The sequence below is a fragment of the Simochromis diagramma genome, unplaced genomic scaffold (genome assembly GCF_900408965.1).
Source record: "Simochromis diagramma unplaced genomic scaffold, fSimDia1.1 OVJJ01000305.1, whole genome shotgun sequence".
Lineage (NCBI taxonomy): Eukaryota > Metazoa > Chordata > Actinopteri > Cichliformes > Cichlidae > Simochromis > Simochromis diagramma.
The window spans coordinates 83,171-205,066 of record NW_024387169.1 but is presented as its reverse complement, the minus strand read 5'-3'; the positions used below and the strand labels follow the sequence as shown (position 1 = coordinate 205,066).

Here is a 121,896-nt window from a genome sequence, read left to right as displayed (position 1 = left end):
TCTCTAACTTGCACAATAATTAGCTAATATCTTCTTCTACCTTATCCTCTGAAAAACAAAAGCCATTCACAATATTTTTCAATGACGTATTTGTTTATTGAAGGAACTAAGAAAAGGAACTTGGGACACCGGCATCCTTGGACAGTATTTCAGAATCAGAATACTTTATTACAACATGTTACAGAATTTTACCCATGTGTCTGTCTTACACTGGTCAGATTATCCAATGAGCATTCTGGGCACAGAAAGCAGCACGTGAAATCTATGTTTTGGTGTTTTTATTACCAAAAGTATTTGCATATTTATATTTTCGTGTCATCCCATATACTGATGGAGTAAAAGGACTGAGACGAGGAATAAACAGCAACAGTAGCTACACATAATCCTGATGAAAAACAATAAAAAAGCACAAGCTGTTTCATTTTCCACTTAATAACAGATACTTTATAGTTTTGGTTCTGCCTTTACAACGGTCTTAATTCTTCATAGCATGGATTCAACAAGGTTCTGGAAACATTCTTCTCAGACTTTGGTCCATGTTCCCACGATAGCACGAACGAAAGCTGCAGCTGTGCTTCTGCTGTGTTCTGTGCTGGCAGGTGACACCTAGTGTGCTCTTCTGCAGCTCTAGTGCAGTCGCTTCAATGTTTTAGGATGTGTTATGTGTTCAGAGATGCTCTTCTGCATAACTTTGTTGTAACTTGTGGTTATCTGAGTTGCTGTTGCCTTCCTAGCAGCTCAAAGCAATCTGGCCATTTTCCTGTAACCTTTGGTATCTTCCAGAGAAGTGCTGCTCACTGGATATTTTCTTTCTCTGACCGTTTTCTGAAAACCTTAGAGATGACCGTGTTGGGAAATTACAGTAGATCAGCAGTTTCTGAAACACTCAGACCAGCCCATCTGGCACAAACAACCACGCCACGTTCAAACTCACTGAAATTACCTTTCTTCCACATTCTGATGGTGGCTTTGAACTTCTGCAGGTCGTCTCGACCACGTGGACATGACATTGGAATTGGCTGACTTTTAATTTGTACCCAGGGATCCCCCACATAACAACCTATCACGTGTTAATAAAAACGCTCTTCTGCGGGTGCTTTTTGCAAAAATAATATAAAATTAATCGACATACAATAACGCGGGCGCGATAAGTCACTCAGAACGGGAGAGTGGGGGAAGTTCCGAGCAGGCCGTGAACTCCTCAGCAGTACTGGTCGGGATGGAGCTGCGGCGCTGCTGCTGTTGTTTTCTCTCCGCCGCACGTTCATATTAACTGTCAACCGACGGGAGCAGCTCGGGACCCTCTGCGCGGAGAAGCACCGTGAATGGACTACCACAGAGAGAGCTGGGGCTCGCCTTTATCCCTCCGCCGAAGAGAAGACAAGAAAACATCAAATAAAACAGCTGCAGCATCTGTCAACCTTTGCAGTCTAGGAAAACGCGCGGGTGCAGTAAGAAAAACGGCGCGCGCTCACTGATTAGTATGTAGACAAGTCGCTAATTAACTGGTAATTACACAAGTAGTATTTAAACCCGCCTGTGCGCCTCGCGTGTCTGCCAGGAGTCTAAAATTAGACCGAGGCAGAGCCGCCGGAGGACGCGGTAGTATTTATTTAGTAGTTGGTTGTTGCTTTTTTCGTTTTTCATTAACGCACCTTGGATTCCTGCCGTTACTACAAAGCAAGTGTGGAGCCGAGGACGAGGTCCAACCAATTCAAGTCAGGTAAGATCATATCTGCTCGCTCTAACGTGTGAACGTGCTCAGGATCCCGGCGCTGGAAAGTAAAAGTAGGCTATTAAAATAAAGTAGTAAACGGTCTCAGTTCGTTTTTGAATCACTGCGCGGTCCTTGTTTTCAGTCTGCTTGTTAAACAGTAGCTTATGATTTTGTTTTAATGTGCTACATGTTAAGTTGTGAATGGAAAATGTTTATTGAAACTGTTTTTGTGCGTCCTCCTGATTTTACCGACCTGAGTAAACTGTTGGATAAACCTGATTTAGATCTTGCTACCTGCGGGACTAATGAGAATCGGGGCGCTCAATAGCTCACTGGTGTGACATGACAGACACCCAGGTCCTACACATTACGCAGGCTGACATAACCAGCCACCCTCCTGGCACCCATCCAGCCTCACTTCATTATTTTTGTGGCGACTGCTCTTGGCTGCAAATCCTGAAGTGGCGGTTGCCTGTATTACTGCTGCCTTCTGAAAGGACAGGCTTTTAGGCGATTTAGCTCAATCCTGATCTTCTGTTGTCTCCTTGATGTCATTTCTGTGCTTTCTCGGGCTTAGAGTCACAAGCATCCACTGCTCCCAGGGTGGACTATTAACACCCTGTTAGCCCCAGATGGGATTAAAAAATTTCAGCCTGGCATGCGTAATGGAGTGAAGGCAATAAATAAACACCATCTCCCTCCGCCTCTCTGTATCTGCTGTTTTGGTGAAATAAAGGCTTCGAGTGCAGCCGGCTGGTAATAGTGTTGGATGCGCTTCACCTCCTCTCGCTGCCAACAACATCCGGAGTCACTTGCCAGGAATTCCACCTTTGCTATTTGTTTCCCTTGGAGGGGGGTGAAAAGTGCTATGTGGAATATAGTGAAGCACGCAACAGGGAGAAACATCCAGGTCAGGCAGTACAGACGAGAGGCGTTGTAACAAGAGGAAGCGTCGGGGCTTCTGCAGCACGGTGGATGGCTTCTTGGCATCCAGCTCGGGCAAGTCCGATGCCAGATCCCTTCTCTTTGCTGCCTGCCAGAGCCCCTCCACCCCACCGTCTTTATCAAAAGCCTCACTGTGATTTCCCCCTTTCAGTTCTGTTGCTGAGCTATCAATCATATCTCGCTCTCAGCAGACTCTTCTGCTCATTAAGGATGTGAACCTGTAGGTAGCCTGCAGCCCCCCCAGCTATTCATCTCCCTCAGTGGGGCGCAGAGACTCACATCTGGAGCAGCATTGCAAAACATGGCTCTTAGCAGACATGTAGTGTACGCTTAAGGAGATTCAGCGCACTGGTGCCAAGCATAAAATTAACAAGTGTGCGGCTCATACACAAACCTGCACTGGTATGTAATTAGGCAGAAAAGCAGAAAAAGGATAGATGTAGTGGATTATAGAGACTCCACTGCAAAGGAAAGTCTGGAAAAATAATGCTGAAGGGACGTCAGTGGTGATGATAGCTGGCTGGCTTCACATCATCCCCTTTGTCCCTCTCTTTCCCTGCTCTGTTTTGTGTAAAAGGTCTCAGCCAAGACAAGTTGAGCTGCTTTAGTGAGTGTTTTTGTGTGTGTGTCAGGACCGCAGGGTGTAGCCCCAGACTTTTTTTTTTTTCCTCCCCCCCTCAGGCACAGCTTTCCCATCATGAATGCTCCTTTGTGCTCCAGAATGACACACAAGGACGGAGAGCAACTTCAGAGGAAAGGATAACGCAAGTTTGTTTCTGCACAATTAAGTGTAAAAATAGAGGAAGGTGTGACACGGCTCTCGCTTATAGCAAGGAGCTCACGGGCAGTATTTACAGCCCGAGATCCTGCGGCTCAAGAGGAATTTTCTCAAAGGTTTCTTTCAGTGCTTTAGTGTGGGTGTCTGGGGTGAATTTAGACCTGACAGAATTAATGCAACATGTACAAACACTGCTTCAAAATGCCTCGCATTCCAGAAAGGAAAAGTAGTTAATCACTTATCATAACTGCTAACACATGTGCAGTCTTGGAGGATTTCACTCCCATTTTTTTATTAGCTTAAAAAAAAAATCACCTTTGGTTTCATGCACAGGTTCAGAAGGAAGAAGCAAAGTGGATTTGTTATACTGTCATCTGACAATGTGGTGGCTTTTTCTTCTTTTCTTTTTTGTACACAAACACACGATGCCCTTGCTTGTCTTTAATGTGCGGCATGTCCACCTCTGGGAGCATCGGCAGTGACGTACTCACACACAACCCCGGCCCGTGAACCCTCACAGCCACAACAAGCCGTCCCCAGATAGTCCATAATGCAGCTTCCCTGTCACAACACATGTGTCACCGCTCAGCAAGAAGAGCGCCCGGTGAAAACCTCGAGGGCCCTGAACCCAGCTTAGTCACGCCACCGCGGCCAAGACGGCCCCTCTGATAGCTCCTGACAGGCTGCACGCTGGCACAAGCACAATCAAAGATGCAACGCAAAAGGAGAAAAAAGCAAAGAAAGAAAATACTAGCGTAAGAGCAGAGGAGGCAGTTACTTGGGGAGCTGCAGTTTTTGACCTTGAAACAAACACCAGACAGAAATCATTTTTGCTTTCTGTAGCTGCTCGATAGAAAACGTAAATCTGGACCAAATAAAAGCATAACTCCACTGCCTTAGAGTCTGCACAGCTCCAGCTCAGATGGTGGGAATTTTGCCTCATGCTGTATTTCAATTTTAATTGGGACATTCAGAGTAGCTGGACTTATTTGTGATTTTTTTTTTTTTGTATTGCCAGATGTGTACCACTGGTGAAATTCTGGTCATATATCAGTGTTTATTTGGGGGGGGTTCAGCTTGGTTTTGGCATTTATTAGCACACAGGAGTCCTTTTTGTAACCATAACTGACCATTTTAAAGTCGTCATTGCATTACTAATGAACATAACACCAAAAAACAGGAAAAAGCATCCAGTATCTGCCCACGTCAGTCGACAAGGCCAGCGATACGAGCCCTGTTGACATGTGTCTCGGGGCTTTTTTTAAATCTCTGAAAAAAACCTGTTGATTGACTTTTTGTTCACACCTCTGCAGCGTTTTGCTCTGATTTAGTCAGCATGGCTACTGCTTCTGTTTGACTGCGGTCCACTTCACTAGCAGGGGGCTAATTGCTTTCCATTTGAGTGTCTCAGTTTTGATTCATGGCTCACAGCGCCTTGTTGTTGCTATTCTGAAGGAGATCTTGATGTCATGAAAGCTATTATCTACTCTCTATCTGTTCCCTCTCGCTGCTTCACCCTCTGATGCCAGCACTCGCGCACACTATCCGCCCCCACTTCAACAGGCGCGTTGATGGGTCGTAGCTTCTCCATATTGAGAAGAAGTGGGCTGCGTGTTAGCTTACAGTTCTCAGTTAAAGTATGCTGATCACCCTCAGTTCATCCTCTCTCATAGACTTTATTAGTCATCCTGCCACTCTCTGCCAGCTGGTATTAACCTGCAGTACTTATTTTTTATGCAAAGTGTGTCAGCATCTAAATCTCTGTTTATATTTTACGTATTTTTATTAAATAACATTTGTTTTTTTAATGCATCGGGTATACTAATGATAGTGTTAAAAATAAACAAAATGCTAATAATAATAAAAAAACACATTGTGGGTATTTTATTATACTAAAGCAGGGATTTTATTCTGTTTCAATTGATTGATTAATAAGTTTTACTTTAAACTTTTCAGAATTTCCAAATAACCACAATTAGTCCAATATTTCCGACTGATTTTATGAACGGCCTCACAGATGGGATTATACTGGTTTTATTCATCCATTTTCTTCCTCTTACCCAGTTCAGGGTTGCTGAATTGGATAAGTGGGGGATGATAAACAGGATACACCCTGGATAGGTCACCAGTCTGGGATGAAGCTGGAAGCATGTTGGCTTTAAACTGGATAAAACAGCCACGCCAAAGGAGCTAATTAAAACAATCAGACGGTCACCACATTATAGCTGCTAGCTCAGACTTCCACACTGTTATTTGTTCCTCAATGGTTAACAGTGACCATACAATGTGAGGTGTTCACAGCACTATGTTCCCTTGTCCTGCATAATGAGAAATTCATTGTATACAGTTTTCCAGCCGCTTCTTCGTGCCAACGGGAGCCAGCTGAGGTGATGTGGGCATTGGGTCAGGGTGCCTTATGGGTGACTCCCTTTGAAGGTTTTCCATGAACAGCCGACTGGAGACTTTATTATTTATCTGGCCTCGGAACGCTTCAGAATCACCTGGGAGGAAGTGGAAAGTTTTGCTGGGGAGAAGGATGCCTCCAATATCCTGCTAGCCTGCGTCCAAAATGACCTGGCGTTGGATAAGTGGAAAATGATCGCTGACTCAAATACAACTCCAAGTTCTTTTAGTGGTCAATTATTTAGTGAGTTGAATTTTGAGGCAGACACGCTACTAAATTAACATTTTTAACATTACAACGGCAAAACAAGTCAACCCCAAAGCGATAGAAAGCCAGGATTTGTTGCATTCTTTTGTGTGTTTCGTGTATTAATCTGAGGAGCTCATTGCTTCACATATATTTGAGTTTATTCTCTAATTTTTTGTCTCGCTGTATCACTTTATGTACAGTTTGTTTCCGTTGCTCTTTGTCACATTTTCTGATTCACCAACTCTCAGCCTCGCACTTTGAAGGTGCTATTTTAACTCTGTGTTACACAAACAGGTGGGTGGAAATGCAGTTAATGAAGCGCAGAATCAGTGCAAGCAGCTGCATCCTTTTGGAATGACATTTATTGACTGTGTAAGCTCTCGTTAGTACACATTTCTGTATCCATATTATAGATGATGCTGTTTAAAGTTTTGAGTTGCCGAAAGGGTTTCTGGCTGCTTTTGTGCCACATTTAATTGTACTTTATTTGCATTTGCAGTCAGATGCACATTTCTAGAAGCTTTCAGTATTTGAAAGCCTCTCTAGTGAAAGCGAGACTGAGGATAGAAAAGACCACGTGTTGTATTGATGCATCTGGCCAGGTATCTCTAGACACAACAGGTACTCCACATGTGACAGGTTTCAGTGCCGCTGTCCCCGTCACATCACATCAGCATTCAGTGTCTGTGTGTGAGCAGAGGCAGCAGGCATCACACTATAAAGAAAAGCAAGGGAGCAGCGAAGGCAGTGCCGACACTCAACTTTTTCCTCTTCCTGCGAGATCCAAAGTGCCTGCCGTGAGATCACAGAGCTCTGAGGAAGCCTGCTGTTGAAACTCCCGTCAACGCAACCACAGGCAGCTCTTTCAGGGCTACACCCACTTATCTTCCCACTGTGGAGATGTGTCGCTTAGATTTGGTCCACCACACAAACTGCCAGCACACGCACGCACCTGCCTGTATCTGTGCAGGAGCAAGTACTGACACACACAAAGGCTGACAGTGACAGGAGCTGACGCTGTTGACAGTGAATTTTTAAAAGCCTTCTTTTTGCTTCATGCATATGCATAAGGTCAATATCAGTGTGCTTCTCAGGGCTTTATACCCGGGGCTTCCAGACGGTGTCCCACAGCAAGCCCACAGGTGTGCTATTATTACTGCAGAGGTACAAAAAAGCAATTAATACAATTTAAATGTACGATATTAGTCCCAACCAACATGGTGCCATACCAGCTGTAAAGGCACCTGAAAATGAAATATGAGAGAGAGTTTATCAGACAGTCAGCTCTTCTGAAGTAGACAAAGTGTTTTTAAAAGCAAAAAGAAATGTCGGTGTCATGCAAAAGGGCCCTCATCTGACATTAAAGTCGAGAACTGACGTCAGGTGACATAAAAGTTTTTTTAGGCAGATGTGTGTTGAAATTTTTTTTGCCCTTTGCTGTGCTTTGGGGCCAGAGAGTTTGATACCCACTGCTTTATAATGCATTGTATTAAATGCATTTCACTTCACCTTACTGGCATTCAGTGCCATCAAAGGAGCCCTTCAGTGACCGAGCACCTCAGAAAATACAGAACTCGTTCATTTTTGGACTTTATTATAGAAACTTTGATATATCCCAATTTGTATTTTAAACTTGAATAATAACAATTTAGTGTTACAGATTTTTCATCTTTTGGACAACAATTAAAATTAAAAAGGAATTAATTTACTCATTAAAAGAGAAGAAACTGCAGTTACATTGATGTTTCCACATTTTACATTATTGCTCGTATATCTCTGTGTCAAAGGTCATTTTTTTTTACCCAGAAGCACATAATCATGACCCCAGTGTTCACACTTATAATATTACCTACTTATCTAGAGCTATATGACATCTGCAGCAGGTTATTTTTTATTTTTTTATTAAGATTTGAGGACTGCAAACATAGTTGTTCCTTGTCAGAATTTGTTGAATTTGTGCTCTTGTTGCTCTGGCTGTGCATTTGTTGCAATGGAATATGGCAGAACAAAATCTTGCCGACACACTTGTGTCCTCTGCACAATTCCCTGTTGCACAATTTATCTGCTTGATTCTGCGTGGTTGTTACGTCGTGACACATCGCATGTTTGTGTGCGATGCTCTCAGGCCGTCCGGGATCTATTTTGATGCGAAAACCACAGACATCTTTTCCCTGCTATCTGCTCCCCTAAGGCTTGAAGTAAAAACCTGGCCAAAGAAACAGGGAGTAAACACTTAGCACACACACACACACACACACACACACACTGTTAAACACATGCTGGATTGATTAGCATTTTTGAGGCCGCAGAGAAAAATACTTTGAGAGAGAGCACAGAGTTTATTAGAGACATGCTTCAAAGCTTCTCAGAATCAGTGGACAAATAAAATCCCCCATGTTTGGCTGGTGCTCATTTTTTTTCTCTTAAATATTCCTAAAAACAGCAGCTGACAAGATGCAGACAACACGCTCTCATATATTAAAACACTGTGAGCTGAGGGTCCTGGTTTATCCACCTTAATGTCATAAATGCCTGTGACTACAGAGTGCCATGTTCAGCATAAAAACCTGCTGTGTGTGTGCGTGTGTGTGTGTGTGTAGATGCTGTGCAGCAGTTGCAAACAAAATGTGAAAACAAAAGCTGCTGGCAGTGGTACAGTGTTCACTTCTAAGGCATGTAGCTGCAGAAAAATGAAGAAGAAGATGAACACCGAAGTCCAGTAAAATCCAGCTGTTAACACCATCATAGTTGGAGGTGTACGTGTGACACCACTCACAAGGTTGTAGCTGTGGTTTCCAGTCAGGAGGGTCACAGTACAACAGGAGGTGTCACTCCAACATTCACGTCAAGAAAAACCAACTTCAGCTGCAGTTTTCTGCCTTTTTTTGTCACATACAGTCACCGGACACTTTTTTAGGTATACTTGCTCAGTTGCTTATTAACACAAATATCTAATCACATGGCAGCGACTCAGTGTACTTAGGCATGAAGACGACCTGCTGAAAATCACACCGAGCATTAGAATGAGATAGAAAGGTGATTAGACTTTAAACGTGGCATAGCTCTTGGTGGCAGATGGGCTGCTATTCCCATCTCTAGGGTTTACAGGGAACGTTTGACGTTCAGGGATAAAACATCTCATAGATGTCAGAGGTTAAAGAAAATGGCCAGATCACTTTCAGCTAATAGGAAGGCAACAGCAACTCAGATAACGCAACACAGACGAGCATCTCTGAGTGCAGAGCACATCAGCAGAAGAGCACACCAGAAGCCAATCCTGTCAGCCAAGAACAGCTCAGCTTCCAATTCTCACAGGTTCATTAAACTGGAGTCATGGATTTTTCAAATATTTGAAAAACACGATGCTGTGAGTCATATCTTCCTCGCGCACTTTGTGCTTCTTGGTACCAAAGGAGCCACTGAACGTTTTTTTTAAACATGACACCAGATCTCATCATAGGTGTTCAGCCGAAAAATCTGCACCCTGCTCAATCTTTTCCATTAAGAATTAAGAATATCCAGTACCAAGAGTCCAACCTCGTGCTAGCAAGGTGTACCTAAAAACGTGTATCGATAAATGGACACCTAAAATAACCAACATGAGCCATTTACATAGATAATGAGATGCAGATTATTAATGTATTACAGCAGCAGTTTGTAGGAACAGCAGGAACAATATGTATAGCGTACATATGAACACAAGAAGCGAGACATATCAGTAATTAGATAAATACAGTTTTTATGTAATATTAAATGCATTATATAGAAGCTTTATTTCTAGAACTGTTCAAGTTCTCCAATAAACCTGTCACGGTTCTGTTGTTTCAGGCTGTCGTGTCTCTTTGTCTGATCTCAGACCGACTCTGTGATGTTCCCATTGATGGGCTGCACTATGAAATGAATTTGACCTACTTAGCTTTACCTTGGGGGCTATCAAGGAATGTCAGGATTAATGAACTCTACGGCACTAAAACGATAATTAAGATACACGCTAACTAATGTGGCGCTTGTGCCCTTTCATGTAAAAGCAGTGGGGTTTGCTTCGCCTCCACTGCCGGTCACAGACGCATTTCTGCGTATTTCTCATGAGAAGGATCAAATGTAATCCATATCCAAAACAAATGTGAGAAATTTTTAAAATCTAATACAGGATGAAGGCAGAAGGAAAGCTGAGGAAAAAACACCAGATAAGTTCTGTTAATGTGTGTCATGGATTCATCTGTAATCCTCTCTATTGTTGGATTTTGTCACTTTTATTTAGGCCCAAAGAACAATAAAAAATCCCAGCTACAACTTATATTTCATAGGATGGTTTACTTGGGAAGTTTAACCTGACATTATAAAGTTTTGTAGTTTCGCTCTTAAGCTCTTCTCCTTGTGGCTGAAGATCACGATGTTAGCTGTACGTTTGCAGCCATGGTGCAGAATAAATTTGACACCCTAATAGTGTTGCATGATAAATGACTATCTAAGCATGCGAAGTGTCCAACACCTTTGCAGAATACTGTGATAACTGAATACCTCCATAGAAATGTGTGTGTCTGAGCACCGTGGTCAGCACTTGTGGTCCTTTCTTGGCTTCCCTTTCAAAATGTTTCAGGACACATCAAGCTGTGTGTGTCTGAGTGTGTGTTCGCCTGCCTGTCTCAACGCTGGAGGGAGGGAGTCAATCACAGCAGCAGAAATCATCCCTGCAGGCGATCTGTCTCCACTCATGACAAGGCTCCTAAGGCACTTATCTTTCGTTCCCTGACTCATACCATCTATCCCGCCCTCCCTCTGTCTCTTCCCCCCCTCAGTCTTCCTTCCTATTCTCTATCACTCTCTGTATCCCTCCCACGGTTTGTCTCGTGCCCTGGCACCGCAATTAACTTCTCATCATCAAAGAGTGTAATGAAAAAGAAGGCGAGATGGAGAGTCAGACAGAGTTAGGGAAGCTGCGAGAGAAGAAAGATAAGAGGGATGGAGCCAGAGGAGCTGTGACTGAACAGAGGTGAAGCACTCACACAATGCTAGCACACACTTGTGCGCACTCAGTTTTTTTTCTTCTGTTTTTTTGCCCCTGAAATGCACACATTCAGAAAAAGAACGGGAGGAAGAGCAGGATGATCTCCCACCCTAGGAGATTATTCTCTCCTCGTTCCCTGCTTTTATTCCTCAACCCTCCGTTTCTTCCTCCTTCTTCTTTTACAGACACACACACTTGTTCTCACTGCCTCCTCCTCCTCCCCCTCCTTTTCTTTGAAGAACAAGAAGTATTGCTGCACATGTAGGGAAGCTGCTCTGTCGGCATTCTCATTGTTTTTCTTCACCCCCTTGGTTCAGAGAGCTGTCAACTGTGACCGCTGTTGAAAGGATGTCAGCAAGAGACTGAGAGAGGGATTCAGGCGGAGAGGGTGGGGGGATGAAAGAGACGAGCGAAGGAGGGAGAGGGGATGTCGAGATGGAGGTCCCTACGGAGGGCAGAGGGAGTAATGGCATGCTTGTTTCTTTGTGCCCGAGCAAACGTTGCAACAGCAGCGGTAAGGGGAGGTGATGGAGGGAAAAATAGCTGAGGGCAAAAAAGCAGCTTGGGGTGGAGAGATGAGAGGGGCCAAAGCTGCTAATGAAGCATGGCACTAGCGCTCAATAACAGTGACATAATTGGCCTTAGTTGGTGGTCCTCAGGTGTGGAAACCCTCAGCAGTGAAATGCAGTTCACAGAAGTATGATTTGACTAATTTGACAGCATGTTAGAAAATGTGCATAATTCATAATGTAACATGGTGGATTATGACCAAAACCAGAATAGCTGAGTTGCAGGCTCCAGCGGGGAGTCAGAAGAAAACCCTCAAGCTCTTTCTGGCCTGTTCTCTGTCTGATTCCTCCACATGTGCCGACATTAAAATCTGCTTGCTGAATTTCCCCAACCACAGTACCACAGTCTGTGTGCCCGTTACCTCAAATTTAGGGCAAGTGTTTAAAATCATCACTTTCTCCTCCATATATAGTCAAAATTCACCAGCTGCTCCTCTAAGCCTATTTGTGTATGATGAAGATGGACAAAGCCACTGTGGTGTCACCCAAAATCCTGTTTTTAAAACCTCAAGCATCTTAGGGAGACTGCATCCATACTTGAACTAACAGAACCATAATTTACAAAATGAATATTAAGTAAGTTGCATTAAGTTGGCTTCAAACAAGAAGTTGAAATGATTAAGTAGGACAGCACTCTCCAAGTTTGTCTCCTTTAAGAGCTAACATGCTATGTTAACCTCTTGCAGTAAATGTCTTTGTTCATTTAGAGGCTGCAGGGAGTCCTTCATCTTATTTCTTCAGCTTCCCAGCCCTTTTTTTTCTTTTCAAATCAAATTTGTTCCCAAATGTTCAGCGATTGCTGGACTGATGTTGGTTGTTGGACGTCTCGCCCAACCTTATCGTCCTGACCTTATCTGTCTAGGATATATCCTGCCTCTTTCCCAGTGTCCCAGTGTCATCTCCCTCCAACCTTAAGTGGATAAGCAATTAAAAAAATGGGTGGATGTGTTTTCCTTACATACCTTTACAAATGTCACTTTTTCATTGTCATTTGTTCCACACAAAATATTTTGTCTACTATAATCATCTTTAGTTTTACATGTTTCTCCCATTTGTACACTTTAATGTACTTTATATACACTTTACCAATATCCAGTGTTCTCTTCTGCTTTTGCGTAGCATGACTATTGAAATCTTGAAACCTGTGACCGTTCATAACAGGCGGATCCAGCAGACAGGAGCACAGCCCGGGATAGAAGCTAAAGCCATGTGAACTGGTCAGCAGCAAAGTGGATTTTAGCTGCCTAAAAGAAAGCAATATTGGTCGAAGTGTGTGCTCTATTTAGTACATTTTAAAGCTAAACTGACAAAAACAGCACTTTAACCTCAAAAGAGACTGGTTGTGTCACTGTGTGACTTTTTTTTATTAGTTTGAAAGCAAAGCTGCAAAAAGTGACGCAGCTTTGTTGAAGAAGTGATTTATGAAAAGCCAAAGTACGAAAACATAAATGATATTGTCTAATTCTGCAGGTCTGAAAATATGTGATATGATGAGGAGAGACTATTGATCTTTGGTATTACTCCTGTCTTCTCAATGTTGGTCGATTCCAAAGAGTGTGTACTCTAACCGACTTTTAGATGTTTTCGCGTTTACCCATCGCGAGGCAGTGGACGTTTAAATGACCCTCTCTAGATCACAGCTTTGCAAAGAGGCTGAGTTTCATGCAGTGACAGTAATTCAGTGGATTGCCAAACACAGTTTTTTGGTTTGTTTTGTTCTCTCTTGATGTTTGCATTTACATTTTTCCATTGCAAGCTTAACCACTTGTTGTTCTTTTGTCTGTATCAGCTTAATTTCCTAAATATTCACTTCACTTTCATTGACCCCGCTGGCTATTTCTTCCGATGCTGCAGCTCGTGCAATCGCGGCGACGTGTAAATCCTGCCGTCATGAGGTCGTAGCTCACAGGGGGTCTTGTTCATGAGTGAGGATAAAATGGAGCATAAAATTAACTACATTGCCAGATTGTACTGCAGTGGTGTAGAAAAAAAATAGCACAAGACTGGCGATGTTGAGTTTTAAAGCATGTCTGCTGTATGCACGGCCGTTGTGTGTAATACATTACTCCCCGGGGACGAGTAGATTGGATTGGTGAGAGCAGCTCTGTCTGAGCTGATGTTTCGTTGGCTTTAGGTGTGCCTGATTAGTCAGTTAAAGGCAAACGCTAGAAAAGCTGCACAGAGAAATAAAACTGTTCAGCCAAGCAAAACTGGGAGCTTATTGAAGCGGACATTTTAATCAGCTACCCAACAGGGGTGAGGCTGAGATGGTGTCGCCTCAGTTTGGTCTGTCAGGATGGATTGTGGGCGATGATATCTGTTCGAGCGGGCAGGTGGAGGAGGGGCAGGAGAAGCTTTGAGGAGGAAAGGTGGTGACAAGGAGGTCCGGCAGCTGATAACTCAAACAGCTGGCTCTGCATTCTGCATGAAGGGGGGAAAATATCAACAGTGAACCAAATGACAGCCATTCACTGTGATCAAAAGAGCGATTCGGCATCTCTCTGCAGATTCACAGGATCACAGACAGATTTTGGCTGTCGGGCCACTCGGCATCTTCACAGTAGGGCTCTGTTTTCAGATTGAAAAAGCTCAGTTGGCAGGTTACTGCTGCTCGCTGCCAAGTAATATCTTGGTGTCTTAGCAGCGTCACTTCAGTTTCAAACGTAAGATGGTACAGAGTGAAATATTTTGTTCTGTTCACACTTAATTCAGCATTAATAAGAATCAAATAAGCGCAGTGCCTGTTGGAAACATGTTGTCAAATCGTATGCCCTGTGCTCCGGTCCTGCTGGCACCGCGCACGTCATCTCCTTCGCTTCCTAGATTATCATGTTGTTGACACAATCTTCCCAGTGTGATTTGATGTGTGGGATCCATTTCACCGAACAAATTGGTGTCAAACATCTCGCCAAGTCTCCTACCAACTAATCAATAGGGAATTCATGGTGTGAGTGGGTGTCATTTCTCCATCTGTCCCTCGCTTTACAGAACTGCGCATATAACGGAGCTGCCAACCATCTGCCAATTTTTAGCGCTCGCCATTATTGCCGTTCAGATGTGTCATGCAGCTCGAACAGAAGCTGGTTACTCCTCCACGCAAAATCAATGTATTTGGCAGCATCAGATAAACAGCTTGTTAACATTTACTGCGTCATTAGGGGAACATATGCAGAGCGCTTGTGAGATTTATGGAAACCGGTTCATTATTAACCGCTAATAGTGGATAAACCAAACTCAGTTTATCATTCTGTTTCCAAATACTGCGTAAGTTGATGTGATATCTTTATAAGTGGAGGCTGAGCTCGGTCGTTCTTTTATTCTGTTTATTCCAGACCTGATTAGGAGAGAGAGATGACCCTTGTTTTGTCCATGAATCCTTTCCTGGACCCAGAGGGAGACCCTCCGCTCTCCACTTACCAGCCCATATGGGAGTCGGAGCGCTGCACTAAGACCTGCCTGTCAAACCCCGCACCGCCATGCAGCTCCGAAGAACAATTCACTCCAGGTACACACAGACTGATGTTTGCACAGTTAAGTTGTTTATTCAAACTTGCACAATTAAAGTTGTTGAGTAAAACAAGCAGAGTTAAAACAGTTGTGTGGCCATGCTCGACCTTGTAATCTGAGCCATCTGCCCAAGCCTCATCAAGGCGACTTGCTCTCCAGGAACCAGAATGTAAGCATGCAGCGCTTCTTATGGGAGGTTGTAGCAGATGCTGTTGTGTTGAGCGGTCAGCTAATTAACATGGTAGCAGGCTGGCATGTGCTTCTTAGTTCCATTTTAATTTAGAGCCCACTCATAAGACAAAGACCCTGCAAAAGCTTCAAAAGATATGTTGGTATTTTAGTCTTGCATTATACAGATGTTTCAGCTAAAGTATTAACTCTGACTCCGACCTTTCTCTAACCCTGGTCTCTGAGGTTTTGTCCCCTGACTTCACCCCAAGAATAAAAAAATTTAGTCGGGGTCGCCTCACAAAGTTTCTGTGTCTCTCTTTGGCACTTCTGAAATCTTAACATGTATTTCAGTGTCTTAAACATCCCCATAGTGTGCACATTAATTTCAGTATAAAAATATTTCATTTATATTTGCTATTTTTGGCTTCTGCATAAACGCCTGCAGGGACAGTTTACCCCCAAATCAAATTGATCTGTTTTTGCCTCTGGCCTGTGGTGCTGTTTATAAATCTAGATTATTCAGGTGTGAGTCACGTAGTGTTGGAGATACAGAGATGTCTCTTTTCGCTCGCATACGAGGCAGATGACACTCAAGCTTGCAGTGCTTAAAGCGACCCAAAATACAGCAGCAGTGTCTCTTTGCAGAAATCACGAGACCTGATTACTCAAATAAATATATAACAAATCAGCTCCACAAACCTTGTTGTGAGTAGTTTTATGTATTTTAAAGGCAACTGCAAGGTTTGTGGATTTGTTTAGTAACCATGTCGTAGGTTCTAAAAAGAGACACCGCTGCTGACTCTTTCAAATGTACTTTTGGCATGATAGCACGTGCCAGCTGCGTCCAATATATTCAACAGAAGGTGGATATCTCTACTGTGGATTTCTACGAAACTGGGCACCTCACATGAAATAATCCAGCTGGATAAACAGCACGACAGGCTGGACTGGGAACTCTTCCTTTAAGGAGCAGGAGTCTAAATATTCTATATTCAGTCGGTGATTAATGTTAGCTAATGTCACGCAGTAATGGTGAAAACTTATAGTTCATCAGTGCAAATGATTAATGGTGATATTCTCTCTCCCTCTCTGCGCAGAGTCATCCTGCAGACGAGTTCCTGATCATATTTCAATGTCGAGGATCGCGTACTTCAAGAGGAAGTTTGTTGATGATGATGATGAGGCACCCTTTAGCTTCAGGACATACTGCCAGACTGTAAGTATTGGTACAAACACACTGAGACAGAATAAGTGGAAAGACTGTTGAAAAGTGAAGCGTTTAGTTTATTCCGAAACACTGTAAACTGTACAGTATCTATGCTGTTTAATGCAAATATTTTTAAGTCCAGCTATTTCCGTCTCTGTATTTTGTTACTAATTGAGGCAGGTCACTGACAGGTAGATCTAATTGAAAACTGTCCTTCAGGTTGCACCGGTTCTGGAGGAGCGTGCCCACGTGCTGCGCCTCTCCCTGGAGAAGATGCGATTCATTGACGACCCCGAGGCATTCCTCCGCCGCTCCGTTCTTGTTAACAACCTCCTTCGGCGTCTGCGAGCAGAGATCCTGCTCCAGAGCACTGACTGGTGCTTTCCGCCCAACCCAGCGTTTGCCTCTGGCCCTTGCATCCTGCCTCCCAGCACTAACCCCGCTCACCAGGCACTCCACAGAGCAGTGCCCGCCCGCATCTGCTTAGCGCCCCAAGCCGGGCCGCCCTTACGCAAACGTTTCCGAATGGTCCGTGGGGGACAGGGGGATCTCCGCCCTGACTGTACCCAGACATGCTGCTGCATCTACGCCGCCGCGGCCGCCGCAGGACACTACCTCCACCTCCCATTCTCCATGTACGACGCAGCGCTCTCCTGCTCGTCTGCACCGCACTCCTCCTCGTTTTTTCAGCTGGCCAGCCATAGTAAGTTAGGGCTGGCAGTGGCCGTGGATGATCGTGATGATGAGGATGACGATGTTGAGGAAGAGGAGGAAAATGAGGAGGAGGAAGAAGAGCGGGAGGAAGAGGAGGAGGACGAGGAAGACGATGATGAAAGAAGACAAGCGGGGCCTTCGGTCGATGTCGTTAGCAACAAATCAAGCCAGAAAAGTAGGACTAGGACCCTGCTGGGTGATGCACACGGGAGGACAGAGGACAGCTGCATGACAGATAGGGTGGAAGAAGAGGAGGGAGAGCAGGAGGAAGAAGAGGAGGAGGAGGAGGAGGAGGAGGAAGAAGGCGTGAGACAGTGCCAGTGGGACTGTACTGCAACAGAAAGAGGGCCACACAAGCTTAGCTTTTGGCATCGGAGGGCTCACAGACAATAATTCAATAGCATTCTAAGTCTCCTAAAAATGTAATGACGACGACAACTGTCTCATAACAGATTAAGGTGGAAGCTACCTACACTATAGAAATGCCAAGTCAGCTTTATTTTAATGGGTTATTATACTTCAGGGTACACAGACACAGCTGTCATTAGCATTAGTGAGATGAAGAAAAACAGCCTCTTCTTGGCCTCTGTTGGCACTGCACACATTTCTCAAACAATTATAAAGACCAAGGTCACATATGGCGGGGTCTTAGGTCCCCAAAGTGAAGTGAAGCTTGCTATTGCACTGTCTGCAAGACCATTTTCAAGCCCCACAGCACAAAGGAAAAGGTCTCAAATGGGGCTTTTTTATTGGTGCGACGGTCTCATTTCAGGACCCTAAACAAGCCTATGAAATAATGGGTTGTGGATCTGGGAGTGTGTGTTTGCTTCTGTGTGTGTGTTTGCAACATAATATGTAGCATTTAAAAAAAAACTTGATTCTGAGCTGTTGTTTTTATTAATAAATCGGGGTGGTGGGGGGGGTCACGCATAATCATGTGTGACTGCTGATTCTGACGCTGACTCAGGCTATGGCGCGCGACTGTGCTGCGGCGGCGGCACGATATCGTTTATTCTTCAGATTACTTTAAAACAACACAATCATGAACATTGTTAAATCACATTTTCAAAGTGCCTTAGTGTTTTTATAGATTCATGTATATGGCGTGTTTATGTATTTGTTCTTGTTTTTAACGTAGCTATCTTGCATTCCAAGCGACTGCGTTTGACTAAAACAGGACACGGGCATGTAGTTAAATGCAGGGATGTTAAAAAAATGTTCAACTAAATTTAGACACCTGAAAAGTGTTTTTGTTTTTTTTGTACTTTGGAATGCATGTTTTCTAGCACCTCCTCTTCTGACAAAGCACAAACGTTCTGCAAACTTTGAAGGAGCGATGTTTAAGCCTTTAAATGCTAAATGTTTAAGACCTCATTTATACTCGTCATATCCGACCAGAGAAGGTTTGTTGTTGGTTTACCAAAAATCACATGAATCTAAAAAACATAAAACTGGATCACACACTCTGAATTTAAAGATTTTGTTGACAGCATGATAATTAGATCCTGTAAATATATATAGAGCAATGTTGGTTTTGTTTGTTTTTTTTATGTTAAAGATTTCTGGTTGGTGGATTTGTTTCCTTTGCACAGATCCAGTTCTCCCATTTATGGTGTTTATGGTCAGCTGTATGACACACTAACTGCTAACACCTTCTGATTTAATCTCTTGAAAATAAAACAATAAGTATTTTCCAAAATGATGAACTGTGATTATGACTGAACTCTGAAAGTATGCCCATCCTCTCGAGAGTCACGTCTGTGTATGTGCCCTCAAGTTTTCTTGCGTCTTTGTGCATCGGAAATCAAGCACAATGTACTCAAAGCACATTGATTGGGGAGAAATATGTCAGGCCAATGTGAAATACATACACTTGATTCAAAACTAAGGACAGGCACTGCACCAAACCAGCTCTCACACTTAGGAGACTAATCGTGGGGGTCTTGTTTGTTGCTGTGTCTCGTTTGGGAATTCTGAGGATCAGAAACTGAAGCCAAAGCTGTTAAAAAAATGGACATAAAATATCCAGTTGTTATAATTTCCTTTTTCCCATGATAATAACCTTAAGGCCCAAAGGATTTGGATAGATACATTTACATTGTTAGGTAGAGTCACCCACATTCAACCGGAAAAAAAGGAATTTAAAACACCGAAACCCATTCTCTATCAGCGGTAATCTTAAAAATGGAAGACGGAGCAATGTTTTTGTGTGAATCGAGAACATGTAACTGCATTGTCTTATTAAAAATAACAAAAGAGCAAGCCTGCTCTGGTAATTTTGTGTGATGTTCTGTGACAAGTGTAAAGCTCAGTAAAAGAAATGTTGAAAAAACATCGCCGCCTCTTTTATTCTTTTTACATCACGCTGATCCTCGCAGCTTTTTTAAATACGACAATGCAGCGGGGGATGTGTGTGTGAGTTCCCGCTTATTGAATTGCTTCCCGTTCTGTCTGCTGTTCAGTGGAGTGCGGTGCCGCAGCACACCGCTCTTGCCAAATGTCTCTCAGGTGTCACTTTGCTGTTCAATTCATGTTAATTTTTTTGACATTACGCTCGGAGCAGTCACCTCCACACTTCTCCCTGCGCTCCCTGGCACACCTATTGTCCCTGCAATGCAACATTCACATAAAGCGTCTGCTTCCTTTAAACCCCACAGATAAGACAGGGACATTTTCAAAATATACACAACCACATTTGTGATTTTAAAAAAGCCTCCAGTACTTGCATATTTCTCTTTTCCATTTCTCTTGTTAAGCTTTAAGTTAAACATTCGTTAAATAGAGTAATGGCGCTTCATGTGTGTAGCCTCTAATTACTGGATTATTGCTAATGCTGTGCAGATTTTTCTATGACATTGCTACTGGTTGCTTGAAAGCAGCAAAGCCATTGTGGCTTAGAGTTTCCATGTGAGTGTGTGTCAGTAGGATGTAACAGTGTGAAGCTGGGAGGTTAAATCGCAGGTCTGAACATCTTGACAGCTCTGTTGCGAGGTGAGGATGGGAGATCATCTTTTCATGACACTTCTGCTGCAGGGGTGTTTGGATCCTGCTGCTCAGCCTGGCCCCATCCCTCTCTCTGCTTCCACTTCAGATCACTCACTGTTACCGTCTCATTTTACACTTTCTGTCATTGGACAGATAAATATTATTGCAAAAGAAACATACAAAACTGAAATCATTCCTAAAATAATGTTTTTATGTTGTATAAAGGAAAGCACACCTTCTTTAACTTGTAAGGTTTTACATATCAGAAGACAATGAAACCTGGTCATTATCAGGTCTTAAAATTAGGTAAATGCAACTTCAGTTGAACAAACTATATTACACCATGTGCTTATTTCATTTATTTACCTAAATCTATGCCAAACAGAAACAGTGTGTGAAAATATTAGAGCACTCTCACTGCTTCCAGAGCAATTAAGAGGACAAGTAACAGCAAATCAAATGCATTTGATTCATTGACCATTAATGCGAGCAACTCTGAAAACAGAGGTTTTGGCAGTTTGCCAGCCTGAAGCATTCAGGTGTGTTAACCTGGGAAAGGTTATAAGAGAATGTAAAGTCCATCATTTTGCAGGAGAAAGATTATTCACAAGTGGGAAACATTCTTGACAACTGCTAATCTTCCCAGGAGTGGACAAAAACACTGCCCAAGGTCAGCCTGCAAAACTGCAAAAAACCCAAGAGCTCCATCTCAGACTCTACAGACATGTTAAATGCTAAAGTTCATGAGAGTACACAGAGGAGCCCAAAGTGAAGCGAAACGTTTGGCAAAAACCAAACAGCCTATCAGCTCAAACACCTCAACCCAACTGTCAGCACGATGGGGAACAACTGATGATTTGGGCATGTTTTGTACCCATGGGACCCGAAGACCTTCCAGTCACCGAACTCCTCTGTATACCAAAGAATTCACTTGCGTCATAGCATTTCCTGGTTAGATTTCAGTGAAATGTCTTAAAGAATGGCCTTAGTCATGTTCAGACTCTCAGTCTGACTGAAATGGTGTAGGTCTCAGGAAGTAGAGCAGGTCACCTGCTGATCAGAAGGTTAGTGCTTCGATTCCTTGCTCCTCCTCCAGTCTGCATGGGCAAGATGGGCAAGATACTAATCCCAAGTTGCTCTCCGATGCATCCATCGGAGTATGAATGTGTCTGAATGTAGTTAGGAAGCACTAAGCATAGAAGAAAGTGCTTGGATGAATAGGTGTGATTGGGTGAATGTCGTATGTTGTTTAGAGCGCTTTGAGTACTCCGGGAGAGTAGGAAAGCCTTATATAAGAATCAGTCCATTTATGAGAGCCGTGCATGAGCTACAAAAAACAAATAATTCAAGTTGTTGCTACTAAAGTCGTTACTGATCTACTGAATGAAGATGTGTTTTTTTTCCCCCAAAGGACTGTATGTAACGTAAAATTACTTAATTATTAAATTTAGATAAGCTGTATTTAATTTTCAATCATTTATGGTTTTTAGATAACCATTGAAGCAATTTTTAGCTAACCTATTAAAATCATTTATCTTTAACTGACAGTTTACTAATTCTAATTACATGATTCATTCATTACTTTTAGCTATTTCAACAATTTTATCAAATCCCATTTTCCCATTTTCTCTTATTCCTTTATTTTCTCATACATGTGACTGGAAGTCATTATTTCACATGATACATGATACGCTGATAAATTATTTTCTTTCCAAACTCTTTGTTCTCACAACATTTTCTTATAAAACTCAACATTAGGAATTTGGACAAATCTCATATTAAAAAAAAAAAAACAATATCCAACTACTGTGTGTTTGTATGTGTGAATGCCACACTTACACTTTTGTCTACATACTAAGACAATTCTGTCTGTGTCCCTTTTCCAACCCCCCCTCCATGCCTAAGGCAAAGACGGGGACTTACCAAATACCACACTCATCCACGCACGCATAAACACAGACACATGAATATCGCCGGGCGAGTACTGAGGAGAGGGGAGCCGTCATTTGTCAACAAGGAACTTTGGCAGCTCACAGTTGCCATGGGAACTGTCTGTTGCCGAGGACTGGTTTTGCATCACAAGGTCCTCAAATTGGCTCCAAAGCCTCGGAGGTCCCACCCCTCCTCCACCCGGCTCACCTCCATCTCTCAGAGCTTCAAACATATTGTCAGGTTTTTCTTTTCTCCTCCGGTTTCTTTTTTCTTCTTGCTTTGCCGTCTGCTGCATTTCAATCCCCAGTCAAGTTTTCTAATTAGCAGGGACAGCGATAGATAGATAGATAGATAGATAGATAGATAGATAGATAGATAGATAGATAGATAGATAGATAGATAGATAGATAGATAGATAGATAGACTCTTACATATCAGGGATCCCTTTAAACCAACAACCACAATACACAGTTTAAAATAACAAGGACTACAGCAGTGATTTGCCCTCTGCAAGTGCTTACAGATTGTTATGCCTGAATTTTCATCCATGTCACCGCAGCTCAAGCCCAACAAGTCGATCCCCGTAGGATCAATTTGATTCAGCTTACATAACATCCACAGTTCTCTGGCTGTTGTTGATGTTTCTGGGTCTCTCCCTCCAGCATAATGCGCCTGCATTTCAGGGCTCAAAGAAGCTGTTGGTGTTTGATAAACACTTGTAATGTGTAGGATTGTCCTCAATCCTGGACTGTGAAGCACGTCCCCTTCACCACCCCAGTGGATATTTCACGGTGCCAAGACAAAGTTTGTAAGACAGAAGATGAAAGAATGGTTTTATTGGGTAGGAAACCTGACTTTGGAGATGGCTGGTCTCAGCTAACCATGTTTTCTTAGTGTTGTTCTGAATGGGGCAAACAAAGCTGATGCATGATAACACAGACTGGTGACAAAAGCTGTGCAGTGACACTGATTGGCTCATGAGGATACTTGAGATCTAATTAGCCTGTTTGAGTAGATTAAAGACTGTTTTGTTGCTTTGTAAATGATCATGCTTATTTGTTTAGATCTGGTTTAAAGAAAAGAAGAAACAAAACACTAGACAATACATTTTTATTTTCACATTACAAGCTTGCTGAGCTCCTCAAAAGGTCCTCAGTGACTAATGTTGAACTTTCAAAAACTGCAGTTCCTCTAATGACCACTTGGGGCTGGCTTCAGAAGCAAGTCAATCCACGTATTGTGCCATGTTAAAAGCCCCAACTGTAGAGCACAAATTAACATTTTACTGACTGGTAAAAAATATTGTTTTGATTTCTATTGCTAATTTCTGTATTTTTATCTAACGTGTCCCTTAAGGCTTAACATTATATATAATTGGATGCAAGGCCTAATTACTCTTTATCATGCTGCGGTAACACAAATATTTCCCTTGTGAGATCAATAAAGTATCCAACTATCTATGGCCTTTTTGTGTGATGTGTAGCTGTCTTGTGGACATAAGAGCTGCCCATTCGGTTTTCCAGTAGGGACTCTGCGCTCTAAGATCTTTAACTAATTTTATATTTGACCCAAGATAACATCATTTTCAATATTACACAGAAACACCTTGCTTTCCAACTACAAGGAGCATTGCAGTGGCCGAAACGGAAACTAAAAGATTCCCAAACAGCCCACAAACCAACTTTGTCATTTATTAGATTTATTAGATTCCCCTTGTGTTTTTGCCCCCTTGTTTAAGTCCCCCTCGCTCTTCATGTGTTTCAGTAACGTCTTTGTCTCCTTTCTCCTCCTCTTGTTTACATGTTTCCATCCTTGTGTTTCGTTCGGTCTCCCCTGTTTGTCCACTCAGGTTCTCCTTGTGTCTCTGTCCCGAGTCCCTCTCTGTGTTTGCATATGTCCCTTTTCTGTTCCCATGTTCCCCTCATGTTTATTCTTTATCTCCTGCCTATTATGTTTATCCATGTTCCCATGTTCCCTCGCTCCCTCTCTCTCTCACGGCACGCTTGCGAGTCCCAGGTTATGTCTCTCCATGTTTACTGTTTTATTTTGAAGGCCTTGTGCTCCATGTTCAGTGTGTTTAGTGCTTCCCCTGTGGCCTCACGCTCATTTGTATCAGCTGTTTCCCCATGTGTTTCCACTCCCCCTGATCACCTCCACTTGCTCCAAGCCAGTGTGCAAAAATGGAGCTCTTTCTGCTTGAAATGTATTTTTATGAAGTGGATGAAATCACAAAACTGGTGAGCGGTCCTGGTGTTGAGGAAAGACTGTGCTGGTGTGGCCAAAAAACACCTTTAACGGTAAACCTGTCAGCTGAACGCTGTAAAGACATGACTGGAGACGCGACAATTATCCTCAACAGGAAATAGATGTCAGTTTGACATTTGTGAAGTTGGAGATTTGTGGTGAAAGTACACAGTGCAACTGATCAGATCAGGATGTTGAGGGAAGGAATGAAACACAGCAGCTGTATCCATCTGGACGTGCCTAAGAAGATGATCCTGAACAGGAGATCAGCCAGATCTGAATTAAGGTAAGGTTTTCTCTTTTTCATGGGCCAGTTGGCAGTTTAATTCATGAGTGGGTATGGATTCACAAGTCTGATTCAGACTGGTTCCAGATCTGTCCAAACTGGTTCCTTCAACTTGACTGTATAAGCAACAGCAGTATACTAAACACTGCAGAGTATTTCCACACACATTTCAATCTTCTCTTGTCACACAACATAAGAGAGCGTAAAGGAGCACAAATATCCGACTCTAAATAAAAGTTAATGTGGCTAATGTCACCAAATAAAGGAATTAACAGGAGTTTCCACTTGGCTGCGTAAAGGGAATGAATGGATCAAGTGGATGATGCCAGTGTGTCTTTTGTTTGCTGAATATGCTGCTTTCAGTGACAGAACACAACTGTCATTTAAGGTCTCGCATATTAAACGTGACATTAATTACATTAACGACAGTTCATTAGTAACCTTTGCGATGCTTCAGCATTCAGACTCTGGCATTTAATTTCTTCTCTCGTTGGTCTTTAATCGCTGTTAAGTGTTGCTCTGACAGTGCAGCAGGGGATTGAGAGTCAGCTGCTCTCGTAATGTGAAGCAATATAAGCTTCCAGCATCCAGCTGCGAGTTTGAGGAGTAGCAAAATGAAGGGAGGAGGGCAGTGTGAAAGGCCACACCCTGTCTGAAGACTGATACCTTTGGCAGTAATTCAAGTTTCCTTGTTGAGGCCCTGAATCGCTCTTCTTGTTTCAGCATGTAGCAGCAATGAGGTCTGACGGACCTGAGAGGAAGAATGAGGTTAAATGTTGGAGGAGGGGAAAGATGGCCCGAGAGCATCCACAACATGTCCTCCTTTAACCTTGTTCTATATATGTTCTGCCGCATTCCCCGTTTTTTCCACCACGCTAACTGTACAACCCCTGAGATCAGCTGTTAAGCTACACATCTCTCCACCCCGGCCCACCGTCCTATTTCCTCAGGTTATGTCCTTTACTGTTCTGCACCACGGCTGCTTTGAACTGTCTGGAAAATATATATGGAATCATGAAGGGCGAGGATGGGGCGACAGAAATATTATGTAGTGGGGCCGCTAGCTTTGATGTAACCTTTTAATCTTGCTTGTACCAGCCATTTTCACTCTTTACATCTGAATTTCAAATGCCAACTTTTTTTTTTCTTTTTTCTCTCGCTCCTCTTCTCGGCTGCATTTGTCACACGGAGAAAGGCAGGTCATCTGTGCTTGATTAATGCCGTTCTATGGTCTCTGGACTTGTTGTCTTTGACCCCAAGCACGATTTTACTGGTACTGTGTTTTGAAAGTGCATGTGAGGGGCGCAACTGAGCTGAAAGGAGTTAGCGGGTCATTTGAGCGCACAAAATGGTCAGTGGTCAAATTCAAATTGGTATTAAACATTTCCCTTTTCCACCAGTCATTGTCACATGATTGTCAAGGGCCACAGCACAGTGGAAGATGCCTACAGCTGCAGGGAAGTTTACTGGCCGTTGCACTACCATGAGTGCCCACTAGGACAAATATTTCCATGGTAACCTTCTGTTTCAGTAACTATCAAATGGAAAACCGAAGCCATCAAATGATTATTTGTTGAACTTGACTTAAAGTGTCTGTCTTGTTAAAAAAACAAACAAAAAAACAACAACATTCTCACTGGGGTTTAAAGAGTGTTGTATGTGAGACAGGGATCCAAGCGATGGTGCCAGAAATTCATGCGCAAAACATGAAACACCTCTGAAAGCCTCGGCTCGAACATCTTGAACCGCTCAGTTTTATTTACAGTTGATATATCCATAAAAAGTCTTTTTCACATGCGATCAGAAAATTTCACAGAGGTTCATCACTGTCACCACTCACTGTATCCATACACGTGTAAATAAAGACTTAGAGCTTTCCCTGTGCCAGCATTCATCAAGGCAAAAACATGACTCAGACTGCCCTCTGAGTCATTTCTACAGCTCTTCTTAACCTCAAATACCCCGAAACTCCAGACTCTAATTGGCACTCGAACTAAATTCTTATTAGTTGGTTTCTTTGTCTCCTGTGTTTCTGTGGTTTAGTTCAGAATTATGGTTCCCAGTGTAACCAATTAAAGTGCAGAAAAACAAGAGAGTGCATAGAGATGGGTCAAAAGTACATTGCTGAACTATATAACATATCATTACAGTGAGCGTGCAGTGATTCTTGGGTGGGCACTCACAATACTGATGCGCGAAATGGTTTTCACAGCAAGTTACAACAGCTATTCTTACCTCACATTTAATTTCCAGTTATACCCAAGCCATCTTTTAAACTTTTAAACACAGGCACAATTATCACTTTCATTCTTAGCGAGCGATACGTAAACCAGTGCCTGTGCGTCCATTTAGAAAAAGGAAAAGCAAACAGCATTTTAAAAAAGGTTTTTTACAAAAAGCACCAATTTGATTTATCAGTGGTTTTATGAAATGCAGCAGCTAAACTGATATACAGAGTAGGGAGCGTTGTTAACAACATCCTCTGCAAATTCAGTGCAAATGGAGTTTGGTTAAATTTCCTGTCGCGCTTTGAATTTCCAATACAAGGGACTCGTCTCGCAGTGCCATGGGGACTCAGAGTATGTTCCCTCAGTCGTTGCCAACTCAACAAGTCGGCAAAAACTGACCAGATTTATGAAAAAAGTAGATGGTTTGAACTGCAACGTAAAACTGGTGCTAGCAGAAAGACTGTCATGAGTCCCACTCGAAACATTTCCTAGCTTCAAAGTAACCACGTTTACCAAGTTAAGCTTCAGCACTGCACAGACAACAATGCTTTGCGAATGGGTGAAAGACAAATAACGCTGGAGCTATTTAATTATTCTGCTCACTAACAAGCTAGGTAAGTGTCACATCAAAGTCAATAATAAGATAGCTATGGCATTTTAATAATACAGCAAAGAATAATACAGCATTTATAAAGCAATTAATAATAAAGCAATTGACTTGCTTTAAACAATATAATATTTTAGCTAAGGATAGCATCACCATCCTTTTACGGGTGGCAAGAATGATATATTGTGGTATCTCTATTATTTTCACAAATAGGTATGTACAGTTTTATGCAGTGACTCAAACTGTTAATGGTTAACGTAAGCTTAAATTCTTGGTGTTGTGGTGGTTATTTCAGCTAGACTATGATTCTTGTGGATGTGTGATGGTTTCTAGTGTTTGTGTGGCCAAGAAAGGTGTAAAGGCTTAGCTATTAACAGGCCACCGTGACTGAGACTCATGTAGCAATTAATGACTTGCAGTCAGTGTTCCTGTCTGGGGCTGTTTTCCAAATGTTAATAAAACCCGTGTTCCTGTAGCTGTGACAATGTGTCAAAAATGCAAAATTTAAATCCCTCACAGTGACAATTCCTGAGTTAATTTATTACAAAGTTATTGCAAAACTAAATAAAACTAAACCGATAATAAGACTTTGACAGAGTCTACATGCAGCTTAGAAGCCCCCAACTGGAAAACATGAAGCTGTTAAGTAACATGTTAGCATTCCCTTTGTAAGCTCAAACCATCACTATGTGGACAGTCTCACTGAGCTTGCATGGCTGAGTCTTAGATCCTTCATTATCCTCTGGACAGGAACTGTTAAATAGACTGCCATTGATATACAGCTTTTGTTCTCAATTTGAGCAGTAAAAGCATTTTCTTACCACAAGTCTCATTCACCCATTCACATAGATTCATGCAAACCCTTTATTTTTTATGTCCAAAGTTTTTACCTAACATTCACCCACACACACTCTGATGAATGCGGGCGGGCAACTCATGCGCACAAATATTTCAACATGCAGACTAGGCGAGCCAGAGATCAAAACATGCACTTGTGGACATGGAAAGTATAATGGAGGCCTTAGTCCTATCAATTAACTAGGCTACAGTAGTTATATTGAAATCCATTGTTGGGCTTTGGTATTGTCAGTTTCATTTTTCTCAGGCAAACATCAGTATTTCCCAGTTTTTCCCTAAATTCTCTAAAAATTTCATTCAAATCCTTGACCACTAAAAGGTTTAACAGTCCTGTAGGCACACATGGATTGTTATATTTTAATAGAAAACTCTGAGATAAGCGCATGAGCATTAATTGACTTCATGCAGGGTTCACTTCTCCCACTCCATATTGTTTAAAGGCTTATATGCAGATGTTACTTTAATTCTTCTTTAACATTTAAACCGCATGGAAACTTCAAGCATCTCCAGGAGAGGGTGTGTGTGTGTGTGTGCGTGTGTGTGTGTGTGTGTGTGTGTGTGTGTGTGTGTGTGTGTGTGTGTGTGTGTGTGTGTGTGTGTGCTGTACACCACTGGGAAAACTCACCAGGTGGCTTGAGTTAGGAGAATGGCTGTAGTTTCACTGGTGTGTAGAAATGTATACGCCCCCCCCCCCCCCGACCCTGTCTAAGTCAAACCCTTCGCCGCTCTCTTTGGGGCCCTCAAAGCCTCCAAACAATAGACGTAGTGTACTCGAGACTGTCACTGAAATGACCACTGCGAGAGCTTGCCTGTGTTAGCCTGCTTTGTCCCCATGTTAAAGTGACATCTGTATGTTCATTTCCATGTGCATTCTGGTTCGTTTGACAGTGTGTGCACACACTTTTTGCCATTTCTCAGTGAATTAAAGAGGCATTCTTTGAGCAGTGGGCGGCCCAGAGGAAGCACAGGGGCTTTCAGATGGTGTGGCAAGGTCGCTGTTTAACTTGGACAGCCTGGCTGTTATTTCTGTCTAACCTGTGGCAAGCTGGCAACACTCTCTGAAAGGAACCTGGAGGACTACCGGGAGGAAAACTAAGTGTGTAGTGTATGAATGGGAAGCGGCAAGATACAGACAGAAAGAGACGGAGACCTCACACACCAGAAAGTTAAACTAGAGTTTAACCAAAGGGGGGGAAAAAAAACAAACCGAATCAACGAGTGTTAAAAAGAGGCCCAGCGAGTCATAGCTGTTATGACTGCACCTCTGTGTGTAACATGTTAATGTGTTTCTACGGGAGTACCAGTGTGCCTATGAACATAAAAGGGCTGCGTGCATGTGTGTAAGTATTAATGATGGTGATACAGCTTCACAGTAAGGCCACAGCAGTGTTTACTGAGCTATAAGTGGACACACAAGCTACAGTCGGGAGATCTTACTGCTGCACACACAAACACATGAGCGAATAGCCAAACAGAGTATGTCTTCCATAGAAAAAAATATAATCTAACCAGCCAACATGTTAACATCAATTATACCTTGACTAACTATATACAAAGTGTCGAAGTCCAGAGGCTGTTATGAATAAAGTCAAGCCTGATTTCATGGAAAAACATGAAATGGTACTGAAAATACAATGTTTATGTTCATGAACAAGTTTACAAATTATCCTCTCACCTTTTTTGTTAAAGACGGCAAGACTTTAAAACAAATGTATGTTGATATGAAGTATATATTGTGCCTGTCAACCAAAAATAATAATTAAAAAATGGAGCTTTGTAAAAATGGCAGCTTTTGTATTTTAATCCAAATCACCATCTTGGGCTCACTCTAACCATGTATCGTTGTTGTCTCAACATAGCTGGGAATTAATTAGAACACCGATGCAAAAGAAAATGTATCAGTTCAATGTGGACTGTGTGTGGTCTCTTGTGTGGACACGATGAGTTACACCAAATATAGTCTTGCACGATTAGTCCTGGAAAACTTTAAATGGCTGTCAAACAAATCTGTTTAAATAAAAATTTAAAGAAGGCAAACAAAGACATGCAAATGCCTTTTTTATGGTTATCCAATCAGTATCTCATGGTTCATATAAGAGAATCTAACGGAACCACAGCAACACAACACTGCTGTTAAAATTTCCCAGCCTTGATAAATATACAATATTATTACACATGACCAGATTTAAGCACTGTGACAGACTGGTGACCTGTTCAGGGTGCACCCTGCCTCTTGTCCTATAGCAGTAACGATAGGCTATAGCCCCCCTGGCAACTCTGAATTGGATAAATGGAAGAGAATGGATAGATGGATGGATCAGGTTTAGGAAAGTTTTTGAAGATGCTGGTTACAGCTTCTACCAAATTCTTATTGCATTTGACCTGAGCTGGTAGCCAGAGTCCTGTGGTTCATGTTTAATTGGGTGGTTGCAAAAAAAAAAAGCTAAAGATATATTTTAAAAAATCTATATTTGATTTGGTTGCATGTTCATATCTTCCTATAGTTTTTTCTTTGTGTCTTTTGTTTTGAAGCATTTGGCTGAATCTGAGCAGAATGCACTGGTATAGATCTGTGGTCATCCTGCTTCTGCTGTCAGCAGTGAAATTACCAATAAATACCAGTTTTCAAGTTCCAGTGGCACCCATGCATCTCAGCCATAACAGAAGCGCCACCATGTTTGTCTTTGCATCATAAGCTGTGCCTCTTTTCTCCATCTTTATTCTTTCCATCGTCACTCCACTGTTTTCTTTTTGGATTTTTTTTTTTTCCTCTGCTCTGCAGCCTGCAGCCTCTGTTTTCTTGGCTTACCGGGGATTTGTATTTTGTGGTGAACCCTCTGAGGTTCTGATCATAAAATCTTCTCCTCATTGTTGACAACATTTACCTCCAATCTGGAGAGCATTCTGGACTTGGTGTGCAGTCATGAAAATTGTTTTTCTTCACAAGGCAAATGATTTTTCTCTACATCAACAACACTTTTTCTCATTTTTCTGTGTGCGCATGCACTGACAAACTGACAGCCTTTGATATCACTCCTCACTTGCATGCTCTTTACTCCACGAACTGACAGCACGTGGCAGAAAATGCGTTCACTGACAGAAAACACCAGCTCAGTCTAAGCAGAAAAGGTGTGAGCTCGACCAAATGGCTCAAGGCCAGAAACAGTTCAAACTTATTTGATAGCTTTGTAAATTTAACTACTGCAGGAGGGAGGAGGGCATATATCTTTGCCTTTTGACTCCATTTTACTACAAGAAGCAGACTGACTGCAGTAAAATAATTAGAGTAGTGTTTCTTTGTAATGAAAGTAGACTTATGAAATGATGTAAAGCAATAATAGCTGATATTTCTCATCGTCTGAGCTTCGTTCAAGTTTGGCCATCATTTTTATAGGTTATTATTTAGCAACAAAGTATTCAGTTACATTTGAACTTTTTTTTTTAGTCTGGGTACTCTGTGATATTAATCAACACATATCAGTAAAGTATAGAGTGGTGAATAAAAAATAAATAAATAAATAAATAAATAAATAAAAATAAATCATAAGCTCTGAAAACTGCAGTTCCTCTAATAGCCACGTGGGGCATGCTCCATCAAACATGTTTATGCCTGCTACAAAACAGTTTTGCTCAGTATTCAAGAGTCTATATGGGGGGATTTTATTTATAACTCATCCATCTAAATTTTAGTAAGGTTTAAATTTATAATTGATATGTGGATATTGACATGCTTCATTTGATGGAATTAGATTTCTAGATGATGTTTTGTTTCCTCCAATATTCTCTAACGATATTAAAATTATACAACCAGTGGCTGCAAAAGAAAAGTCCCCCCCCCCCCCGGCAAGTTAACCATGATTCATGGCAGTTTTTGAAAATCAATTTCAAAGAAGGCGCTGCACCAAAAACCTCATAGTCATTGCTTTGTTTATCTGCAAATGCATCTGAACTAACATGCCGAGCGGTTGTTCAACTTAAATAATTCCAAAGCAAATTGGAATGGAGAAGGCTAACCTTCAGAGTAAAAGTTGAGCTTCACCACAGTCATACCAACATGATTCTTTCATAAAGCACAACATTTTGCTTTGAAAGCAAAACTTCTCCATGTGTGGTTTGTGTTGCATTTTTCACAACTTCACTACAGCTCAGAGTAGCTCGACTACAATCAACCTCCTGCTACCAGTCAGGGAATACTAATATTTCCATTCACAACTGATACTTCCCCAGATGACTGTAAATTGGTCTGTAGGCTTGTGTGACTGGGGTCTTAATCCTACATTATCACCATGAGTATTACACATCGCAAATGGCAGTCATGTTAACATCACATGATTAGTGGTCATATGATTAGGACTGGTATTCTTTTTGCAGCCGCTGTATCTGCCCCCTGGTGGCCATCAAAAAGAATGTAGGTTCGAGGTGATTATAAAAACATAATATATTTTATTACAGCACTTGGAGCATACTGTAAGTATTAAAGTGCTGTGCTGCATTGGTTTGAATCATATCAATCTAATAAACTCCAATTTGTTCATGTAAATGGAGAGGCTTCTTCACCTCTAAGGTTAATTATGGAGTTCCACATGGTTCCATGCTTGGACCCATTCAGTTTACATTATACATGCTTCCCTTAGACAGTATCATTAGAAGGCATAGTATATATTTTCACTGCTATGCAGATGATCCCAACTTTATCTATCCATGAAGCCGAATAGCACACCAATTCATTAAACTGCAGTTTTTCCTTCCTACTGTCGCCAAAGCTCTTGCTCATAGGGGTCATTTGATTGTTGGGTTTTTTCTATGTTTTCTCTGCATTATTGTAGGATCTTTACCTTACAATATAAGCAGCCTTCAGGCAACTGTTGTTGTGATTTGGCACTATATATTATTGAAATTGAATTATTCGTTGGTTTTCATTTTAAAAACCTGGAAGCTACGTCTGTCTTTTGCCTTGAGTTATGTCTCAGTGCAGTGACCTGCATCTCCAAACTATTTCTTTTGTTAAAAAGTAGTTTTATGCAAGAGTACAGCCAGACTCGATTTCACAAAGTTGATATCTATACTACATCACACACAGACATCTTGGACCTAATGTCATAGCTTTTGTTTCTTTTGTTTATGTTCTTTTAATACTCTTAGTTTGCAGGTTTTAAAATTATTTCCAAACAAGACCCGTAACAAGGAGGCCCTTTAAAGACAAGGCTACATTCAGCTTTTATGTACAGCCAAAGGACATAAAATATGTAGTTGACCTAATACTTATGGTCTGGACAGCAACTAAAAACATAACCTCACCATTAGATGTAGACACACTTATTTCACTTAAGTTCCTGTTACACAAGGAGAAAAATATGAGAACACATTTTACTCAGAGCAAGAAAAAAAACAGTGCACCTACAAATCCGTCTCAGTGTTTACTCAAACATTCCCTCAAGGATTGATTACATCTTGAATTGGTTTGGTCCACATGCAATCCTTTTCTAATAAATAAACCATATTGATTTTCCTATGTGTTCATCTGTGGGTGGGAGTGTTTGTTTTATTTGTTTAGGTCCCCCCAAAAAACACAAGCGTTGTCCAGCAGTGGGCCCCCAGCCAGTGTGTTTCCTTCACTCGCCAGGGTTTATTGTTCCTCGGGCTCTCTCTGCTCGGCAGGAGGATGTTGTCTGTTTCTTGATTCTCTTACCAGCCTCTCTCTCTGTCTCACTTACACACACACACACAGACAGACAGACGTACACACACTATTCATGTGGGAAAGAATGGGTCCAGTCTGGATTAAACTATTCCCCTGCGTAACACTAGACAAGGCATTCAATATCTCCAACCTTCTCTGTCCAAACAGTGACTTGGCACAGGCTGAGTGGAGGGCTGGAAAATCCCAGAGCTGCTGTAGAGTTTTTGGTGTGACCCACTCTTTTATTATAACGATTCCATAAATGCTTACAGACCCTTAACTTGGCCCGTCCCCATGAGCGATTTCAAGAAACCCATGAGGCACAGATTCAAACACATTATGTACACATGACACATCAAAGTAAGCACACATACATGCATAAAAAATAACCCTCAGTGTCAAAGGTGAATTTACAGAAAACGCAGTTTATATATTCTTTAACTTCGTATTGGACGTTCCAGCAGCAGCAGCTGGGGAAAGGACAGCTGGGACTTTTTAGTATTGCTGCTCTGCTTCCACACACACACACGCGCGCGCGCACACACACACACACACACACACACACACACACACACACACACACACACACACACACACACACACACACATGCACAGGAGGACTGAGAAACTGAAAATTGAGAGCTAGTAAGAAGGAATCACATGACACGCATACTAAAACATGATTTCTCATGCACCCTGGAAAGCAAACAATTGGTAAAGATGTGAGGGGAAAGAAAGCAGTTCAACAAATTTATAGAAAGCCATTAAGCTCGATAGATTTATCTTATTTTATTTTACTCTAACCGGTGCTGTTTCTCCTGTTGAGGCTAATAGAGGCCATCAAAGCACTCAGATGTCCTCACCTCACTCTACCATTTCCAGGCACTTAACTTGTGCTCTGGCCAGCTTTGGAAGCTCAGTTAGGAATTTATTCCCCCTCTCCTTTTCCCTCCCTTCCCCCTGTTTCTTACATCTGGAAAATCATAATCTGGCATCTTACATTGGAAGCAACTAAAGCCAGTTAGATATTGTCTGACTTTTCCCTCCCTTTACTTTCTCTGCTTTTTTTTTTTTTTTTTTTTTTTTTTTTCTTTCAGCACCTCTGGGTTCTGTTTTTTCCTCTCTCACTTCAGCAGTTTTTCCTCTTTACATGCTTTTGTTGTCCTCAGTTTTCTCTTGAAGTTTTTCCTGGAAGGTGTTTTTGGCAAAGGCGTGAAAGTGAATTTTAACCTTGGTTCTCACCTGCCTTCTATTTTCCTTTCTTTCTATCTTTTTTTTTTTTTACAGTGTCCTTTTCTATTTTAAGAAAGTCCCAAATGTTTGATGTCTATCACTTCATCTGCTTTGTTAACAGTATCGGCTGCTTTTGCTTTGCTCTTATGTTCACCTCATCTCATCCAGCGTTCTGAGATGAGCTGAGAAAGTGCAAACCAGATGAGCAGGCATGTCAGAAGCCAAAAAATTGCCAACATCATTAATGCTATTATGGTATTGCATAACGCAAGTGTTGCATTTGATCATAGTTTGGTATCTTGCAACATTTTTATATTACAAAAGTGACATCATCCAATGGTTTTGGGCAAAGCTTAGCAGATGTAATTGATTCCGGTTGCTTGTGTTGGACACCTGCCAAAACGGCAACCACACCCCTTATTCTAGTATGTAGGCGGATCATTTATTAAAAAAATATTTTAAATTAAAAAAACTAACAAAAAAACCGTCACCAACCCCCAAATCAATACAGAGAAGAAAACCATCCACAGAGGTCAAAACCATTTGCTGTAACCGTGTTTAAATATGCACTTCGGGGCTGTAAAATCGGGTATTTTTAACTCTGCAGCCTGTGGGGAATCCCTTTGGTCTCAAGTGGCACCGTTACGAAGTGGTGGCCTTGAACAACATATAAAACACACACCACACATGGACATTGCAGTAATGTTGGAGAATTACAAAAATTCAATGTATTTTGACATAGCAGTGACGTTTTATCAAAGGTGGGGAAATGTTATTCTATTGTGTTGTTAAAGTTTAGATTTACATTAAAATAGGTGTTGGATAAATATGCAGTCCTAAGAGAATTTTGTTTGTAGGGTCAGTCGTTATTTGAAAACCATTTAAAATATCTCTAATGTGCAAAGCTCTCATTAAAAACAGAAGCCATTTTTAATTAACACTACTTTGTTCACTGTATAAATTTATGCACTTCATGTTAGATTTGGAGCTTTAGTTTTATTCTACACAGCATGATTTTTAAATGGTTTTTACAGGTACCGCACACTCATAAAAAATACTTCGGTCTATTATATTAAATGCTTTATTTGTCTTGGGTAACGCTTAAAACCTGCTTTAAATGTAAAGCTAGCTCAGGCTTGTTAGGCTTACCTTAGCACAAAGACTGGGGACGGGAAGAACCCTCACCCAAATAGCAAAATGAAAGAAATCAAAGAAAGATTTAAATAATGATAATAAGAAATAGAGAACAAAGAACTAATTGGATTTTTACCGGCCACTAAGCAAAGCTGAAGGGATGTTACTAGCAATTAGCATTAGCACACTGGCAATGTCCAAAGAGTGTGTTAGCATTTACCCCCCACAAGTTCTGATATTTGTGGTACATATAGTACTTTTTTTTCCCTTTAAAATATATTTATGGTATGTTTAAGTAGCTAAAAGACATTAAAAAGCTTTCTGTGGAACTGATTCCATACAAACGGCAATAACTGCAGCTTTAAATATACTTGTGTGTTGTAAAAACATGTGAGTAAAAGAAGAGTTGCAGTATGAAATATTAAGGCAAATGTGTTGGGTTATGTTCAATATGTTTTCATAATCTGCCACATTTGATCTGGAAGCTGTCACAGAAAGTTAAAAACCTGAGAAAGTATTACAGTGCTCACTAGAATAAAGTACACATTGAACACATTGGTTACATATTGGTTCAAAATAAATCCTCCAGAATGTAATGGGTGTAACAATCTGGAGTGTAACAGCAGCTCTGTGCGTCCCTCCATCCCAAAAAACACAATTAGGTCCATAAATATTTGGACTATGATTAACATTTTCTTTAGGTTTAACAGTTTCCCACTTTCAGAAGCTCAAAACTAATTGGAGACTGGCTTGGGAAGCTTGCTTCATTATTCCAAACTAAATTAAGATACCAGAGCTGGAGCTGACTACAAGTATTGACCTTGCATTGTATCACTGAACATATAATTTTCTGGAAATGAACAAAGAAACAGCTGGATAAAATTAAAGTAGACAAAAAACAGGTTTCTAAAAGGGCATGTTAAAGACTAAAGCTCCTTCGTCAAAAGCTAGAATTCGGCATGAAAGTGCCTCGAGTCTGTCTTCTATTAATGTTTCCAAGAAAATCCAGAGAAAGATTATTTTCTCTTCAACTCAATAAATTCTTAACAAGACCATACAGCATAAATCGTTAATTTGACTCCTTTTTCTTTTTCTCCTTTAAAGGCTCTTGAGCATAATCATTATTCATCGTAATTACTCATCTCCTTCGTTCCAGCCAATGGGTCTCTCTCAGCTCCCTCTGCTTTTGTTTGATTTGGCCAATGACTGTGCTGTGAAAGCAATCCTCCCCAGTAAACCCATTCATGGTTGACCACTTTGACTCCCTTAACTACAGCAAAGCAAAGCAGAGCAGCCACATCTGGCAAGCGGTTTTCACATCTGGTTTGTGTATCAGCTCTTTGCACGGCTGTCTGATAGCCTGCCTTGCAGGCATAAGATGTGATACAGACACTGCAGGGAAGAATGGCTAGAGGATAGTGTGCAAGTTTGTGTTCAGAGGTCAGATACACAGAGAGAGGAAATGTCATTCTTTGACAAAAACACCAGACAAAGAAACAGCTGTATGCTTTAACTTTCTACTATTTTAATAAGATGCTGCAGGATCTTGTGGCTTCTAGAAAAATAAAGCTAATTTAAAGCAAATTTCAAAAAGCCCTTTAAATCAGTTTCATACTCGCTATAAAATAAACTGAGACTAGAGCAGTGTCATTAAATTTATGTATTAACTAAGTGGTATGAAGCTAAAATTCAGCATGCAGAAAGAAGAGAAACAAAAAGATTACTAACAAAGGAAAGAAAATGGCCCTATAAACCAGTGTGAGAATGACTGGCAATAAATAACAGATAATAAGAGCTAGCAGATAAAAAGTCTGATAAGGAAGAGGATGAAGTGATAATGAGATCCAGATGAGGAACATAGCCACTGTGAAAGCTGGATGAGGGAAAGACGTGGGTCTGTGGGAATCATATAATGAGATGCTGCCCTCTTGTGCCAAGCCTGTATTTTGCTCTTCTCTGGTATTTAATTTTGATGGAATAAAGAATCTTGTTTGACAGTATTCCTCTGACTTCAGCATAGTCAAAGGAAATGTTTGAATTGATTATCTATTGAAGCGTTGACCCTGTGTGGATTAGAGAACTTCTGACTACAATGTGTATAAATCACAACACATTCATATGCTTTGTATCAGTTTGTCACAGCGACTCTCTCAACAAGGCATGCAGTACCTCACTAGACAAATCCCTGGTGTAACGGACATGTCAAAAGAAAACTGGAGGTGAGAGATTAAATCCGTCATTCTACAATTAGATTTTTAATAAGGGAGGAAACATCACAGCAAACTCACTCCAAGGTAAAACTGTGAAATGCTCAGAGTATAAAAAACACAAGAGCTACATCTCACATGCTACAGGCCTCAGTACATTAAATGTTAAAGGTTATGAGAGTAGAATTTGAAAAAGACAAGCAAAGCATCTTTGGGAGGTTCGCCAGGAGATCGCCTCTTTTCTAAAAGGAACATGGCAGTATGGTGTGGGTTTGCAAAGGATAAACTGAAATCATGCTTTTATCTGGATACATCACAAGACTTGGACAAAACGGTGCCCTTTGGAGAGACAAGACAGAAGTGGAAATCCTTGATCATAATGGATAGCACCATGTTTGGCAATAAAAGAAAAGAAAATAAATAAAAGGGTTGGTGATTTGGGCACTAGGCTGTCACTGAGTCCTCTGTATACCGAAGAGTCCCGGTGTCAAATGTGGGGACATCTCCAAACAGCTAATGTTTGGCTAAATTGGCCAAATGTACAACAGAAGAAAAAAAGAATCAAAGTATTGCAATGGCCCAGTCATCAAAGTCCAGACTTTAACCTGTTCCAAGTGCTGTGTTCAAACTTAAGAGAGCTGTGTGTAAATAAATGCCTGCAAACCTCATTGAGCTGAAGCAGCTGTAAACGAGAGTGGGCTTAAATTCCTCAACAACTAAATGACAGACTGAGAAATTCATGCAGAAGGCAATTATTTTAACTTATTACTGAAAGTGTCTACAACACACAGAATCATTGTGTGTACTTGTATTTTTTTTTTTTCACATGAAAGGAGACATTTATGGTCTCAAAAAGACCTGTCAGATGACTCTGATGATGCAAGTTTCACTTGAGCTGGTTATTTATTTATTTCATTTTTAGTGAAATGTCTTACTAGCTATTGAGGGAATTGATATGTTTAGTTTAGGTATTCATGTTCCAGCAATTATATGATTACACCTACATTGAATTTATCTCCAGTCTTGAATACCCAAGGATTTTTCATTTTTATTGTTAATTTTTAAAGGGAAGACAAAAAGCTGCGCTCACACAAAACTTAAGTTGACAAATTTGTTTTTTCTAAAAACAATCATGCTAATGTTTCAGCCTACTGGTCTTCAGTAACCGTTCATATTAGCCATCACTTACTGACCATTAATTAGCAGCTATGAACTACATTTTCATCAAACTCACACACTCAAAGGTAGATTCTGTTCAAAGAACCAGTTCATGCTAATTATTTGCAAAGCTAATGACATCCCCGTCAGCCTTCACTTCGTACTTGTGTTACATGTTACACTAGCAAACATCAAACTTTTAGCATTGTCCTAAAAATATTGTGTACACAAACAGCAGTGCTTATTTCAAATATTTTTATTTTACGGCAAAAGATTTCAATAATCATGCAGGAAATGAATTTTATGTTTAACACCTTAACATCTAATGTTGCTTTTAAACTAATCATGAACTTTGCATACCCTACATTTTGTCCTACAGGAAACACTAGCACCATATCACAAAGCACTCAGGCAGAGATGTGAGAATATTTCACTTCACTGTGGTCGAACTCCTTTTGCATTCAAGTGAAAATGGCCCTACTGAGTTTGCAAAAATACAGAAAAAAAAATATTTACACCTGGATAATACAGCAGTGTAAATTAATGGTGGAAAACATGAAGGAAGATTATCTACTGTGCAGAGTTTTCTTGGTCTACATGAGAGAACACAGTTTAATATTCTTAAATATCTTTGGTTGATAAGCAGGTTAGGCATTCAGTAATAATCTTATTACGTTAATGTCATCTTTCTGTTTAACGTGGTTCAATTAGTCGGGGCTCCAGTTTTTATTGTCGTTTCATGTTCGCTGATGCTCAGTACTGCCCTGCTTAATGTTCATTAGTGGCAGTTTCCACACAATTTAAAGGCTTTCTGTCTAAAAGCCTATCACAAAACTTAAATTTCTACAGCAAAGTCTGTTCAGGTAGGAGAGGCTTTACTGTAACGACCCTTTAAAGAAGAGGAAATCTGATCTAACAGGCAGGTGAGGTTTTTTCAGGTGAGGTTGATTCACAGTTTCAGGTTTACCTGAATTCAGATCTTCAATCTGTGCCTGTCAAAGGCAAAAGGCCCAAAATGGCTTCATTTTCTTTCCAGGTTGAAAATACATTTAAAAACATCAGGCCACCGTAATCAAAGCCACAGATGTGTTTATCTGTGTTTTTTAAGACCAAAGTGGTAAACTTACAAAATACACTCATCTAAGAATACATCTTTGTACATTTTTGGCAACAAAAAGCAGAAAGATTACCACAAATGTACAGCACCATTTTGAAATGTGTTCAAAGAGGCGGGATGTAGAGAGCAGCCCAAAGAGATGAACGCATGAATGCACACTGGAGGAAAACTACCAGACATGGGCAAAACAATGGTCCGACACATTTAAATGTAGCTTTTCAAACAACAACAAACTGTGTTTTAAGTCAAACGAATGAACAGTGTCGACTAGCAGAACCAATCAGTCTTGGCAGCTCAAATGCCTAAAAGATACTTGTGGGTTTTTTTTTTTTTTTTTTTTTATATGTACTCTTAATCTAAAGCTACAGGGGGAAAAAAACAAAAACTGCTTTAAAGCAACATTATTATTATTTTTTTTTTCATAGTCAACTCTGATTTCAGTATCCATGTGACAAAGTGTGTTGCGATATTTTTGAAAGAAAGCTAAAATACTGGGACTTTTTAAGCAGGGATGTTTTTCCCTCCTTCCTGCAAGCACTGTGTGCACATCAGTATCAAGGTGGCTCCCGGTATTCCTCTTAGGCCTTTTTCTTACAGACGTGGATGAAGTAACATGGAGCCTGAGACTGGCCCGGCACGTAAGTCTTGAAATCTCCGTAAACAGCGTGCTCCAGTTTGCCGTTGAAGGCCTCGTTCAGCAGACCTCTGAAGCTGTCCAGGCGGTGAGGGTAGTAGGACAAACGGAATTTACTGGAGGACACAAACAGAGCAAAACACCAGAGTTACTGAAGTTTGGTGGTATTTATGAGATTTCAGCTCAGTTTCAACTGTGATACTTAAAAGTATCAAAGTTTAGTTTTAACAATAACACTACTGCAGACCATTTGTCCTTGATTTCAGGAATGCAGCGCAGTTTAACAGCTGTTATTGTGTCTGAGGATGGAGCCCAGCGACCTCGGCTGTAAAATAATTTACACATCATGAATGATGTTTATAAAGTCCGGATTATTCATTGGTCTACGTGAAAAATTGTGCTCTTTTGTTGCTATGGTGATATATATACTGTATATACAAAGGGGGTGACAACAGTGGCATGGTGTGCTGTCTAATGTGGCGGCATGACCAGTAACCAAGGTTACCCTAAACCAAGAGTAAATGTGAAGAGCAGAAAAAAAAACAAAAAAAAACAAACATTTTATTTGACCAAAACATAAATAACATCTTTGATTATAATTAAAGCCTAAATGACTTATTTTAAAAATAGAGGAAATATCCTTTGTTTTAGTATCTGTTCGTTTGATTAGTTTGCCTGATGAGTTGGTGATGGATGTCTCAAGACTGTAAATAAACTGCTTTCAAAAAGTCATGCGCTTTTATTCATGTACTGATTTTCTTATTTCTTGCCTCTGACATAAGCCCTCATACAACAATAATAACACTAAAACTAAACATTTTCAAATAACTGAAAATAAACTCAATTCAAAATAAAGTCAAAATAAAATCAAGAGAAAAATTAATTAGAAAATGCAAAACCACAATAATCCTGCTGATGACGTTTAAACACCATCTAAAGTGAATGTAAGACAACTTTTTTTTGTTTTTGTTTTGTGTTTTAGCATCTTAATGAATTAATGTTACCGTTTATAGCTGGAAAGCAAAAATATTCAAGGCAATGTAAACCTAAAGATTTGAGATACAGTAAAAGCATATAAGACATGAATTTGTAGATGCTATAATGACAAATGTATAATGTATTGTCCAGATCTACCAGTTACAATAGGTCTCCCATAAAAGGATCAAGATATAATGTATGAGGTGTGAGCTCAGTGTCCTATCAGCTCTGCAGCAGCATCAGAGCCCGACTCACCTAACTTCAGGCAGGTTCTGGAGGGTGGCCTGTGGCACTTGGATGGTGTAGTCGAGAGTGATCATATGTGGCTTACTGTTGACCCACAACACTGAGGTGGTGATGTCCTGAGTTAGGTCACTCTGCAACACACACACACACACACACACACACACACACACACACACACACACCACACACACACAACCACACACACACACCACACACACACACACACACATTATTTATCCTCATTTTCTTCTATGATGTCCAAACACAGCCTGAACAGAAGAGACTGATGACAGGAAAAAAAAAAAAATTGGTTGGTTCAGTGTTGGAGCACAAGAGCAAACTCAGGGATTACGAAGGCATCAGAAGCTGATTTTTGCCAACTAGCAATTGTTGACGTAGTATTTATATTGAGGCCTTCCAGCTGGATACTTCCTGCTTTGGCTGGATTAAAGAATATGGACGTTGTTTTTAATGCAAACATCTTGAATCAAATATGGCTCCCTACAGTCACGACCTGCTGTTGTGTATTCTCCACATCTCATATCTGAGCTCATTCCAAATGCAAGCCTGGCTGGTTGTCTGAATTATGTGAACACAAGGTTAGAAAAAGGGGATGAGACAGGGAAAAAAAAACAAAACAAAAAAAACATCATACATGCAATCTATACAGAAATGTCCACTTAATGTGCACACTAGAGCTACGTGTACTTTCAGTCATGTTGTTTCCCGTCTTCCCAAAGGGCTTTTTACTCATTATTCCTGACTTCATCCGTTTTTTGCCCCATTTGCCAAAATGATATGAAAACCCAAACATATTTCCTTCTGTTTCTCCTGCACCAGTTTTAGTGAAAATCTCACAATATCCGTCAGGCTCCGTGTGGGGATTTAAGTCTTAAAGCCAGCTGCTGCTAGGGATGGCGTAAATAAACCATTCTTAAACAATACTGTCTGTCCCACTACTACTCGCAAAGCAATAAAAGACCAGATTGTGCTGAGAATTAAGATTAAAAACGGGCTTCTTTGTGCCATCCATACTGAGGGCTGAAGAATGGCTTCAAACTTCAGATTCTCTTTTTGGGCAGAGAGAGAAGTCCAAAACTTATGATCTGTATGACAATTAAATTAAGGATGATATTTGAGATAAAGCCAATAGATAACTGCACGTTGTATGATTAATTCACATTTAGCAAAGTATAAAAGACAGATGTAGCTTCAGGCCCTGAAAAGTGAAGCCAACACAGAAGTGCCTTAAACCTGCACTCATTTGAAGGACCAATGGGGAGCGCTAACTGTGGCTGCAAAATGACTTCCGGTCCTGTAAAAAGTCTGAAAACAAATTTCAGGTCTGACCTCTGTAAATTACTTTCTGATCGATTCTATCAATTCAATTTTAATCACCGAGTTGTATTAAAAATTAAGTGAATTTTGCATATTTTAAAAATGTACAAACAAAAGAGGATTATGGGAGGTGATTCCTTGTGATTAACAAGTTTTTAGTCAATGATTGTGCGCTTTCACAGTCAGATCTGCTCCTCACTCTTCACATTTCAAAGCAAAAGGACACCAATGGCAAAAATGACATCCAGGAGCTACGTCCATCTTTTACACTGTTGAAGGATGTAATCAGCCATTTCCAGGTCCAAATGCTCCATAATTTCCAAGAATAAACATGCAGTTAGACACCACAAGAGCTCAGCCAGTGTAGGACGAGCTAAATCAATATTTGGAGATTTAACAATCTGATATTCAGATGCATGAACAGATTCTCTAAGATTTATTACATGTAGTCATTTATTTACTTGTTTATCTTCTGCCCAAGTCTTCTTAGATCAGCTGATAGCTGTGCTGCCCAAGCTGCTGTTGCCAAAAGGGAAGTTGCAGAGTGTCCTCTGGTGGACAAACTATGCAATATCAACACTCGTAAGATGGCTGGAGGGTGTCTCTCCAATTTTTTTCTTTACGGGCTGTGTAGGCTCCAGCAAATGGATGACAGGATGGATTTAACGGCTGATAGATCACCAAAAGGCTAATATTGGCCAACTGATAAAGTGGTCAGGCTCTAGACACCACTGAGTAAGAAATAGATCCAGTTCTTTGAACTTGAATAAACTAAACAGTGTATCTGTTCTCAGAGGTTTTACAATCAAACATACCATCATCCTTGAAAAGAGAATAAATGACTAAAACAAACAGCAGCAGACAGAACGTCTGTGATCAGCGCAGCCACAACACAAGGTTAATCATTCATATGTTGCTGTGTGCTTTGGGTTCGTACCAAAATATAACAATCCTAAGCTTCTCTATAGCAGTCCCAGAAATCCCAGAAGTGATTTACCAAAGGATTAAAAACAGAGGGGCACCGGGTCCAATTTTCTTGGCTGAGTCCATTTTTTTTTTTTTCTTTCTTCTAAGTTTTACCCGTCGAAACAGATTTTTGCTGATTCTGATTTTCTCTCCACGAATTATAGGAGCATATACAAGCAAATTTAAATAATATTCAATTTAAAATAATATTTTGAAATTAAATTGAAATATTTTAAACTGTTCAATTGCCATAAGCCTGCAGTACTTTGGAAAGAGTTAAAAACAGACTAAAATGTACACAGACTGTTACCTGATGCATTTCACCTTTCCAAACAAAGCAGGTGTCGTGAGCCTGAAGGCTGTAGTTTCCACCATGAGTTCTTAAAAGCTCAGCTTAAAAACTAAGCTACACATGAATGCTGTTTATACAAAACGAAAACAAATGCTGCTTTGTTGTTGTTTAGAACTAGCACTGATTCAAAAATTAAATTTAAAATGTGAATATCAGTGTTTCTTTAACAGGATGTCCCAAACTGGAGAAGTCCTAAACCCAGTCGTACATCAGGCACTGAAACAAATACTGTTACAAGCATTTAAGACAGGAATCCATAATTAGAACTGCTCAGCATGCATCTCTGACAATTCAGCATTATCTAAATAAGGCTAATGCTTCTGTATTTACACTGTTATGCAATTATGTTGTAAAAAGAATAATCACTGCATTTGGTATATGTTTGGTACCTTGTAGTAGATGTTCTTGCCTTGTGGAGCACGCCCGGTCTCCAGGATGTAGTCGTAATTGCGGTGGTCAATGATGAGGACCCCACCTGGTCTGACCATACTGGCGATGTTTCGAAGGGCCAGCTTTTGGTCACTCTGGTCCCCTAACAGCAACAACAGCACGACTGAGTGCATGAATAAGGGATCAAATTGGCAGCTAAACACATGGTAACAAACTGTGGAAGGCAAAGGCGTGTGCATCGATTCAAGGAGATGTTTGATTTGAGTTATGGATGCAGGAGTAATCATATTGCAATTTAAAGAGTCACATCATCATTCTGACAAGGCAAAAATTATTTGGACACTTTTTTTCCCTCCACAAATACATTTCTAATATCTCTGACAATCTCTGGGACAAAGGTTGTGGGATAAATTCTTTGAGACAGATCCTGTATGGGCTTGCCATGCCTCCTCACCCTGCTACAGTGAGGTGAAAGAGCACTCCAGGGCACTGCAACATCATCGCTGGGTGTGTTCAGAGGTGCACCCAGACAGGTTGGTATGACCTAGTATAAATTTAAACTCTAATGCTACGTTTGCCAAGTCCAGGCATAATGAGATGTTTTGACAGGCCCAGAGGAAAAGCCCTTAAGCTCACCTATAAAATTAACAACACTTTTATTATTTGTGTACCTTTAAAGTCTGGTAAGTGGGCAAATGAGTTGCCGAGGCAGATGACTGCATCAAAACCATCTCCTGGTTTCTGAATGTCTTCTGATAAAGTCAGCCAGTTGGCCTCTTCAATCACTGAAGACAAGAAGGAAAAGAGCAGAACATGAGGTCACCTGAGGAAATGTAGATATCCACCACAAACGTGTGCACTTTGCATCAGTTTAAGACAAATGAAACAACTCTGAGTGCTGCCCACACACAGGGCTTTATTGGGAGTAACCCGGGCATGACGGCCAATGCAAAACAAACACCACACAGTCTTTGTTTTATTACTATAAGAAGGTCCGTGACTAAATGTCATACTGACTGCTTAGCTTTTCAACTTTAAGCTTAATCTGCCATCACTTGTACTGATGTTGCTCTGTTGATTAAGTTAACTTTGTTAGGATGCACATTCTCTGACGAATGCTTAATTTGTGTCACTTTTTCTTTAGGTTATTTTCCATTGATTCATATGAGAGATCAATTTACTAGTTAACAATTCCCTGGCAACTCGCCCTGGCCCTTGTCTTATGCTTTAACTACCAGTTGGCTCATTGGCTTCAATATCCTTTAGCTGCTTCCCTGGAGAGGATCTCATCCCATGACTGGAGCTGCTCCAGCTCAACTTGTACTGCAGCTTGACTCTGTAGTCCTTGTTCTGCTCTTATGTTCCACTTGGGGATCAGAACCTGCAGCTTGTGCTGCTCTGCTGAGGTCACAGAGAAGAACAAGGACTGCCGTCTCCAGCTGTAGTCCAAGATGGTGGACTTTTGAGCTAATCGTGAGGACGAGAGGCTCACAAAGAGACTGTCACAAATAGAATCTAAATCTGTGGAACTCACTGATTCAATAAATATATTTTAATTTTCATACCCCACTGGTCAAAAGCTGGTTCTTTTCTCCTGTTCCATCTCGCCTTCAGTGCATACTTGAGCATTTTGTCGCTGGCATCCACACTCACTAAATTAAACCCCTCCTCCACCAACATAATGGAGTCAATCCTAGAAAACAAAATCCATGAATACATTAAAAACAACAACTGACCTGTGAGGATCATGCAGTAGGTGTGTTTTAATTTTAAAGTAATCCCTGCTGTCATCGTCCCCTAAAAAAACAGTTTGATCAAGTCTGAGTGAGAGTGTGTGTGTTTGCTGTGACTGCACTACATGTGGTTTAGTAGTAGGTTGATAAGCTTATCGTCTCACTACAGACAGGAATACTAACCTTGTCACAGGTAAGGAGAGATGATTTGTATAGTAGCCAGAAGCTACTCCTATTTTGAAAACCTGACAGGAAAACGTGATTGTGGGCCAAACCACAGCCTGAATAGATGCTACTGACTGACTTTCAAAAATGTTTTCTCGGCAATTTATGAGTTAATAATAAACAATACTGACGTGTTTCAGTGCAACAGGGGGGAGGGATTCAATGGACAATAATGCAGAAATCATTAACATCTACTGGGTAACGGCAAGATAATATATAACGGCAAAACAAATAAAGCTTACGTAAAAAGAACAGCCAGTTTTCAGATTTGGATTAAACAGTCTTAGGCTAAAAGCAAATTCATATCTTTTAGATTTCATCTTGGCAACAAGTCTCAAAGGACTCTGATGGTCCTTCATTTGGTTCAACTGTGTTCAGTCTGGTGACTGTGAAGGCCTCAGCTTAACAGATCCAGTATAATCCTTGAGGTATGAGTCAGGGATTCATGGTTTCCCTTTAATTTGTCTGTATGCCTATCCATTCTGCAGTTATACATAAGATTTCCTGCTAGAACCTATGGAATCCTAAATTAAAAAACTCTCACAGGTTCAGCTGAAAGTGATTCACAGCCTGAAGCTTCTTCTCAGAATTAGAAAGCATCACAAACACACTCTGCCAAAAATAGCTATTTGTAACCGTGATCCACGAGGAATATGTTTATTTCGAGGCTGCTGCACTACGGAGGGGCACCACTACTAGGGTATCGGGTCAGAATCAATGTGCTGGGGTGCTCCAAACCACAGGAAAACAACCATGATGCCTGAGATATGGAGCTGAGTTATTATGGAAATAACTGCAGTTCTTACATGAACATTATAAGCTCTGTAATGTTGATTAGCAGCTGAAATGAGTGCTAAGTGATGAGCAAAGAAAAAAAGAAGATACATTTATAATAAACATCAAATAATAAAATGGTTATAGTGCATCTCCAGTGAAAATTCTCCATGAGAAAAACAACAGCTGAGGTGACATATGGTCTGCTTGTCTGTGCTTAGGCAATGGCCTTGCTGCTGTCTGAGAGCAAAGTCAACGTATCAAGGGAGATAAAAAAAGACTGCAGGAAACCAGAAAAAACTCCCTTCAACTACCCAGCACTAGTTCATCACCTACTGACCTACTAAATTAAGTTTAGGGTTCGCTTGTGTTTAGTTTGCTTTACAAACAGGAAATTTAAATGGACAACACTTGCTTCTACAAGCTTGTGTCTCAGACAAATTACGCCTCTCTAATTGAATCACATTTAACCAGCATGTGTAAACATGCTGTGTCCACATCAGACCAGTGCAGGAGGCAGGACGTGGCTCAGGATCAGGTGCAACTCTGCACTTTCATTCATTATTCTGTGGCTTAATCCGGATTTTGTCCTGAGTTAAAAAGGGTCAGTGAGTTGAAATTCCACAAAAGTCAAACTCACTTGAACAGCTATAAAGATGGGTACACGTACAAAAAGGCCTATGTGAGCTGAAATCACATTATTATTATTTTTTTTACCTGCAGATCTATCAAGAACAGCAAAGAAGCAAACACCATCATCACTATCAGCTACGCCTACACAACTCTGTTCTGAAGCTGCACAATCACTGTGAATCACACAAGAGTCACACCTTTTCCCAAATCTGAAAAGCAATAATGCAGTCTGAATCAGCACGTTTTATGACGTCATCAGCAGCTGTTCACCTGCTGTATCATTGTGAGTTCAGGTTTTTGTTTGGCATATGCAATTTAAATCAAAGTTTAACCATTGACAAAAGCGTGCTCGAGATACTTGGATAAAGCCGTATTTAAGATTTTGTTATGTTATTTCAGAACTTAAAGTTTTTGCATATATATATATATATATATATATATATATATATATATTTATTTATTTATTTTTTGATCATATTTATAAATCCATACTAAGTTGAACGATTTTTAAGTGGATTTTGATGAAGCAGAGCTGAAGCCCCTGTCAGACGTGTCACTATGAAACTGCTAAGTTGACCTGACATTACCCTGTTCCGCAGGCTACATCCAGCACACTCCGCACCCCGTGCTGCTTCAGCAGGGACACCACCCAGCTCCTGTACTCCTGCGTCCTGCTCTTCGTGTCTCCGATGTACAGCTGCCACACTTTCGCTGCTTTGCCATCGGCGTATTGATCAGGAAGACCTACGGCTGCCACACCGAGGGACCGGGTCCTAAACACGCTGTCGACCGACATGCTGCCGCTGCTTCTCCCTGCCCGGACCTCTACCTCTACCTGAGTGTCGAACGGACAAACAAGTCTGGACAATTTTAACTGAGTGAGGAAACGCGCTACCTCTCTGACAGGTATGCTTGCCACATGCTAGCCGGGATGTTATTATTTATATGAACAACCTAAGAAGAAACTTTAAGCCAATGACACGCCGTCGAGGACTGCCGCCTACTTTCTGATTGGATAACCTCAAGGGACCCGCCCCTTTTCTGTTTTGCATTGGAATGCTAAACAGTGAAGCTTTGAAGCTTTGCTAGGTTGCTAATTTTTCCCTTTGAACTTACCTTCCAGGATAAGTGTCACACTGTATTCCATCAAAGTTAAATTAAATACACGTGCATATTCAAGTTAAAATTAAGTTATGTTTGACGTTGGAGGAGATGTATTTAAGTATAATGTTAAAATAAAGTAGAGCTCACGAAGCCCATTACCTGTAAGGTTTTAATCGGGGAATAAATCCCACCAAGGGCGGCACAGAGGACTCGCCCCCTTTAACATTTCATCATCTATCGTTTGATCATGCTGTTTGGACGCATTGCTTGCGAAACATGAATGGCAGGAGTTTTTTGCAAAGTAAAAATCATAATAATTTCATTTTTTTAAACAATGAAATACACAATGCTGCAGTAGTTAAGTGCACAGGGTGTAATATAGATGAACAATGTGATTTAAAACAAACAAAAACAAAACAAAAAAAAAAAAACATGGAATGAAATCATCTCAGGACTCTCCCAGACAGATTATTAGGCACTTTTCGTGCCCTCCCAAACCAAGTGAACTCCTCCTGTTGTGATTGGCGGATTTGGTTCTCTAGGACCCATATTTGCTGGTAGAGGTGAGGTCATGTCAGCTACAACCGGTGCGAGCTAGGTTAGGTTTGCAACTTCCAGTTTTTTCAGAACTGCACTACTACTTTATGGGTTGTTCACGCACACATACACACTTACTACTTTCAAAAATCCAGATCTGACTTCGAACACAGGCATAGTTATGTAATTCAGCCTAAGCAGGGGTTGGCAAGAACACACAGCACTGCCTAGAGGAAGTCACACATTAGTGCACCTTTGCACTAGTCTGCCAAAAAGACATTCCTTCCTGTGGTTGTTTTGATGATGGTCGTGGAGTACAAAATGTGACTCACTGCAAAGGACAAAGGACATGATCCACATCATTTTTATCCTCACTGACACGTCATGACACTTGCATGTGGGCATTGTCATGGTTGATCATAAATTAAATCCCTACGAGCAACCTTGTAGCATTTTGTATCATCTTTGCTTCTAAAAGAATAAATGGATCTAAATCATCTCCAGAAATTGCACCCCCAGACCTTAACAGATGACCAGAGAGAGAGAGAGAGAGAGAGGGAGAGAGAGACTCTAATACAGTTTGTTGAATGTACGCATTAAATTAATCATCGTATCCCTTCTGAAGTATTGCGTCAATGCTGTTGTTACAAAATGAAACAGGAAGTGAGTGATTAGTCAGATGGCGGAACAGATAAAAGGCTGAAGAAAATCGTTACATTTCAACTTGTTATTTTCAGTAGGACCATGATGGACACCACTTCCAGCGCAGAGCCAAACTTTGCTGGAAATCGCCTCCTATCAATCAAATCAAATTTAAGATTGACACAGTCACTGCCAATTTGTTGGCTGCACATCATGTGAATCTTTTATTCCACCACATCCCAAAGGTGCTCTGTTTGACTGAGATCTGGTGAATGTGGATGTCGTTTGAGTACAGCGAACACAAGTCATGTTCAAGAAATTTGAAGTTTTTGGTATGTGGTGTTATCCTACTGGAAGGAGCCATCAGAAGTGAGGTACACTGTGCTCATAAAGAGATGGACGTGGTCAACAGTATTCAGGCAAATGTGCAAACAAATGTTGCATCAGAAACTGAGAGTCCGGAGACCGGCTGACGGATTGTTGAAGCAACCTGGAAATTCCCCTTAGAGCTCTTACATCAACAAAGGATTTTTATCCAGTAAACTGCCGCTCGCTGGATATTTTCATTTTTTTCACATATGTATCATCTGTAAACTCTGGATATGGTTGTGTTCTAAAATCCCAGCAGATCTGCAGTTTCTGAAATACTCACACCAGCTCGTCTGGCACCAACAACTGTGTCACATTCAGAGCCACGTAAACAAGCTTCATTTTTTTTTTTTTTTTTTTTTTTTTTACTGATGCTCAGTTTGAATTTCAGTAGGTTGTCTCGACCATGTCTACATGCCTAGGTGCAATGAGTTGCTGAATTCTGATTGATTCAGACACTGTTAGTAACGAGTAGCTCAACAAGTGTACTTAAAGTGGCCAGTGAGCGCGAACAGATGAATAAAAAGGACAAATTATTTTTTGCTAAATAAAATTGAAAGAAAAACACAAGTCCGATAATTTATTTATCATTATACAACAATGCAACAATGTCCATGTCTCTTTATTTATACAGCATATTTCATTACATGTTGCTTAAGAAAAATAAATGTAAAAAAAAGTAGGTGTACAGCGTCTTAAAGCCATAAAAACTAAATAATAATTAATATTAGAGATATTTTATATTTTAAAACAGTTGTTACTAATGCTATATTATTAGAAGATACAGCTTAAGTAATTCGGTTTCTGTTGGAACAAACTGTAATTTCCCAAATTACAGTTTGACTCAGTTCTGACTGCCTACTTTCTCAGCACTTTGTTCTTGAGGACAGTAGATGGTGCTATAAGAGCAAATCTGAAAGAATTCACGCTTGAACATGAAACATAATTGACCATAAAATTACCTCAAAAAAGACCTGAAATAAAAGTATACACATGTCATATCTTTAAAACTCATTTGCAACCAGTTAAATGTACAAATGTGAATGATTATAGAAAAGGGTCAGCGTTAACATATTTATACATATGCTGTACGTGAAGTACAAATAAGTATGTTAAGAGTGTAAAAATAGTTTGATTACTTTTTGAATACTCTTTAACATTTTATATACTTCTATATTATATGTTCAAGCATTAATGAGTTCATAAAGATGTTTCAAAAACTGCTTTTGGAAGAATACAAAACTGATAAAGTTGATGACTGATAGTATATATAACTATGCTAAATTGTATCTGAATTATAGCTATCACTGTAGCTATCTTTATACTTGTCCTTCATTCTTTATTGTGTGGGGGAAGTGATGAGGGGAAGTTGGGGTAACACTGAATATGGTGATTCAATAGAGTGAGCGTAAGGTAGGGATTAATAAGTATGTACATATTTCTTCCTACTCCATTTCAGACTTAACGGTTGTCATTTCATGTAATTTAGATTCTATTTATTTTGTTTTTGTCTGAGAACGTGTGTGTGTGTGTGTGTGTGTGTGTGTGTGTGTGTGTGTGTGTGTGTGTGTGTATGTATATTTCTGAAATGAAGATGATGTTGTAGTATTAGTAACAAGAACAGCACATTGGGTTTCATTCATATAAGCTCTTATGTAATAAAATAAAGGTGTAAACCTCCTAAAATGATAGCTGTTAAAATGTTTCATGTATCAAAATGTAGTTCTCACTTTTCTTGTTTTCCAAAAGGAAAAATGAGATGTAAAACATTTGGAATTCTTTACAGTCATCTATACATCTGGCCAGTTGTTCATCTAATCTACGCTCCTTTTTGACAAAAACACACAAATAAACCATGATTAATGACCATAGGCTCAGCCTGCTGGTCAGGCTTCTGAGGAAGAAAATATGACTGGAGCTAATAGTTGGAGGCCAGTCAGTAATTGGAGGTGTAGGTTAGAGCTACTTTGACTTGTTAAACCACTTAAACATTTAGCGTTTTCTGTTCCCAGTGATGTGGACGACACCTTTAGGTTCATGAGTGTACCATTAAATAACTAGGAGACAACACAGAATACCCAAGTCTGCGATAAAGAACAAAGAGCCAGAGGACTCTGTCATTTTGGTGCAATAATTAAGTCACAACATTGTTGCGATTAGAATTTTCTCTTTGCCTGTTACGCTTAACTACATAAAACCTAATGACAAAAATAGATGCAATGACAACAACAATGACCACAATCCAAACCCACAGAAAGCGCACCCCAGGAACAGAAGACGCCTTCAGTGTATTGTTGCTGATGGGTGGTTTGACAAACGCTACAACGGGAGGAGTTGTGACTGGACCTTCATTAGGGTCCTCACAAAAGTTACCGTCAACCTTTAGAAAGCCTTCAGGACATATGTCATAGCCAGCCTCTTGTATACTAGGGCATCTCTTTTGTGCACAGTGTGGTTTGCACTGCCTGGGGTCTTTGTTGTCTGGTATATATTGTTTGAAACAAGAGCATGTGTAACCCCCCTTAAAATCCTCACAGTTCTGCTCACATGGTCCAGATGAACAGCCTTTATAGCTTTGAAAAAGGGTTGGATGCGATACTTCTTGTCCACGGCATGCATCTTGGAGCTCAGCTTTGCACAGAAACCCATCAGCTTTATCTGAGCACGGTCTCTCTGTCCATTTTTCATCACTTGAAAGTGATACGCAATGTGGAGAGCAGAGTTGAATGTGGTTATTCCAGGATGGAAGAAAGGTGATGCCCGGTCTGCCAGATATCCACTTATAGCCTCTCAGTGGAGCTGAGAGGTTGCTGCAGGCACCAGCTGGTAAATGCAGCCCGATCCAGTAGTTCCCAAACAATTCCTGGCTCAGAATGTCAAACAACCTCTTATCACTCGTAGAGCACAACTGCAGAAGTTCTCCTTTCCTGTCATGGCAGGCTTCTTCAGCTGTTTTAAAATCCACTTCACCCTGGTTTAGAGTTATGCAGTCAGGTTTGCCATAATTACTGCAAACTGCTCTGCAGTGGCCAGGCTGCTTTATATCCAATCCTTTTCCAAGAGTCAGTGAAACTATCAGAATAGTCATACTCATCCTAAGCACAGGCACTCTCGTCTGCAAGCAGGCCATGCTGTCTCATAGTGGAGTACAAAAGGTTGCCTGTCTTAAATGATGGGGAATTTCTAGTCTTTGTGCCATTGCGGAAACAGGGTATCTCAGGAAGGAAATGAGATAAAGAAAAAAAAATTAGTTGAAGTAGGACCAGCAGCAACAAAATGAAGAACAACGTTTAGATATACTAAATATGCAAAGGGCTCTTATATAAACTGCCAAACTAATTCAAGTACTTGCCTAAAATCAAGATTCCCGATTTTATACCAAAATTTGAGCTGGCACACTGGACCTCTCTGGGAAGTCAGGAATTAATCAAGCAGAACAATTGACTGCTAATTTTTATTTATTTTTTTCTGGAATGTAAGGTTTAATTTGGCAACCTCATCAAAAACAGTAATGTGTTTAAAATAAATTCATGGATAATAACAATAATATTAAATAAAAAAAATTAAATTGGATTCAAATTCTAACAAATTAACCTTTACAGAAACATAAACAATAATTCTGGTAATAGAATGGGCTTCATGAATGGTAGTGCTATCTATATATGTAAATAAGAACAACAAATAGCACAGTCCATATATTTTTCTATTTATTAAAAAACAAAGAAAACAAGCAAACAATTCATTTTAGATTTTATACTTGCAGTATATAAATTGACACCAGTTTCATCTTTACATGATGGCGTGTAGATGTGGAACTTCAATCAAAAAGACTTATTTGTTGGTGTGTACAAGTACAACATGTCATTGTCAGAGACTAAACAGGTTTACTTAAAGGTACTTCTTGTTCAACAAAAACAAGAAAATTACCAGCATTTTTAAACATTTTGAAAGGCACCTTTTGTTTTTTATCATAGTCTGAATCTGCTCTGTTTTAGCAGGATGGAGTTTAATAATATCTTTGTGCTGAACTCTGGGCAGGTCAAAATAACTCGATGTAGCTCTTTTAAACAATTTTTTTTCAAAAAGTACCTTTAAGTTCTTAAGAATGTTTGTGAGGTATACTCTCTGGAGAATATACGTGTTAGTCCACTTTTTACTTTTAGATTATATTATACTTCAGCCAGCTCAAACAGCAAAGTACCACCAACATTTTAATGCACCAGTAATAATGATCATATTATACAAATAATATCTCTTTAGTACTTTTACTTCGATACTTGTGTATTTTTTTTCTTTTTTTGTTGTTTTATTTGGGGCACAGGTTGTAGAGTGATCAGTAAATGGTCTAATGATCATTTTCTGTGATATTAAAGCTAAAGATCCTCTTTTGTTTTCATAGTACACAAGCAGATTCTCAGGACAGGAGGTAATAGCAGGATTATACACAATAGCATAAAATATTGTCACAAACAAATGAAGAAAAGTGTCTGATCTTAACATTAAATGACATTTTTTACAGCAAATACTGGTAACTTTCTCATAGGTAAAGATATTTACATTGCCTCAGACTATTAACCGTGCAATAAAAACAGTCGTTACACATCCTTCATAACCTTTACAGCATATTATGCACTTCCACTTAACACCCATTTACTTTTTATTTTTCCACCATTATGACTCTACTCTTATTCAAATACTATTTGATGGACAATGACGTTTTCTGATTTGCATTTTGATATGTAGTGTAATCACAGGAGATTGCAAGAATTGCATAAATAAACATAACTCTAGTCAGTCTTTTCTGTCACTAAATGGTCATGGGTCATCAGTCAAGATGGACTCGTATAGTTTCTCTAAACGTGGATCCAAGCCAGAGGACACCCAGCAGTAGCCATCTGCAGTGGTGTTCTTCTTCACTTCTTTTTTAGAGCGACTGCATCGAAAAATTGCAAAAAACAAAGTAATTGCAATCAACACAACAAGAGGAATGACTGAACCGAGGACGCAGATTATCACCCTGGAATTGATTGTCTTGGCGAAACTCGTGGCCACGGTTGTGTTGCTCAGTGGATCCTTGTTTGTAACTTTCTCCGGGTCTGGAATGGGTGAATCGGTTTGAGGATATGGGTGCTCAGTTGTAGTTCTGGTTAAAGACTCTGTAAAGTTTTCTTGTGTTTTCTCATAAGATGGGTAATCTGATGAGGTTAATGGTGCAAAGGTCACATTTGGAGCATAAGTGGTTCCATCATTCTCCAGGTGGGTGCATATGAAGCTTCCTACAGTATTTACACATTCAAACTTAGCCCCTGAACAGCTGTCAGTCACACATTCATTAATGTCTTCACATGAATGGCCATCTTCAGAGAAAGCAAAGCCTTCCTTGCAAAAACAAGAGAACGATCCAATGGTATTCAAGCAGATGTGCTCACATTTCCTTTGTGCACACTCATCAACATCCCTGCATTTGCCATTCATCATTTTGTAGCCGACTTTGCAGGCACACTTATAACTGCCATGTGTGTTTATGCACAGGTCATTCTTACAAGCCTGTGATTGGCACTCATCAATGTCAGAGCAGTTGCGTTGGTTTTCGTGCAGCTTGAAGCCAACTGGACATTTGCAGAAATATCCCGACTCGCTCATTACACACTGATGCTCACAGGTGTCAGGACTGCACAAGTCTTTGATCCTGCAGTGGAGTCCATCTTTTTCCAATTCATAACCTTCTCTGCAATAGCATCGAATTTCATCTGCATCCTGACGGCACGAATGTTCACACCCACCATTGCTGATATCACAGCTTCGCTTTCCTGTTTTGCAAAAGGGGCCCAGGTTAGTCCACCGGTAGGTATGGTTAACAGCGTTGCACAAAGACATGCGATCCTCGTGATCGCTACACCGAATTATAGCAAAAGTTCCATGAGGAAATGACTTCAGTTGACTTTTAAGTGGGTCTTGTGAGAAAGGTACTGTGTAAGCGATTTCCCCAGGCCCCAGTAGAGCCAAAGGTTCGCACATCCCCTTAAAATAAAACTTGCATGCATAAAAAGCTTTACGTTTTTTGCAAGGGACAGCAGTCCATTTCAGGTGATTCTCACTTGAAAAGTTGTAATCAATATTTACACATCTCTCTGCTAAGCATGTGGAGGCAGGCTCTTCTTTCCAGTTGGAGTAGTGGGATTCCTCATTTCCAGATACCCATTTAAATCCTCGGAGTGGCTGGTCAGGAAATACACAGTCGGTTTCTTTGAGTTTTAATCCAATCCAAAATTCAAGCAGCGTCCCATGTCGTTGACTTTTTATTAATGAGAGAAGTGAGCGCAGCACATCCTCTTCTTTTCGGTCTCTTATGGTCATCAAATATCCTCCTCTTTTGTCGCAGTCTTCTTTGGCCTTGTCAAACCTCTCCTTCTTCATGTGTGCAGTGAAGCAGGCATTAGAGGTGCACAGCGTTTCATGTTCAAACCCTGATAAACCTTTGAAGCTGTTAATGAGCTGCAGGACAAGAAGCCACAACATAATTGCCACGAAGATCAGCAAAATGTTTGCTCTCCAAAGGGTTCCTGGGAGTTTTAGGGTAAAAAGAGACCAATAAGTGGTTGCCCATTCGTAGCCAAAGAACAAGTGTTTCTCAAAGCAACATTCAGGCTCCAGTATCCTGTTTGCAAAACTAAAGACGGAAATCATGTTTAGCAGCAGTTAGTAGCTCTTTCTTACTCCCATGCTGACTGGTTCCGTTTCGAGGAAGAAAACAATGAAAGGCTCTGGAGTGTTTTGACTGGTTATCCAGATGTCTCCGGCCCCAGCAGAGTTCAAGTTTTTTAAGCAGACTCCCTGAATTGTGGTGCCTTTCAATACATGAACATGGAGCGGTCAGATTCATGGAGGGGACTGTGCCATTACAAATAGCCGCCACAGGAAGTGAACCCGTGAACTTTGCCACTCTGTCGCCACGTCTGACCTCATTATTTACTATAAAGATGTTAATATTGCACTTATCGTAAACCATCAGTATTTTATTAATGTGTAATCTTCCTCCTGTTATGCAGGTATAGAAGTATCACTATTGATTAGATTTGCTGCCTACCCCCAGCTCTTATGCTGCTATTTAATTTTTTGTGTATAATAACCAAAATATGAGTTTTAATATTCATACTGTAATGGATTGTTTAAAACCTCCCAAAATGTACAATTTACATAACTCTTGATTACTGCTTTTTCATATTTAAACCCAATAACCTTTTGGAGGGCAAGTACAGAAGACCTTTGCGGGCCTTCATGTGAATACAGACGTTTCCTGTATTTGTTTAAATACAGGAAGTGCCTCGACTTCAATCACAGGAAACAGACACCAATCTCCACCCTCTGAGTGCACACTGGCACTTAAATGGTGTCTACTTCAAACAAAGCCCTGCTGATAAATTCTTCCAAGTCTATTTAAAATATTATTACTATCAGGTTAATCACCGCCTGTCTACTTTGGTGTAGGAAATTCAAATAACTACATTTTACCAAATTGGGAGAATCTACGAAACTGGTGGCTTTAGTTACATGACAACGATCAGAAAACAAACGTAAATCTTTTCTGATGTGATGTGACTTAGTAATTCTCACACTTTATAGAAAACTGCCTTAACATCTATATTAAAGCTATTATTTGCAATATTTTCTGAAGCCGATTTCTTTGAATTCAACCCAGTCATGAGCTTTTGTAATTCAGCTGTTTATATTTAATTTAGGTTTCTGGTTATATTCTTGCAAGTACTCTTAGTTTATTTTCAAATTTGGAAATTAAAAAATACTTGAAAATATGGCAAACACCATTTGTTTGGATAAAATATTTTCCAATTTTAAATAAAAACATGTAAAAAAATTTGTTCAGTATTCTGAGAAGCTATATGAAAAATATAATTTGGGATTGTTGACCTGAGGGTGCATCTGTGTTAATATGTGGTCCACTTAATAAAAATTTATTTTGGTATTTTCACAGCCATAATTAAAACACTGTAAACGTACATGGTTTTTTATGGTTTCATCTTCTTTTTAGGTCATGGGTGTGTTTAGACCCTTTATCAGGGTAATGATAATGTGTTTTAATATTATTTTCTGACATTGTTTTATAATCATATTTTGCCAACTCCTCTACTGGAAAATGAAAGCTACCCAGAGCGCTCACACAGAGGCTGGTTTGTCATTAATAGATTAAATGAGACTTTGGTTGCTCTGGCAGAAAGAAGATGCAGAGGTCATTTCATGATATAAATTAGAGATGCAGATTTAAAACATCCATCCATCCATCCATCCATCCATCTTCATCCGCTTTATCCGAGGCCGGGTCGCGGGGGCAGCAGCCTAAGCAAAGAGGCCCAGACCTCCCTCTCCCCAGCCACCTCCTCCAGCTTATCCGGGGGAATACCAAGGCGTTCCCAGGCCAGCCGAGAGATATAATCTCTCCAGCGTGTCCTGGGTCTGCCCCGGGGCCTCCTCCCGGTGGGACATGCCTGGAACACCTCACCCAGGAGGCGCCCAGGGGGCATCCTTGTCAGATGCCCGAACCACCTCAGCTGGCTCCTTTCGATGTGGAGCAGCAGCTGCTCTACTCTGAGCCCCTCCCGGATAGCTGAACTTCTCACCCTATCTCTAAGGGAGAGGCCAGCCACCCTTCGGAGGAAGCTCATTTCTGCCGCTTGTATCCGCGATCTCGTTCTTTCGGTCACTACCCACAGCTCGTGGCCATAGGTGAGGGTAGGGACGTAGATCGACCGGTAAATTGAGAGCTTCGCTTGAATCCTCCTTGAATCGCTACCTTATCGTGGTGGAGGGGTTTGTGTGTCCCAGGGATCCCAGGGTCTATGTTGTCTGGGGGCTTTTGCCCCCTGGTAGGGTCTCCCATGGCAAATTGGTCCTGGGTGAGGGACCAGACAAAAAGCGATTCAGAAGACCCTTATGAAAAGGATATCGAGGGAACAGTTTACCCTGCCCGGGATAGGGTTACCGGGGCTCCGCCCTGGAGCCAGGCCCGGGGAGGGTGCCCGAAGGCGAGCGTCTGGTGGCCGGGCCTTAGTCCATGGGACCCGGCCGAGCACAGCCCGAAGAGGAGACATGGGCCCATCCTCCTGCAGGCCCACCACCCGCAGGAGGCGCCATAGGGGTCGGGTGCATTGTGTGCCGGGTGGCGGCCAGGAGCGGAGGCCCTGGCGGACTGACCCCCGGCTGCCAAGACTGGCAATAGGGACAGATTTAAAACATTTATATGAAATACTGTAAAAGTGCAAACTGTTCTGATAAGTCACAACATCGCCCCTGCATTATTTGAATTCTCTAAATAGCATCAGAAACATTAGCTTACGTAGTTTAAATTACTAGATTATTGGCCAGTTTTAACTTTTGGAGCCATTAGTCTGCTGGCATATTACAAGTTGCCGGTAAAGAAGCTGATGTAAAGCTTATTTTACTTTCTATCTACCTTCTATTCCTGTTCTGCGCTTCATTGTTTGTTTACAGTACAGATCTAAATCCAGGTGAGAGCAAGTCTAAAGGATGTGACAAGTCAGAGCCTGTATTCATTCTAAATATTGTTATAAAGAGAGAGAAAGAGAAATTGACAGACAAGAGTGGACATGTAGTCGAGCGCAACATAAATTATAAAGGGAGTCTAGCTTCTGTTTTGCCCATATTGTTTTGACACGTTTTCCGGCCAGCCGGTAATAGTAGGATTATATTTTCATCTATTAATTAGTAGCAGAAAGTAGTGTCGTTAAATGATAATGCTTTAAGTTTTCCACTACATCCTGGCAACTTTCTCTCAGTCGAAGATATTTACACTGTCTCAGACACTTAACAGCTCATCAAGAAAAGGTAAAAACATGCATTCCTGTGGGACGAGAAACTGTGGGCCAGATGTATCCTGTTTACTTTGCTAACAAACTTGTCTGGAGTCCAAGATACATTGTGCAAGAACATTTAGTCTGGCACAATGTACATAAGGTCAGGGCAAAATCAATTCAGTGAAGTCAAAAGAGTTCTCTGGAGAGGCTGACGCACACATCGGTATGAAAACATTTCTGAAGTGTTAAGTGTTCTCAATATTAATGTCACGGAAGGCGTTCAGAGTGAAGGATATGATTAATAACAGAGCAGTTGCTAACAAACCTTCAGATATCTAGTGGTGGGAAAACTTGGTGGCCATGTCAGCCGTTAGAGCAGCTAAACAGAGAACACTGAGTACAATATAAGTCCATACGTGGAGTCTGCTATTTAAAGTCTGAGGAAACAGCAGGCTTCATCATGACTTGGATAAAATCATCCCAGCAAGTGCTGACAGCATGGCACAGTTTTGTTTGTAAAGGGAGGTTGGTAACTCGGGTTATTTACTTTTACAGGAACCATGACCTATAGTGACACTATTTCTTGGGTTGACAGCACATTTGTCCTATTATCCTCCATTATCTCCTGCTAAGCAAAGACTTAACTGTAAGTAAGAAAGTATTTGAGAACCAGATTATGACTCTCCGTGTCATCTGTGGTATTGGCTAGACTTCCATCCTCGATCAAAGCAATCAAAGCCTATGATGGATAAACTGTACCAGGTGATAAAAGATGGTAGAAACTTGCCCCAACTTGCAAATATTGCAAATAACACAAATATTCAGTGAGCTTTTTTTTTTTTCATTCAAAAATGCAGTCTCCATATTTGCATTTTAGGCATGTTCACGCTGACTGACAGCTCCTTCAGTCAGAGATTCATTGCACCTGTCAGGGCAGGACAGCTTTATGAGCTGATAACCTGCTGGAACCTCTGCTCAGGAATCTGTGCAAGTAAGTTACACTTATTCTAGGGAAAATGTGATGACAGCTGTGGTTGCTAAAGAAACACAGCAAAGGCATGAAGTTCTTCGGAATTGGGAGCGCTAAAGGAGACACGAGCAAAACAGGTGAGTATGTTTTCAACTCTTTGTGATTGAACATTTAATTTAAGGTTAACAGAACAGCTGTAATTCATGTGCCAACTTTATTCTGAGACTGCTACAAATAAGGAAGAGCTGGTTAGGTTATACCTTTAATTTCATATATTTTATTGCCATGTTATGTTATCTAGAATATTAGGCAGTGTGTTTGTTTAAAGGCAGGAAATTACCCAGCATCACCACTGGGACATTATTCCCTCCACCAGCCTCCATGCTCACTTATACAATTACTGTATTGTAATTACAGGGAGAAATTTAAAAAAAACAAAACAACTTTTACCTGAAATTCAAGTTCAATTACATTTTTAAAACATAATAGAAAACATAACCTATGTAAACCTTTTTGTTTATCAATGACTTAGCCTGCCGAGGGCTCTGCAAAGACCACGTCACCTTTGATGTTCAGTCAAAAATTAGCAGCCATAAGGAAGTTTCTAATCCTGCACTGGGACATCACAGAGGAGTTGGCAAACTGTAGGCACGATTCACAACATTTAAGATTCTGATGTTGAAGGAAGCACAGTTTTCATATGTTTTCCCTGCTGATGTCAGAATAATGTGCATTGCAATCGTCATAGTCTCCTTATAGTCTGTAAGAGATTAAAGCATTAATGACCTTCTAGTTCTGCACAATATGGGTTGGCCATCACACTGGGGCATAGCAGCACTGCACCACTTGAGTGAAGTCAAAGAGAATAGAGTACATGTTAACAGTGTCAGCAATCAGATCACTGATTGTGACGTTAAAATATTTGAGTAAAATTATTTTTCCTCCACCAAAGACTTTTTTGTGTATTATCACATCGTTTCTGATAAACAAGGATGTATGTTTAATGTATGATTTTAGGTCTTTACAGACCCAACCTTCTCTTGTGTGATCACCATCATTTCCATTACTGCCCTCTACTGGCTTCTAACAGAAATGTCCAGGTCTCTAGCTAGAGTCTAATTAGATATTGTTCATTTACAGTTAACATGCCATCAGTGACACCTGTTAACTGAAAGAGAATCAACAAAACAACAGAATGGCCTCCAAAGTCAACAGCCTACGAAACCTTTTGTTGTTGTTGTTGTTTTTGGCATGTCCAAATAACAGTAAAGAGATTAGTGATCGCTTCTGGGAACACTTTAAAGACAAGTGGTACCAGTTTGACTGGAAATAGCTTAGAAAATCAGACCATCGCCTGATGACTGATGAATATAAGACCAACGCAACGTTAGGCATGAGTAAAAGAGAATAATTCTCAGAAGATTTTAATTTTTTTTTTTCACGTTTGTGAACACCTATTGTGTGTTTGAATGAAATATTCTGCTTCGATTTTTCTGGTTCAAGACGTTTCAAAGCCCATAGTCTTTGGTGTTTACTTTTCTAACATCAAACTGATGTTGTAGCTTAAAAAAAAAGTTTTTCCTTGACTGGCATAAGAGTTCTCATACAGGACTTGAAGTCAAAAGACTTATATCTTTTGACTTCATGTTTTAGAAGCTCTCAGTTTTAAAATGTGGGTAGAGTGGTCTTCATGGTCCGCTGCGTAACAAAAACATAATTTAACGAAATGACTACGAATTTGGAGACAAGTTTGGCCATGTTGCAGTATCTCTCTCGCTCGCTTGTTGTTTAGTGTGAACAAAACAAACTCAAACTCATGGCATTACGCACCCACCCACAGATATCTTGATGCTTCAGAAGAAGTCATGAGGGATGAAACGTTTGTCCCACGTCCAGCTGAACAGAATCAACTTTTTGGGATATAGCCGTAGAACAGAGTAGCTACAGAAATGATAAATCATTTTGGCACTGCCAGCTAGCTACTATCACAAAAACCTTGTGTAATCTGGTTTTCCATTACAGTTTTCTCTCTTTCCCCTTTTGGGCGGCTAATTATATTTTGATTAAAGTCCTCGTTATCAGTTAGTGCAGTTACCGAACATGTGTTTCTCTCTGTAAACATAACAGTGCATCACATTCAGTTACTACTTCGATGCTAATAATCAACAATTACATGAGTAAAAATAATACTTTCATTATGGGTTTTTATGAGGGCTCCTGTCCTTTTTGTTGCTGCCTATTCTACTCCTTTTTCTTCTCACTAGATGGGAAATTCACCATTACCTTCTTTTTAATTAAACTATTTTCTTGGGAATGGGTTGATTTTGTTTGATAATTTGGCCTCGGAGACTCCAGCATTTGACGGCAGCCTTTAGTTATCTTAGTTTAGTTTCTTCATCTTCATCTTGTGCAGCCATAGGCAGGTCTTAACATGACACCAGTAATTTAGTTTCATTTTTCCCCATCACTTGAAAAGATCTGAACGTGATAAGATCACTGTATGCGCTATCATGCAAGAATGACTTCTGAATAAATAAACTGGAAATGTGCTTTGCCAGCTTACCTATCCTAAATTTGCAGGTAGAGGCGGTTAGACTGAACAGGGTAAAACATGCAAAAGAATGATATAGAATCTGTGTTTACCACAAATTTCAGATTAACTCATTAGCAAAGGTGTGGAAGTACAGATGCCCCTTTCTATAGAAATTCCCATATCCTGACTGCTGAGTTTATAACCTCTGGCCTCCTTAAGGAAACAAAGTAACCCTTCTCACGTGGCCAGCCTGGATAAGGAGTTTTTGCTCACTGACAGGCTCACACTCTGATAAAAAGCTTTAGTTTATAATTGCAGTTATCCTCCTAATTGCAATATTCTAATGGCAATTTAGGCCTTAACATTGACACTGGCTTACAATAATGCAAGTGTTAACTTCACCTATACACCTAGAAATACTGTATATAAGTAATCTATAATGGGGAAATTGTGGCCAGTGAGGGGAATCCTTCAACATCCAGAACAGATGAGACATTCAAGTGCATCTTTGCTGATTTCACCACTGATGTATAACGGTGGTGAAAAGGATGCATGGGAGAGGTTTGCCTCGAAACACGTTTTTATGGTGTGAAAGTAACCTAACCATGTACTCTTCTGGTTATCTTGTAGTTACAGGTCGTGCGGTTTGTTCATCACATTTGTTTTTTTTTTGTTTGTTTGTTTTTTTCTTAACAAATGAAAAAAATAAATCACAGGCAGGCCGCAAGCCAGTGCGTGCAGTGGGGAGTGTTGGAGAACAGAGCTGTGGCCTGTAAAGAGTGCTTAGTAGGAGTCGGGCTGAGAGAGGAACAAATAAGCTTTATTATTGGAAAACAAAGAAGAAAAAGGTAGAAAACTGGTTAGTCTAAGACAGGGGTGCCCAATCCCGGTCCTCGAGAGCTACCGTCCTGCAGCTTTTAGATGCATCCTTGTTCCCACACACCCGGATCAAATGAATGGCTTGTTATCAGGCCTTTGCCAAACATGATGGCATGCTGAAGAGGTAATCAAACCATTTGATTCAGCTGTGTTGGAGTAGGGATGCATCTAAAAGCTGCAGGATAGTAGCTCTCGAGGACTGGGATTGGGCAGCCCTGGTCTAAGAACTGTCTTAGAATTATTACCACAACTCATCAGTGGGCTTTTTTGCAAGAAGACTGTTTCCTTAAAATAAACTAGATTGTTTGAGCTGATGACATTCAGGAGCGCTGGCTTTGTTAGAGAGTATGTATCTTACCGAGACAGGGCAATAACAACAACTTCTGCCCTTTTGAGAGTCCCTTGTATATTGGGACTTTATACACATCAAATTCTATAACTGGTTTGTTAAGCAGTGCATGTGAAAACAAGCATGTGATCATAATTCATTTAACTTTCAGTTCCAAGGAAAGTCATGTTTAAAAGGTCTTGGGGGGGAAATAATCACAGTCACATAAAGCCAGTTTTTATTTTCAGTGATGCAGAACACTTTTTATTTTACGTTTATTTTATTTGTTTTGGGTGGTTTTTTTGGGTTTTTTTTAGGGTCTCACGTGTTTCTAGTTAATAGATATAGAGAAATATTTTACAACAAAAAAATGTTTTTATTAAAATTCAAGTTTATCATAACAAATGCATCATTACATCCATGGTCAAAAGAAAGTACTCCAGGACACCCTGGAGTTATAGATGCCAGTGGTAGTGAAGATGAGGCTAGGATGTGGCTCTGAGTGACTCCAGTGAGGTGGAGATGGGAAAGAGGTGGGTTCCACAAGGGAATGTCTGAAGGGGAGATTGATGGAAGAGCACTGACATTTAAACCATGCAAAGTGGAGGCTGACTGGCTCCAAGAAGGCGGGCATGACGCTGATTGGACTCAGATGTCTGTGCAGGTTCTGCTTAGGTTTGCAAAGTCGCATCTGATCAAACCACAAGACTTCAGTAACAATGTCCTTTGTTGAGAAGAGACCAAAGTGTAGATGTTTGGCCACAGTGGTGATTATTTTGGCTTGTTTTGCCACTATAACACCTGGAAACTAGAGTCAAGCTTTTTTCACTGCTGCTCCATTTTGGCTTACGTATGTAATATCTTTCATGCTTTTCTTTGTCTGTGGTTGTATTATAATAGGAGGAACTGAGGAGCCTGAGGAATTTCCAATATTTATTGCACAGTTTTATTTGGCTGCCTATGCATGCCTCCTCCTGTTATTCAAAGCAGCCTTTAATTTAATGTTGAAAAACTTCAACTTCTGCAAAATGGAACGGGAAAGTTTTAAAAAGAAGCACATGCCCACATGCTCGTCTCAAGTGAGATTTCAAAGAAGCTCCATAAGTCAGCCTCTCCTATAATATACAGACTTGGACAAAATTGTTGGTACCCTTCGGTCAATGAAAGAAAAACTCACAATGGTCACAGAAATAACTTTAATCTTACAAAACCAATAATAAATCTTAACCAATGAAAGTCAGACATTGCTTTTCAACCATGCTTTGACTGAATTAAAAATAAATGCATGAAACAGGCCTGGACAAAAATGATGGTACCCCTAGAAAAGAAAGAAAATAATGTGGCCAAAGGGACATGTTAATCCAGAGTCTCTCTTTTGAAATCCTTTATCTTATCTTAAGCCAACCTCCCTGGACGTGGCTGCAGGAGGAAATTGATGACAGATCAAAGATGCAGGGGACTCAAACGCGGGACTCCTGAATCAGCTGAACACAAGGATTTATTTACAGAGTTCACCAGGTGTATATACAGAGAGTGCCGGGCAGTGCTATATACAACAATGTGAGGGACGGGACTCCAGGGAAATCCAAGGGGGGGAATCACTCACTCTCCAACTCTCCACATACATGACTGCAGTTCCTTTCTTCACACTTGACACACAGATTCACATGGGAAAGGTTATCCAGGGGGTCTGTAGATGAGGAAACAGGAATGAGTACGATATTCACAAAAGACACTTGACTTATCTTGAGCTGTAGCTTGACTCTCACTGACGCGTGGTAGACAACGATCCAGCGAAGACCAGCAGTCACCTCCTGGCTGAAATGCCGTTCACCTTGGTGGGCATCAGGTGTGTTCTTTTCCGTGGGCCGAGGGCGTGAACCCACAATGAGTTCAGAGAGGAGAGGAGAGAGGACAGAGAGGAGGTGAGAGAGAGCGCAAGAGAGAGAAAAGAAAGAAAAAGGCCGATCAGCGTCTTGCCGATCCCCCAGGCCGTGACAGGTGCTGCTTTGCTGCATCTGGCACAGGGTGTCTTGAATCTGTGCGTGGTACAATGAAATCTCAGGACTATCAAGGGATTCTAGAGAGAAATGTGCTGGTCAGTATCAGAAAGCTTGGTCTCAGTTGCAGATCATGGGTCTTACAACAGGACAATGACACAAAACACAGCTAAAAACACCCAAGAATGGCTAAGAGGAAAACATAAGACTATTTTAAAGTGGCCTTCTATGAACCCTGACCTCAATCCTATTGAGCATCTTTGGAAGGAGCTGAAACATGCAGTCTGGAAAAGGCGCCCTTCAAACCGGAAACAACTGGATCAGTTTGCTCATGAGGAGTGGACCAAAATACCTGCTGAGAGGTGCAGAAGTCTCATTGACAGTTACAGGAATCATTTGATTGCAGTGTTTGCCTCAAAAGGTTGTGCAACAAAATATTAAGTTGTGGGTACCATCATTTTTGTCCAGGCCTGTTTCATGCATTTATTTTTTAAATAATTCAGTTGAAGCTTGGTTGAAAAGCAATGTCTGACTTTCATTGGTTAAGATTTATAGAACTTTTATTTATTATTACTTTTGTCAGATTAAAGTTATTGCTGTGACCATTGTGAGTTTTTCTTTCATTGACCGAAGGGTAGCAACATTTTTGTCCAAGTCTGTAAATATTTAAATATATCATATAGTAAATATTTGTTAAGCAAGTAACATCAGGATCTTTACTGCACATGTACATCAGCAAAAATATCTTGGTGTGCAGTTTAATTGGTGAAGTCAGTTATTTTGTTAGTGAATTTTTTTTCTTGTTCTACAGTAGTCAAACACTTTAGAGGCAAAAAGATTTAACTGTCAGCCATAAAATCTTTGTGTAGTTACAAGTTCTAACATGCACAAATGCTCGAAGAAACCAAAAATAAAGTGGATGCCAACTACCATGGCAGCCCTGTAAGTTTAAACAAACTTACTCAAGGTTGTTCAAACATCTAAAATATAATGTTTATTTAGCAGACAACATACAACAACAGAGTTACATATTTGCACTGAAGTCAAGCAAACCTTTGGGTTATTTTAAATAAAAACCAGGAAGCTGTATACAGGGCATCACACCTGTACATTCAGAAGTGAAAGGGACTAACATGACTTGTGTGTAAACACCTATAAAACTAACCCTGCAGGTTCCAGAGTAATTCCAAGGAAAGTGGTGGAGTTTGAGTGAAATTTGCATAGTAAGATAAAGAGGTGCCACAACCTGTCCTGTCTGATTTAGGGGATTGTGGGCATTATATAAGACTGAAGCCTGTCCACTCTTACCTGCAGACCTGCTCTGTATCTACTAAACAACACGCTTCCTCTTTCGTGACTCGTTCAGGTAAAATGTTTGTTTAACAATTTTAGGACTAATGACTAAAATCAGTTATTATAGTTTTGCTTTTTCTATTTATTTTTAGTGTTAGGTTTTGTTTGGTTTTTATTAGTTTCATAGTCTCATTAAATATTATTACTATATGGGCATTTCATTGATATTTTATTGTAAATTGCAGTTCTTTTTCTTTTAAAAGAGGAAAAAAAACCCAAGCAATGTTTTTAATATTTATATATTATTTCACCTATTTTTTTTTTTTCTCACCTAGATTTAGTTAGGTGACCCACCTTTATCATTATGGGTCACCTATACCTATTAGAACAGGTGCTGCACTTGTGCTGTTGCAGACTGTTACCTTGCAAAAAACGGCTCATAAAACTGAGTTAAATCTTAGGTAATTTCCTCTAAATGTCTACCACTTTAATCTCAGTATGTATATTGTTTTTAGTTAATTCTATTAATATTATTAGTAGTAGCAGCTATAGTCAATATAAACATTAAGCATGAGCTGAGCAGCTTCCTAAAAAGCAAATGGGCATACAGTGCTTAACAAATTTATTAGACCATCGATCATAACAAGAATGAAAATGTGTTTTTAGAAATTACTTAGAATTATATTGTTATCTATTAGGCAAATTAAAATAAAATTACAGTTGTATACCCAAATATGAAAATTAATGGATAACAACAGCTTTAAAAATACTATTTTGATTAAAGAGGCTACACATACAGTTGGTTACAGAAACATAAAACATGATTTTGGTATTTACTAATACTGTTAATTCAGAGCAGCTGTGGCATAAACGTTACACTGGGTGGTGGTCTAATGAATTTGTAATTTGTATGTACTTGTTTTGTGCAGACAGAGATTTTCATACATAAAGACGCATGTCTACAAATAACCTTTTCTGAAGTACTGAATTTAAACACAAGCAAAGAAGAATAAAATTGTCTTATATGACATTTAAATATATGAAATGACAGAGTATATCATGTTTTTTTGGCATTGACTTTTTACATCAATTCTTACATCAACCAAGCTTTATTTTTAATATCTAAAGTTATGTTACCAAAAAAATATTTAACGTAATTTACTGGTTGTAATCTGGAGGTGGAGTAGACTGATAATCATCCTAGAGGTTTGAGGAGTGTACTGATCATTTTAAGAAGAATTTAATTTTACTGTTAGGGTTTGAGCTGACATTGTTTCTTTGTAGCATATCATTTATTATACTAATCTATCAAATTTACATGCCAACTTCTTGAAAACAGAGACAAACACTGCAGCAATGCCTCTTCCTGGTGCATGCCTGAACATTATGGAGGCTCGTCACAAAAAGAAGGGATATGGGAGCATCTCCAACCCTGAAAGGTTCTGTAACCAAGACTTCAAGAACCTGAAGCAGTACTGTCTAATCAAAGGAGTAAGGTACGTCGATGACATGTTCCCCCCTGATGCAAAGTCTATTGGCCAGGGGATACTGAAGCCCTCCGACCTGGCCCACGTGAAGTGGCTAAGACCTGCGGTGAGTATTTAAAGATATTTAAATTGCACATTAGATGCTCTATCACATCTAAATGTTTAATCAGCCGGGGACTGATTCCCCCTTTTTCACTGCAAGTGATTCAGTTTAAATTTTCTGCTAACGACATTTTTCTGCAGTCAGATTGTAAAAGTGTTTGAATGAGCTGTTCTTCAATTCACACAGTCCCAGTACACGGCTAACAATAATGCTTAACATTTCAAAATAAAAGTGGTTGCCCAAAACAAGCTTGACATGCAAAACTAGACTGCTAGACATGAGCTAATAATTCATTTTAGAACTTTAGAAAACAAAATACAATATTTTTTCCACCTTTGCCCCACTGCATTTGAGATTGTGAAAATGTAGTTCTTCTTATGAACTAAGAAGTGAGATTTTCACTGTAACAGTGCCCTCTAGTGGATGTGACAATAATTAAATTAATCCTGATATTTAAGTCTGTGAAGTTGTGAATTAAGGGCCATAGAAGAGTTTCATATTTCAAACTTGGCCCCAAACCTCTTAAATTTGGGAATGGTCGGATACATTAAGTGGAAATGAGTGAAGCAATCCTTATATTTGAAAACTGACTCCCTGTTTTACAGCAAATTGCTCCTGATGCTGAATTTGTGGTTGATGGCGTCTCCAGATTTGACATTGGTCAAGGTGTACTTGGTAGGGTCATTTCTTCACTCCTAATATTTACACTCTTGTATCTGCCTGCAGTCCTGATTGTTCTTTTTTTGTCTTTGTTAAACAGGAAACTGCTGGTTTCTTGCATCAATCGGCGCACTGACTTTCCAGAATCACATCTTTAATCAAGTTGTTCCCCTCGACCAAAAAATCAAAGAGAACTACTGTGGCATTTTTCACTTCAGGGTAAACAGCATTAAACTATCAGTATAGAGAAGTAATTATTATCTTTAACTGTTTTTTCCCCACTAAACTAAAACTTAAAAGCTGTTTATTTCACAGAGTTTGGATTATTTTGTCTCTAATGATCAAATTTCATGAAACACAACAAGCTCACAAAACAATTGTATCTTTACTTTAGTTCTGGAGATTCGGGCAGTGGGTGGACGTCGTCATTGATGACAAGTTGCCGACGATCAATGGCAGACTAATCTTTGTTCACTCCAAAGATCCAAATGAGTTCTGGCCTGCTCTGCTGGAGAAAGCTTATGCCAAGTATGCAAAGAAATATATGATTTATCCGATATACAGTGAACAAGTTACATGTGGGGGATCTGTGAAAAATATTATCTACCTCTGTCAGGGTTTGTGGTTCCTACACCGACATGACTTCTGGAACTCCTTCAGAGGCTATGATGGACTTCACCGGTGGCGTCCACATGTGCGTCCAGCTGTCGGACGCCAGTTCAGACGTGTGGGGGCTGATATGCAGAGCTGGCAAATCCAACACATTGATGGGCTGTGGTACACCTCAAGGGGTAAGCACAAAAAAACAGAACTCAGAAACAGCCCGAGGTTATTCAGGGAGATTATTCTCCAACTACAAAAAAGGGCTTAGAGGACTTTGATTAGTGTTAGTATAGATTAGAGATGCTGTGAAACTGTTTTGACATTTTAACAAACATTTTATGCATTTTGAGGTGAGTTATAACAAAGTCTGTGTTTTGCACTCAGACTGCACTTCATTATCTACCAATAAAACTGGTATCATATTGCCTAAAAACTATAAAACTAAATCAATGATGTAATGATGAAGTTATATTTATGGCATAATCAACCAATATTGCACAAATACAACCCAAGTTAGCATTCACTTTGGGACTGCTTAAGTGGGAATGCAAATCCTGGAACAAGAAGACTGTTTTGACTTACTGGACTCTGAAAGTTCAAAATCTATTTTAAGTTTTTTGTGAAGCGGTTGATTGACTGCCAGAAACATCTTTTATGAAGACAAAGTGTCCCAAAATGTTGAAATTTTCTTTAAGTCAACATAACCAAACTTTGCAGTCAATTTTTTCTAATGATATTATTGTATCAGAAGTCTTTATTTTCATTTTTTATGCTTATACAATGACCAATGTTCCTTGATTGTAGGAAACATCTGCTAACACAGTTTTGCCAAATGGACTGGTCCAAGGGCACGCCTACACTGTGACAGGGGTTAAAGAGGTAAAGAATTATACTTGCACAGTAATCACAGTTAGTATTGGAAGTGAATCTACAGTAATAATACTTCCCTGGTAAGATTACAGCAATAAAAAGAATGCTATCACATAGTATCACAGTATGCAGTGTAGGAAGAATTACGGCAAAAACAAGCGCCTGACATATTAGACAAAATGTTTAGGGGAGATTTAAAAACCTTTAAGCATACATTTAAATACAACAATAATATGTCCCAGAAGGTTGATTCTGTTCATCTGGACGTAGCGTTTTGTGGGAGAAACGTTTCGTCACTCATCCAAGTGACTTATTCAGTCTCAGCTGACTGCAGGTTTCCCCAAATCTTATAAACAGTACATTTGCACAATGACTGAAAATAGAACCACTGAATGAACAATGGGCTCTGAGATCAGTTCCTTGATCATTAATACGCAAATTCTCATGACCATTGACTAACAACTACTGATCAAAGACCACTGATCAGTGGCCATGAGTACCATCCACAGAGAGTTGGGGAATGGCTGCAATCACAGCAATCACGTAAATGGCCTCAAACCAGTGTTCCCAGCTGATTGTTCGTTCAGTGATGCTCGTTTCAGTCATTGTGCAATGTACTGTTTATAAGGTTGGGGAAACCTGCAGTCAGCTGAAACTGAAGACATCACTTGGATGAGTGATGATACGTTTCTTGCATTGAAAACGTTACGTCCAGATGAATAGAATCAGCCTTTTGTGATTTACTTACCTGGATGATTGAGCATGCATCGAACCAATAACTGTGATTTTTCTGGTGCCTGCGGCCAGCTTATTAGCCAAGGAAAACTTGTGAAGCTGATCCGTTTGTGGAACCCCTGGGGCAAAGGAGAGTGGGTAGGAGACTGGAGTGATCGGTAAGCAGTAATCAGCTTTGGTATATTTAATTAGAGAATAATTTTCTTCAAAATATGCAACTCTGGATAAAAATTACCAACATAATGTGTCATCTCTTACCTAAACTACTGTCTTTAAGGTCCCCCATGTGGGACATTGTGAGTTCTCAAGACCGCCAAATGTGCCTTTCAGTGGCTGATGATGGAGAGTTTTGGTAAGCAAATTTCGTTAAAAGAAAACTACAACCTCTGGTGGTATTATATTAATACCACCAGAAGTTGTAGTTTTCTCTTTTTTTGCTTTATTTACTCTGTACTATGTTATAAGCTTAGAGTTTTATACTTTGACATCACATCTAAATAAATTAGGAATGAGAATCTACCTGATTTTATTAACAGGATGGCATTTGAAGATTTCTGTAAGTTCTACACAGATCTTGACATCTGTGGCCTGAAACCAGACTTCATAGATGGAAAATCCTCTGCTCAGTGGAAGACCTCTGTGTACGAGGGTCGGTGGGTTGCTGGAACTACTGCTGGAGGCTGCATAAATAACAGAGGTAATTATATAGCATATACTGGAATATAGGTGTTTAAATGTTCAGCAGAACATAATGTTTTAATCTTCAATTCATGTAAACAAAACATATTTTTCCTCTATGTCCTCCAGACACTTTCTGGACAAATCCACAGTATCGAATTAAGGTCATAGGTGAAAACTCGGAGACCAATGGGGAGAAAAACATCCTAGTGTCTCTCATGCAAAAGCCTGACAAGAGGAACAGACGCCTGGTGCAGAACCTCCACATTGGTTTTGCTGTATATTTGGTAAATATTTCTCTTTGTCATATCATTCATACATGCGTAACTATGTTAAAAACAAAAACCATGAGCATGAAAATGTATTTAACTATTGTCAGAACTTGTATCGTAATGTGGAAACAACAATAATAATGTGGTGTTGAAATGCAGAAAATGACAGATCAAAAATTTACTACTACAACATAAAAAAAAACATTTTGTTAGCAAGTCAAGCTTTAATATGCTGTCCAAACATTCATACAGTGGCTGTGCACATGTTGAAATAACTAACTAACGACTAACTGAATTATTATTTATTCCCAACATGAACAAAATTCATCTGACGTCCTTCAAGGTGTCCGAAGACGTAAGAAACTAATTTAATCTATTTCATGTTTATAATACACATATGGTGATGTGAAAAGGAAAGTACACTGTCTTTCACTATTAAGGTTCTGTGTATCTGTATGCGCTGATACATAAAACCTTCAAGTTGACATGTCTGTACGCACTTCAGAAACTTCTTCAAATGAAATTGGGGAGCTGAAATATCACTTTGAATAATTTCAGTACAAAACGCAAAGTGGGAAGTTTCCAGCAATGTTCTTCAACACCCATCTGCCTGTTGCTCGGAGCGATAAATACATGAATGCCCGTGAGGTGATAGAGTTCCTTATGCTGAAGCCTGGTGAATACCTGATTGTGCCATCCACCTTCAAACCCAACGAGACAGCCTCCTTCATCCTCACCATCCACTCAAGAGAAGAGACGTGTTGCTAGTATGCTCACTGTCGATGTCTGATGATATGACATAAAAAAATTTAAAACAAAATTTGCGTTTGACACATTACAGTTGATTTCTATGAAAGTAATGCATATTGGTCTCCCCACAGTGAGAATTCAAATTCAAATGAGCAGAAATATGAGCCAGTTGAAAAGGTTTGTAACAAATCATTTAATTGTGTCCATTTTATTTTGCTGTTCATGTGTTATTAACGTGAACTGTTGACTCGTCAGGTCACAAAAGTAAAAAACCATCAGGATGAAGAAAACAAGAAAACATTCTTCCGTCAATACTCTGACAAGGTCATTAAAAAAGATCTTTTTGCTAATAGTATTAGCCACATTACTGCAATATTACAAGTTTATATAGCATTATGTGTCTAAAGTCTGTGTAATGTATCAGGTAGTAAACCAAATCAATTAATGTTTCAGTATGAAGAAGTGGATGCTGAGCAGCTCCAGAGGCTTCTAAATGAAAACATCCTGAAAGGTTTGGCCTTTAAAAACTCTGTCAAGCTCAATTTAAATTTACTGGGCCACCTACACATGGCTGTTTGGCCATGGGAACCCATTCCATGAAGCTCCTTGTGCACAGTTTTTGTGCTGATGTTAATGCCAGAGGAGGTTTGGAGCCCTGTAAAAACTTTTGTTCATATAGCGTAGTTTCCAGGTCTGACCCGTCCAATTTATAAATCAGTATTATTTCCTGTAAGCCTTCATCGGACTCTGGCAAACTCTGGTTTATGAGAATATGACTCTAACTTATTAATACAAAATTAACTGTGGTCCACATTAGTGTAAACATCAGTAATACAGCAGGGTGTGCAAGACCCTAAGTTTCTTAGTCGTCATGGCTACTTCGACATGCAGTCTATGACTCTGAATACTATGGATGACAATTGTGCTACACTGTCTTTGCTAATTCAACTCTGTTTTATTTAGGAGAAATGAAATCTGGAGGGTTCAGCCTTGATGCCTGTCGCAGCATGGTGGCTCTAATGGATGTATCCTGTTATAATACATGTGATACTAGAAAAAGCAGATTAAGAAACTTTGTAGTTTGCCTTTCTGAGCTGTTGAAAAGTAACAATTGCAAATGTAAGCAAACCTGAGTGCTTCTCTGTTGATATAACCAGCATTACTCATCTGAAAGACCAGACTAAGATTTGTCCCTTTGCTACCTTAATGTGGGTTTTAAAAGACGTCGATCACAGGCAAACTAAACAGTGAGGAATTCGTCCGTCTGTGGAACAAGGTCACCAAATACAAGGTAAAGGAAAAAAAACAGCCTTAAAACATATATCAATACATCTGCTATAGATGTGAAGATTTTCCCTGATCAGTTTCATGTTTTTTTTTTCTTCTCTTATCAGGAGACTTTCTTCCTCACCGACGTTTCAAAAACAGGAACGCTGTCACTGAGTGAGCTGAGGAATGCATTTGTAGCTTCAGGTATATGTTTATAGTTATATGTGTGTATATATACATATATGTGTGTGTATTAAACAGTATCCCACATTCTTGATTTTTAGACTTCTTTTTACACTTCTTGTAATGACTAACTACTGCTGACATTTTGGAGATGTTAGCTCTTTATACAGTAAAGTTACAGCGGGATACAAATAATATCAGGCTGATCCTGCCACGATTTGTTCCCTCGGTTCAAATCCCGGACAAATACAGTATCCCACAGGTTTTTATGTTTTTCAAACAATTTCCACAGAGAGGCATTTTTTGAAAAATGTATTGATAGCAATGTTGAATATTATTACACAGGAAAAAAACAACTACACGTAAAATAATCACGCCGTGACGCCTCTGCCTTTCTAAATGGAGGGACAGTAACTGCGTGTGTGTGTATGTAAGCGTGTAAAACCTGAAGATAGAGACAAAATACTGTTTATCTGCCATTCTGCAATTCATCTCATGTAAACATTAACGTGCGCACAGCGTGACGTGAAAAAAGGCACATACCTTTGACGTTGCCTGACGAACTGTCTATCCCTCGTCCACATGGAGGGATGGACAAGGAGTCTAAAAGGAGTTTTAAAAAAATCTCCATTTTCGGTGATTCCAAACGCCGTTTACGTGCTGACGAAAGGCCCAAACGCATAGAAAGAGCTGAGTTTTCAAAAATACCCGTGTAGGTGTGGCCGTAGCGTAAAAGATTTAGTAGTGTATTTTATCACTACCTGTAATTTATTGCAGATTACTTGTATTTGTTTAATTGTTTACTAAATGTTTGAGGTGTGAAATAAACTGCACTGGAGTTTGAAAACAAAATATGGGCGTGTGTGGCTGGAGGATGTGTTTGTGCATGCGGGGGGCGAAAATTTTTCTTGTAAAACAAAGGGGGCCCCAGCAAAAAAAAGTTCGGGAACCACTGCCATAACTACATTAACGCGGCAAATCTTCATTAGCAAGATAGCGCGGATTGACCCGTGCGTGCGGCTGGACGGCGCGTTAACATCATTTTAACGAGATTAACGCTGACAGCACTAGTATGTATATGTATGTATGTACATATATCTCAGCAAACTCCTCCTGAAGTCTGAATGTGTGTGTTCTTCAGGAATGAAGGTTTCAGATGACATGCTCAGTCTGATGGCTCTGCGCTATGGCGCCTCCTCTGGACACATGGCACTGGAGTGCTTCATCAATCTCATGATTCGCTTGGACTGCATGAAGAGTAAGTGAAGCCGAGAAGAAATAACAACAGTAGATGTGTAGATAGCTGAAAATAAATCTCATGCAGTGAGAATGAAAAGTTTTTTCAGTTGAAAACATCTTTCTCGCTTCTAAGATTTGATTAAGGTTCATGATTTGTACAGTTTAAACTCAAAGTTGTGTTCTTCAACAGAAATCTTCAAACAGTTGTCTGATGGAAAATCCATTAATCTCAAGGAGTCAGAGGTAATAAAGTCACTTTAGTGCTGACAGAGCAAAAGAATAAGTAAATATAAATATAAATATTTGTACAAAGAAAACGCATTAGTTTAAGTGATACTTAAATGTTAATAAATAATCTGTTTTATTTTCAGTGGATGTACGTTTCCATGTACACTTAAGCCAGCTGAAAGACAGATGCACGTTTCATCTGGAAAACACAAGAAGATATTTCAAAAACTTGATTTCTGTGAATTAGCTATAACACTTTATTACTTTGAAACAACTAAACACAATAATGTGAAACTATAACAAACACTATATATAAAGCTGTAAACCTTATGCCTCTTTGCATATTATGTCAAAGACTGAATAGCTGCATTTTTTTGTGACTAGTACTGCAAACTTGTCAATCTGTGTTTTATAATAGAAACATAATACAGATGTTCGTGAATGACATGGGACTATTGTATCAGTCAAAAATGAATGAAGTGGATGGGAAATTAAACTGATAAGATAACTACAAAAACTCGGAAAATGGAAATTCAAAGGAAGAAAATGTCAAATTTAACTAGTACATTTGTTTTTATATGTAATTTTCTATATCAGCTGCTTTTTAAAATTCATTTTATATTGGGGAAAGGAAGTACCAAACTTCAGTGGGTCAGTTTCAATAGTGAGAGGTTGCGTTCTCCTCCTTTCAATAAAGCATTGCCTTTGTGATCTTCAGCAATTTTCTTTTTTCCAGCAGCTGGGATTTTTTTTAATCTTATCATTTGTTTTGTGGGTTTTGATATATTTAGCTGCATAATTGCCTGTTAAAGTTACATTTTCTTAATAAAATCATGTGTTATTTTGTAGATTTGCCTTCTTTGATTTTTCTTTGAGAGATCTTTTTTACCCAGACACTTTTATAGATGCTTCCCTTTATTACATTGAATGCTTTAGACATACTAAAAAACGTCTAAAGCATTTAGACATTTGCTTACATAAGGATGTCTATAAATGCAGGTGGCACCGAGGCACCCTAGGCAGTAGGTCAATGATCAATTTTTATTAACGTATCACCAGACCTGTGGCCATATGTTCTGAGCACTCGGGTGAAGGGTCGGGCTGAGCTGTCAACTGATCAGTTGTGAGTTGGATTAGGTGGTGGAAGATGATGCTGGACAGACCTAGCAGTATAGTGAGGGTGTGCTGGGAATGCTTAGCAAAGGTCCTGGTCCGCGAGATCTTCAACTCACACCACCGGCAGAGCTGCAACAGCATTCAAAGGGAGATTGGGGGACACTGAGTCCAAATGGACCGTGTTCAGCGCCTCCATTGCTAAAGCCGCTGCGGCTGCAAGGTGGTTGGTGCCTGTTGTGGTGGTAACCCCCGAACCAAATGGAGGAAACCCGAGGTGAAGGGAGCCACCAGACTGAAGGAGAAGTCCTATCGGGCTTGGTTAGCCTGTGGGACTTTGGAAGCAGCCAGTAGGTGCCGACAGGCCAAGCAGAATGTGGCTTGGGCAGTGCCTGAAGCAAAAATTCGGGTATGAGAGGAGTTTGGAAAGGCCATTGAAAAAGACTTTCAAACTGATGGAAAACTGTTGAGCGACTTGGGAGGGGAAAGCGATACTCTACCTGCACTGTGTATAGTGCAGGCGGAACGTAGCTGACTTCAACTGAGAACATTGTTGGGTGGTGGAAGGAATACTTCGAGGACCTCCTTAATATCAATGGCACATCTTCTGCTGAGGAAGCAGAGTGTTGGGAAGAGGAGGACAACTCGTTTATATTTGAGGGTGAGGTCACTGAGGCAGTAAAACAACTCCTTGGTTGCAGGGCCCCTGGGGTGGATGAGGTTCGCCCTGAGTTGCTAAGGGCTTTGGGTGTTGTAGGGCAGTCTTGGTTGACACACCTCCAAATGTTCCATGGAGATCGGGGGCGGTACATCTGGACTGCTAGACTAGAGTGGTGGTTCACATCTTTAAGAACTGGGACCGGAGGGTGTATTCCAACTATAGGGGGATCACACTCCTCAGCCTCCCTGGGAAAGTCTATGCCAGTGTTGGAAAGAAGAGTCCGTTTGTTAGTCGAATCTTAAATACAGGAGGAACAAAGCGATTTTCGTCCTGGTCGTGAAGAACTTGCAACTTAGAAATGTATTTATTGTCATTGTACAGTGTAACACTGGACTAGCTCTTTAGCCTCTCAAGGATACTTGGGGGTGCATGGGAGTTTGTCCAACTAGTCCACATGTGTTTTGTGGACTTGGAAAAGACATTCGACTGTGTCCCTCAGAGTGTGGGAGGTGCTTTGGTAGTATTGATTGTCTTGCCCATTGCTACAGGCCATTCAATCCTTATACAACCATTGCAAGAGCTTGGTGCCCATAGCGGTCATCTGGTTCTGTTGGCTTTATGGGGTGGTTTCCAGCTCGCACTGGAAAGGTTCACAGCTGAGTTTAAAGTGGTGGAAATGAGAATCAGCACCTCCAAATCTGAGGCCATGGTCCTGAGCTGGAAAAGGGTGGAGTGCCCACTCCGGGTCATGGATGAGTTCCTGCCCCAAGTAGAGGAGTTCAAGTATCTTGTTCCCAAGTGATGGGAGAAAGGAATGGGAGATCAACAGATGTATTGGTGCTGCGGCTGCAGTGATGCAGACACTATTCTGGTCTGTCGTGGTGAAGAGAGAGCGGAGTATAAAAGCAAAGCTCTCGATCTACCGATTGATTACTACCTTCACCTATGGTCACGAGATGTTGTGACCAAAAGAACGAGATTGCAGATACAAGCGGCGGAAATGGCTCCCTCTGAAGGGTGGCTGGCCTCTCCCTTCGCGATAAGGTGAGGAGTTCGGCCACCCAGGAGGGGCTCAAAGTAGAGCCGCTGCTCCTCCACATCGAAAGGAGTCAGTTGAGGCTGTGAGGGCATCTCATAAGGATGCCTCCTGGGTGAGGTGTTCCAGGCATTTCCCACTGGGAGGAGGCCCCAGGGCAGACACAGGGCACACTGGAGAGTTTATATCTCTTGGCTGGTCTGGGAACGTCTTGGTGTTCCCCTGGACAAGCTGGAGGAGAGAGGGAGGTCTGAGCTTCTGTGCTGATGCTGCTGCCCCCGTGACCTGGCCCCGGATAAGCAGAAGAAGATTGATGGAAAGATGACTAACATTGCTTTAGGTTAAATATTGCTACTTTTAATTGGATACCAAATTAGAGAAAGTTCTTCTATGTCTTATTTATATTAACTAAGTTGAGCTTTTTTCATCATTCTGAGCCAGGAAAATATGCTTTCTACCAAATATGCATATTTTGATCCTATCTGAATTTGCTACTAAACAACTGTGATAAATCATCACCAGTGAGAAGAAAGCTAAACCACAAGTGCATCTTTAAAGACACATAAGGAACGATCAGGATGATTGAGGTTTCCATTTAAAATTTCTCCCTTTTATACATAACTGATGTTCTGTTATGAATTTTATTCGTTTAGAACAAATTCAAATAAATGTCCATTTTCCAACATTCTTTACATTTCTAAAGAATTTAGCACATTTCATGTTCATTATATACAGAAGTCAAACAGTTTAATTACGTCTATTGAAGTATAATAGTCAAACCTCTCACGGATAAGTTTACCTTAAAGTTCTTATCACCATTCTGACACCAATATGCATCATTTTTAAAGTAAAGTTTCTACTTTGTGATAAAACTCAATAGAAATAGGAGACATAGTAAACTCAACAGTGTCAAGTGTGCTAGTGAGAAGTTACCTTGTTAGAGTGTTTATTGAAAAAGTCTCTTATGTTCATCTTCCTGTGGACTTTTGACTTTGACCTAAATAAAAAGGTATTCACATTATCACTTAGCAAATAACACAACAGCAATGAGACATGATTTATTGTTGAATACCCACATTCTCATCAAGCTCATGTTTGTGATGCATATTTCTTCTTCACAGAAAAACATTTCCGTGTTGCACATGTATCATGAAGATTGTTCCAATTTAGCATTGCCATATTTTGTCCTTCAGCCCTGCTAGTATGCACTTATGAGTGTGCATACTAGCAGTTGGTCTCTGCTTTTGGGTAGATGGTCAGGATAGAGGCCACTGGGATTGAAGGTAGATGGCACAATCAAGTGTTCCGTCAATGTCTGTTTCTTTAATTTAGGATTGCTAAAATGAAATTAAATGTAAATAACTATTTAAAATGCGTTTTAACAAAGAGGAATTTAAGATGATCATAAACTTTCATTTCACACTTCTTTGGAATATATCTCAGCATTCAAGGGAATTCATTTGCAGTTTATAGTTTGCAGAATATGACCCTAGTAAAATGTTTATGAATCTTTTTCTGTTTGTCTGCTCTTCAAAGCTGATGACAACTGTGGCAAAAGGTTTAATCATACAGGAAATTTTAGATAATGATTAATAGGAGCAGTGTAGCCTTGTAGTTTAGGCCATCCTGATCACCACCCTGATGGACAGTACCATTGTCAGATTCAAGAAATAAAGGTGTCTAACATGACATATCCATGTTAGACAGTGAAGAGCAATGTTTACCTCAAATATGAAAAACCCAATGTGGAGGTTTTGCACCAGGTGACTGTTCCTTTTTTCAGGCTTTTGAATGAGTGACACCATTATGTTTTTATCACCATCTTTGTCTGAGTAGCCACTGCAAAATTTGAAACGACACTGTGGTTTGGTCCAGAAACTGTCTTTCCTGGGAAAATTAAAAACGTTTCCTGCAGCCACCTCTCTATGGCGTGACGCAACCCTTCCCCAGGGTTCTTCCACCACAGATCACACAGGTTGTAAATTTTATCCATTATCTCCCTCCTGAGCGTCTCCTCAGAGTCCGCTGGGTCCATGTGTGGCTGGATCATTCTGTCACGGTCTGTGGTGGCAGACCATGGGTATGTGGCGAAGTAAGACCCAAAATGCAGGACTCTTTAATGCAAGCAGTGCGTTTATTTACAGTAACTGATAGCAGTCATGGTTATAAGCTTTTATTACAGTCACTTTATAAATGCCTCTATAAAAGGATTAAGGTCCTTTCAGCTGCTTTGGCAGATGTTTAAACCAATGTCTCTGGGTAAATTCTGACGAAATTATACCACAGCAGGATATAGTTATAAAACTTTATAGGTGTTTAGTGAAATGAATAAAAATAAGTCCTCATGTATGAGTGAGTATAGGGCAGCAGAAGTATCAGGGACATTAAACCAATGCTGGTGCTTCTGTGTGGTGTAGTTCTACTTACCCTGGGAGGTGTACCACAGCCCATCAGTGTGTTTGATTTGCCAGCTCTGCAGATCAGCCCCCACAGGCTTGGACTCGGATGTGACAGCTCGATGTTAATGTGGACGCCGCCGGTGAAGTCCATCATAGCCTCTGAAGGAGTTCCAGCAATCATGTCGGAGTAGGAGCCACAAACCCTGACAGGATAATAGTTTGTTTGTTTTTTTACAGATATTTAGAGAAATCACACCTTCAACTCTCATTTATCTCTAAGATTAAGATTGCATACTTGACATAGGCTTTCTCCAGGAGAGCAGGCCAGAACTCATTTTGGTTTTTGGAATGAACAAAGATTAGTCTGCCATTGATTGTTGGTAGTTTGTCATCAATGACCACATCCTCCCACTGCCCAAATCTCCAGAACTGGGGGGAAAAAAATAATGAATCTAGTTTGCCACTGTTGATTTATTATTCAAAAAATGTCTTGTAGCATGTTGGGGCTCGACCTCGGTCTGTAAAAGTGATGATAGATGAAATCATGTTTTAGGCCAGGGATTTTATTCCCTTTCAGGCCAATCTATTTATTGGGATGTGTTTAGCAAAATAGCAAGTTACTTCCTCCCTTTGGCCCTAAAAGTTGGAGGATTCTGCATTTACGTTGGATGGGCAGCAGGCAAAGGCGGGGACTGTGACTTACTGGCCTCTGGTATCATAAACCAGTCATTTATGAGGTTACAATTACACACAGTTTAGTTTTAACATGAAAATGTGTTAAAATAAAATATAAGCAGTAAAAGAATTTTAAACCATGTAGCACATGCTTGTTAGCTAGTTTATTCTGCTGTGGTTAAAATACAAACAAAAAGCAACATCTCAAAAATAAATAAATAAATAAATAAATCAGTGAGTATTTTTGATAGGTGTGTTTTTATTGAACACAAGTAGTGATCAATAAAAATATATCTGTCAAAAAATTATAATCAGATGTGTTGTTAGATGTTGGTATTTACACTGAAGTGAAAAATCCCACAGTTATTTTCATCAGCAGTTTCCTGTTCAAAAATATTCTCATGGTTACTAGAGGAAATCATGTGAGGAGAACAATAAATATATATTCATATATATTCACAAATACATTTCACCTATGAAGTTTCCTTGACCAAAATCAAACCTGGAGACTCCGTCAAGTACAAAGGCTGGAAAACAAACAATTTCCTGAAAAAGGGAGAGTGCTGATCAGAGAGTAAAGCTCTGAAAGTCTTAAAAGAAAGGATGCACATTTCTCTGTTAGTGTATCCTTCACAAAAATGTGCATATATTCATGCACACTGAAATAATCTTTCAATTGTTATAAGAGTCACAATAGCATGTTGAAGACTGTTTTGGTTGAACCACACTAAAAAACATCCCTGAAATCTGTTTGTATTTCTAATACAAGATATTGCTTGTATTAGAAACAGTGTATCAAATATCTGTTTCCAGCTGTGACAAACTAAACCAGAAACCTGACTGTGCTGTTTTTGAACTGTGGAATAAGAAATTCTACGTGTAGTGAGACTCAATCTAAATGCAGTGAAAGTACTAAAACTGAATTGCTCTTTTAAAAAATTAGCTCAACATTTTAGTAATATTTTACAATATTAGGATATATACTTCACCTAATATTCACATTTTAGGTGAACCATCAGCTCTACTTTCAAAACGCTCACTACTGGTCTCCGTGCTGCAGCTCGGTTTCAGGGTGTTGGCAAGATTCTTACTGCCTAAGCCATCTTTATGTAAAGTAACAATTCTTTTTTCCCATGATTTTGCTATGGTGTGCCATGTTAAACTTCCAGTGACCAGTATGAGAGAGTGTGGTAGCAAATTCAACACACCTATTTCCCATTAGCACCTGGAACCTTGTAACACTCATGAGTCACATTACACCAGGAAAGGAAAATAGCTAACTGGGCACAATTTGGACATTTTCACTTAGGGGTGTGCTCACTTTTGTTGCCAGAGGTTTAAGCAATAATGGCTGTGTACGTTATTTAAACGGGACAGCAAATTTACACAGTTATAGAAGCTGTATACTTTAATACATTGTATCAAAGTGTCATATCTTCAGTTTTGTCCCATGAAAACATAACAAAATATTTACAAAAAATTGTAGGGGGTTGCACTCACTTTTGTGAGATACTGTGTATATGAAATGTACAGATATACAAATCCAGGAAAAAAAAGAAAAAAGGAAATAAATATGCAAATAAATAATGTTGTGTGTTTACAGTTTTGGTTATTGCATGTAAAAATAAGTATTACATAGTGGTGGTTAATAGTGGGAAGTCCTTGGAGTGCGGGGTGGAACTGTGTTATCAAGGAACCGAAAGGTGGACCCTCTCCAAACACTCCCTGTTGATGCTGAGGAGGACTAAGTGCTGTGCCTCCTGAAATCAACAATGACCTCTTTGGTTTCAATCACGAAAACGCAAACTTGACACAGAGAGATAGACAGAAAGAATATGACACATAAAACAGAGAAGACAGTGACTTAAACTAATGGCCAGAACACCAAATAAAGTAAAGAGAACAAAACCAAGAATAACCCTTAATACAAAATCAACCAAGCACAACTCAAAAACCCAAATAATTCATATATTTAGCAAAACAAAACAGAAAAAGAAAAAGCTGGGTCAAAATTGACCCAGAACCGTGACAGTTTATTTCCTCTGCCAGCTGCACACAGCGCAGCCTCTGTGGTTTATGATGTCTTGTAGGTGGAAACTAGCGAGCTAACTTCCCGCTAAGTTTTAACTGCATTAAATTTAATACATTCTGTTTTCATGGATGCCTGGATGTTAAACTTAATTGTTACCTGGTAAAGCAGCAACGTGTATACCACATAAAATCGATTCGAGGTCAGCAAGCACAACCAGAATTCATACATAAGGTGCATTACTGATTTTTCAATGTTCCTTCATTGTTCCTTCAGTGGGCTGCTTTCAGTCATTATGCAAATGTACTGTTTATAAGATTTGGGGAAACCTGCAGTCAGCTGAGACTGAAGAAGTCACTTGGATGAGTGACGAAACGTTTCTCCCACAAAACGCTACGTCCAGATGAACAGAATCAACTTTTGGAGATTTCCTTTTCTGGATGATTGAGAATGCATCAACCCAATTACTGATTTTTGAGACGATTAAAGGACTTGAAGTGGGCTTTATAGTGCAAAAAATATGGTAGTAAATCTTTGTTAAGCAAGTAACATCACTATCTTTTACTGCACATGTACACAAGCAAAATTACCTTTTCAGTTAACCGATGAAGTCAGTTTTTATGTGAGTAAATATTTTACTTATCATTATCAAAATAAAGTGGATGCCAACTACCATGGCAGTCCTGTAAGTGTAATCAGACTTACTCAAGGTTGTTCAAATATCTAAAACATTTTATATTTAGCAGACAACATACAACAACAGAGTTACATATTTGCACTGAAGTCAAGAAAACTTTTGGGTTATTCTTTCCTCTTGCTTGCTTTTCAGTATCAAGGATTATTCACTCACTGTAACGGTCATGAGAGCTGAAAATGTTTGGCTCTGCCTTCTGATTATTTTCATTCATGTGATGTTTTAATAAAAAACAGAAAGCTGTATACAGAACATTGCACCTGTACATTCAGAAGTGAAAGGGATTAACATGACTTATGTGTAAACACCTATAAAACTAACCCTGCAGGTTCAAGGGTAATTCCAAGGAAAGTGGTGGAGTTTGAGTGAAATTTCCATAGTAAGGTAAGGAGGAGCCACAACTTGTCCTGGCTGATTTAGGGGATTGTGGGCATTATATAAGACTGAAGCCTGTCCACTCTTACCTGCAGACCTGCTCCGTATCTACTAAACAACACGCTTCCTCTTTCATGACCCGTTCAGGTAAAATGTTTGTTTAACAATTTAAGGACTAATGACTCAAATCAAAGTTATTATAGTTTTTCTTTTTCTGTTTATTTTTAGTGTTAGGTTTTGTTTGGTTTTTATTAGTTTCATAGTAATAGTTCTTAAATATTCTTACTATATGGGCATTTCATTGATACTTTTTTTGTTGCAGTTATTTTCTTTTTCTTTTGAAAGAAATAAACCTAAACAATGTTTGCATTATTTATATATATTAATATATTATCATTTGAGCTGACATGTTTTTTTGTACTGTGTCATTTATTATACTAATCTGTCAAATTTACATGCCAACTTCTTGAAAACAGAGACAAACACTGCAGCAATGCCTCTTCCTGGTGCATGCCTGAACATTATGGAAGCTCGTCACAAGCAGATGGGATATGGGAGCATCTCCAACCCTGAGAAGTTCTTTAACCAAGACTTCAAGAACCTGAAACAGTACTGTCTAACCAAAGGAGTAAGGTACGTCGATGACATGTTCCCCCCTGATGCAAAGTCTATTGGCCAGGGGATACTGACGCCCTCCGACCTGGCCCGCGTGAAGTGGCTAAGACCTGCAGTGAGTATTTAAAGATGTTTAAACTGCACATTAGACGCAGTATCACATTACTGCAAAGCAACATTTTTTTCCACCTTTGCCCCACCGTATTTGAGATTGTGAAACTATAAATCTTCTCGTGACCCAAGAAGTGAAATTTTGACTATAACAGTGCCCTCTAATGGCTGTGAAAAAGAATTAAATTAATCCTTAAGGATTAAATAAAAGATATTCTATTAAAATATATTCTGTTATCCTAAACAACCTGATTAGTTAGTTTGTAATCTAGTTTAAAAATAACATGAAATATTCACATTCTGAAAAGAATCAAAGCCACAAGTTTACAAAATTATGATTATTCTTTCTTTTCTGACTGACTTTTGATCATGAGCTTCTTTTCAGGATAATTATTCAGTTTATTTCATTTTCTGTTATAAAAAAAAAAAAGTTGTGAATTAAGGGCCCTGGAAGAGTTTCATATTTCAAACTGAGACCCAAACCTCTCAAATTTGGGAATGGTCGGATACATTAAGTGGAAATGAGTGAAGCAATCCTTATATTTGAAAACTGACTCCCTGTTTTACAGCAAATTGCTCCTGATGCTGAATTTGTGGCGTCTCCAGATTTGACATTGGTCAAGGTGTACTTGGTAGGGTCATTTCTTCACTCTTAATATTTACACTCTTGTATCTGCCTACAGTCCTGATTGTTCTTTTTTTGTCTTTGTTAAACAGGAAACTGCTGGTTTCTTGCATCAATCGGCGCACTGACTTTCCAGAATCACATTTTTGAACAAGTTGTTCCGCTCGACCAAAAAATCAAAGAGAACTACTGTGGCATTTTTCACTTCAGGGTAAACAGCATTAAACTATCAGTATAGAGAAGTAATTATTATCTTTAACTGTTTTTTCCCCCACTAAACTAAAACTTAAAAGCTGTTTATTTCACAGAGTTTGGATTATTTTGTCTCTAATGATCAAATTTCATGAAATACAACAAGCTCACAAAACAATTGTATCTTTACTTTAGTTCTGGAGATTCGGGCGGTGGGTGGACGTCGTCATTGATGACAAGTTGCCGACGATCAATGGCAGACTAATCTTTGCTCACTCCAAAGATCCAAATGAGTTCTGGCCTGCTCTGCTGGAGAAAGCTTATGCCAAGTATGCAAAGAAACATATGATTTATCCAATATACAGTGAACAAGTTACATGTAGGGGATCTGTGAAAAATATTATCTACCTCTGTCAGGGTTTGTGGTTCCTACACCGACATGACTTCTGGAACTCCTTCAGAGGCTGTGATGGATTTCACCGGTGGCGTCCACATGTGCGTCTAGCTGTCGGACGCCAGTTCAGACGTGTGGGGGCTGATATGCAGAGCTGGCAAATCCAACACATTGATGAGCTGTGGTACACCTCAAGGGGTAAGCACAAATAAACAGAGTCAGAGCAGTAGCCGAGTGTGGCGAGAATAAGGCACAGCGGGACTATCTTGAATTTGAGCCATCTTTATTCAGCACTTCTCACCTCAACACATACCAACCCCTGAGTCCTGTGTTTTAACACGGCGGGCGTGATTGCGGATGTCCTGCAGGTGCGTCCGCACGGCACCGCAGACCACACCCCACCACATACCCCCACCACATACAACCCATCGCCCGATTGAGGCCGGGGAGCCATCCGGCCAAACCTACTCCCGCCCACCGGCCTCCAACCTGATGACAGGGCAGTGTCTCTTGCGGAGGCCGCCCACGCCCTCCAGCGGCGACACTGGTCCGGCAGTTGGCCACCTGGCAAACCGGCACGACCCTGCAGGCACAGCCGTGAGCACCTGCTCAAAGGCGGTTGGACACTTGTCCATTGTTCCAGGACAGCTTGCGTCTTGCTCTTGGCCCCAGTTCGTGCAGGTCCCCCTTACACAGGGACCTCTGTCTCCCTGCGTGGCTCCTCCATTGTCTCCGGCTGGAGCAGCTGCTCCACTGCTCCCGGCTGGAAAGGACCCTCGTGCACCTGATTCCTCTCTGGCTGCAGCGGCTCCTCTACCACTCCCGGCTGGAGCAACCCCTCATGCAGCGGCTCCTCACCCAGCAGGCATGGACCCCCTCGCACCTCGTACACCTCCGGCTTGAGGGCCTCCTCCACCACTCCCGGCTGGAGCAGCCCTTCCCGCAGTGGCTCCTCTACCTCCAGTAGGTGTAGACACGTCGCGTGCCTTGTCTGCCGCCTTCGGCTGGAGCAGCTCCTCCACTGCTCCTGGCAGTAGCAGCCCTTCACCCAGCTGCTCACTCTCCTCCGGCCGGCGCGGACTATTGCCTGCCTCGTCTACCACCTCCGGCTGCTAAGGTGCCTAACGCGTACCTCTGCCACCTGCTCCTGCTGGATAGCCGCCAAGTCAGCCATCATCTGGGACAGCCCCTCCCTGCCCTGGCTCTGTCATGGGTCTGTTGTGCCGCGTCCTGGGTTTCGGCACCAGTGTGGTGAGAATAAGGCACGGTGGGACCACAGATCTTGAATTTTAGCCATCTTTATTCAGCACTTCTCGCCACAACACAAACCAACCCTTGAGTCCCCATGTTTTAACACGTCGGGCGTGATTGCGGATGCCCTGCAGGTGCGTCCGCACAGCCCAGCAGACAATGCCCCACCACACCGAGATGTCAGGCTATTGTGTACTCCACCCAAGGTAGCTGCTAGCTTCAGATAGATTGATTGGATGCTGCAACACATTGGAGAGCAGTAGGCAGTGGTTGTAATCGACCAGCAGGTGGTTGGTTCCAGTGCTTATTCCAAGCGCAGGTCGAACAGGCTATAACATATTCACGGGCATCTCTGTCAAGTATTTAGATGTTTAGCTGATTGCAGATATGCCAGATTTTTGTGGTCTGTCCAAACAATAAATGGTTGAGCCATGCTCTCCAGCCAGTGCCTCCATTCCTCCGAAGTGAGCTTGATAGCCAATACTTCCTGGTCTCCCACATCATGATTTTATTTTGTGGATGAGAGATGGTGAGATTTAAAATGTGTTGAGTGTTTTCCACTCAGACTGCACTTCATTATCAACTGATAAAACTGGTAACATATTCCATGAAAAATATAAAACTAAAGCAATGATGTAATGATAAAGTTACAGTTATGGAGTAATCAACCAATACTGCAAAAATGCAACCCAAGTTAGCATGCACTTTGGGATGTGCTTAATTGGGAATGTAGATTCTGGAACTAGAAGACAGTTTTGACCTATTTGACTCTGAAAGTTGCAAAACTTTTTTGTTAATCGACTGCCAGAAGTAGCTTTATGAAGACAAATAAGTGTGTCGCAAAATGTTGAAATTTGCTTTAAATCAACATAACGAAACATTTTGCAGTCACTTTTTCCTAATGATATTATTGTATCAGAAGTCTTTGGTCATTGTAAAAAATAAAAATAATGTTCTTTGGTTGTAGGAAACATCTGCTAACACAGTTTTGCCAAATGGACTGGTCCAAGGGCACGCCTACACTGTAACAGGGGTTAAAGAGGTAAAGAATTATACAGTAATCACAGTTATTATTGGAAGTGAATCTACAGTAATAACATTTCCCACAGTATGAAGTTTAGGAAGAATTACAGCAAAAACAGGTTCCTGACATATTGGACAAATATGTTAAAGGGGAGATTTAAAAACCTTTGAGCATACATTTAAATACCATAACAACTGATTTTTCTGTTGCCTGCTGCCAGCTTATTAGCCAAGGAAAAGTTGTGAAGCTGATCCGTTTGTGGAACCCCTGGGGCAAAGGAGAGTGGGATGGAGACTGGAGTGATTGGTAAGCAGTAATCAGCTTTGGTGCTGTTTCATGAAGACATGATGGATAAAATTACATGTTGTAAAAATGTTGACATCTGCATTGTGTACTTGCTGCTTTAAAAGTGACTCAGTTACTCAAGTAGTTCTGGTCTTTAAGGGAAATTTAGTCTGAACTGGTTTTTCCAGTTACTGCTTAAACAAACCAGTGTAATATTTAGTTTAAAATGCAGGTGAAAGTACAACCTTTTAACCTATATTGAGTGTTGGGACTAACGCGTTACAGTAACTACGTTATTATTGTGGTAACGAGCACGGTAACTAGTTATTATGCCAAAATCAGGATTCAATCGTTACTGGGATTTAGATAGGGTCGTTATTCATTACTTCTTGCAGTGGCTATCGTGGAGCTTCCACAGATTCAGTAACATTAGCAAGTGGAGGAGGCCAGCAGGTGGATGGGGGAAAGGGGAAGCAGGAGAAGCAGAGACCAGAGGCGGCCAACGGTCCGAGTGTCAGGTGAACTGAACTTCAGGTAAGAAGTTATGACCTGCAGCCTATCTGGGTGAGATATAAACCAAGTTTAGGGGTAGTTTATTTTCGTTATGCTGACTTTTTCGTTCTGGGTACTAGCTAGCATGACAGAGTTTCTATACAGCTGGGTGGGTGCTATGATGTTACTGATGTTGAACTTTATTTTGTTCATAAGGTTAATTATTAGAGTTGCCAACCGTCCCATGAAAAACGGAGTTGTCTTGTATTCAGAGAAAATATCAAGCGTTTCGTATTGAGGTGAAAAGGGACACAGTTTGTCCCGTAATTCAGCTACAATGAAAAAGACACAAAGCTGGAGTTATTCTGTGTCTTTGCTGCACAGCTGCCTCTTCTTCTCTCATTCTCACCCCTCCCTCTCCTGTTGCTACTTCAATCATGAAACTGATCAATGATCAGCTGATCGGCTTTTCTCTCTCGTTTATTTATCGCCCGCTTTGCACCAGAAAGAGGAAACCAGTGGACGTCGCGCTAAACAACAGCAGCACGTTTAAGCTTGATCAGCTGTTGTTAGAATTTATTTAATATTAATTTCTAGTATCAGCTGTTGTTTGCTGGAGCCACAGCTGTAAAAGCTGCTGGTCATGATATCGGTTTGGATATGTGGTGAGAGGGAAACATGAAGATGAAACCAGGAGATGTCCTTACTGAATCATCAGAGCTGAACAGGTGATGGAGAAACAGGTTTACCTTTTAGGTGACATGAATGAGTTGAAGGGAAGTTATGAACTGTTTCTGAGAGACAAATAACACCAAGATCCTTTTTTACGTAGCTGACGGCTGGCAACTGTGCAGGGGCGGGTCTAGCTAAGTTTTGCCAGGGGGGTGTGAGATTATTCTGTTATTATATGTTACCTTATATATGTAATCAAAATAGTTGAATTATGTTAACTGCTGTAGATCATATTATACCCTTTAATATAGAGTGTGTGATTAGTATGTAGTTTTAGTTTGCATTATACTTCTGACTTAAAAGAGTGTGAAAATCATTCGATCTATTGGTTTGACCTGTATTACTCAACACTGTTGAATGTATTACATTGTTTCTTGACATGTTTTACTGTTGAATCATGAAGAGAAGGTGGTAAGCAGGAGACTCTGTGTCTAAGACAGGGGAGATAGACAGACCACATTCCACACCCCCACCTTACAGAAAGCAGAGAAACAACTGCCGAGGTCATAACTTTGGCGCTGTAACAGAGAAAGAATGTGATGTTTTGGCTTTTACGACTAGATGGGGGCCACTAGAGACTATAAAAAGCTGAGCAACCCGTCACCATTTTGAGACTTGCTGTGACCCTCTGCAGGCAGCTCTCCCCATCATGATGGTCCTTATGCTCTTAAGTGTTGAATTGTATGGAAATAAATGATTGTTGATTGAGCATAAATACACCGAGTATTGTCCTTCCTTCAGCCCAAAGATTCAAAGAATTGGGAGATTTCAACAGGGGCCATGTAGGGCATTAACAGGGAGAGGGGGGCACAAAGAAATACTTTTCTTTCTTATTCTCATTTAAAATATCTAGCTTTTAATGAATAATTATCTCAATCTTACAACAAACGATTGATAGATTGATGCATATATACCATCAAAACAGTGTACATCACTGTCACAACAGTGTTTATTTTCATTCAAAGGCTTTATGATTTTTCCTATAATGGTGGGCTAGTCAAAATGCCTGGGCTGATTTTTTGTCCCAGTCCAGCTCTGTATGCAGCTCATCTGCAGTCCGGTGTTACCTACATCTTCCTATTCGGAAGGCAGAATTTCCGAGTTCTGAGTACAATCAAAGCACCACGACTGCAGTTTTTGTGTTGGATGTAAGAAGCGCACATGGCGCTGTGACGTAGGCTAGAATCATGGGGGTGCTCAACGACGGCCCAGGCGTTGGATTTCTCTCGTGGAAATATACACATTATTTTTTCCTTTCTGTTGGAAGGTGGCACAGTGCACTTGTGGAAAGTAAGCAACCTAGAAGACTGGCAAAGTTATGGAAGCAACACATTAACAAGAGAATTCTGAGTAAAACCAAAGTTACTTTCCCTAGTAACTAGTTACTTTGAAAGTAACGAGTAACTTGAAGTAACTGAGTTACTTTTGATAGAAGTAACTATTAATGTAACTAAGTTACTAATTTATAGTAACTTACCCAACACTGCCTATATTTACTTAGGGAATATTTTTTCTTCAACATGCAACTCTAGATAAAAATTAACAACATGATGTGTCATCTCTTACCTAAAATACTGTCTTTAAGGTCCCCCATGTGGAACACTGTGAGTTCTCAAGACCGCCAAAAGTGCCTTTCAGTGGCTGATGATGGAGAGTTTTGGTAAGCAAATTTCGTCAAAAGAAAACTACAACCTCTGGCGGAATTATATTAATACCACCAGAAGTTGTAGTTTTCTCTTTTTTTGCTTTATTTACTCTGTACTATGTTATAAGCTTAGTGTTTTATACTTTGACATCACATCTAAATAAATTAGGAATGAGAATATACCTGATTTTATTAACAGGATGGCATTTGAAGATTTCTGTAAGTTCTACACAGATGTTGACATCTGTGGCCTGAAACCAGACTTCATAGATGGAAAATCCTCTGCTCAGTGGAAGACCTCTGTGTACGAGGGTCGGTGGGTTGCTGGAACTACTGCTGGAGGGTGCATAAATAACAGAGGTAATTATATAGCATATACTGGAATATAGGAGTTTAAATGTTCTTTTGTACATTAAAACAATATTAATGTTTTGCTATAATACAGAAAAACACATTTGCAAGAAAATAAGATGTTACAGAAACATGCAGAAACTGATTGTCACTGAGCTCTGACAAATAAGGGGAATGAGGGAAAGGGCCAGCGCCACATACAGCAAAAACATAATGTTTTAATCTTCAATTCATGTAAATAAAACATATTTTTCCTCTATGTCCTCCAGACACTTTCTGGACAAATCCACAGTATCGAATTAAGGTCGAAGGTGAAAACTCAGAGACCAATGGGGAGAAAAACATCCTAGTGTCTCTCATGCAAAAGCCTGACAAGAGGAACAGACGCCTGGTGCAGAACCTCCACATTGGTTTTTCTGTATATTTAGTAAGTACAGTATTTCTCTGTCTCTATCTATCATACATATGGAAAGAAAATGCATGAGAAATTTCTCAATAACTTTATGCCTGACCTGTCTGGTGTGTTCTTTGGACTTCATGGTGTTGTTGCTCCCAATATTCTCTTAGACAACCTCTGAGGCCGTCACAGAGCAGCTGTATTTGTACTGACATTAGATTACACACAGGTGCACTCTGTTTAGTCATTAGCACTCATCAGGCAATGTCTATGGGCAACTGACTGCACTCAGACCAAAGGGGGCTGAATAATTACGCACACCCCACTTTGCAGTTATTTATTTGTAAAAAATAGCTTCTTCAGTTCTAAGGTCAAATGGTGGTGAGTCCCAGATTTAAACCCAGTAGGAGTATCCCCCCAAAAGAGGGACAAAAGGTCCCCCTGATGATCCTCTACCTAATCACATGAGCCAAGGCTCCCTTGGCTCCCTCTTTTGGGGGGATACTCCCACTGGGTTTAAATCTGGGACTCTCCACCATTTGACCTTAGAACTGAAGAAGCTTCTTGGATGAGAGGTGAAACGTCTTTAAGCAACTTAAAGAAGTCCAGACGCTTTTCTTTCCAAGCTCCTTAGATTTCAGTCTCTAGATGTGCAAAGCTGGTAGAGACAGACCCTAAAAGACTGGCAGCTGTAATTGCAGCAAAAGGTGGTTTTACAAAGTATTGACTCAGGGGGCTGAATAATTACGCACACCCCACTTTGCAGTTATTTATTTGTAAAAAATGTTTGGAATCATGTATGAGTTTTGTTCCCTTCTCACGTGTACACCACTTTGTATTGGTCTTTCACGTGGAATTCCAATAAAATTGATTCATGTTTGTGGCTGTAATGTGACAAAATGTGAGAAAGTTCAAGGGGGCCGAATACTGTTGCAAGCCACTGTATGGTGATGTGAAAAAGAAAGTACACTGTCTTTCACTATTAAGGTTTTATGTATCTGGAAACACTGCTATGTTGTAAGATTGTTTAAATCAAAAACAATGCATGATATAACACACTGTGTAATTATTTATGTAACAAAGCCAAGCCAAATAAGAGGTGTGGGGAAAAAACTAAGTTCACCCCCATGGTTCAATAAGCTGTAGAACCAGCTTTAGCAGCAATAACGTGACAGAACATTGTTGCTGCAATTCATTGAGGTTTGTCTGCATTTGTTTATGCTCAACTCTCTCGAGGTCCCGCCACAGTGTTTCAGTTTGTTGTACGCCAACTGTTGGTGTTTATTTGTGATTGTATTTATCTAATTTTACAGCTAATTTATGTGCTGATACATAAAACCTTCAAGTTGACATGTCTGTACGCACTTCAGAAACTTCTTCAAATGAAATTGGGGAGCTGAAATATCACTTTGAATAATTTCAGTACAAAATGCAAAGTGGGAAGTTTCCAGCAATGTTCTTCAACACCCATCTGCCTGTTGCTCGGAGTGATAAATACATGAATGCCCGTGAGGTGATAGAGTTCCTTATGCTGAAACCTGGTGAATACCTGATTGTGCCATCCACCTTCAAACCCAACGAGACAGCCTCCTTCATCCTCACCATCCACTCAAGAGAAGAGACGTGTTGCTAGTATGCTCACTGTCGATGTCTGATGATATGACATAAAAAAATTTAAAACAAAATTTGCGTTTGACACATTACAGTTGATTTCTATGAAAGTAATGCATATTGGTCTCCCCACAGTGAGAATTCAAATTCAAATGAGCAGAAATATGAGCCAGTTGAAAAGGTTTGTAACAAATCATTTAATTGTGTCCATTTTATTTTGCTGTTCATGTGTTATTAACATGAACTGTTGACTCGTCAGGTCACAAAAGTAAAAAAACCATCAGGATGAAGAAAACAAGAAAACATTCTTCCGTCAATACTCTGACAAGGTCATTAAAAAAGATCTTTTGCTAATAGTATTAGCCACATTACTGCAATATTACAAGTTTATATAGCATTATGTGTCTAAAGTCTGTGTAATGTATCAGGTAGTAAACCAAATCAATTAATGTTTCAGTATGAAGAAGTGGATGCTGAGCAGCTCCAGAGGCTTCTAAATGAAAACATCCTGAAAGGTTTGGCCTTTAAAAACTCTGTCAAGCTCAATTTAAATTTACTGGGCCACCTACACATGGCTGTTTGGCCATGGGAACCCATTCCATGAAGCTCCTTGTGCACAGTTTTTGTGCTGATGTTAATGCCAGAGGAGGTTTGGAGCCCTGTAAAAACTTTTGTTCATATAGCGTAGTTTCCAGGTCTGACCCGTCCAATTTATAAATCAGTATTATTTCCTGTAAGCCTTCATCGGACTCTGGCAAACTCTGGTTTATGAGAATATGACTCTAACTTATTAATACAAAATTAACTGTGGTCTACATTAGTGTAAACATCAGTAATACAGCAGGGTGTGCAAGACCCTAAGTTTCTTAGTCGCCACGGCTACTTCGACATGCAGTCTATGACTCTGAATACTGTGGATGACAATTGTGCTACACTGTCTTTGCTAATTCAACTCTGTTTTATTTAGGAGAAATGAAATCTGGAGGGTTCAGCCTTGATGCCTGTCGCAGCATGGTGGCTCTAATGGATGTATCCTGTTATAATACATGTGATACTAGAAAAAGCAGATTAAGAAACTTTGTAGTTTGCCTTTCTGAGCTGTTGAAAAGTAACAATGAATCTTTGTAGGTACATAACAGAAGAATAGTCTATGTGTAAGCAAACCTGAGTGCTTCTCTGTTGATATAACCAGCATTACTCATCTGAAAGACCAGACTAAGATTTGTCCCTTTGCTACCTTAATGTGGGTTTTAAAAGACATCAATCACAGGCAAACTAAACAGTGAGGAATTCGTCCGTCTGTGGAACAAGGTCACTAAATACAAGGTAAAGGAAAAAAAAACAGCCTTAAAACATATATCAATACATCTGCTATAGATGTGAAGATTTTCCCTGATCAGTTTCATGTTTTTTTTTCTTCTCTTATCAGGAGACTTTCTTCCTCACCGACGTTTCAAAAACAGGAACGCTGTCACTGAGTGAGCTGAGGAATGCATTTGTAGCTTCAGGTATATCAGACAAGGATTCAGTACATTTAATATAAATGTAATATGTTCAAATATAAATAGTATGAACAAAAAAAAACAATTCTGTGCTTCATACTGCAACACTGAATCACATTAAATTATGTAATAAAATTCTAGATTATAGTTTAACTGCATAAATTATCATTAGAAAAAATACAAGAATTATAGTATAGTATTGTATAATTAATATATATTCATTATATAGATGATATTGTAAACGTCACAGTAAACATGTTAATGTTTGGATAAAAATGTTCCAATTATCATCATAAAGTTAAAGCACACAAACCACTTCCTGGTGCATTTGGATGAGGGGAAATGAGGGTTCCTAATATCTGCAAATACCTGCTCCCCTTGTCCTTATTATCTGGTTAGGCAAAATATACCTTTATCTGTGACTTCTGCTTTATTTGCATCAGCCAGACAGGACAGGTTCAACCAGAGAACCTCCCTCCCTGTACACTACCCATCCCATGAAACAACCAAAGCCCTGAATAGCTCCTTTGGAGCTGGATGAAATTGTTTTCCAAACATATTTAAAGCCTGATGGCAAGATTAGATGATCCCGAGTCCAGCTGTTGGCCCACATCCTACTTACTTACTCTTGATGTCAGGTCATCCTTATGACTTTGCACATGGCTGAATATTGTGACTATTATCTGTCATCCTCACAAATGGCATGGGATTTCATACCAGCTTAATAATGCAATTAGATAGATAGATAGATAGATAGATAGATAGATAGATAAGCAAAATCCTCCTGAAGTCTGAATGTGTGTGTTCTTCAGGAATGAAGGTTTCAGATGACATGCTCAGTCTGATGGCTCTGCGCTATGGCGCCTCCTCTGGACACATGGCACTGGAGTGCTTCATCAATCTCATGATTCGCTTGGACTGCATGAAGAGTAAGTGAAGCCGAGAAGAAATAACAACAGTAGATGTGTAGATAGCTGAAAATAAATCTCATGCAGTGAGAATGAAAAGTTTTTTCAGTTGAAAACATCTTTCTCGCTTCTAAGATTTGATTAAGGTTCATGATTTGTACAGTTTAAACTCAAAGTTGTGTTCTTCAACAGAAATCTTCAAACAGTTGTCTGATGGAAAATCCATTAATCTCAAGGAGTCAGAGGTAATAAAGTCCCTTTAGTGCTGACAGAGCAAACCAATAAATAAATATAAATATTTGTACAAAGAAAATGCATTAGTTTAAATGGTGATACTTAAATGTTATTAATAAATAATCTCTGTCTTATTTTCAGTGGATGTACGTTTCCATGTACACTTAAGCCAGCTGAAAGACAGGTGGCACGTTTCATCTGGAAACACAAGAAGATATTTCAAAAACTTGTTTTCTGTGAATTAGCTATAACACTTTATTACTTTGAAACAACTAAACACAATAATGTGAAACTATAACAAACACTATCATTTAAAGCTGTAAACCGTATGCCTCTCTGCATATTATGTCAATGACTGAATAACTGCTTTTTATTTATAAATAGTATTGCAAACTTGTCAATCTGTGTTTTAATTAGAGATGGCACGATACCACTTTTGTATGTCCGATACCGATATCATAAATTTGGATATCTGCCGATACCGATATGAATCCGATATAGTGTATTTTTTAATCAATAAAACTGTTTTTTAATATCTTGCTGCGTTTTGTATAAGTTCATACTGAAGTTTTAAAAATAAATAAATAAAGCTATTCTGTTAAACCTGTATGCAAAAAATACACTGCACCCAAAATATTTCATAGTTCAGCGAAACTGATCAATCTAATAAACTTAAACCTACTCCATCCTCCTTATTCTGGTATTTTAAAGAGTACTTAGCGGAAATATTAAGCAACCTAACTAATAGGGTTGCCAACTCCCAGCAAAAAAAAAAAAAGGGAAGCACCCCCACCCTCCACCTCATGATGCTTAACATCTTTCTTCAACAAATTTGCAGACTGCACAGATGGTACCTTCCCAAAGGAAAAAAGTAGCTTCCTAGGGTATATTAGACTTAATAGTTACTATATACAGTAATGGACTTCTATACATTTTACATCAGATTAAAACTTGGGTGTAAGATTCAGATATTTATTAAAAGCTAGACATTTTAACTGAGAATAAGAAAGAAAAGTATGTTTTGTGCCTCCCTTTTCCTGTTAATGCCCTATCGGCCCCCCTGGCTAAATTTTGCTACACCCGCCCCTGCAGAAGAGGCAGGGCTTAATGTGGGAATGCTGTACAAATATTCAGAGATGAATTTACACACTTGCTTTACTTCTCTCTGGGATAACTTTCTTGGAGATGAAATGCTGGTTTGGTAGCGAGGCTCCAAACACTCAACCAGACCACCGAGAGGTCTCGCACGCCACAGCCACTCTATCACGTCACGCATACTGCTCGACGTGCTAAGGTTATGAGCTGAGTTACGTGATATTTAATGGACCGGATTACATTTTTTATTTCTCTCTGATATCCGATCCAGTAATTTAGGTCAGTATTGACTGATACCGATACGTAATATCAGATCGGTCCATCTCTAGTTTTAATAGAAACAAAATAAGATGTTAGTGAATGACATGGGACTACTGTATGAATCAAAAATGAATGAAGTGGATGGGAAATTAAACTGATAAGTAAATAAATTTAAAAAAAATATAGGAAAATGGAAATTCAAAGAAAAAAATGTCACATTTAACTGTACATTTGTTTTTATATGTATTTTTCTATATCAGCTGCTTTTTAAAATTCCTTTTATATTGGGGAAAGGAAGCAGCAAACTTCATTGGGTCAGTTTCAATCCTAAGCTAATAGTGAGAGGTTGCGTTCTGCTTCTTTGAATAAAGCATTTTCTTTGTGATCTTCAGCAATTCTCTTTTTTTCCAACAGCTGGGACCTTTAAAAATAATTTGTCTTGTGGGTTTTTATATATTTAGCTGCATAGCTGCCTGTAAAGTTACATTTTCTTAATAAAATCGTATTTTATATGTAGATTTGCCTTTAGTTCTTTGACAACTTTTTTTTTCTTACCTAGACACTTTTATGGTTACTTCCCTCTATCACTTTGAATGCTTTAGAAATTTAAAAAATATATAAAAAGTTTCTTGCCAGGTGACCAGTCCAAGGTGTACTCCACCTCTACCATTTAACTCATTCATTCATGTTTATTCTCTACAGGACCTTCATGAGCTCATCACCTGGAGTTTTTCCAACAACCCAGGAGGAAGTGGATTTGCCTTCATGCTATACCCCAACCCAAAAAAGTGTGTTTCAGGCCAGTAGCCCTCACAGAGCCTTTGTTTTGCTGTAAGTCTTGTTCCTTCTGCGAAGTAAATAATTGTTCCACTATTTATAAAGCAGATGTGAGTGAAAATGCTGTAAAGCAAACACACTGTTGGGATCTGTGTGCGTGTGTGTGTGTGTGTTTAACAAAGCAGTTTGATCCTCCTTCTTGGTCTCCCTCAGTAATGGTTTCTTTGATTGTATGTATCTCAGAGCTGGTGATGCTCAGTTGTGTCTGCTGCTTGAACTCGGAAACGTTAATGTTGTGTACCAGGTTGGCAAGATGGCGTCGTAGCGTGAACACCCGTCTCGCTGTGCTCCGGTGAGGTCCCCGATTATCCGTCTAAAATACGTGTTCACCTGGTGAAACGTTACAAATGTGCGTGGGAGTAACTCTATAATGAGTCTGGACGACTATTTTTCTAAAATGCCTAACGTCAGGTCTAAGAAAAAGACAGCTCCGGTTGTGCAAGCTAGCGACATTGTGGGTCCTATGGCGGCTGAGCCTGAAGAAGCTAACACCAGCGACACAGAAATCTCCGCTGACGCTGAGAAACTTGGAGTGATATCGACCCGAATATCCTTGCGGCTCTGAGTAAGATAACTGACAGCATTACAACTTTGTTGGATGTTAAAGTTGATACTGTGCTGGCCGCAATCCGTGAACAGACGTCTCGGATCCAGGGTCTGGCGACACGGGTGGGAGACGCCGAGATACGGATTTCAGGCGTGGAAGACACGGCAGGTGTATTGCAGGCGAAAGTGGCTCGACTCGAAAAACAAGTAACTGACATGGCAGACCATATGGATGATTTAGAGAACCGCAGCCGCAGATGTAACCTTCGCCTGGTCGGGCTTCCCGAGGGCACGGAGGGAAATGATGTTGTCGCCTTCATGGAGTCATGGCTCCCCTCCTATCTCGAGCTCACAACTAAAAATGGGAAGATCAAACTAGACCGCGCTCACCGCTCTCTAGCACCGAGCCGGGCCCCAGCCAGCGCGCCAGACCCATCATTATGAAGCTTCACAACTTTGCTGATAAACAACGTGTGATGGCCGCAGCTCGGCGCCTGGCTACGCAGCCGAACCAACCAACAGGTCGGATCAAAGTCTCCTTCTTTAATGATTATTCAGCGGCGGTAGCCAAGAAACGCAAGGCTTTCGACGAGGTGAAAAGCTGCCTGAGGAAGAAGAATGTGGATTATGCGCTTCTCTACCCCGCCACACTGAGGCTGTTTGCCAACGGCAAGGAGAAGAGATTTAACACACCGGAGGCAGCTGCGTCCTACGCGGACTCGCTGCCCTGAATCCCCGTAACCACCGGAGTACTCCTTTTCTTCACACTATGCCTTATGAACCGGTGTGAGTACTTGCCGAATCTAGGCGTATATGACTCTCTTTTTTCGTCCTCGCTGCTTATAAGCGACCAGGTGAAATCTTCCACCCCATCGGGCACCGGACGGACTGTGTTTTCGTCTATGGGTAGGCGTGAGTTACGCGCGTGCAATGCCCTTCGGCTTCCCGACGGGCAGGAGGAGATTGGTTTTTCCCTACATGTTTAGTAGGGCTGTTGCCAAATCACTGTTCTTTGAATGTTCCGTCACACAGCTCTTTTTTTTTTTTTTTTTTTTTTTTTCAACCAGGGTGTGGTGAACCCTTTGGCTCAATATGCTTTGTATGATACATGAATAAGTCTAATAATGAGTAGGCTGCGAATATGCACCTGGAATGTACGAGGGGTTCACAGCCCTATTAAGAGGAGGAAGATATTTACTTGTCTAAGAAAGGACGGTGTAGATGTTGCTATGTTACAAGAGACACATCTTGATAATAATGAGCACTTGAAGTTGCAACAAGGATTATATGGACAAGTGTTTTTTTCATCCTTCACTACAAGAAGTAGAGGAGTGGCAGTGTTGATTAGGAAAAATGTACCTTTTGTAGTAACTGATTGCGTTAAGATCTGAAGGGCCGCTACGTGATAGTCAAAGGGATTTTGCAAGGCCAAAATATTTATTACTGAATGTTTATTTTCCACCTGCCCACCCGACTACCTTTCTTACCAAAATGTTTCTGGAATTAGCCCCATTTCTTCCTAACTCTACCGTTATTATTGGTGGTGATTTCAACTTAATGTTAAATCCGCTTATGGACAGATTTCCACATAGCATTGCAACTCCCTCTCCCCAGGCCAAAGCGCTTCACGCTCTATGCGACGAGTTTGGACTTGTTGATGCTTGGAGATATACTCACCCCTCCGATAAGCAATACACATTTTTTTCGGCTCCGCATAGGTCCCAAACTAGAATTGATTACTTTTTTCTCCCGAAAACTGACTTGGGTTCAGTAGTATCGTGCGACATAACAAGTATAATCATCTCAGATCACGCTAGAGTAATCATGGATCTCGATCTTAAAGCTGCGCTTCATAGGTCCCGTCACTGGAGGCTTAATACCATTATTCTTAAGGATGAGGAATTTACCTCTCACTTCTCTGCCGAATTTAAAGCGTTTTTGGATATCAACACCCCTCAGCTAGTACTGCCTCTGTTTTGTGGGAAACATGCAAAGCTTATGCGAGGGGCCTAATTATTTCGTATTCTGCGACAAAGAAGCGACAACGGATGGAGGAACAAAAATCTTTAGAGAGCGAATTGATGGATAAGGAGAAAACATATATTGCCTCCCCATCACCACCATTATGGCAAGAAATAACCGCACTCAGGTCAGCGCTGAATTGCCTTCTTACCAGAGATGCAGAGAAGAAACTTAAATACACCAGACAGAGGTTCTACGAGCATGGAGATAAGGCCGGTAAATGTCTGGCGTACTATGTTAAGAAGCGCGCAGAATCTAATACCATTGCAGCGATATCTGATGAAGGTGGCCACAAGATATATGAAAACAAACTGATAAACGACTGTGTTAAGAAGTTCTACAAAGCCTTGTACTCTTCTCAACAAGTCCCGGAGGGGGAGCAGCTGATGCATAATTTCTTTACCCAATTCGACTTACCAAATTTGTCAGAGGAACAGAAGACTGCCCTTAACAGCCCTATAACTAAGACCGAAGTGTTTAGGCTATTAAATCACTACGAAGTGGAAAGTCGCCAGGGCCTGACGGCTTCTGTTGTGAATTTTATAAACAGTTTCGGATATTATTGTGGAACCGCTTCTTGATATGTTCAACCACTCCTTCATTACGGGTGAATTCCCGCAGACACTGAAGGAAGCCAACATTTCCCTAATTCTAAAGAAAGGGAAGTGTCCTGATTTGTGCGGATCCTATAGACCTATAGCCCTCTTAATGTGGATAGGAAACTGCTTTCTAAAATTCTGGCCTCCCGCTTAGAAATTTTTTTACCTGTGCTGATAAGGGAGGACCAGACAGGTTTTATAAAGGGTCGAAACTCAGCCACCAATGTTAGACGCTTACTGAACGCTATTGTAGCTTTCAAGCAAAAATCTATTGACGGCCTGGTGCTTTCTCTCGATGCGGAGAAAGCATTTGACAGAATTGAGTGGTCTTATTTGTTGTATACTCTAGGCAAATTCGGCTTAGGGGAGAATTTTATAAAATGGGTCAAAGTTATCTACAATAATCCACAGGCAGCAGTCCTGACTAATGGACTTAGGTCTGATTACTTCAACACTCATAGGGGAGTTATGCAGGGCTGCCCCTTATCGCCCCTTCTATTCGCTCTGGCCATAGAGCCTCTTGCTGAGGCCATAAGGGCGACGCCCACAATACGTAGTTTAGAGATTGGACAGCTGTGTCATAAAATAACCTTATACGCGGACGACATCTTGATTCTTTTGACTAACCCTGTAACATCCGTACCCAGTCTCATTGAGGTGATTGACAGGTTTAGCCGTTTCTCTGGCTATAGAATCAATTTGGCTAAGTCAGAGGCCATGCCTCTCGGTACTCTTTTCACAATGCCGGCTACTGTTCCTTCTTTTCCTTTTAAATGGTCTCCTAATGGATTTGTGTATTTGGGGATCTTTATTACCCCGTCTCTCGACCAATTGTACAAAGCCAACTTCACACCCTTATTTGGCAAACTCAAACAGGACCTAGAGCGGTGGGCGTCACTTCCTGTCTCCTGGCTAGGACGCATTGCCCTGATCAAAATGAATGTGCTGCCCAGGCTATTGTATCCTATCCAAATGATCCCCGTCTTGTTCTCTAAGAGAGTACTGAAGGACATAAATGGTTGGCTTACCTCTTTCATCTGGAACAAGCGCAGACCCAGGCTCAAGATGGCAGTGTTGCATCTGCCAAGCTCCAGGGGCGGCTTGGATCTACCTAATAGATTGTATCAGCTTTCTGCCCATTTAAGATTTGTGAGCGACTGGGTTAGGGGTAAAACCTCAATCTGGTCGGATATTGAGACAGCTCTGTCACAATGCAAACTGAGCGATCTATTATTTTGTAATGATTTTAACGGAATTAAGGCCCTTTGTACAAATCCTGTAACAATCAACACCCTAAAAGCGTGGCGAATTGTCCGCCGTCTTGAGGGAAGATCGAGAATAACATCAACCTTTACCCCTATAATGAATAACCCTGCTTTCCCTCCGGGTTCCTCGGACCCCGGCTTTCAACGATGGTCTGATAAGAATATTAAGTCTCTTGGTGACCTTTTCTCGGGTGATGAACTCATGTCGTTTGAACAACTTACCAACAGTTACGGCTTGCCTAGACAGGATTTCTTTCGTTTTTTGCAAATACGACACTATATCACTCACAGTACAACCCTTGCTGAGCACCCTGAAGTATCTGATGTTGAGAAGGTTTTGTTTAGGCAACAGCTGAAGGTGTCTCTGAGTTCATTTTATCATGTGCTTAATGCTTTGACTACCACTGATGCGCAGGGGATTAGAGGTGTGTGGGAGAGGGAACTGTCGGTAACCATAGATGAAGATAGTGGGATACCGTTTGGTCTCTCGCAAAAAGGATTTCAATTTGTACTCGGACAAGAGCAATCCAACTTAAGATTTTACACAGATTGCACGTATCCCCTCACCGCAGACACCTCTTCAACCGCTCTCTTTCCCCTGTGTGTCTTAAGTGCAAAACTGATGTAGGGACTTTAACTCACTGTTTTTGGTCCTGTTACAAGCTTCAAGAATACTGGGCTGACATTACAGGTGAACTGGGGAAAATCTTCCACGTTGATATAGAGATGGACCCTTTATCCCTGATTCTAGGTCTTCCAAGTGACCGCCTAAAAGCGGCGGCCAACAAAAGATTGTATAACACTCTAACATTTGCAGCCAGGAAAAATATCCTCTTACAATGGATCAACGATAGGACTCCCACTGTCTGTGGCTGGCGCAAAATAATTTTGAACTGATTCCTCTGGAATACCTCACACACGTTATACACCACAGTGTGGGTCAGTTCTACGGGATGTGGCACCCCTTTTTGGACTATATTGGACCGGACCTTTCCGCTATCTTATTCAAAGGACTACTACGCACGTGATCACCACCCGGGCGCTGTAAGACTGACTCACCACCTCTTGTATGTTATATTTTGTATTTTGTATCTTGTATTATGCCTTATTTAAGAGCTGTTGTGTACGTTTTGTGTTTGTACTGTTTTGTTGTTCTGTGTCTAATGTCGAGACACTGTGTTGTTAAAGGAAAATCTGCAATAAAAACAATGATGAAAAAAAAAATGTTGTGTACCATTAATTGGCTTTTTCTCAGGCCAGTAACTTGATGAATTTATCCTCTGAACTGAGAGAAGTCTTGCTTTATTATTATGTGAGACCCTAACGAGAACCTTTATTTTTCTGTTTGATGGTTTTTTTTCTATGTTGCACTTGAAGAAACTTTCAAAGTTCTTGAAATTTAGTAACTAACTGAAGTGAAAGCATAGATTAACTGGTGGCTGCTAGAGGGTACTTGTTGCTGCTGGCCTTGTGATGCTTTTATTCACAAGCAGGTTGCCACCGGTAGTTTGCACAAAAGATGCCAACTTGTCTGCAGAAACTCGCTACTTACTCTCTGAGCTGTAATAAGAAACGTCCAAGAAATTCCAATCCAAAGTGCACACAGAGAAAGCAGTAGGATACAACTTTTCAAAATAAAAATTGTATCCTGCTGCCGCAACCAATGGACAACCAAGTGTTACAGGAGGAAAATGGTATAGAAATTACTTTTATTTTTATTGCACAAAAGGACTCTATAGGACACTAGCATGCTAACGCAAAGTAACCCAAGGATCCAAAGTGATGATAAAACTAAGTCAATGCCGAGACCAGCCCAGCAGCAAGACTTAGGATAATGACTAATGTGTAATACATTTTTTTTGAATAACAACCCCAACACTAATCCCCTTTTTCACAGTTTCACTGCTGCTTCCATGAAAATGACTGGTATTTGTGGAAGCCTGCTAGCAATCAAAGCAATCACAAGGAGATTTTCAGTGCAACGTTATATATCTCTTTGCAAACAATGTTATCACCAGCCGGTGCCAGAATACACCCTTTTCCCTAGCAACTGCCAGTTACCAGTGGGCCATTGACTGGTCTCTCCGCCCATTTGAGAGGATGATCTAATATGGATAAAGGTAGCAAAGGTGGGAAGGAAAACTTCCTTTTTAATGTCATTGCCCACTGCTGAGTGTAGAAAAAGGAAAGCATAAGGGATGAAGACAAAGACCATTCGCATGCCATGTGAGAGAAAAGACAAACTTTAATGACATGTAGCAGTGGTATGTAAGTGTCTGGGGAGTTGAAAACAGGTGAGAATAAATGTTAAGAGCGTCATGGGAAGCTCAGCAGAATCCTGAGCCTATAACAGCATAAGACTAATCTCAAAGGCAGACAGAGTTTCTGTCTGCTGAACCCAAACTGGGAGCTAGGTCCACAGGAGACGGGGCTCTGCCTCTCAATCCAGTCTTGGTAACTCTCCGAGCAGTGAGTAAGTCTGCAGTGGAGGATGAAAGTTCTTTATTAAGTTAACATGGTATTTGAGGTGTGTAAGATATCACAGGGTTTGAGTATTTAGGACTTTTATATGTAAGTGAAAGTTTTTAAAATTTAACTCAAGATTTAACAGGGAACCATTGAAGAAACACTGACATACTGGGAATATGTGTTTCTGTTAATTTCACTACAGTGTTGTGGATTAACATTCCCTTTGTACCTTCTGAAATGCTTGAGAGGGGAAACTCTTGGTACTGTCTTGGAATATTACAAACATTTAGCAAGGCTACTGGTGTAAGTAAATTTATGCTGGAAATTATTAGAGTTTCAGTAAATGTGGCTCATGCTCACTGGGGAGTTTTTACACAAGGAAAATGGTAAATGGCCTGTATTTGTATAGCGCTTTACTAGTCCCTAAGGACCCCAAAGCGCTTTACACATCCAGTCATCCACCCATTCACACACTGGTGATGGCAAGCTACATTGTAGCCACAGCCACCCTGGGGCGCACTGACAGAGGCGAGGCTGCCGGACACTGGCGCCACCGGGCCCTCTGACCACCACCAGTAGGCAACGGGTGAAGTGTCTTGCTGAAGGACACAACGACCAAGACTGTCCAAGTCGGGGCTCAAACCGGCAACCTTCCAATTACAAGGCGAACTCCCAACTCTTGAGCCACGATCAAGAATTGAAGTGTGCCACTTCCCAGGATGCTTGATGAGCTAGCCTCTATACCTAGGTGCTTTTCCTCTACTACATACCCTTACAGTTTACAAACACTGAGCTGCAGCTGAATCAATGAATACCTTCCAGATTCTGGTGCCAGAATTTGAATTCATGGTTCATTTGCTAAACTTCTTCTTCTTCGTCTTTTTTCTTTATTTAAATGTATTTACATGAAAATGTTCCAGTGATTTTGAGTGTTTTTGATAATGGCCCTGAATGCTTTCCAAATGATTGAGCCTTATATGTAAAAAGTAACCTGAACCTGAAATGAGGAGTGGACAGTGGGAAAATAAGAAAAAGCCAGATACATATGTGCATAATGCAATTATCAAAAAGAGCTGCATTTGAATGACGATATAAATCATTTCAACAGTATGTTGATTCCAACCACACTGGTGCTTTATTGCACTGTTGTGTCAGTAATGAGTGATGAATTAATCAATAAAGCATCATGGCCAAATCAAACATTGCACCCTCACATAATCTATGTGTGTTTAATGAGCTCAAAGTGCACAAGGAAAAAACATCCTTTATAGCCTTTTCCCTGTTTTTCTGTTAGAACAGTTACTAATTCAGAGCTGCCTTTTACACGCAAGCACATTCTTGTAGTATTTAATTTTCATTGATTATTTTATTCACGTTATATATCTCAGATTGTTCCCTCTACAATAAGTTTCTGTCTTCTCTGTCTGTCTCAGTAAAAAACAAATTGCCAAGTAAATGACAATTAAAAATAGAAATGTCTACTTTTTGAGAAAAGTTATCTTGAAAGCATTTTGCATTTTGGCAATTATCTAACTGACAACTTAGAGCTTAGCAGGAAAAATATACATGGATCTCTTCTTCAGTGCGTGCAGATGAACTGTGCATCAAACGTCCATTCCTTTGCGTTAAGTGTACATCGAAATGTACATCCACTGGAAATAAAGAGAGACAGGTTGTTAGTGCAGTATGTGCAGCCCCTCTACCTATCTCCAAGGACATCCTGGCCTACTCTTCTTGATCATTGGCTGACATGGGAGAGTCTTCAACTGACATAGCTCTCGGACTGCTGAACTATAAAAGCTGGCCAAGATAAAAGGCTCAGTATCTTTCATCCCTCTTTGATGGCTATATTTGTAACTCTCAAAAACTTTAATCATAACAACATTCAAAAAAGCTGCACTTGAGGGATATAAGTGAAATCAGTTGAACTTTTAGCAAATGCCAATCTAGTTTGCCCTTAACACATTAACAGTTGTTAACTGTCTAACCTTACCAACGTGTTTTAAAATCCCGGACATGCCCTACTTGGTCACAAAGTAGCTCAGTGTATGCACAAGGAGTACGCAACTGTTTCCTTTAGTGTAAAATATTTATGAATAGTATATAAATTTATTTTCAGTTTTAAAAATAATGTGTTTTTCTTTCCTCTGAACTTCAAATGAATCAACATGTGTTATAAAATGTACTAAATGAGAACAAGCTGGCTTTATTACCTCAGACTCTAGAAGAGTCATGGCTTTTCCATCAGATAACTGTCTGAAGATTTCTGTTGATGAGCAAAAATTAATTGAATTCTTAAAAGATACGTATAAAATTAATGTCTTCCACAACAAAAAGGTTAAAGTTTTCCATTGTGAGGTTGTTTTTTTGATTGACTTACTTCAGATAAATGGCAAACAGAAATAAACAGATCATAGCTTGTCCCACTTGTCTTCACTTACTGTTCATGCAGTCAAAGCGAAGGATGAGACTGATGAAGCTCTCCAGCGTCATGTGTCCAGAGGAGGCGCCGTAGCGCAGAGCCATCAGATTCAGCATGTCGTCACTCACCCTTATTCCTGACAAGCACATTAAACACACAAATTCACATTAATGACTTACATTGAGACTTCGGTCAGAAACTCTTAGATTCTAACAAAATTAACAAGATGGCGCTGGTGAGGTCGGCTGCGTCACGACTGCTCCGACCACCTTTTCTTTGTCTTTGTTTTTTAAGTTAGTTTTCAGCGTCTCTAAATCAGCAAAATCATCACCATTGGGTACATTAGGTATGACAGTGACACTCTTGTTTCTATTGGTATACAATGTACTCACAATTCGAAGTTTTTAACTCCGGATCCGAGCTGGCCGAGCGAGCTCTTGAGGGAGAACAAAGGGAAGCGGTGGCCTAGAGGGAAGTGGCGGCCTAGAGGGAAGTGGCGGCCTAGAGGGAAGCGAGCCGGCGTCAGGAACAGGCTGAGAGCTCGTGCACACCGCACACCTCTGCCTAGCATCCTGCTTGCCAACGTCCAGTCACTGGAGAACAAGCTTGATGACCTCAGGGCCAGGATAAAGTTCCAGAGAGACATTCGGGACTGCAATCTCCTCTGCTTCACCGAGACATGGCTGAACCCAGCGGTGCCGGACCACGCCATCCAGCCGGCCGAGTTCTTCTCGGTTCACCGCATGGACAGGACACGGGACTCGGGGAAGTCAAGGGGAGGCGGCGTGTGTTTAATGGTGAACAACAATTGGTGCAACAGTGCGAACGTTGTTCCTCTCACACGCTCCTGCCACACCAAATCTGGAATTACTGTCCATCATGTGTCGTCCTTTTTATCTACCTCGAGAATTTACATCGGTCATTATAAGTGCCGTTTATATTCCACCACAAGCGGACACGGTCACCGCCTTATGCGAGCTGCATGAGGCACTCACACAGCACCAGACACAACCCCGGGACGCTGCGCTTATTGTGACAGGGGACTTTAATAGCGCCAACCTCAAACGCGCAGCGCCGAACTTTTATCAACACATCACCTGCCCCACCAGAGGTGAAAGGACACTGGACCACTGCTACACTACGGTCAAGGACGGCTACAAGGCACAATCTCGCCCTCCGTTTGGCAAATCCGATCACGCCGCCATCTTCCTCATGCCAAAATACAAACAAAGCTGAACACAGGAAGTTCCGGTTCAGAGGAGCCGGCGACACCTGGTCCGGCAGTTGGCCACCCTGGCGAACCGGCACGCCCCCTGCAGGCACAGCCTTGAGCACCTGCTCACAGGCGGTTTTGGCCACTTGTCCTTGTTCCAGACATTGCACGTTCTTTGCTCTTGGCCCCAGTTCGTGAGGTCCCCCTTCACAGGGACCTCTGTCTTCCCCGCGTGGCCTCCTCCATTGTCTCGGCTGGCGCAGCTGCTCCCCTGCTCCCGGCTGGAAAGGACCCTCTGTTGCACCTGATTCCTCCTCGGCTGCAGCGGCTCCTCTACCCACTCCCGGGCTGGAATCAACCCCTCATGCAGCGGCTCCTCACCCAGCAGGCCATGGACCCCCTCGCACCTCGTACACTCCGGCTGATGGGCCCTCCCCCTCCACCACTCCCGTGCTGGAGCAGCCCTTCCCGCCGTGCTCCTCTACCTCCAGTAGGTTGGACACGTCCGCGTGCCTTGTCTGTCCGCCTTCTGGCTGGAGCAGCTCCCCACTGCCCTCTCTTGCTTAGCTATGCAGCCCTTCACCCAGCTGCTCCCCTCTCCTCCGGCGCCGGCTCGACGGACTATTGCCTTGCCTCGTTCTACCCCTCGTCTCTGCTAAGGATACCCTGCTCCTGCTTGGATAGCCGCCAAGTCAGCATTAATCTGGACAGCCCCTACCTGCCCTGGCTCTGTCAGGGTTTCTGTTGCCTGTGCCGCCGTCCTGGGTTTCGGCACCAGTGTGCGTGAGAATAAGGCACGGTGGGACCACCGCATCTTGAATTTTATCCTCTTTATTCAGCACTTCTCGCCACCAACAAACCCAACCCTTGAGTCCCAAGTTTTAACACTTCCGGGCGTGATTGCGGCTGCCTGCAGGTGCGTCCGCACAGCCCAGCAGACAATGCCCCACCCCACCGAGAGTCAGGCTATTGTCGTACTCCACCAAGGTAGCTGTAGCTTCAGATAGATTGATTGGATGCTGCAACACCATTGGAGAGCGTAGCCCAGCTGGTTGTAATCGACCAGCAGGTGGTTGGTTCCCGTGCTTATTCAAGCGCGGTTCGCAACAGGCTATAAGCATATTCATCGGGCATCTTCTGTCAATTATTTAGATGTTAGCTGATTGCAGATATGCCAGATTTTTTGTGGTTCCTGTCCAAACACTAAAATGGTTGAGCCATTGCTCTCCAAGCCAGTGCCTCCATCTCCGAAAGCGTGAGCTTTCGATAGGCCAATATTCCCTGGTCTCCCCCACATCATGATTTTATTTGTTTGTTTGAGTAGATGGTGAGATTTTAAAATGTGTTGAGGTTTTCCACTCAGACTGCACTCATTATCAACTGATTTTTTAACACTGTGTAACCTCTTCCACGAATAAAATATCAAACTAACGCAATGATGTATGATAAAGTTACAGTTCTGAGTAATCAACCAATACTGCAAAAAATGCAACAAGTTAGCATTAGCACTTTGGATGTGCTTAATTGGGCATGTAGATTCTGGAAACTCGAAGACAGTTTTAACTATTTGACTCTGAAAGTTTGCCAAACTTTTTGTTAATCGACTGCCCAGAAGTAGCTTTATGAAGACACATATAAGTTGTGTCGCAAATGTTGCAAATTTGCTGTTAAATCAATAACGAAACATTTTGCAGTCACTTTTCTCCATGATATTTATTTGTATCAGAGGTCTTTGGTTCATTGCTCAAAAACAAATAATGTTCTCTTGGTTTGTAGAAAACATCGGCCTAACACTAGTTTTGCAAATGGACTGGTCCAAACGGGCACGCCTACACTGTAACAGGGGTTAAAGAGGTACAGAATTTATACAGCTAATCACAGTTCTCTATTGGAATGTGGTATATTCCTTACAATTAATATACATTTCCCACAGTATGAAGTTTAGGCCTAAGAATACAGCAACCACAGGTTCCTGTACATATTGGACAAATATGTTAAATGTGGAGAGATTTAAAAACTCTTTTGAGCTATCATTTTTAAAACCAATCAACTGATTTTTCTGGTTGCTGCCTGGGGGTGGGGCTTGCAGCTTATTAGCCAAGGAAATGTCTGTTGAAGCGATCCGTTTGTGGAACCCCCTGGGGCAAAGGAGCAGTGGGATGGAAGATATGGAGTGTTTTGTTAAGCAGTATCAGCCTTTGGTGCTGTTTCATGAAGACATGTATGGATAACATTACATGTTGTTAAAAATGTTGACATCTGCATGTGTACTGCGCTTTCAAAGTGAACTCAGTTACTCAAGTAGTTTCTGCGTCTTAAGGGAAATTAAGTCTGAATGGTTTTTTTCCGTACTGCTTAAACAAACCAGTGTAATTATTTAGTTAAAATGCAGGTATTAGTTACAACCTTTAACCTATATTGAGTGTTGGGACTTAACGCGGTTACAGTAACTACGTATTATTGTGCGGTAACGAGCACGGTAACTCGTTATTAGCCAAACTCAGGATTCAATCGTTACTGTGCATTTAGATTAGGGTCGTTTTCATTACTTCTTGCGGTGGCTATCGTGGAGCTTCCACAGATTCATTCAAACAATTATGCAAGTGGAGGAGGCCAGCAGGGGATGGGGAACGGTCGAAGCAGGAGTGCAGCAGAGACCAGAGGCGGGCCACCGGTCCGGAGTGTCAGGTGAACTGAACTTTCAGGTAAGAAGTTATGACCTTCAGCCTACTTGGGTGAGATATAAACCAAGTTTAGGGGTAGTATGTTTCGTTATGCGACTTTTTCGTTCTGGGTACTAGCTAGCAGACAGAGTTTTCTATACAGCGGGTGTGGTGCTATGATTTACTGATGCTGAACTTTATTTTGTTCATAAGGTTCATTACTTCAGAGTTCGACCAACCGTCCCTGAAAAAACGGAGTTGTCTTGTATTCAGCAGAAAATATCACGTTTCGTTATTGCAGGTGAAAAGGGGACACAGTTTGTCCCGTAATTCTAGTACAATGAAAAAGACACAAAGTCCTGCAGTTATTCTGTGTCTTTGCTGCACAGCTGCCCTCTTCTTCTCTCATTCTCACCCCTCCCTCTCCTGTTCGCTACTTCAATCATGACACTGAACTCAATGATCAGTGATCGGCTTTTCTCTCTCGTTATTTATCGCCCGCCTTTGCACCAGAAAAGAGGAAACATTGGCCGGTCCGCGCTAAACAACAGCAGCCCGTTTCAAGCTTGCATCTAGCTGTTGCTTAGAATTATTTAATATTAATTTCTAGTATCAGCTGTTGTTGCTGGAGGCCACAGCTGTAAAAGCTGCTGGTCAGTATATCGCGTTTGGATATGTTGTGAGCGGGAAACCTGAAGATGAAACCATTAGCATGTTGTCCTTACTGAATCATCAGTCAGCTGAACAGGTGATGGAGAAACCGGTTACCTTAGTGACATGACTGAGTTGAAGGGAAGTTATGAACTGTTTTCTGAGAGACAAATAACCCAAGATCCTTTTTTTACGTAGCTGTACTGGCTGGCAAAACTTTGCAGCGGGCTGTCTAGCTAAGTTTTTGCCAGGGGCGGTGTGAGATTATTTTTTTATTATATGTTACCTTACTTATGTAATCAAAATACCGCCGCTGAATTATGTTAACTGCTGTTAGAAATCATATTATACCCTTTAATATTAGAGTGTGTGCTTTAGTATGTAGTTTTTAGCTTTGCATTTGTCCTTCTCGACTTAAACAGAGCTGTCTTGACAATCATTCGATCTATTGGTTTGATGTATTACTCACACTGTTGAATGTATTACCTTGTTTCTTGACACTGTTTTACTGTTGAATCACATTAAGAGCAGGTGGTAAGCAGGAGATCTGTGCTAAGACAGCGGGCTATAGACAGACCACATTCCACACCCCCACCTTACAGAAAGCAGAGCAGAACAACTGCCAGGGTCATAAAACTTTGGCGCTGAACTCAGAGAAGAATGTGATGTTTTGGTGACTTTACGACTAAGATGGGGGCCACTCGAGACTTATCAAAAGCTGCAGCAACCCGTCACCATTTGAGACCTGCTGTGACCCTCTGCAGGCAGCTCTCCCCATCCTGATGGTCCTTATTGCTCTTAAGTGTTTGCATTGTATGGAAATAAATGATTGTTGATTGAGCCTAAATACACCGTGTGTTTTGTCTTCCTTCAGCCCAAAGATTCCAAGCAAATTGGAGATTCAACAGGGGCCATGTAGGGCATTAACAGGGGAACGTGGGGGCCAAAAGAATACTTTTTCTTTCTTATTTATTTAAAATATCTAGCTTTTAATGAATAATTATCTCCCAATCCTTACAACAAACGATTTGATTTAGATTGATGCATATCTACCATCAAAACAGTTTACCTCACTGTCACAACCGTTGTGTTTATTTTTCATTCAAAGGCTTTATTGATTTTTCTATAATGGTGGGCCTAGTTTTCAACAATGCCGGGCTGATTTTTTGTTCCCAGTCCCAGCTATTGTATGAGCTCATCTGCAGTCCTGTGTTACCTACATCTTCTCTCTTCGGACGGTCAGAATTTCCGTCGTTTCTGATCTACAATCAAAGCACCACGACTGCAGTTTTTGTGTTGGATGTAAGAAAAGCACATGCATGGCGCTGTTGACGTTAGGCTAGAATCATTGGGGTGCTTCAAACGACGGCCCAGCGCGTTTTTGGATTTCTCTCGTGGAAATATACACATATTTTTTCCTTTCTGTGTTGGAATTTTTGTTGGTGGCACAGTGCACTTGTGGAAAGACAGCCAAACCATAGAAGACTGGCAAAGTTTATGGAAGCAACACATTTAACAAGAGAATTTCTGAGTTAAAACCAAAAGTTACTTTCCATAGTAATAGTTACTTTGAAAGTAACGAGTAACTTGACGTAACGACGTTTACTTTTGATAGATTAACTAATTAGTAACTCAGTTATAATTTATAGTAATTACCAACACTTGCCTATATTTACTTATTGGGGGACATATTTTTCTTCAACATGCAACTTAGATAAAATTAACAACATGAGGTGTTATCTCTTACCTACCATACTGTCTTTAATGTCCCCCATGTGGAACAGCTGTGAGTTCTCAAGACGCCAAAATGTGCCTTTCAGTGGCTGATGATGGAGAGTTTGGTAAGCAAATTTCGTCCAAAAGAAACCTACAACTCTGGCGGCATTTATATTCATACACCAGAAGTTGTAGTTTTTCTCTTTTTCGCTTTTTTACTCTGTATTACTATTTTATAAGCTTAGTGTTTTATACTTTGACATCACATTCTAAACATAAATTTAGGAATGCGACTATACCTGATTTATTTTAACAGGCTGGCATTTGAAGATTTCTGTAAGTTCTACACAGATGTTGACATCTTGGCTGAAACCAGCCTTCATAGATGCGAAAATCCTCTTGCTCATGGAAAAGACCCTCTGTGTACGAGGCTGGCGGTGGGTTGCTGGAACTACTGCTGGAGGGGTGCATAAATAACCGAGGTGATTATATACGCATATTACTTGGAATATAGGCAGGTTTTAAAGTTCTTTTGTACATTAAAAACAATATTAAGTTTTGCATTAATACAGAAAAACACCTTTGCAAGAAAAACGATGTTCCAGAAACATGCAGAAACTGATTGTCACTGCGCTCTGACAAAAAGGGTAATGAGGGAAAGGGGCCAGCGCCACACAGCAAAAACATACGTTTTAATCTTCAATTCCTGTACATAAAACATCTTTTTCCTCTTGTCCTCCAGACACTTTCTGGACAAATCCCCAGTATTCGCAATTTTTTTTTTTTTTTTTTTTTAATGTCGAAGGTTGAAAAACTCAGAGACCAATGGGAGAAAACCCTCCTAGTTGTCTCTCATCGCAAAAGCCTGCCAAGAGGAACCGACGCCGCCCCTGGGCAGACCTCCCCATTGGTTTTTTCTGTATATTTAGAATTCAGTAGTATTTCTCTGTCTCTATCTATTCCACATCTGTAAGAAAATGCATGAGAAATTTCTCAAATAACTTTATGCTGACACTGTCTGCTGTTTTGTGTTCTTTTGACTTCATGGTTGTTGTTGCTCCCACTATTTCTCTTAGACAACCTCTGAGGCCGTCACAAGAGCAGCTGTATTTGTACTGACTTAGATACACACGGGCCACTCGTTTTTCGTCATCTCGCCACTCATAGGCATATGTCCTATGTGCAACTGACTGCACTCAGCACCAAGGGGGTCTGAATCATTACGCACACCCCACTTGCAGTTATTTATTTGTAAAAAATAGCTTCTTCACGTTCTAAGTGTCAAATGGTGGTGATCCCAATTTAAACCCAGTAGGAGTATCCCCCCAAATAGAGCGGACAAAAGCCGGTCCCCCTGATGATTCCTTACCTAATCACATGCGCCAAGGCTCCCTTGGCTCGCTCTTTTTCGGTGGGGATATCCCCACTGGGTTTTAACTCTGGGACTCTCCACCATTGACCTAGACACTGAAGAAGCTTCTTGGATGAGAGGTGAACCGTCTTTTTAAGCAACTTACAGAAGTCCAGACGCTTTTCTTTCCAAGCTCTCTTAGATTTCAGTCTCAGATTGTGCAACGGCATGGTCGCGCCAGACCCTAAAAGACTGGCAGCTGTAATTGCAGCAAAGGTGGTTTTACAAAGTATTGACTCCGGGGCGTTTGCTGAATATTATCGACCCCACCCCACTTTGCAGTTATTTATTGTAAAAAATAATGTCTTGGTAATCATGTCTGAGTTTTTGTTCCCCTTTTCTACGTGTACACCACTTTGTTATGGTCTTTCAGTGGAATTCCAATAAAATTTATTCATGTTTGTGGCATTGTAATGTGACAAACATGATGAGAAAGTTCAAGGGGGCCGAATACTGTTGCAAGCCCCCTTCTTCGCGTGATGTTGAAAAAGAAAGTACACTGTCTTTTATCTCTTTAAGGTTTTATGTATCTGGAAACACTCGCTCGCTTGTGTTAAGATTGTTTAAATCAAAAACAATTCATGATATAACACACTGTTTTGTAATTATTTTATGTAACAAAAGTCCACAGCCAAAATAAGAGGTGTGGGTGAAAAACTACGTACACCCTCATGGTCTCCACTAAGCTGTAGAACCAGCTTAGAAAACCCGCAATAACTGACCAGAACATTGTTGCTGCCATTCATTGAGGTTTGTCTGCATTTGTTTATGCTTCCAACTCTCTGAGGTCGCCACAGTTTGTTTCACGTTTGTTTGTACGCCAACTGTTGGTGTTATTTGTGATTGTATTTAACCTACAAATTTTTACAAGCTAATTTATGTGTGATTACCTAAAAACCTTCAAATGTTACATGTCTGCTACGCATTCAGAACAACCAAACTTTTTTTCTTTTTTTCAAATGAAATTGCGGGAGCTGAAACTATCACTTTGACTCATTTCTAGTACAAAATGCCAAAGTGGGATCGTTTCCAGCCCTGTTTCTTCAACACCCATCTGCCTGTTGCTCGGGAACGTGATAACCATACCTGTTAATGCCGGCTGAGGTGATAGAGTTCCTTATGCTGACACCTGGTGACTACCTGATGTCGCCATCCACCTTCCACACACATACGAGGATCAGCCTTCCTTCATCCTCACCATCCCTCAAGAGAAGAGACGTGTTGTAGATCGCTCACTTCGTGTCTGATCGATATGACCTAAAAAAATTAACAACAAAATTTGCGTTTTTGCGGACACATTACAGTTGATTTCTATGAAAGTAATGAATATTGGTCTCCCCCCAGTGAGAATTCAATTCAAATGAGCCGCGAAATATGAGCCCAGTTGCAAATGTTTGCTAACAAATCATTTATTGTGTCCATTTTTATTTTGCTGTTCCTGTGGCTCCATTAACATGAACTCGTGCTCGTTCGCGTCACAAAAGTAAAAAAACCATCAGGATGCACGAACAACAAGAAACATTCTTCCGTCACTACTCTGAACAAGTCGTCCTTAAAAAGATCTTTTGCTCAATAGTCTTAGCACATTACTGCACTATCTACCAGTTTATATAGGCCCTTATGTGTCTCAAGTCTGTGTCATGTATCAGGTAGTAAACCAAATCATATTCATGTTTCAGTATGAAGAATGGATGCTGAGCAGCTCCCGAGGCTTCTAAATTGAAACCACATCCGAATAGTTTGGCCTTTTAAAATCTGTCAAGCTCCATTTCAAATTTACTGGGCCCACCTACCCTGGCTGTTTTGGCCCATGGGAACCCATTCCCTGAAGCCTTCCGTTATGCACAGTTTTTGTCTGCTGATTTAATGCCAGAGCCGGTTTGCGAGCCCGTAAAAACTTTTGTTCATATAGCGTCGTTTCCACGGTCTGACCCGTCCAATCTTATAAATCAGTATTATTTCTCTGTAGCCTTCTCGGACTCTGGCAAACTCTGGTTTCTGAGATAGCACTCTAACTTATTAATACAAAATTAACTGTGGTCCTACTATTAGTTGTAAGACCATCAAGTAATTACAAGCAGGGTGTGCAAGCCCCTAAGTTTCTTAGTCGCCACGGCTAACTTCGACATGCAGTCTATGACTCTGATACTGTGGAGACCCAATGTGCCTACACTGCTCTTTGCTAATTCAACTCTGTTTATTTAGGAGGAATGAAATCTGGGGGTTCAGCCCTTAGATGCCTGTCGGAGCATGGTGCCGCTCAATGGATTGTATCCTGTTATAATCCCATGTGATACTAGAAAAAGCAGATTAGAAAACTTTTTGTAGTTTGCCTTCCGAGCCTGTTTGAAAAGTACCACTTGAATCTTTGACGCGGTACATAACCGCAGAATATTAGTCTATGTGTACCCGCAAACTCTGCGTGCTTCTTTAGTTTGCTTATAACCAGCATTATCATCTGACAAAGACCCCGACTAAGATTTGTCCTTTGCTACCTTAATGTTGGTTTTCAAAAGACAATCAATCAAGTGCAAACATCTAAACAGTGAGGAAATTCGTCCGTCTGTTGGAACAAGCGTCACTAAATACAAGGTAAAGGAAAAACACAG

At 40.6% G+C, this 121,896-nt stretch overlaps 5 protein-coding genes, 3 long non-coding RNA genes and 1 pseudogene across 9 annotated transcripts; 5 read left to right on the top strand and 4 right to left on the bottom strand.

Moving 5' to 3' along the window:
* Positions 1–752: 752 nt before the first annotated feature.
* sertad4 (SERTA domain containing 4) lies at positions 753–19,603 on the top strand. The gene is made up of 4 exons (XM_040048907.1): positions 753–1,723; positions 15,003–15,175; positions 16,446–16,564; positions 16,775–19,603. Exons 2-4 carry the CDS (start codon positions 15,022–15,024, stop codon positions 17,660–17,662), a joined length of 1,161 nt encoding a protein of 386 aa, XP_039904841.1. The 5' UTR covers positions 753–1,723; positions 15,003–15,021; the 3' UTR covers positions 17,663–19,603.
* Positions 19,604–24,075: 4,472 nt separating this feature from the next.
* Positions 24,076–51,117, top strand: LOC120744473. The gene is made up of 2 exons (XR_005698370.1): positions 24,076–24,716; positions 49,807–51,117. It is a non-coding gene; the product is annotated as an uncharacterized LOC120744473 (long non-coding RNA).
* gnmt (glycine N-methyltransferase) lies at positions 38,696–50,032 on the bottom strand. Its single transcript, XM_040048910.1, has 6 exons — positions 49,795–50,032; positions 47,408–47,535; positions 46,514–46,627; positions 45,842–45,984; positions 42,806–42,927; positions 38,696–41,688 (listed from the first exon to the last, which is right to left on the bottom strand). Exons 1-6 carry the CDS (start codon positions 50,001–50,003, stop codon positions 41,517–41,519), a joined length of 888 nt encoding a protein of 295 aa, XP_039904844.1. The 5' UTR covers positions 50,004–50,032; the 3' UTR covers positions 38,696–41,516.
* A 2,074-nt stretch (positions 51,118–53,191) lies between the features above and the next one.
* LOC120744471 (thrombomodulin) lies at positions 53,192–55,426 on the bottom strand. The gene has a single exon (XM_040048909.1). The coding sequence runs from the start codon at positions 54,987–54,989 to the stop codon at positions 53,994–53,996; it is 996 nt and encodes a 331-aa protein (XP_039904843.1). The 5' UTR covers positions 54,990–55,426; the 3' UTR covers positions 53,192–53,993.
* Positions 55,427–55,553: 127 nt separating this feature from the next.
* On the bottom strand, positions 55,554–58,672 carry LOC120744470 (complement component C1q receptor). Its single transcript, XM_040048908.1, has one exon. It carries the CDS (start codon positions 58,544–58,546, stop codon positions 56,675–56,677), a length of 1,872 nt encoding a protein of 623 aa, XP_039904842.1. The 5' UTR covers positions 58,547–58,672; the 3' UTR covers positions 55,554–56,674.
* Positions 58,673–62,578: 3,906 nt separating this feature from the next.
* Positions 62,579–79,614, top strand: LOC120744508 (calpain-1 catalytic subunit-like). 2 transcript variants are annotated; one of them, XM_040048961.1, is made up of 22 exons: positions 62,579–62,793; positions 71,029–71,282; positions 71,885–71,954; positions 72,040–72,158; positions 72,334–72,467; positions 72,556–72,730; positions 73,347–73,421; positions 74,220–74,305; positions 74,425–74,499; positions 74,684–74,844; positions 74,955–75,112; positions 75,441–75,452; positions 75,656–75,864; positions 75,979–76,024; positions 76,103–76,171; positions 76,301–76,358; positions 76,811–76,872; positions 77,070–77,138; positions 77,242–77,320; positions 78,441–78,557; positions 78,729–78,781; positions 78,910–79,614. In XM_040048961.1, the coding sequence occupies exons 1-22, from the start codon at positions 62,745–62,747 to the stop codon at positions 78,934–78,936; spliced, it is 2,157 nt and encodes a 718-aa protein (XP_039904895.1). In that variant the 5' UTR covers positions 62,579–62,744; the 3' UTR covers positions 78,937–79,614. The 2 variants fall into 2 exon arrangements, with proteins under 2 accessions (XP_039904895.1, XP_039904896.1); XM_040048962.1 differs by lacking the exon at positions 62,579–62,793 and adding an exon at positions 69,285–69,762.
* An 8,114-nt stretch (positions 79,615–87,728) lies between these two features.
* LOC120744488 lies at positions 87,729–100,612 on the top strand (annotated as a pseudogene).
* LOC120744510 lies at positions 97,219–97,656 on the top strand. Its single transcript, XR_005698382.1, has 2 exons — positions 97,219–97,494; positions 97,609–97,656. It is a non-coding gene; the product is annotated as an uncharacterized LOC120744510 (long non-coding RNA).
* Positions 100,613–110,588: 9,976 nt separating the features above from the next.
* On the bottom strand, positions 110,589–111,984 carry LOC120744511. The gene is made up of 3 exons (XR_005698383.1): positions 111,653–111,984; positions 111,425–111,477; positions 110,589–110,863 (listed from the first exon to the last, which is right to left on the bottom strand). It is a non-coding gene; the product is annotated as an uncharacterized LOC120744511 (long non-coding RNA).
* Positions 111,985–121,896: the final 9,912 nt, after the last annotated feature.

Bases quoted from the DNA above. Each gene is read 5' to 3' on its own strand.
- sertad4 (XM_040048907.1), top strand. From the start codon at position 15,022: ATGACCCTTGTTTTGTCCATGAATCCTTTCCTGGACCCAGAGGGAGAC. The intron at 15,176-16,445 runs GTACACACAGAC...CTCTCTGCGCAG, and splicing joins CGAAGAACAATTCACTCCAG to AGTCATCCTGCAGACGAGTT. The intron at 16,565-16,774 runs GTAAGTATTGGT...ACTGTCCTTCAG, and splicing joins TCAGGACATACTGCCAGACT to GTTGCACCGGTTCTGGAGGA.
- gnmt (XM_040048910.1), bottom strand. From the start codon at position 50,003: ATGTCGGTCGACAGCGTGTTTAGGACCCGGTCCCTCGGTGTGGCAGCC. The intron at 42,928-45,841 runs GTACCAAACATA...TGTGTGTTGCAG, and splicing joins GCAAGAACATCTACTACAAG to AGTGACCTAACTCAGGACAT. The intron at 41,689-42,805 runs GTGAGTCGGGCT...TGTGTCCTCCAG, and splicing joins CAGAACCTGCCTGAAGTTAG to TAAATTCCGTTTGTCCTACT.
- LOC120744471 (XM_040048909.1), bottom strand. From the start codon at position 54,989: ATGGCCTGCTTGCAGACGAGAGTGCCTGTGCTTAGGATGAGTATGACT.
- LOC120744470 (XM_040048908.1), bottom strand. From the start codon at position 58,546: ATGATTTCCGTCTTTAGTTTTGCAAACAGGATACTGGAGCCTGAATGT.
- LOC120744508 (XM_040048961.1), top strand. From the start codon at position 62,745: ATGAAGTTCTTCGGAATTGGGAGCGCTAAAGGAGACACGAGCAAAACA. The intron at 73,422-74,219 runs GTAAAGAATTAT...GCCTGCGGCCAG, and splicing joins CTGTGACAGGGGTTAAAGAG to CTTATTAGCCAAGGAAAACT. The intron at 75,865-75,978 runs GTATGCTCACTG...GTCTCCCCACAG, and splicing joins AGAGAAGAGACGTGTTGCTA to TGAGAATTCAAATTCAAATG.